The sequence below is a fragment of the Phaethon aethereus genome, assembly GCF_964289735.1.
Source record: "Phaethon aethereus genome assembly, chromosome: 4".
Taxonomy (NCBI): domain Eukaryota; kingdom Metazoa; phylum Chordata; class Aves; order Phaethontiformes; family Phaethontidae; genus Phaethon; species Phaethon aethereus.
The window spans coordinates 54,252,439-54,396,617 of NC_138578.1; the positions used below are offsets into that span (position 1 = coordinate 54,252,439).

Genomic DNA, 144,179 nt, shown 5'->3' on the forward strand with positions numbered 1-144,179 from the left:
GCGCAGACCCTCACGGCCCAGCCACCTCCCAGGCGGGCGGCCGCGCACGCGTAGAAAGGCGGGTGGAGAGCGGGAGAGCACCTCCCCGGCCGCCGCTGCCGTGCTGCGCATGCGCGACGGTGGCACGGCGCGAGGGGCCGGCGTGCTGCGGCTTGCAGTGCGCCTTGGCGCACGCGCGGTGGCGCGAGGCGCCGCGGCTGCCGGCGGTGGGCTCGGCGGCGCAGGCGCGGTGGCGGGGGACTCCCGGGCCCGGCTGCTGGTGCTGCCGCTGGAGGAGGCTCAGTGCCGGCGGCGGGCTTGGGGCTGTGCGCAGGGAGCGGCGTTCGCCGGGAGAGGTCGGGCGGGAAGCGGCCGTGCGGGGCCGGGTAAGGAACGCGCTACGGGGCGGGGCGGGCGGTTCCGCCGGGCCCGGCTGCGGCAGGGGGCGGAAGGCGGGGGACGCCGCGGAGGGGAGCCGTTAAAGTTTGACAGCGCCGGCGGGTCCCCCGCTGCCGGGGCAGCGGCGGCGCGCGGGGAGGGCAGCGGCTGCCCTTGGGCAGGGCGCGGGCGGGGGCGGCCGCCGCCGGGGGCGGGGGGCGCTCGCGGGGCACCCGCTAGGCCCGGTGACCCACTTTGCTCCTGTCACAACTCCCGGGCACGTTTGGAGCACTGCCCGCCTGGCCCGGCGCCCGCCCGGGCCGCTCCCGCCCCCGCCGCCCGGGCTGCGTGCAGGGAAGGCGGGCGCGGGGCTCCCCGGCATCCCCTGCCGCCGTGCCGAACCGAGCCGCGCCGCCGCCGGCGCCTCCCGCCGGGGCATGTCTGCCGGCGCCGCTCCCCTCCGCGGGGCGGCTCGTTTCGCGATGTCGGCGGGGCTCGCTTGCCCCCGCTACTCCACGCGTGAGGGAAGCTTTTCCGCGGCGGCTCCGCGCAGCGTGGTGAGCGTGTGTGGGGGGGTGTTTACACGGCGGGCAGGCGGCTGCGCCGGGGCCGCGCAGGTAGGTGCTCGCCCGGCGGCTGGGCCGTGCGAGGCGGCTGGGCCGTGGCGGGCCCCGGGCCCACCCTGCGGCGGGACAGCTTTGCGGGGCCCCGGGCTCCAAGCGGTGGGAGTGTGCCTGGCGCTCCGGCGGCGCTGAGTTGCCTTCCGGCAGGTGGACCGGAGCTGTGGGCTACAGGGCTGAGTACGCACTTCGTGGGCTTATTTTTTCTGTTTCTGGTAACTTTATTGTGGTGCCTACAACGTGTTCATGCTCTTAAACGTGAGGACTTACCAGTAGCTCCCAGTTCCCTCCAGGTTTACATGCATCCTTAAAATCAGCGTGTCAAATGGTCTGTCTGTGCGTGTGTGAAATAGGACCAGTGAGGGGCTGGAAGTCCGTGGTACTTCGTTTTTGTGTTTCTGTTAAAGTAGATTTGGACTTCTTGGTTGGCTTCGCTCCCAAATTCCTGGTACTGTAGGCCTGGATATGAATTTCAAATGTTTTGGCTTTTTTTCACGAGGAGGAGTGCTTGTAAACTAATCAAACATATTTGTACTAAGATTTTTACAAGGCTGTTGTTTTAATGTACGTGTTAAAAGTTGACCTACTAAGGCCCAAGGAAAGTCAGATGCAGTTCTAGCTGGGATATGAAGTGACATGTAGAGGCGGAGTGGCTGATCACAGATCCTGATCCTCTAATCCTTCAAGTAAGTATTTTTTTTTGATGACATAGTTTGACAAGCAGTGCTTTTGGTGGCAGTGTTGACTTAAACAGGCCTGTCTGTTCCTTGCTCCCAGCTCTCACCTCTTTGCTGCCCCCCTCAGCTGTGCCAGCACAATGGTTCGTGGAACCCTGTCCCGTAACTGGGTGGGGGAAATGATCCAGGTTAATTTTAACTACCCTTTTTTTTTTTTTTTTAGCATGGTTATATTTAACCTAGATCCTTTCTCTGGGTGACAGGTGTGCAAGAAAGCAAGAGGATTGTTTAAGCAAATATTCTACTGAAAGAAGACTTGAGAAATACACTTCAACTGGGGTAGTCCTGGCAAAGTTCAGTATGAGCAGTTGCAGTTGTTTCACACTGTTCAATCTTACAGGAATAAAATTGATTTTGTCTATGAATATCTGTGGGTTTTGGACTTGTTACTTGAAATTAGAGAGTCATTGACTGTTATAATAGGGGAATTCTACTTGACAGGACAAGTAACTCTACAAAATCTTTTTTTTAATATGATTCATTAACATGAAAATAAAAAAAATATTTTCATATATATCCATTTAAGATACTTTCTCAGAAATGTTACAGGCACTGCTTTCAGATAACCAAACATTACATGTTTGGGTTAGAGTTTTTTGGTTGAATGTGTGTGCTAGTGTTTTTAAGGTCCAAGAATCTTGTTGGTAAGGCAAGAGTTACCTCTTCTTAAGAAACAGTCCAAACAGGAAAAAAAAAACCAAACCTCCTGGGTTGATGTTTAATAGTTTAACATGTCATTCAGGCATGTCTTGTTTTTTATTTTTTTCCGCTTCATGTTCTTACATTAGAAAAGGTTAACAGTATTTTACATATAGGTAAAATAAAAGGATGTGAGGAAAGCAGAGAGTGTTTTCTTTATTAATGCTCTAAGGATCCCATAAACTCTCTGCTGTAGCTCCTTTTGTACTCAGCAATTTAAAAACTGAGTGGTGATTACTTTGAATTTAATTTGTAGTGTTGGTTAATTATCTTGTTAGTATAGAATTTCACCAGTCATGAATCTTCGCGGATGGATTGGTCTTGCCAAGGAAATTGCTGCTTTCAAGAGCTTTGAGCTTCTGCTATTTTTTGTCCCTATTCTAAATTTGTGCATAAAGTCGAAGACATAAATTAGTAGTAGAGAGATTGACCTCCACCCTCCCCATATGTTCTTTATATGAAATGTTTTTATCAACTTGAAAAGTTGTGAATTTTTTACTAAAAATAATAGACTTGTGTTGAAAATAGTTGCAAATAAAAAATATAATTTTCTTCTCTAGGTAATTTAATCATTTGAAAACAGCTCCTTTTTTAGCTATGCACGCCTTCAGGAGAGATGTATAATTTGCTGTCTAAAGCCTCACAGCTTCAGCCTAATCTTGTAGATTGAGGAATATGGGTAGTTCTCCTCTTAGAATAGAAAATTAGTACCCTAATACAGTTTTTAATACAAAACACACAATATAATTAGGAGGAAGTGGAATTACAGCTAAGATGCCTTCCTTCTGACTGCATTGTAATGAGTTAGTTTTTCTTGAGGAAAAGACTTTGGTAGATGTTTGAAGCAAAGAAAAGCTCATTTTAGTGTTTCAGTCTTTTTAAAGTACTAGTTTCCATATGAACGCTAGAAATTGTAAAGGCCAGATGATAAAGCAGATCTAGAAATGTTTCTGAGGATAGATGGTATTAGTAGATAGTTGCATAGCAGAGGCAGTAGTAGTTGTTCCTGCCATTCTTACCTTCTATTTATTTATTTTGCAAAGTATTTTTAACCTTTCTATGTTAATTGAGCTGGTTGACCCTCTGGAAAGCTGTACTGGCACCACTGAAGGGGTGGCACAAGAACAGGAGAGAGTTGCCAGGCTACTGGGAGAGCAGTAGCTGTTTTAAGGTAGCTTTATCTCTGGAGGGGGGGGGGGGGAAAAATAATGTGTGAGACTACAAACAGACAGTGGCTAAACCCTTCAACTGTCTCCCTCATCTTCTGCTAATACTAAATTATTGTTAAAAGTATTGGTATTACTATTTTGAATTTAGCGGTCTTTCACAATAGAAAGAGGCATAGGGAAGTGCACCTTCAGTCATGTAGCAGAGTCTGAAATTAAATATTCCAGTGTCTCTGTAACTCTGGCACAAGCAAATTCGGCTATATCCATTGGGAAGGTATCTCATTCACTTCTCTGGGTGGTCCACTTGGGGAAGACAACTTACTGTTGCAGTTGATTGTTTTGTTAACTCAGTTAATACGGGTCTGCAGTAATTTGAAACTGTTTGTCAGACATTCCCCTGTTCATTTGTTGCAGGAGTTAAAGATGTGAAATGCAAAATCACGGAAGAGGAAGGAGACTCATGGTTAATGCAGCTGTGTGCTGCCCTGAAGGATTGAATTCTCAACCCCTATTGCTGCCACAAAATTCCTTTGTAATGCAAAGGCCACTTTAATTTTGGCATACCTCATGCCTGAGTGTTTAATTTTATAGCCTTAATATTCTCATACCATACTTTTTGTGTATAATATAAATTCTTAATTATAGCCACTTTCAGAATATATAATCATGTATGTAAAAAGTTTCAGTGCTCTGTGGTTGTCATATATTTAGTATTATATGGAAGCAACAAGGCTTCTCAGATTCTTGCAGCAGTTTAGCATTGCGCACTTTGGACTTTTTCCAACAGTTACATTTTGTCATTAAAATCACTGAATTAGTTTTCTTATTGTGCACTGATGTTCTGAGGAGCGTTGCTGAGTATATTATAAAATCATCATTAGTAGTATTAATATTTTATTAAATATAGATCCTTAAAAATTAGATACACCCTGTGAGATTCAAGACTGGTAAAGACTTATATTTAGAGAGAGAGTGAAGCTTATAAAGCTTAGTAGATACTATGGGCATTCGTCATCTTCATGATAAAAATGTAGCCAAATCAGGCAGAAATGTGGCTACTTAAATGCTTTGTCCTTATGAGTTTAATAAGCTCTGAGTACATGAGAAAGCTTCAGTTTTAAAGCTAATATCATTTTACCCACAATGACAGCCTGGTACCATAAGATAAATGGTGCTAGAATACTATGCTTCTGTTAAAACAGAAGAAAACAGTTCCTGGAGTGAATCAGATCCATTTAAAGTGGATTTTTAAAATAAATATGTGGCCTTGTTCTTCTGTAGAGGTCCTTTTAGAGTTTCATTAAAAAGGATATTTGCAGGTATCTTTGAGAAGGTTTTTGATGTATGGTCAATTCCATAAAATAATACAGAGGAGTCAAAACTGTGATTTAGATGGATTTTGGGTGTCTAGCCCCAAATAAAATCGTTAGCCATATGTTGGCCAAATTTTAACAGGTCTCTAGGTTTTCACTAGTCGAGTTTCTCAAACACTTTGAAGTTTTTTTCTCACTCAGATCTTCCATAATCTTGTCACAAGAGCATCTTGGCATCTAAGTCTGTTTACTATTCAGAAATTAGGCAATCTGTAAATTAGGCATTCACTTGTCCAAAGGCATGTTCAAACCACACCTCAGGCACACCTACAGGATTGGACTGAAACCAAAACCCTGTGGTGACTCTCCCTTTTGTTCAGAAATACAAAGGCAGAAGGAGGAAGAGGTTTTGTTGAGGTCTCTCTTAAAAAAACAAACAAACAGAAACAGAAAAACAAAACCACAAACAACAAAGCAACGAAAACCCAAACCCTAAAAATCCACTTTTCCTTGTGCACGAAGCGATTAAAGTCTAATTGGGCCAAAGAGAGATGCTAGGCCATTTATTTTCTTGGAAAAGGAGGTGAGTACCTGTGTTCTGGCCTGTGTTCCAAAAACTGTTTTGTATTTTTTTCCATTTAGAATTTTAAACACCATTAGGAACTGGAAATCAGGACTCGCCTCTCTCATTTGGGTGCCCTCCCTGGAGAGGCATGGACACTGCTCGTTCTGCTCTGTCCAGCAAAGCTTTACTTATTTTTTCTTCCGTGTTCTGAAAATTGTCCCTGAAATGAGAAGTTATGAGCTGATCCATCTGCCCAGTGCAACGTGGAGCCTGCTGAGAGATTATGGTTTGGACCCCTTCTGGCAGAGTAGAGATTGGCTTTCAGATCTCTCTGTTCCAGGTGACTGCTGTAACCCTGTGCTGTCAGACAAAAGGAGAGCACATCTTTTTTCCTCCTGCTGGCATGTAAAAAGAATATATTACTCCTGTTTTGATGGGAAAAGCTTAGCTATGTACATCAAGGACAGGTACCAGGATTAGGAGTAGTAACCTTACCCGTGTCCTACGCCTTTAGAAATAGGTGAAGATGAAGGCATAATACTGTGTTCACTGGTTACCTTTATGGTTTGCATTTCTACTAACTTTTTCAAAAGGTTGCTAAGTGATGCAGCGCTCTCTGGTTTTGGTACTTTAGAGTTGCGGATCCTGTTGTATGAAATCCCCTTTTTGTGCCCTGCTGATAATCTCTTTTAGTGAAGACTATATTTTAGGGTCATACTGCCTACTACAGCCAGAGCAGGCAGCAGAACTTAGTGACTAACATCCCATGGTAGTGGTGTTGCTGTGGGACACTTTGAAGAGGAGTAACTGGGAATGGGCTGATTATCCAGCATGATGTCTGAATTTTAAGTGCTTTATAGTAGGGTGCCTTATAGTATTGCTAACAACATCATCTACAAGAATTTTTAGCTTGTAGCTCCACCAGTTTGTGTGTATGTCTCAATTGCTTGCAGAAGGATGATCTCTGATCCCGTAAGCAACTCATTATCTGCTGAACTGGTAGATACCCAGAAAGTTCCAGCAGTTTCTTTCAAATATCATCAGGGCAAGTCTTTGTGAACATAGAAGAGGCAGGCCTGTAACAAGTGTCTCTTGTAGAAGGGAAGAAAGATAAAGAAAGATAAAGAAAGAATTTCCTAACATGTACATTAGAAATCTTGAGGAAATAGATATTTTTACACATTAAATTATGATCGTAGAGAATGAGAGTATGAGATACTAAGCTGCCTATTAATAAAAGAATACTTCAAAATAAATTGTATTGATACAGCTAATTTAATATTTCCAATTCTGAGAATGCTGCTGCTGTTGTAAATAAAACATAAGTTGCCATTTTTACATTTGACTAAAGCTTTTAATGACATAGTAAATACTAATTTCGCACATTTAAGAGCATTTGATGTGTTTGGTGGCTGTTTCATTGCATATTTAATGTAATGTCAGAGACTGGCTTTTGCCTTTTTAGCTGTGGCTATTACTGACATGTACCCTGAGAGAATAATATTCCATCAGTTTGGTTGCTGCTGGCGAAAAGGTGGTTGTGAATTTGGGGAGGGTAAAGTCCTGCTGGTGTGGTAAGGTAGTAGGTTCATAATTTTTCGGATGGATGTTGTTGGAGAAATGCCAAAAGTTTGGATTTTCATCAATCATCCAAAAGCTTCAAGATATATTAGGGGAAGAACTGCCTTGTTACATGGAGTAACTTTCCCAGTCCTTAGTCCCTTAGAGGTATATTTGAAACTTAAGTGTGAAGTTATAAAAAGTCAGAGAAATGGCAAAAAGTTTTGCCAAAATCTGCTTGCTTTCCTTGGCTCAGTAAACAACCAAGAAATTTTCTCCTTTAAAAGCTGTAGGGAGTTGACTTATTTTTAAGCCCGATTTCCTAAGAAAACGTGATTTATGCTTTTTCCTTGTTTGGTCTCGTTCTTTCCTTACATATTTGCCAATAGCTTTTGGAATCATTGACCAATTGCAACTGTGTTTGTAGGAGGGTTAGAAATCTCAAATAATGTAATGTTCCTACAGGTTTTGGGAAAATAGGCAAACTGGATAGAGAGAAATACGTGTCACTACCCTCTCTTGAGAGAGAGATAATGCAATACGAGGTTGGCACTGACCTGTGTTTTTTAGCCTGCACTGGATCTGTGTTGGGTAGGAGAACAGGAGATGGTTGTATGTACCAACGGGGCTTGAGGAGACAGGCAGAACATGGGGCTGTGTTGGAAGGGGATGGGGACTGAGAATATGGTGGTGTGTCAGAGGGATGATGGGAGGGGAAGCTGGCTTCTCGTGGTGGGGGAGAGGGGAGTAGAGCTATCAGAACTGTGCTTTACTGCCCGTTGAAGAACTCCCGTGATGATAAGCTGGTAAAAGATAATTTGACCATTAAACAGGCAATTATTGACCTGGTTAGAATTAGGTGCTACTGTTTCACTGAGTGCAGGGTAGCCTGACTCTTAGTTTGGCTTGGTATGTAAAATAAATCCTTAAAATAATAGGTTTAAGCTGTGATTTAAATTCATATTTTCCCACTGTTTGGGGAAAAATGGTTTTGGTGTATTTCTTTGAGAAGACTAGAACTTAGACCTTGTCTTCAGTAGTAGAGAGGAAAAGAAAGTGTAACGAGCTTAAGAAATAGGACTTTTCTATTTAAGGGCCATAGTGAATAAGTGCTTTTAATAGTGGAGAGATAAAAGTGAAAGGGTGCTGTCTAAAGATTTCTGTTTATACCAGTTACTGTATGAAATACGCCCATGGCCAAAGAATATTTTTTTTTCTCAGTGTAATAACAAAAGATAGTACCTCCCAAATGGGTTGTCCTGTAAGCCCACCCTCTGTCTTGTAACATGGAATTATTAGTTGAAAAGCAGAAGGAGCTGGTCATCTGTCTAGAATGATGTTTCTTTGTTTTTTTCCTGTCTTGCCTATATGTGCATTGCCTATTAATTATTATAAACAGCAGACTGAAATTTACCTCATTATGTTCAGCTTGTAAGATTTTATCAAGTCTCAGTGGAGAATTGTAGTGTGACCTGCTGGCAGGTTTAGAGAAAACTTCTCATAGATTTAGTAACGGTGAAAGTGAAGAACACTTTTATCAGCTTGCTACTTTTGTTTCTAAAGAATTCCCTACTCAATAATGGAATTCTCAAGGCTTCAGTAACCGATATAGTATTCACAAATTTTATAGTATTCACAAATTTTAATTTATTAATTTCAAGTATTAAAATACTTTAAAAATAAATTAATTTTAAAATATCAAAACAGATTGTAAAATAGTTAGGTGATTTTGACTTGTGCTTATTTTAAAGTAGTTTTCATAATAACAGCAAATATTCTAAAGGAAACAGGATTTTCCTCTGACTGTGAGTAGAAAAGCAAGTAGCAACATGAATCACAGGTTCTAAGAACTGTCAGAATAGGAATGTAGCTTCTCCACACACACACACACTTTCCTTGCTGTCGATTTTAATGTAGTAGCGTGATTTAATAAAGTTTTTCTTGCCATCCACAGCAGCAACATTCATTATATGTAATCAAGCTACTACCAGCAGTTGCATTGTTGAGGATGAAACTAGAGTTTGGAACTAGTATGGTAGTTCCAGTGCTAACGCTGTAACATCTCAGCAATTTTGCTTAAAATATGTTTTCTGAAAATGTTTTTATTGTTAAAATACTGTGCTTGACTTTTTTTCAAATTGTTTTTTTTTCCAGCTCAGAAGCATTAGTTAAACAGTTTGTGCTGTACTAAAGGTTTGCATGATGTTTCATAGATAATAAGATACAGTTCCAGCCTTGAAGAGCTTGTGATCTGAATTTCACTGACGTAGAAAATGAGGAGAATGACCTCAGAAAGAGGGACAGGGATTCAAATGAATAAGTGAGTCATAGTGAGTGCATTAAAGGAGTTATTGTTTCCAAGAACAGAATACGGTAGATCAGCAGGGACGAAGATGAGAATATAGAAGCAAAAGTCAGCGTAAAGCAGATCCAAACAGTATAGGGATTTAAAGGAAAACAGCAAAAATTTGTTATTTTGCAGGATCTGGAAAACATAATAAAATGAGAAGGGTAGTCTGAATCAAGATGAAGAGTAAGTAGAAGGTGTTAGGAAATGGGGCAGGAAAAAGATATGTAGAAACTTCTAAATTATGTTGATGGATTTGGCTTCTGTGAAGGAAAAAAAAAAAGATGAGACAGGAAAAGGATTTGAGAATGTACTGTGTTGATTGGTTTGGCAGGAAAGTCAGGACACTAATTCTAGTATTGAGAATTTTTTTAACCCCTTAAGAAATCCAGCTGTCAATTTAACTTGCTTTTAAAGTGAGTGGCAAAACAACAAGCAACTGTGCCTGAAAATTCAATCTCAGGCATTCATGTTGCTCTGTCATTACCTCCTATTACACCCAGCTTTTGTATTAGCTGGAGGACTTTTTATGATTTTCAGTGCAATTGAGGTGGGTCTATAGAAGTCTCTAACATCAAAGGTAATAGAGGCACTACTATTTTATCAGTCAAAAAGATCACAAACCTTTTTTCATTAAAATAACTGAAATTGCTTTTCAAAATTATTTTAGTTAAACTGTTACTACCTTTATATGGACAATTAAATTTATGTTTGATTTATATTGAGTTATGTTAATCTTTGTATTGCTGAAATGAAAAATAATCTCTCATAAACTTGTATGGATTGTTTTTTAAAATGTCACCTAGACACTTTTCCTGCCCCATATAGTTTGCCATTTCTTATCAATTTGCAAATCAACATTTTGAATCAACATTAGAATATTTTATTTTACTGTATAGAAAAGCAGATAAGCAGGTGTTAAGTGTCTACCTTTCTTATCCCATTAGGCTTGTCCAGTAGACCTTCTTCAAACATTGGCATTCTTCCTCCTCAGCTTGACAGTTGCTTCTTTCTACGTTGTATGTACTGGGGACAAAGTGGTAAAGAAGAGGGGTTTTGAAGTTCCTTTTTTTTTTTGTTACCGTATGTCAAAGGAGCTCTGCCTATCCTTGCATATGATGGAAGGACGTAGATTTATATATACTTTAAAGGATCTACTTTGCCACATGGGAGCACTGAATAGAAAGTACAATAGTGACAACTATTGATAGCAGTAGTTATTGTCAGCAATAAGTTTATGTTACTAAATTGGTGCATGCATGTTTAAAACACAGCACTGTATGTAGGAATACAGAATTTGTGATCTGTGGTAGATAGGGAGCTATTTGTGGATTAAGTAGAGTGTTTGTGTATGGAAGTATCTATTGTACAGTTAGCTTCTGCTCAGTACAGCTTACTGGAATTAGTTTTTCATTAGTGGGGGGAAGATGTTTGAGCCTTCCTTTTGCTGTTGTATGCCATGTTTTCTGAGAGTTTTAAACTGTGTTCTGAGGTAGATCACATGTCCTGTTTGAACCATAGTACAGGCAGAGTTAAGATTGTATTGATGTATTTCCTTTCCAGAAATTCACATGGTGTATTTTTGATGTTCTGCAAAGTCATAATATACCCCAAAGCAATTGTAAGGTGATAATTGTAATACTAATGTTTTGTAGGTAGCCTTAGAACTGTAACTTTAATGTTACCATTAGGCTGTTGCATTTATCTCGCAGATTTGGATTTTGGGCAGTGCCTGAGGTGCATAATAGGTGGTACACAGTTTTGAACATCCTTCACATGTTTTTAGTTCATTACATTGAATAGAGGAATTGGAAAGTGAAATTTTGGACAGTTTAGGGATGGAAATGAAGTGACTGAAATGGCAGGATAGAAAATGGACAGCAGCAATCAAGGGCTCACCTCTAAAAGTTGTTTTGAATGGATTCATCTTTATAGAACTGTGGTTTTTTTTGTTGTTGTTTTTCAGAAGACTGTGCCAAAGAAGACTTTTGCACAGATGACATCACATTTGGACCACTAATGCTATCCACCCACTCTACAAGGCACAATACATTTCTAGGTAATTTAAGTAAGTATGTAGATTTTATTGCTACTAGAACAGTAATGCTTTAAACAGAAGCATCTATTTTTGAACCTTGGGCAAGGTAGACATTCCAGTTCAATTTGTGATTGAAATTAATGTTGTGTGGGGGCAAGAATAAACTTCAAGTAAGCTTTTAATAAGCTTTCATCCTGTACACTGGAGCATGGAATGAAACAGTTGAACTAACTGTACCTGAGCTGCCTTGGAAACTAGAGGGCGAAAAACAGAAAAACCTCATGATGGCACTGTCTTCAGCAGTGAAGTGTGCTAATGTGGCCCTGTGGTTTCTGGAGACCAAATTAATCTCTCTCCCAGGGATGCATTGCAGTGAATGAGTGTATGCATTGCCATACTTACAGCTTTTTTAGGTGGGGTTTTTTTGTGTGGGGTTTTTTTTTTTTTTTTGCAGCTGTTCTTGTTAAAGCAGAGATGGGCTTAATACCCCGTTAATGTAAGAATATATAGAAAACAAAAGAATGCATCTTAATAGGTTCAAGTAGCAATATCTCTGTTCACACGTCATCTCACTTCTGAAAGGGTTGCATCTCACCACTTCCTTGATTGGACACTATGTACTATCCAGCTGAAGATGGGCCAGGAGGTGCAGATTTTCATTTTTGCAAAATTTGTCATATCTTGCAGTAAGGTTACTGATTGCTTTATACATCCATGGTTGCGCAAGAAGAAACACAAGACAGACAGCATAGTTTGTTTAAGGTTTGTCTTATGAGTGACAAAGGGATTTTGATTCGATGTATCATGAAGATTGTGGCCATGGTCCCCTGTAGCCTTCATGTATGTTTTCATATGCTTTTTCTTTGTAAATAGGTATTACTGTCAAACTTTTTCAGATGTTCTGTTTTTTTTCTGACTGGGTCAAAAAAATCCAAGAAACTGATCTATTTAGGTAGATGAGACATTGTGCCAATCTTGCTCAAACTGGATTATTTTGTCTTGCTGGCAGAAAGCCTTCCTATACTCCTAATGGTTTGTCATGCACTGGAGATGTTTGGTCATGAATGGAGTTACAGATAGCAGTGCTTGTAGTTAATGATGCTTGACGCTTTCTATTCTAAGACCCTGGTTTTAGTTACTTACAATTTAGCAAGACTTAAATCATTGAGGAGTAATTCTTTGTGTTATATACCTGCTTCAGCTAAAACTTTACCAAAAGTCAGCCTGTGTCTGAGAATGAGATGGGGAGGAACGTACTGTTTTCTTGATTCAAAATGCAATGAAGCTCTTACCACTGGAAAGATAAAACACTTGCATATGTTAGAGCAAGCACTTGAGGTTTTTGGAAAAAAAAAAAATCAGTGTTATGCTGCAGTATCAAGCTTTTTTTTTTCTACCCCAAACTCTTACATTAGGCAGCATGATAGATTTCTAAAAATATGTTTTGTACCAGTTCAATGATTTGTCTAAATCCATTTCATCTGTCTAAATCAGATGAGGTAGCTATATTCCAAATCCTTTTAGTCATAACCAGAGCTACTGAGCATGTTCTAGCTGGACTGTGAGAAGCAAATCTTCTCCTAATCTCCTCCACTCCATTGTAATGTCAGGTACAAACACTGAATAAGGACACTTTTTTCTGTATTCCTTGTGCTTTTTCTTAACCCCGTCCCCCATCTACTTGTTGATTCTGTCCTTCAAATGCTGCTTCAGTAGTATATTTCCATAACTGTTGTGCATTTTTGATTCAACTTTTCTGTGTTCTTTGATTTTTCTTCTTTATTGCTGCTCTTGTGTTCAGAACAGATCATAATAAAATAGATTGTTTTGAACCGTGCATACTGTGTGTGGTTAAAAGTTACAAAAGACTTCTTTTTGAGCATCCTCAAAACTTACGCATGCTGTACATCTTTGGTGTTTCTTTTCAAGTAACCTTTGTAGATCATGAGGACCTGCTTTGTTTTATTAAGAATTTGTGTTTTCCAGGGTGTACTTCAGCTTTATTTACTATTTGTCTCTCAATGGGCTGTTTTACTTCACCTTTACATTTTCATTAGTCCTTTTACTTGTGTTTTTTTTATCAGAGCTTTTTTTTTTAACTTGTGCTGAAAATCCTGTTTAAAACTGGTCTTAAGTTACAGAACTTTTGTAGTTACTTAAATAAAAACATCTTTTTATACATTTTTTCTTAATGTTTTTCATAGAAGTGTGAAAAGCAAATAACTAGAGAGAAAATACTTTTGACAGTGATTTGTAGAAATAGAAGAGAGATTTGAAAGTTTCTCACTGACTTGTGCACATGTGTGGGTGCTTGCAGTAGTTCCTCTGTGCTTCTCTGAAAACATGCCCATGTCACTACTTGTGCAAAATCACATTTACTCAGAACAGTGAAGTCAAACCACTCTCTTATGCGGCTTTGTTTTTACACACCTGCTGTAGAAGTGCAATGAATAAGGAGTAACAGCAGCACAATCAGAGCGCATCCACAAGGAATGGGAAATGTAGTATCTATAGGGCAGTTAGTTATCTTGGTTGTAATTATTGGGGCTGCTCTGCCTATTACAGTGAAGAAAAATTGTAACTCATTAAATAAAAATTTGTTTAATAGGGTGTAGAGAGCTAATGATCTGAAAATGGTCCCTTGGTTTCTAAATAAGATTTAAGGGGAAAAAAGAGATTGTTTCTTGGCAAGCTAAGAGATTATCCTAGGTTTTACATTTGGATCAGAGGAGTTGACTTAAATTAATGAAATAAAGTAGTGGAGTTGCTGAACAAAGCAAAAGTATGCCCTAGGCCAGGCAGAGAGGAGGGAGAGGTGCTATGTGGGAGAAATCACCACCTTGTTTGTCTAAAGATTCAAATTATGAAACAAATGAAGACAGACTTACAAGACAGGCTAGAGACTTCTAGTTCCGCTTTCTTTTGCTGAAACTAGAATGTATAGTGTAGAGGATAACCTTAACATTTCCTATAGGACTGCACAGAACTTTCTTTTCAAATATTTTGAGTTTTTTTGTGTTGAAGTGACCCAAGAGTATCTGGTGTTCGAGAGTTACAGGAAGACGGAATTTGTGTTCAGTATAGGAGCAAATGGAATGATTTACTGCTTCTTAGATTTTTACAGATTAAAAATGTAATATTGAATTCATATTAGAATTCTGTAATTGCTTAAAAGGGTTTAAAAAAATCAGTGGAATAAGTTGTATTTCATGTTGATGAAAATTGCTGCTGACTGGTTTTTTTTTTGTTATTAAAACTAGAATTACTCCAAACTGTGACTTTTGCTTTGAAGCCGAGGTCCACACAGAAGGAAGCTTCTGAAATGAAAAAGATTGTCATTATACTTAAAAATTTCAATTTAGTACATGTGAAAGTTTGTATAGTACTGATTTTTGTTTGGTTTGTTTTTCTTAAAAGACAGTTTTTCTTTAGGAATCGCTTTAAAGAGATCTGATTTTCTTTTAATCTAAATTTTAGCAAATGCAGAGTGAAGCTCATTCTTTTGCAAAACTCTTCTGGAAAATTACTTGGGTGCTGTATATTGAATGTCAGTGAAACTAGGTGAGTTTCTGAATATTTTGATTACTCTAAGCAACAAATGAGTTAATCGTGTGTGACAAAATCCTGTTTATAACTTACACCGGTAAGAGAAACGTTGGCAATTAACCCAAAATCTAGAAGATTAAATTATTATATAAACAAATGACATAGCTCAGGAAGGGAGGGGGAGGGGGAAGGCAAAGATTAAGCAATATGTTCCTGGCTTTACTCCTAAGTTAAAAAGCTGTGTATACACCAAATATATTTTTATCTAGTGTTTCTATAATGAAGTTCTTCTATAACATAAGTTGCTTGATTAGTTTTCCTTAGCATTTCTGTCATGATATTCCTGTGGCTGTTCTCTGAGGTGATATTCAGAACCAGGCTAATTTCAGTCTTATAGTAGACTAATATTCCTGTGTCATTAATCTTCTTTTTCTCAATTCACATAGTTGCTTAGCCCTGGATTAGAGAACAATTTGATTGAAGCAAACACATGTTCATCTTTAGCCCTTTTAAATTTTATTTGAGTTGGGGCAAGTTAAATCACTGTGGTAGTGCTTACATGCCTGTCTCAGTCTACATCATCTGAATTTCTAAATAAAAAACCAACACTGACAGCTCTGTCTGAAAGTTCAGAGATGCTAGAATCTTCAGTTTTCTTTTGCTGTATGTAATAGCACAGGTAATAGGAGGAAATAAATAAAATAATGAGAGAAAAATCTGAAAGAAATAAGGGGAAACAAGAAAAGAAGTAAAATACTTAAAGGGGAAAAAAAAAGACATGAAAGATGGAGTGAAGAAACAAAGCAAAGAGAAATTAAGCCAAAGTGATAGGGTTATCCAGTTTTGTGTCTTCTGCTGAATTCTGGAATAGGGAAAATAAATTCTTCTACTGGTAGCCATTAGATTGCCATGTACTATGATTTTTATTTTTTTTAATTGTGGTAAGGAGTTAAGAGTAAAAGCGTACAGAATTTTTCTAGAGTCTTTCAGTGCCCTCGAGTACTCTGTTTTGTGAGATGACACCTGCTTTGGTTAGTCTGGTTTGGAAAGGTAGGATACAATTCCAGTGTATGCATTACCATTTTGATTTGGATCATTAGTACTGTTTTAGAGAAAGTCTCGCAATTGTCTCCCCATACCACATACTTGCTCAGCGTGTTCAAGCTACATTCCTTTCCCAGAAAACCAGTTTTTAAGCTCTGCTGCAGATACAGAGTGTTATTCTGTCTCTACTGGGGACGTACAAGTCTGAATCAATTATTAAATCCCTGGAAAACTTTGGGAAGCCTGTGTGATGCTGATGTTTGCTTCTGGAGACCAGGTGAAATCTAATCCAAAATAAACCATCTTGAACAGCTAGCACAGGAGTGTCAGCACCAGCTGCTTTGATCTACTGATCCGTTTCTGCTGCTTCAGATTACTTGCTAATGGAGACATAGCCAAAATTGTTCACTTTTCTTATAGGTCAGGAGATGAGGTCAGTGAACGTCTGTGATATAACTGGATTTGTAGAATAGGTACATAAGTTTTGGTGCTAATATTTACAACTTTCAAAGTGCCACAAATGTTCTTTGCAACTTTTGTTAATACAGACTGTCAAGGAAACAGATAAATACATCACAGTAAATCAAATGGCTAAATCATAACTGCCTTCTGAAATATTGACTTAGTCTGTTTTTATTCCCTGTTTATGTTCTTAAATTTTTAAAAATAGGTATTTTTTTCATTTCATAATTTTTATATAAATTCTAAAATTTGTATACTTTCCACCACAAGTGTTTTGCTTGAGCTGCTCATCTGTATTGAAGAAAAAACCCCAAAACCAACAAACTAAGTCCAGTGTTTTATTTCAGTCATTAAGTAGGAGCAAGGCGAAAAAGATATGGTTTTCAGAGGTGTTTGCAGTTCTTAAATTCTTACTGTCCATTGAGCTGTCATGAATCAAGACAGATTTATTCACCACCTCCCGGACTGAATTCCTCAATTTGAGGTTGTAGATGGCAGTTGTTAATGTTTTGAAAATTTAAATAATATTTAGTTGCCAGTGTTAACTTATTTTACCTTGAAGTAACAGTTGTAAGGGTTCTCCCCATCTGCCTCGTGTAATTTTAAGTTCAGAGATTCCCAACTATTTTGCAGACTTACTGCTAGTGTAGTATCCTGCACGTCTAAGCCAATGATTAGGACTAAACTCAATTATATTTCTTGTATATTAGATCTTTGCAGAATCTAGGCTCAGCTTTCAGCATTTGTTCCAGAAAATTTCCAAGGTTCAAGTAAGATTTCTATTGATTGGGACACTTACAACAACAACCCTTTAATAGAATAATTGGGAAAAAAAAAATCTAAGGTTGTAGCAGCACAAGTATCAGCAGCATTTTGGTGAACTTTTTTTTTTAAAACCAGTAATTTTTTTAAACTATGTTATTTGCAGTGTTATTTAAATTGTTTTTATTCAGTCTATTCCCTCATGTAACTGGCATAAACATTATAAAAGTTAGCGTATTTTATTCTTCTAGGCTTAAGCATCTCTCCACTCAAATTGTGTAATCCTTTCTAAAAGAGCGATTATTACTGCCATGTGTGTATGTAGCACTTTAGCTAGCAAAAAACCAACGCATTAAATAAAAATTAAAATTTAGTACTTAGCTGCTTCATATAGGAGCTTTGGGAGGAGGCCTCATTGAGGCAGGTAGAAGCCTCAATTTAAAATGAAGAAAGATGTTGAGAGTCAAAACATGAGAATTGTAAGCCAGCAAGTTATGAAGAGTCCTCATTATTTTAAGTGATCTTGTCTTACGAGTATTGCACTGTTATGTTGAAGTGTATATTTCATTCTCACTCTATTTATATATTTGTTAATGTGTTAGGCATAAATAAACTGTTTCAAGCCTTAATATGTGCTTAGATACAATACAGTTGTTTTCATTAGTCTGTTAGCATGTGGCCTCAACATATAATTTATATTAGTTTCAGGATTTCCTGTGAATATTGATAGCATTTGGAATCCACATCCTTGATATCAGTGTTAAATAGGCTACTAGCAAGATCCTAGGTCATCAAAACCATATTCACAATGTTCTGAGCAGAAGAGAATTGCCATTGCAAATAAAACCTGATTATAGTTTTACTTTTTGGTAACTGATATATTAATTGAAAACTGGAATAGCTATAATGCCTTTGTAATACTTTCTTAATGTTACTTTTCACGACTTAAGTAATGGGTCTGACTTAAGTCAATAAAGTGTTAATAAAGTGAGAAAAAAGCCTATGAGGGCTGGATTACCACATTTGCTTTGATTTAAAATATTAATTGTAAAATACGTCTCGTGCAACTTGATTTTTAATTAGGTCGTACTTGCTAGCTGAGGTGGCAGTCTTTCAAGCAGTGCTTAATTTTAGCATCTTTGGTAATAACTTGGAAGGGAAGGTTCTAAATGTTTGCAAATAAAATATGGTGATACTAATTTGGGAGGTGTTAAGATCTTGGGACTGCAGAGAAGACTTTGAGGGGCAAGAAGTAAGCATACCAAGATGTGGTTTTGTAGACAGAAATAGTGTGGTCTGATTATTCTGTAAAAGAAAATCTCACGAATTGGTAAAAGAGGAAAAGAAAAAAGCTGAGGAAGACAGTTTACAGTCATGTAAATGTAATGAGTATGGTCCCAAGTAGTTGATATGATTTTGTGTTAAGTATTGTAGGTGGTAAAAGGGACTAATAGTTCGCATGTAAATAACTTTGAGAACTCATTTGAAACTTTTTAAAGTTTATATGGAAGTATCAGGACAGAATCTGACTTTTTGAAAATGCAAAAAGAAGCTCAATTTTTGATTCCACCTCCCCATCCCCCCCACCCCCCTCGGTAATCTGATCTTGAAAATTCCTATCTCAAATATGGTAGCAGCAAAGCCTAAAAAAGCTTGGCTTAGAAATTCCTCAGTTGTAGTATGTTTTATGTCTTTCAGTCAATATTGTGATCTTAAAATATTTTTGAAAGAGCTGGGGGAATTGGGAAATAATTGACAGATTTTTTTGCTATGAGTGTTGAATTAGTCTGCAAAGTCCAGAAAGCCTTCATGAAAAAAATTCCCAATGCTTGAACAGTAATATTGTTATCATACTTAATAAACTTAATTTATAATTACATTGACTGGGACCAGCATTTTTAAGATCATACTGATCTATGGGAACAAGGAATTTGTTGGTCTGCTTTAGCTGCTTTTCTGGTGACCCTCAGAACGTGAATTCAGTACATTTTCTGGACTCACTAAGCACAAGCTCTGAAAGTTTCTGCTCACATCAGTAGCAAGCCATAGAGGAGGAGTGCATGCTCCTTGTGCCCAAGAGAATGAAGAAAGAATTTGAGCAAATTTGATAAATATATAAGTTGATAATGTTTTAGAAACAGAGAATGCTAAAAAACAGTTGGTTAAATGTTACAGTGCTACTTCAAACTATACTTTTCCTTTGATCGGTGTTTACTGAACATTCAGAAATTCAGTTGTGTTCAGTGCTCTAATATTTGAATACTTAAGTAAAGATGTTCTTCCTTTTTAATTTCCATATATATATAAGAATATATATGCAGAATGATTATAGTAAAATTACATTGGAGTTGACTTTATATGCTTTTTTCTATTGCTGCATTGCTGTTCTGCTTAGTTCATGCAGTACTATTCCTTTTGTTAAAATCATGCACCATCTTTCCTGTCTGAGCAAGTCCAATTATTAACTAAATATTGGCTAATGTTCCATTTCCTTTTGATTCTTGCTTATAGCAGGGTGGCGAAAGGATAAGTAACATCTATCCCCAAAGTGGTTATGAAGTGTTTTGCAAAGACTTCTCAGGGAGAAGAAAAGTAAAGTCTTTCTGCCTTGGTTTTGTGCATTCTTTAGCCAAGACAACAGTTAAGACACTTCCTCTCTGCACCAATTACAAAACTTTTTTTATTTTGTTTTGTTTTTTCCCTTTCCTGTTAAGGCACTTCTTGCCTATGTAATATGAAGGACTTGTCCTGTATCTCAGGTTTTGCAATCACTGTAATTCCAGCTGAGCCTGGAATGTTGTATTGAAAGTTCTGACGAAAGAGTAACTAGTGTTTTGTTTAATGAAATTAAGGAGTAGTGCAATGCAGGGATTTGGAATTTTGTAACTATATTATTGAGTTTTTATTTAATGTATAAACTTGTTCTTTCTGTAACAGGTAGTTGTATTGGGGGAAAAACTGAAGGATCTACTGGCAGACACCAGAATTTTAGGAAAGTAAATCTTTACTTTTGTTAAATGTTGTTAATCTTATGAACATAACAGTAAGCATGTTAATACAGAAGTTGTTTTGCCACATCTTTTTTCTGAATACACTGAATTTAGCATCCCCTAGCGTTTCCCTTGTTTTGTTCTGTTTTTCTACTACCTCATTCTATTTTTTCTTTTGTTATCACTTTGTGGTCTCCACGATGATGTGCAGGACTTCTAGGGGAAAGAGGTGGGGGGGAGGCAGGGAGGAGGAGCTGCTTGTTTGGTAATTTTTGACTTGGACTGTGCTTCAATGTGGGAGCTTAAAATGTTCCTACTCTTCCATTTTATGGAAATGTGAATATGAAGTCTGACTTCTTTTTGAAGACACTTTCCAGTGAAGTGCACTGCCTAATCTGTTCTTCAGGCAGTCAAACAGTCCACTCTTCACAAAAGCTTTATAGAATAATTTAGCTGTGCATGAGTCACCCACGCTGGGAAATCTAAGCATCAGAAGCACTTCCACAGCTGCATGAATCAAGGATTGTGCAATCAGCTTGGAAAAAATAATGATGCCCATCGCTAAATAATTTTTAAGTGCTTTATTTACATGTTTGCATTTCTGCATGAGATGGATAATTAAGTTTTAGATTAAATACTAGCTTTCTGAAACACCTGTCACTTATTCTTGGGTGTTGCTGTTAGACAGTGTTCTAATCTTTTTTAATACATGTCCATTTGGTACACTTGTACAAGTCTTAAGAGTTACAAATAGCTGCTGTTGGTATAAATCATTCTTTTGTTATATTTTCTCAGTTTCATGATACTCATTTAGGTGAATACCCTTATTTAAATGTCTGTACTGAAAATCATCTTAAAACAGTCACAGTTCATGCTAATTAACATATTTGATAGAAAGGTTGATAACTATTTAGCAATGTGTCAGATAGATACAGTCCTGTGCTTTACATTATGCTTGAGTTTCCCATTGACTCTAAGGCTGAGTTCTGCATTTGTTTTCATATCCAGAAGCTGATCCATGAGTCTGGATCAGTGTATGTAAACAAATCTCATTCTGTCCAGAAATTTCATTTGACATGTGTTGCCACATGAGATGCAGCAATGCATGGGACAGTACAGATGTTTCATTTAAATATGAAGCAGACTTCTCAAGTAGTAGCTACAATGCTCGTTTTTTTGAGCACAAATTTTTCCTGATTTTGTTCTCTGGTTGTAATTTAACACATGATATAGGTCAGCATGAAATGACATCATCACCAAAAGATGTCTAACCTGATGATTCACTGCTGCTCCTTCCCCTGTGCCAGCACAGCTTTTGAGCAGCCATATGGTGAAACAAATTTAGTTGATTTTGGTGAATGAAACAATTTTTGGGTCAGTTTTAGGCGGGACCAGTTTTAGGCTGTGTTGACTGTATGATCATAGAAACTAGTGCTAGCAGAAGAGAGGGAATTTAGTATGGGTGTGGAAGTGAGTGGTCAAAGAAATGATCGAAGGCTAACATTATGAGAAGTTTCAGCTTGACCAAGGAGTTTGGTAAAAATATATATATTTTTAATAGATGTATTTATATATAAACTTTATATATAAAAATATAAATAATTGTTAGGGTGTGAAGTGCCTAGTGTCTGTAGCCATGTAGTTACTTGTGTGGTCTGTGTTTATATTGGTCTTGCTGTCTTATGTGTGATAATTCTTCACCTGCGAGCTGATATAGAGGAAGTACTTAGTCTGTTTCTCCCATGTCCTAGGTGAGTACCCTGTCCAGTACCCTGATTTATTCCTAAGTCCTTGTCTTCTGTTTAAAAGAAAAAAAGAAAAAAAAATATATACTTGAGTTAATTCCATTGAGTTATTTAATTCCATTGAGTTGTCTGGCATGTCATGCCGCTTTACTTTTGCCCCTTCCACCCCTTTTTAATGTGTGCATAACTGAGAAGCAGTAAGAAGTTTTTTGATGTCTGGATGTGCTAGATAATGATATCTTCAACGAATAAGTTGTTGATATGAAATAGTTGGTCGTCCTTAACAGGTAATGTGCAAAATGGATTTTTGGCTGATGTTGGATTTAAGCAAAATGCATTTAAGACTCATAGCTGCATCCTTAAATTTTCTCCTGAATAGACTGTAAAAGCATTGGGTGCAGAAATAACTTACATAACTTAACATCTTACAGACCCTCTTGGCCATTAGTTGACTTTCTGGATTTCTGAAGTTTTAGAATGCAATAGTGAGATAAGTAAAAAGTGTAAGTGTTCATTTGGATATAAAAGCTAATACATCTTCACTGGCTAGAGGTTTTTTGGTCTAGGATAGAATTTTGGAAAGATTCATTTGTGTGATTCAAAAAATTTCAAAAACTGCTTTTTTTACCTACCTTTCCTACCTCACAACACTGTCACAAATGAGTGGCGTAGGCTGCTTAAAGAATCACTGCCAAAGATAGTAGGAAACATTATTTTAATACAAATTTGTAAAAAGTGCAACATAACAGAATTTGATGGCAAAGTCCACTCTATCACGTGTTCAACTTGGAAAAAGTATACAAGGAGAAACCAAATTGCAATTAAGTTGGAATGATTTACATGTGGATTGGGAGGAGTGATAAACCACTCATTCACGACACACACACACATGCATACTCAGAGTCTGGCAGTTAAGGTGCTCGCCTAACATGTAGGTTCACGTTTTTCTGCAAGATTACCCCCCCCCCCCACCCCGGTCAATTGCCAACCTTCTCAGTTCTATTTAAGAGGCTGGAAGAAGGAAGCTGGGATTTCATTTGTTCATTCTAAAATATAACAAGTTTAGATGCCTCCTGTGAGAGAGAATAGCAGAATGTCCGGATTTTACATCCTTTACAGCACTTTTTCAGCAGTGCAGTGAGGTTAGTTTAAGATCTTTTCTTGAGCTGGCTGGCTGCAGGTTGTTTCTGCCCAGAATCCTATTAAAGGCAATGGAGATTTACAGAGATGTGAAGATTGTCAGTTTTGAAATGTAACACTAACACATTAGCTTCTCTTGATTAAAGGTCATGTTGTGAAGTACTGGGATTTTTTTGTTAAGCACCATTTAAGTAGGCAGTAGGTGTATTTTTCAGCCAGGCTTGATTATGAGCTAAATTGTGTTTTAGATGTGCAAACACAATGCATACTCTTAAGCCTAACCCATGATTCCCTGTTGCAGATCCAGCAGTGGCAGGTGTAGTTAAGAGGTTCCTGCTCCTCTTTGTAGAGGAGTACTGTTCCTCAGCTGTGCCAATTTTCGAAGGTACATGAAGCCACACTTTTTAATAAGAACAAGATAATAAAGATTGTAATTAATACTGTGTGATATGTGAGTTTTTAGACATATCATTTCACAAATCAGCTTGTGGTCAGAGCTGAAAGTGTGTGCTCCTCCGGTAAAAGCCACAGAAGGGTGACAAGAAGCAGGGTGGCACAAAAGCAGGTGCAAGTGGAATGGTAACATGTAGCCACAGTCTTTCTCTTGTACAGACTAGTCGCACAGGATTTACAAGTGTTATTTCTGCCACACTGACGGCTTTTGTTATTTAAGGAAGGGGATCTCCAGTAAGGAACTGTGAATACAAAGGACTGATACAATATTTTTAAATGAGACTATGGAACAATAGCAATTGTTTCTGATGACCAGATCATTAAGCACTGCCTTTCCAATTTATCTTACAAGCTTAGTTAGGTGTGTACTCTTTCTTGATTATCCTTTACAGTTTTCTGAAACACAGAGTATTCACTAACAAACTCTGAAAATCAATATTATAATGAATTTCTTTTAATAATCTTTGTTAATAATTTGAAGGGAGTGCCTAAACAACACCTTAGGTATTTCCAAATATAGTTAATTTGGTTAATTTGGATTATAGAAGACAAAGATAAGACAAGCAGCCTGGAAAGGGATGGAGGCAGGAAAAAAGCCTGGTACGCGCTTCAGCATCCCACTGTCGAGACCAGTTTTGTTAGAAGCGGGGCAACCTGCTGAATGCTTTCCTGGTCACTCCCAGGGAGATCGAGGGGCAGGCTGCTCCCAGGGGAGGGCAGCTAGCCTCCAAGTGCCCAGATCACCAGCAAGTTCCTGGTGAGGAGGCAGAGCTGAGGACAAGCTGAGAAGTCAAATCAGCGAGTCAGAGGCCAGATGAGTGGGATACATGGCCAGGCTCCAACACAGCCCAGACAATGAGTCAGAGGCTTCTTATGGCTTTCTTGCACGTCTTCACTGGAGCCTGAACTAAGATTAGAGCTGCACCCCATCAGTGAAGGAGCTGTGGGCCCATCTCCATGGTGAGGAAGGGGAAGGAGATGCAGATGCCAGAGGAGAGTGGAAGTGGTAGCAGAAAAGCTGGTCAAGCAGAGATCAGCCCAAATAATGTGCAGTAGAGGAGTGGTGGGCAGGGGTGTTTCTTCTAACCATGAGCTAGAGATGGAAATTGCAAACTGCCTTCAGGGCAAAGTTCTCCTGATGGCAGGACAGTCTAATGCATTAAGAACGCAGGAAAGAATTGCTTTTTCTTCAGATTCTCACTATGCATGTTTTTATGAGGATATTATTTCCAGTGACTTCTAACCAGACTTGTAAGAGCAGCTTGCTTAGGTCCAGTACCTTTGCAGGGAGTAGACAGGGACACATCAGTGTTACAAACCATTTCTAAGACCATAACTTCTTTTTACCTCTGTGGTTGCTACATTGTCTCCCAGTCATGGTGACCTGTAGGTTCTTCTAACTGCTGCTGTTTGTTTGGACTACGTACAAATAGGTCTGTGGGCAAATAGTATGCAGTCTTTCAAGTGCAATTGTAACTTGACTAAGTCTATGATATTGCTGACCATTACCACAACAGGCCTCCTACCAGGCAGTTCCTCTCTCCTATAGACTGCTTGGACTTACCCTCTTTACCCAAAAGTCCTTCAGGAACAGACTTGAGACTGGATGAGTTATTCTGATAATGGCAACCCACACCACCAGTCATCTGTCCTATTGCCCTTTCTTCATTATATTGCACACAGATGTGTCCTTGTCTACTCCCTGCAAAAGTAATGGCCCTAAGCAAGCTGCTGTGCTAGAGCAGGGTACTCATGTCCACTTGCAAATTTTCCTATTAAAAGCCCATCTGGGATCAAATTGTGTGGATGTCTGCACTAGGAAGCAGCCGCCTCCTACTTTTCCTGTGAAGCAGGTGAAGATGTACATGTGCTGTTACAGTGGGTTTACCTACAGAAAAATTATTTCTGGGATGTCAGCTGTTCTGCACAAGTACAGACCAAAGTTACAGTTGGTTTGTTGACATAGTATGAGACAAGGTTGCAATGTATGACTGTTCCCAGCTGCTAGAATAACCTCTTCAGCTGCAAAGTGTGGATAGCATTTCTTGAAATTCCTTTGAGCCCTATCTTCTGATCTTTTTGTTTTGCTTTTTTTTTCTTTATTTTGAGGTAAAAAATGAGAGAGCGCTATGTCAGTTTTAAAAACATAGTATTTTAACAGATAACTTTTGATTAGAGTCATTACCCTAATTCGTTTTGTGGTGGTGTGTATACCACTGCACGCAAAGGAGCAAGTATTTTGAAACCTGTGAGCTTGTTCTATTAGGCCAAACTATATCTGATTAGAGAACAGGTTATGGTTTACCTGTCTAAACATCTTTTGCTCTCTATAGAAGTCTATGGTTACTAGAGAAAAACTAAACCAAAATAAATTCTTCACCTTCTCCTTCCCTCTCCCCAGCTCCAAAAAAGAAAAAAAACAATGAGAAAAATGGTTGGCCTGGGGGTAAACCTATTGAAGCAGAGAGCAAAATGGAAAACGTGAATGATAGTGATGCACTATTCTGGGAATGAGATAATGGATGGATCTCTGCTTGCACGTTATGGTGGGATGTCCCAGTAGAGTAAAACCCCAGAAGTTCATAATCAAGTTATCAGACGCAAATGTTTCTTTGCTTCTGGAAAGGCGTCTCAAGAAGGTTTATAATATCCTTAGCGTATGTATAATGAATAGGGCTTTTGGTGCTGCGCTTACATTGGGAGTCAGGTTCTGGCTCAGCTGTTTGCTCACAGTGTGATTTTTCTGCTCCTTGGCTTGCTTACCCTGGTACATAATTAGTGTTAGAGCTCTGCTGGGGCATCAGGTGCTGTGGAAGTGAAGACTGGTGTGCTCTGATTTTGATTCTTTAAACAAGATCTTCCCTAAAGCTAATCCTCAGTGATTATAATAACTAGTTTGTTCCCCTGGCAAAATAGGATTACGGCCCAGAGATCAGGTTGTATTAAGGAAGTTAATCTGTTTCTGTTTGAAGAAACTGTAGTGTTGGAAAACTGTATTGTTTCCTGTATTTTTTTCTGTGATCTTTCCAGGATGAAATTATTTGTCTTAATAATACCTGTCACCTCACATCAATTCTGCCTGAGGGCTGTAATCTGTAAAGTCATGAAAATACTACTTATTTTTTATATAAATGTATTGATTTTATCTTTTTAACAATATAAGGGCAATACTGATTCTTCCTCAAAAGTATTTAGCCATGTTACTGTTAAGGTGAAGTGCCGGAGATGTAAGGGTTTCAGTCACTGACTATAGACAAAATTAAGTACAGGCAACGCATTGACTATTGTCCCATCCATTTTTCAGTCCAGTCCTGACAGAACATCTGTCATGAGCAAGACCGCAGTGTAATTTCACAGTTTGTTCAATCTTTGAATTTGTTTCTAAGACTTAATATCGCCAACGTGCATACCAGTATTATGATAAAATTGGACTGAAGCTGCTGAAATTCTTTCAGTCTAAAACATGGAATATTTTCTCAGAGGGTGTGAACTTTTCACTATTACCTTAGATTGGGTTGTGTCTCTTTCCCTATGACTTACTAAGAACCTTGTTTCTTTGGCCAAGCGATAACTTGGCACCCAATAACTTACTGCCTCTCCGTGTGTGATAAGTCAGCATAGTGCAGAAGTTGCAGCATTGCTAGTTTTTGTGATGTTGCTACAGATTGAGCAATGTTGTATATTAATAGTTTGTATATCCATAGCAGCAGCTAAGGTTTTTGATTGAGGACCTCAGCTTTCTTAAAGATAGTAAGTTTCTAGCATTCTTGGTTGCAGAAAAGTTTGAAAACATACACTGAATGTGTACAAAAGATGTAGTAGCTAGAGAGAAATACACACAATTCATTGTATTTAAAAAGAAGAAAAAGCTCATGAACTGTGGAGACAGACCCATGACCTTTGAACACTTGTGGCTGACAGTGCTGGAGTGTAGGCGTCTTAAACCTTTCTGCTGGCTTCCACACGCATGCCATTTCTACTGAGTTAGAGATGTATGTGGTTTTGATTACAAAAGCTTTTCCACTGTGATTAGCTTTCCTTTTAGTCTGGTCTAAGCTTGCTTATGTTCATTTATGACATAAACATATTCCTTTCCTCCTCATCTTAAAATCCCTTTTTAAAATATCCTCAAAAACATCTTTCTTTTAAAATTGTGGTTTAGACGTTATCAAATATTTTGCATACTTAAGTCCTGTGGTGTTTGTCTTAAGTGTTTTAATTGTGATTTTAAAAAAACAAACACCTCTACATACTGCAGAGATGAGGTCTAAAATTTTCCTCATTGGAACTCTGTTAGGAGCTGGGTGAGAGTTGGCATAGTTGTTCGACTCCAAGCCGTTTAAAAACACGGGTTTCATGTTGCAGTCTCTGTAACCTAGACTTCCATGGGACTCTTTGTCACTATTAATGTTTGCACTTGTCAAACAGAACAAAACAGACTAGGAGAGGAGGCTGTAAGCACCTAAAAAGTAGGTCAATGGGCCAGCAGGTTATTTGGCCAGAAAAGAACAAGTGGCTTCATTGAATCATGCTGCAATTGTTTTTCTCCAGTTGGCAGATTGTTCTGCTGTGCTCTAACTTCCTATGTTAATATTTGCATCTGTATTTTAACCACTTAAGATCCTCAGTTAGGTGCAGGGGAAGGAGAAACTTAAATTTTCTAATCAAATAAGAGATAATGCTTGTGTTTTCCATAAAATCCATTAATCAATTTAAGAGTACCATAAGCTTAGTTTTTAGGTCCCAGCCTCCTTTTTAGAATTTAATATGCTTTAAAATAAAATTTTTTGGAAGTGGTACAAGTACATTGTATAACGAATACATCTTATTTTAAGAACAGTAAGCAAGGCAGAGAGAAACAAGATAAAGATGGCAGAAAAAACTGATTTCATGTAACTTAAAAATGTAGAAAATAGCATGCTTCAAGGGAAGAAACTGTATAAATGAAAAGTAATGGTATAAAGAGACTGGAAGTTGGTGATCACTTATATTGGTGCTGAGGTTTTTTATGGAAAAAGTACATTTGTGAGGTAGGTTTGGAATACATTCTTGGAAGTGTTTTTGAATTGTGTTTTGAAAGGAGGAGTTAATGGCTGTGTCCGAGGCAGTAGCAATAATGCAGCTGGGCAACTTTGTTAGTTGCCAGCAGCAGCATTCTACACATTCTGGAGTCTTGAGAGTAGCAATTTTGGAGACTGGGAGAGGAAAAGACATAACTAAGAAAGCCAGTGGAGGCCCAAGTAAGAGTTTCAGCAGAAGAGGTGTTGAAATAATGGTATAAAGATACACTTTGAAGGTAGCAAGTAGAAGTGAAAATGGTATGGGAGATAGTGAATTCAAAAGTAAAAATTACATCAAGATTAAAGATTGGCATAAAATGATAGGTTAAAGCAGAGATGAAATTGTTTCAGAATACCTGTTTTATCAAGAAGAGCTTTATAGCAAGGTGAATTTGCATAGTGAAATACTTGGGGTAGTTTTAGTAAGCAGAATATTGCATTTATAGATTACTCTTCTTGGAATGATTACTTGTCTTATTGAAAAAAACAAATAAGTGATCATTTTAAAACGGCTTGATTATGAAATTCTCTTTTTTTTTTTTTTTTTTTTACACAGTTCAGAACTTAATGCTTTTCTGCAGAAGAGGATACATCTGACTCCACATTGTTCTTCAAAGGAACCAGGTTTCATCACTAAGCCTCACACTTTAACAAGTCCCAAAGAGTAAAAGGTAAAATTGTACTCTTGTAATTAATAAGGTTCTTATGGCTGTCAGTCACCAACGCTGAAGGGCTGAATAGCAGTGTCTTTCGTTCTCCAGAACATGACTGAATTTGATTCTTAGAAGTAGACATAGTCCTTGATTTCTGCAGTGTTTGCTTTAAACTTGACTGGTTGCATTGGAAGCATCTCTGCAGTCTTAGCCATTGGCATGTGTAAGTGCTGAGAATGCTTGACGTACTGCAAATTTGGATACAGAGACAGAAAGGTCAGACCTTGAAGAGAGAATAAATGCACTACAGGTGCATTTCCTGTGGTCTTGAAGTTCTTTCAGCCGTTTGTTTTGGATACCACATCTAAGTTACTAGTAGGACCTATATACTGTAAACAAGTGAAGGATTTTGTTGAATTCTAGAAATTGAGCACTTCGTTAAAGTGAAAATACTGATTCTTAAATTCTGATTCTTCATGATGATGTCAGTTGTGTCACAGGTGAAAGTTTTTCGTATTTAGCTGTACATGTATTTTTCTTTTGCATATTAATGGAACAATGTATTATTTGTTCTACAGATTTTCATATTGCTCTTGATCCTTATAAAGTTAGGTACCAAATTAATTTAAAAATTAACAGAGGGCTAAAATTTAATTGGTACATACCTGTATTAGTGCATACTATGTAAGCTAAGCAAAAACAAGTTTCTAATTGGTGTCTTGATTTTAAACTTAATTCTATGCCAGTGATGGTAGTTTGCTTTTACTGCAGAGCAACCTGCCTGTTGTTTGTTTTTGACAAAAATTTGAACAAATGCTTCTTCTTAATTTACTTTCTTTCTGCCATTTCTGGCTGGTTTTCAAGCAGTGCAACTCTTACTTTTATAAAACTTGGACAATGTGGGGAATTTGTTAGTATCATTAGTGCAATTGTTATTTTGAGGAACTGGAGTGAAAGAGTGGTTTGCTTCCAGTGTCTCTTCAGGGCACTAGATTTGGGACAATAAAGGCAATACGAAGTTGGGCCTTATTAATTGAAGAAGTGGGTAAGAGGGCACATGGGGAACTTGGGCAAAACCGCATGCACACCTTGTGATGCACCTTCAAGGAGATTGTGCTTGCAGCACAGCTGTCCCAGCTACTTTCCTTCTGCACTCAAGTTATGAAACTTTGTGGGGAAAAATCCTAGTTTTGTGAAGCAAACGTACACAGCATGTGGCTGTCGTAGATCCTGAGACAACTTGGTGGAAACATAAGCTTTCTTCCTCAGTTTCCCCTTCTATTCAACAACAGGGATACAATTTTCCTGGAACACTTTGCAAACTGTCTGGATCATGGAGTTACAGCTGACATACTTCTTGTGGTATTATTAACACTTCAAGTTCCACTGGATTTGGCACTTCCAGAGACAAACAAATCCTTCTTTCTCAGAAACTATGAGTCACTGAAGTGACTAAACCCAGCTTCTTTGAAATAAATGCAATACTTTTTTACTATTAATTTTATAACATAGTAAAAATTCCCAAGATCTGCAAGTTCAGCTCATATCAAACTCCCTGCATGCAGTTGTTTCTTAATCACTGACAATGTTACAGTCCTGCTTCTCCCTTTCAGCAGTCTCTGACATCTGACTTTTGAATATCAAGGAGAAGGGTTTAATTGCATTGTGTTATCTTTTCATAAACGTTTCAGCCTTTACGGTCATGTAATTTGGGGTACCTAAAAGTAGGTACTCGTTGGATTAAATACTTTAATTTTATATTCCTTCTGCCACTATTAACATTTCATTCATGTTCTCTATTCAAAATCATATGTATACCTGAAAAAAACCAAATACTTCCTACTGAGCCTTTGTAATGAATAAATGACTGCTTTAAGAAATGGTTAGGTTAACTATAACTTTCTCACAGTACGGAGATCACGTTCTAATAGGTATCTTATTTCATTTCACATCTCTATTATAACAATGTGCTCAAGGAAAAAAAATACAGTAATAAACAATAGCTGTAAAATACTATATCCTGAATGCTTTCTGTTTGCACAATTTCTAAATAGAATATATTACTACTGAGGAGTGTACTTTCCATCTGTTCAGCCTTCAAAATCATGAGAGTCTTGTAGGTAAAAGTTAAAATAAAAAGTAAAGCTATATCTGAATTCAGAGTCAGAAAAAGGTTTGTATTGGCTTAGTCCAGACTTATCTATCATGAAATTTCATATAACAATGTTCTCTTCAACTCTGTCATGTAAAATGAGATATTAAAGTCCAGGTTATGGATGGTAATGGAAACTGTATTAGAGAAGGTAGGAGGGCAGAGCAGAAGGTTGGATAGAGGGGAAGGTTAAGAGCAGCTTATAGAGCAAATGAAAACTTCACTGTGCTCTAATGAAGAGCATGTTTGTTCCTCCAGAGTCACATTTTGGTGTGTTTTTCTTCTCTTATAGGCAAACGTACAAATGTCTACCACAAGACTAAAGTGTGATATGTTATGTTTTTTACCATAAGCACCCATAAAATGAGCTCCATTGCAGACAGGTATGTTAATAGACTCTGAAGAATTTTGGGGGAATTACTGTTCAATGTTTCCTTTAATAATCTTTTCTTATGGTTAATATATAGAGAATATTAATTTATGCAAAAAATAAGAGCAGTGAGGTTTTGGCTATTTTTGACAAAGTTATTTTGGTAGTTGTTAGGTGTGTTCCTTTGTAGTAATTGGAAATAGTGATTTTTATTGTTTGAGATTAGTCTTAAAATGTATTACTTGTTTTCAACCATGGAACAGCATCTGTGCAATTTGAGTTTATTTTTAATGTTTACTTGAATTTATTTCTTTCTTTAGTACTTCAATATTTGATTAAGGAAAACAAATACATTTAAACGGTTAATGACACGGCAGATGATGGTAAAGTGACCTGCTAACCTATTTCAAGGGAAAAGTAATAGCTGAGACATGGTTTCTACTTGATTCCTTGAGCTGGACTTTCTTAGCAGCTTAGGTGAACATGTGTCTGCAATATTCTGTGTATTACCATTTTGAGACTTCAGGAAATGAAACTTGCATCAAATTTACTAAAAGTTAAACCCATTTTAAATAAATAACAATAAAAGCAAAGGGTAAAGCTTTTTAAATACTTGTCTTTCTCAATTCTTTTAGTGAAGTTTTGTGGCATTTCACTGAAACTTCAGCCTTTTGAATATAAAAATTCCTTTTAAAAGCTTTACATTTATGTACTAGCATACAAAATAATTACTTCCTAACATCACTGCTTATTGTAATGTACAATTGCTTGATGGTGATTTCTTGCATTAAGTGAAGGAAATATTAGGATAAAAAGTTAAGGATGGACACACAGAGGTCAGTGTGGACAGCACTAGACTGAAAGCAGACAGAAGTTAGAGAAATAAAATATGAAAATCCATTACACAGCAGTTTTGGAAAACAGAAGAACAGTTTTGACTTGACTTTTAAAACAAAAGAAGATGAAACAAAGGTGTTGTATGAAGTATACTGAGACATCATTTTGATACTTTAACACCTCTTTAGCAGTACATGGACAGTTGTTGTTTGAGGAAGATTTATGTGATACTTGGTTAGGAAGCAAATACAATAATAATAATAAATATTAACAATATAATAATGAATCATTACCATTACTGTTTAATGTTGTTATTAATTGTATATTTATAAAATTACATACATGGATGAAGTATAGCATATTCCTCAGCCCTCTTCCATTAGTGATACTTTAGAATTTAAGAAAAATGTGCTTTCTTACTATAAATATTTCCAGTAATTGTAATAGAAGTTGCCAGTAAGTAAAAATAAATTATATTTTTCCTCTCAAGTTTTCAAATGGGTAAGGTAATGTAAATAATCAAGAAGGTAGACAAATAAAATTAAGTATTGTTCAATTAAACATTTGCATAAGGTTGTAGGTTCTCATTACAAATAGTCTGAAAATCCTTTGAGTTGTGTCAGAAATGTAAGGTTTTTTTGCTTTCTATTTAGTAAGTGTCTTGCAAGGAGAACTTATAGCAGACTTGGCTTCAGCTAATTGATGATGGTCTTTGCAAGACATCACAGTAAAACAGTGCTTCAATTTCTTGATGTAACAGAGATTATGAATACTTTTTTTTCTTTGTTGTTGTTGGACTCCACGAGAGAAATTTTACACTCTAACATTTATTTCTTTCAGAAATGATGGAAGCATTTTTGATGGGTTGGTGGAAGAAGATGACAAAGATAAAGCAAAAAGGTAAGTTTTTAAGTTAAAGCTAAAAAATGTCCTATACTTGTACACTTGGGCTTATCAAGGAGATTTCTAAACAATGTATTTATAATTGTGGTTCAGTTATTTGTATTTTTGTCAAAGGATGCTATATTCCAAAGGCTTAGCTGCAACCCTCCATGAGGAGGAGGAAGTCATTCTTCAAAAATGGTGTCTGAGATTAGGAGTGGGTGTTTTTGTGATAGTTCTCACAGCAGAGGGGGGCTGTTTGCATCAGGAACCTGGCAGTAGTATAAGAAGGTGACATAGCTGTTATAAAACATTTTCCGGTTTATTTTTCAGAGTGTCTAGAAACAAATCCGAAAAGAAACGTCGAGATCAGTTTAATGTACTTATCAAAGAGCTGGGTTCCATGCTTCCAGGTAATGCTCGGAAGATGGATAAATCCACTGTACTGCAGAAGAGCATTGACTTTTTACGGAAGCACAAAGGTAATTCTTTGTAATTGTTAAAAAACATTGTAAATTCTTAATTATTTTAATGATATTAACTTAGTACATAAAACACTAACAATTTTTGCAGCTCCTTTAAGTAAATTGTCCAAAAAAATACAGAGCTCCCAAAGAAAGATACCTTAAGATCCTAATTTAGGTAGCAGAGATGTAACTATGTTTTTGCTAATATTTTGCAAAAGCCAGTACTAATATTTTTTTGTCCCATAGTTGTTAAAGAAGTCTGTTTCATAAAGAGAAGCATTTATTTTTGAAATAACCTTTAAGTTTTTTGTTGTGGACAGATGGAGACCTTTAGAATATAGTCACTTTGTAAGACACAAGTTGTCTTTGCTTCACAGGAAAACTGCAGATCCATTTCAGTGGCAGTACTTGCTTTGATATGTAGAGAAGACTGGTTTGAATAGTGGGTTTGTCTCTCCAAGTTCGACATAAAGCAAGATAAATGACTGAAAAAGCTAGTCCAAGGGAACTTAATGCTCCCTCTCTTTATGTTAGGTATCTACACAACTGGCTGCTTTAACAAAGATAAGGCAATAGGGCATTGTGGTCTCCAGCAAGTGTTGAGTAGGTTGTTTGAGAAAGGGTGGCATACAGTAGGTGTGCAGACCACGAGCATGGGTGTTTTTTTCTTCCTTTTAGCTGGAAAACCAAAACCAAACAGAAAGTATATAAATACTTAAATACTTTTACTTGAACTTTCTAATTTTCAAGACATATTCACTGATGTATAAGCCACTGAGTGTGTGTTTGTTGTTTCTTAAACCCTCATATGAAATGTCAAAATTATTAATGGCTATGAACATTCTTGCTGTGTTTTGTTTCTCTGGTTGTTTGCATCAGCCGATGGTGGGATATACCCAGATATGTTGTACTGAAGTTCATTACAGATCATTATTTCTCTCATGAAAAAATTCTTCCACCAAGTGTATACTTACACATATTGCTGTATTAAAAAAAAACCTTGTCCCAGCTCCTATACTTGTTCTTAGCATGGCACCTTGTGGGTCACACTGCCAAAAACAAGTTTAAAAATTCAAGAAAATGAGCTCTTTCACGAGTTAACCTATTTCCCTGAGTAATTTCTGACCATGCATACTAATTAGAAGGCAGTAGGGACAAAAGAAACCTCTATTAGGTTATAGAATAAAATAAGTAAAGCTATTAAGTTGGTGGATAGGTTTGTATTTATCAACAATATGTGTATCAATTTAAGGTATGTTAAGGTATGATAAATATTTTTCCATGTCCTAGCATCTCTCTTCCATTAGTGTTATGGTTCAAGTAGCACCAGACGTGTACTGAATAGTGCTGTTAAAAGGTAAATATAACAACTAAAACAGAAAGGGAGGGGGAATAATTTTTGCAAGTGTTCATAGGTTTGGGGTTTTTTTTTTTCCCCATTAAATATTGATTATGCTGTTTTAATTCTTGAGATACATTTGTCTCATAACAAAAAGAAAAGCAGTGTGAAGGCTCCTTTTCTGTAAAAGTCAGTTCTGTAGGTTCTAAGGCCTCTGAAAATTGGTTCTGTTTCAAAATCACTTTGTCTTCTATTGATGATTCCTATCATAAAATACAGAATATGGAATGAACATGTGTGTCAGCCAGCCAGCAAAATGCTTTCTGAGATTATATTTTTGAAATATTTTGGGTTTGTTTTTTTTTTTTAGCATAAAGGGGGAAAAAAGCAGCTCTGGACACTGGTGCCTTTTAGGGCATGGTGCTTTTGTCGTTCACATGGTGGGGCAGAGTGCAGCTTTGTGTGACTGCACATATCGTACTAAGGTCTCTAAACCTCTGACTGCCAGTGCTCACTAGCATTGCTCTGTACTTGGTTTACTTGAAAATGTTTTGGACAAAATGTTGGCAAAGGTCAGAAGCATGCTTTGCCTCCTGAGGTGCTTGGACCTGTTTGTTACAATAAAGCAGAGTGCCCTAGCAATAAATGAATTGTTTGGCAATGATTAGCTGCTTTATTGTTGAAAATCCTACTGTGTTCAGCCATCAGGTTTTGATTAACTGCATTGCTTCTGGTTCTTTCTGGACCGTTTCCACATTGGCCAGGCTTGGTACTCTGGCAGCAGCTCCAGATGAACTATCTGAGCTGGTTATTGGCCTGTGTGGATTCTGTTTCTCCTGGGGGAAAAAACAGCAGGGTAAGCACACTGAAATTGTATTACTGAGAGCACTTCACTTACTAATACTGCCTGTCATCTTCCTTTGAATTTGTAAACAATAAATTTTTGAAAATTATGAAATATTGAAGAATGTTGCTGTTTATAACTGATATTCATACAGCACACAGATAAATGCTACAGATCTTGGCCCAGCTGGCAATTTCTTTTGAGGATGCTCAGTGCTGATGCAGAGTTGCTTCAGATCCATGACTTGAAGGCTGGACGAGTTCAACATGCAAGCTTGGTTGTGCTTCTTTGTCTGGTATCTAGCTCAGGAACGTCACCTCAGTGTCATTTATCTTTGAATGCAACCTGTGGCATGATTTTTAAGCATTTCTCTAGTTACCATGTAAAACAAGTTTTTTCTGTGTTACTTTGGCTCTGTTTTCCAATATCATACTTGTTCTAATTACGGGGAATGTAAAAACACCCATACTTGTGGTAAGAATGGTTCATTAAAGGCATAAACTTCAGCTTTTCTTTAGTATAAATCCTTTCTACTGTACAAGCCAGACTGGCTTTTTTTTTTTAAATTCTGAAGTAGGACAGTTATATGGACCAGAATGAGCCAACAAATCCGACTTTTGCAGTTCTAAAATGGAGATTATATATGTCCTATGGACTGAATGCATTAAGTTTCTCGAATTTTGCCTCTGGTGGCAGAGCTTTTCACTTCCATGTCCTTTGACTTCTGCCTCAGTACTCAATATGTTTCTTCTGACTGAAAAGTTAGGCTTGGGGTTATACTTAGGTTATCCTTATTCTCAAGCCCATTCTTACTGCTTTGTGATACCATCTCAAAACAGATAGCAAAAGCCTGCTCAATTTCTGTCTTTTGTGAGATCTGACCATTGGAAATTCTGGTCTGTCTTATTTGTTGGGATTTTTTTCCCCTCTCCTGGTAGCTCTCCTCTTCTTGACAGTTTTGTGCATGACATTGCTATTGTTTACTGTTCTTTTAGTTAAGTCTAAAGCTCTTTAGTTAGGTTTTCCCCCTTCAGTGTGGGAAACAAAGTTCTGAACTGTTCCAGCCCTTTGCATATTTAGCTCGATTCCAGGTTTTCTGTTCTCTTTGAGCCATCTGAACTAAAAAACTAGCTTACAGCCTTTGTACAGACTTGTCCTTTAGAAATCAAAAACCCTTAAAGATGTAGTTTGGTTCTTTCAGTTCGTCTAAATGCTCAATTCACGATTACTTGTTCAGGGTTGTTCTTACAACCAGTACTTCTGTAATGCCCTTGTTACTCATCAAAACAAGTACTATGTGATCTTGCTTCTTGTTGTTTCAGTTATCAGTTGATAAGGAAGCGTCAGCCTTCAGAATCTGGGGTCTGGTTTTGCTTAGCAGCTGTTGTTTCTCTCACCTGTGTATGGGAAGTTAATCTATATATTTCTTCTAAGTCCTACAGGAATCTCTGTTCAAAATTCACCTTTGTGTATGAATCAGCCAGTAATTCTGCAGTGGAGTCTGTCGTACAGCTCTTAACAGTCTTTGTTGCAAACCTACTCTTTTTTTAATGTAACCTTATTTCTTTACAGCAAAGGGTAGGTAGAAGAGAAAGGACAGTGAAAATTTTTAGTGCAAAGGTTAGAATGACCAGGATTGGCCAAGATGCTTGAGGATTAGGCATTTTAATGACCTAAACTGATCTGGAATTTTGACTTTCTAAATCTTTGAAAACAACACTCTCAATAAAACATTTTATTATAGTCTCAGAGGAAAGAGTATTTTTCTATTGTCAAAATCCATTACTTACTGTCATTGCCTTCAGCATTTCCTTGAAGTCTGGCAGGACCTTAGCACAAAGTGGTAGAAGGAAAGAGAAGACAAATCTCATTATGACATAGGGGAGAAGGCTTTTACTTCCTTTTTGAGGAGCAACATCTATATGTAATGAATGAACAACGGAGGAGACTGGAGAACTGTCTCCTATTTCCTACTGTGTATATGTAACTTAGTGGGAAAATAATGGCTTTTGGAAGTGTGAATCCTTACATTGTATCTATGTTTGATTATAGAAATTACTGCACAATCAGATGCCAGTGAGATTCGACAGGACTGGAAACCGACATTCCTTAGTAATGAAGAGTTCACACAGTTAATGTTAGAGGTATATTATTTCTTTTTTTCTTGGAGTAGACTATTTCCTCATAGGGACTCGTTCCATGACAAAATTTTTCAGGTTGGTGATGTAACTTTTTATTTTCATATTTTAATTGTAACTATACGTTTTCATGAAGGTAAACAGTCAAAATTCCTGTGTATACAGTGTAATGTAAAATAGTGTTTCTTTTAACTGCATTTTCAATTACCTAAAATGTGCTAACAGAGGAAGTCCACAGAAGAACGTATTTCTGACAAAGTCAAGTGGATATTTTAAATTATCAACATAAGGAAGGTACTAGTCAAAAAAAGAATTATTGTGCATAAATTAAAATCTTAATTATAAAAAAGGCTCAACACATCCCTGTCACTTGTGAGCAATAAAATGTTTAATTTGTTTGCTTATTACACTTTCCAAAAGTGGTGTGTGAGCATTACTTTGCTAAAGAAGATTACATGAATAGTTGGATTACTACTAGAAATAAAGTTTCAGTGTAAGCTGTCATTTCCTTGGAAGTGAGAATAAGTAATTTGTTTCTTGTTGCTGAAACAATTTCTAACAATAATTGAATGAAAAATATTAAACTAAATGAACAAGCACATTTTATTTTCATTCCATAGTTAAACCTGTTCTTTGAGGCACAGATTTAAAAAGGAAAATGTTCTATATTTTGTACTTAAAAATTTTCAGAAAATTCCCTGTGCTGAATTTCCATATTTTTTCCAACAATAAGTTGTTGAACTAGTTGTTTATATTTTTTGGTTTTTTATGTAACTGTTTCTGGCATTTCTCAAGTCCTCTTACAAAATACATGTCCACGATTAGTGACTGTAAAGATACAACAATATGACATAAGATTTTTTTTCGAAGATGTGAGCTTTAAAGTTTCCTATGTAGAAATACAGTTCTGTCATGCTTTTCTGTTTGGTAGTGTTCAACTAGAAGATACATGTGTTACGTTCAGTGGAAATAGGTTTGAGTTAGTAGACAATAAGGCAGTCAGAACTGTATCTCACAGTTTTCAAGCCTCAGTAGAATATTGCTATGAGTTTCTTTTATTGAGATGGGAATATTGAGATTTAAAATACCAAAGTTCATTGATTTCACCGCCTCTTTTCCTTGTTCTTCTCTTACTTTTTCCACCTCTTCTTGCTTTTGTCTCTAGCTCGTTTTTCTGAATTTTCTGATATTTAAAATGGTGATGGAATAAAAAATAACAGGCAGGCAGAGTGGGAGATGGGAGAAACAGTGGCTGGCTGTATATATGGACTGAAGTCTTGCCTCTGAAACCACAAATTGTTTAAGAACAGGACAGAACAGTATGGGAATTGTAATGCTTATAGTGTAAAAGCAAGACTAAGAAGTTTTAGTGGCAAAAGGCATCCTCAGTCTTATAATAAACTAAACTAAAATTGGTCTAAATTATTTTCCATGTTGAATATAGTTTAACATTTTTAATACTCTCTGTTCCTTCTTATTTAACTGCCCATTATGTTTAATTTCAGGCTCTTGATGGTTTTTTTTTAGCAATTATGACAGATGGAAATATAATATATGTGTCTGAAAGTATAACTCCCTTACTTGAACATTTGCCAGTAAGTACAAATTGTTTTCAATAATACATCTGTTTGTCTATGGATGGTGTTCTGATATGAGTATTAATTAATTGTTAGCCTTTGTGGCATTATAGAACAGATGTATGCTTTGTTATAATGCTTCTGCTTTTTCTTCAGCACAACTCCTTGCTACTGGTGTGTCTCCTATATTAAACATTTCCTTTGGAAATACAGAATGCAGTCGGCACTCTGTTAGGCAGGATTAATGCTAGTCTGGCACTTCATTAGTTTCTCTTCAACATCAGTGAAATAAGGGTTGACTTCAGGACACCATTTAGAATTCACACCTATCATAGCCTCTACGTGAGCCAGAAGAGTATTGCTAAAGAGCTATATCCTTGGAATTTTTTTAAACTAGTTTTTCACTCCTTTCTTCTTTGCCAAAGAAGTCTTACAAGAAATATGTTGCTGCTGGTTCTGCTAGGCATATACTTTGGGTTTTATCACATTCACTCATCTTTAATCTTGCTGGCATTGGTCACTAGTAAATGTAACATTCTAGTTTTTTGAAGTTACCTCTAAATAATATTTTTCTGAAATGAGGCAAATTAGTACTCAAATATGCAAACAATTGATTAGTGAAACAATGAGCTGGGTTTTTTTAGAAGAGAAGGACAAGTTATTCTTAGAGGCTAGTTGTCTTATTGTGATAGGAGTATTTGGTAAAACCTTGAGTGGCATATTTAAAAATTATGCTGCAAAACACCAATTCCACTAAGGTATGCATGGTATCAGCTTCAGAATTTTGGAAAAATGTACAGGTAATTGTGACTTAAAAGTAGAATTTACTAGGTTCTCTGAGGCACATTTGTCCTTTGCTTTTAGGTGTGATTTGTATATTCTAGACATATGGTCTATGATCCCTTTTTTCTGAATACTTAATCAGATGCATTTCTGCATATAATCAGTTGTTCAATTTTATTGCATTCATCTCTATTGTTCCCAGTTTTGTGTAAATAGCTGTTGGACTGATTATAAAATTTATTCATAAAACCAATTGCAATTGGTTATCATTATTGGTAACATAATAACCTATATGATGTAGGGAGGGACTGTCTTTTGTTCGAAGATATTGTTTCAATGTATTGGATGCCACTGACAGGCTACAATGCCCTAGAACAACACCCTGTAATTTCTAATTAAAATGCTTCTCTACTTGGAATTGTTGCATCCCAGGGAGGTTAATACAAGCTTCATTGTACTTTAATGTGTATGTATATCTGCTGTGTTCATAGTGTTTTTCATTAAATGGTTCACAGTGTCAAAATGAAGACAGATTAAAGTGAGATTTTTTTTTTCTTGTAAAATACTCATGTGCATTCCAGCAGGTGGCTTTGTGGAGTCAGTAATGTTCTTCTGAACTGTGGAACTGTTTTGCATTAAAATAGTAGGCTTTGTAACATTGTACGTCTTGCATTATTTTAATACTTATTAAATCTTTTTCTTTTAGTCTGATCTTGTGGATCAGAGTGTATTTAATTTTATCCCAGAGGGGGAACATTCAGAAATTTATAAAATATTGTCTTCTCATCTGCTGGAAAGTGATTCACTGACACCAGAATACTTAAAATGTAAGTAGTTATTGCGGGTTAACCCCAGTAGGCAGCTCAGCCCCACATAGCCACTTGCTCACTCCCCCCAGCAGGATAGGGGAACAGAATTGGAAGAGTAAAAGTGAGAAAACTCATGGGTTGAAATAGAGACAGTCTGATAAGTAAAGCAAAAGCCACATGCACAAGCAATGCGAAATAAGGAATTCACTACTTCCCATTGGCAGACAGGTGTTTAGTCATTTCCAGGAAAGCAGAGCTTCATCGTGTGTAATGGTTGCTTGGGAAGACAAACACTATAAGCATAAATGCCTCCCCCTTCTTCCTTCCTTCCTCAGCTTTTATTGCTGAGCACACTGTCATATGGTATGGGATATTCCTTAGGTCAACTGTCCGGCTATGTCCCCTCCCAGCTTCTTTGCACCCCCTGCCTACTCGCTGGCAGAGCAGTGTGAGAAGCAGAGATTGCCTTTGCACTGTGTAAGCACTGCTCAGCAATAACTGAAATATCCCTTTGTTATCAGTGCTGTTTTAGTCACAAATCCAAAGCACAGCACAATATGAGCTGCTGTTAAGAAAATTAACTCTATCCCAGATGAAATCAGTATGGTAGTTGTGTTAGAAATAATCTGCTTTGTATCACATGTGATCAGTTCTTTTCTTCCAGTGGTATTTAAGCAGAAACATATGGATGAGCCCTGAAGAAAAGCAGCACTTTGTAGGTTTTTTTTTTCCTCCTGAAGAGTAACATTTTCAGCATTGCATTGCATGTCATTGACTTTCCCATGTATTAGAAATGTTCGTCTTGTTTATATAGCTTCTAGTTAGACAGTTGTAGCAGTTGGCAAGAATAAAAACAAAGCAGCCTAATGGGTTTTGGAAGTGTATGCTTTAGTAAACTTAAGTTTAGGGCAGCTGCTTCTTCAAAATAGCTATAGTTTTGGGGTAGTTTCTATGTCCTTAGCATTCAGGCCCTTCATGCACAAATTCTAAAGGAGTTCTCCTTTTCTTTAGGTTAGCTAGTATCATGCTGGTTAAAAGGAGAGGCTGTGTAGCCATTTATAATCACAACATTTACAGTATCTCAATAAGTATGCAGCTTAAATATTCATGCTTTCCATTTCATGTTGCCTGTGAGCTTCATCAAGCATGTAGCCTTTTACTTTTTTTATTCTTTTCTCAGCAAAAAATCAACTAGAATTCTGTTGCCATATGCTGAGAGGAACAATAGATCCAAAGGAGCAGCCTACATACGAGTATGTAAAATTCATAGGAAATTTCAAGTGTTTGAATAATGGTAAGTAATTTCAGCGATGTTAGAGTGGAATACTTAGGCAGCTTCACAGCTAAACAGGCTTGGGACCATTGTGCAAACTTAATGATGAACTAAAATCAGTCTTTCAATAGAAGAGCTTGAAGTAGAGTTATATCACTTCTATTTTGTTTTAATGAAAAAGAAGAAAAACTGCTGATCAGGTATTACACATCTGTGCACTGGAATGCAAATTGTAGTAATGATGTTTAATGCTTTCAATTAAAGAAAACTAGTATCTTGTAAAACATTTTTTAAAAGAATGTAAGAGAAATTTAAGCAAACACTTTAAAATAAATAGCCTGAATTTAGTTAAGCATACTTAAATAGGTGACTAAGTGACCCGAAGATCAGTGGTACCGAGTACCTGCAGTTCTCATTATGCAGTGAGCTGAGAAGTAAAATGTTTTTCCCCCCACTTCAGTTCTGTGCTTTCACTGACAGAAGTTACCACTCAGATGAGTGGATGGGCCATTAGTTTTCTGCGCAGAGTTCCTTCTCCCTTCCATTGATTTTTATTAGTTATGTACTAATGTTATTGCTCTGTACTACATCTCTAATCTGTTTGGCCAGCCTGTGCTGACTATTTACTTGAAAGGCATGTTTATTTGGTCAGCCAGACAAGTGGGTTGTGTGGTGTGGTCAGCAGTAGATCTTCATAAAGATTACCCACAAAAATATTATCAAAAACAGTATCTGGTAAATAAACCTATGTTTTTTTTTTAATGTGATACCAGTATTTTTCTCACAAAATGGGGAAAGGTTGAGTCTTAGTGCCAAACGCAGATATGTAATATTATAGGAAAGACAAGACATAGGCCTGAAAAGGCCAGTTATGGTGCTAGTCTTGGAAAGAGGAGGAGTTGGGAAACTGCAGACCATGGGTTGCAATTCAATATTGGGAAATATTCTAGCACAAATAATTAAACTATATGTGAGCCTTAGGAAGCTAGCAAGGCATTGAATAGCAACCACTGTGGATTTTCCAGGTAGAAATAGCATCAAGTCAATTCAGTGTCTCCCAAAAAGTAACATGCTGTGTGGATAACAGGACAAAGCGCAAATAAATGATGGACTTTTATAATATGCTTCTGACAATTATCACATTCTGTTCTCACAAACATGTAAGGGAAGCACATGTTAATTGAAATTGGTGGAGAGTAGCTGCAGAAACTGGTTAGAAAGGTTGTCAGTGTTCACTGTCAAAACAGTTTTAATGGGCTACTACTGGCTTTGATTTTCAAATCAATTAATTAATGTTATGAATAATGGAACGTAGCTTGCTGTCATGAAATGATGCAAGGACACTAAAAACAGGGGATTCAGATGCAAATTTAGAAGATATTTTGGGGAAAAAAAACAAGACAAATTGTCTAAGAACAAGTACAAGTTACTACATTCAGGAATAATAAAGGAAATATATGAATGAATATATGAAAAATAAATGAACAGGGAAAAAGGTTACAGTCAGCTAAAGGATTTAGAAAATAATTTTTAGAATTTTCTTTAGAAAAAGGAGTTACTGTGGAATGTAAACTGAACATGACCAAGTCACCATGACCAATCACCAAATTGCAAAAATGCAAAAATCTTTCTAAAATGTAGTCTAAACCACATGAAATAATCCCTCTGCACTTCTTAGCACCCATATGTCCTCATCCAGTTTTTGACACTATTTGTGGGAAGAAGGTAAAGCAGTGGAAAGAGTTAAGAGTAGAGCAAGGAGAGCAAAAAGAAATTTAAAAATCTAACTTAAAAGGCAAGATAAACATTGAAGAACAAAGGAGAAGGGATAAGATAAAGAGGAAGGAGATTACCTGTTTTCTTTCTGATGGAAAGAGTTGTAAGCTTAAATTGCATGAAGAAACTTCAGTAGAAGTTCAAAGCTACAGTTGAACTAGAACCAGTTAGGCTTGTAAGAGCCTGAGAGCGTTTTGGAGTCACCATCATTAGAGCTTAATAAAGATAAACTAAATTGATATGTGCTGGAAATAAAAGATAAGGTTAATCTGCTTTGAGATCTAGTCCATCCTTTGCCCCCTTGTGATTCCCTCCATCTCTGTGATTCAGTAAATGGAATTCATTTGTTCTCAGCTTGGTGTCCTGATTCTGCCATGCACATAATTGTTGTGCCTTTGACTGTTTTGTTACTTAGTTTTGTCTTCAGCTTGTGTCATTTGAATGTGATGGAAGTCTAGAAAGAAATACTTACCTCAACATTCAAAAGAAAAAGCTAAAGCTGATACAAAAGAGAAACTTGAAAGATATTTTTGAAGAAGATGTATTCCAGTCATTTTTAGTAGTTACGAAGAGGGATTAGAATTGTTATTAGTTTCCTAAAACTTCTTTGTCAGAGATAATATCATCTTACATGTAATTTTAGGTCTTTGAGAAAGTTATTTGGTGGTTGTGTTCCCATTACTACTGTACAGTTACTATCCCTGTGCATATATGTCTATGTATTATATGTAGCATTTTTCTTAATGCATGTTAAGTTATAAGCAAACCACTTTAGATAAATATTGGACCATTTGTCTTGTAATATTACTGCCATTTTCCTCCATGCTTGTGTTGTAATCTGTGTTGACCTCATCTGTCTTCCCTCAGTTCCTAACTCAGCGCACAATGGTTTTGAAGGAACTATTCAGCGATCCCACCGGCCTTCGTATGAAGACAAAGTTTGCTTTGTAGCCACAGTTAGATTAGCTACACCTCAATTTATCAAGGTATGTACAAATGGAATAACTTTTATATCATTTTTAAATGTACTCTGAACAGGAAAACTTCAGAGAGAATTCATACAACATTTCAAATACTATTAATGAAAACCATAAGGCATTTTATTATATGAAACTGAAGGTGTCTGTTTCTTACTTCATGTGCAAATAGGTTAAACGTTAAGTATCAAATGAAGTTCCTATGGTGAGTGCCATTTCTAAATAGTCATATAAAATAGTAATATGCAAGAAATAAATTTAGAAGTCCATAGGAATATAAGTTTACCAAGTTTAACTTAAACACACAATGAAAGATAACACTGAGATCTCACTTTCACTGGAAAAAGGAATAATTTTAGTTGACACTTGGATGTGAATTTTACGCTGCTGATGATCTTGGAGTTTGACACCGAAGCAAATCTTCTAGGGCTTAATGAAAGCTTGAATTATTCGTCAGCAACTGGGAGCCAAGTTTGAGTTAAAGATCTTCCATTTTGTTTCAGTACTGGTTGTTATTCAATAACTTGGTTGTTTGAAGAGAGCGTTTTGCTTAACTGCGAATGCACAGTCAAGAGATCTTTATATGTTTAGAATTGGCTATGTGTGAAATTTATAGACTTTACTAAGTATAAGCCCATTCCTCACCAAAATGAATCAAAATAAATACTCAGGATACAGTATAGGATCGTCTGTGATTGTGATTCAGATTATATATTTTCTACAAATACATTAATCAAGGTACAGGATAGTCTACAATCAAACATTTGTTTTTACAATTCAGTTGTAAAGAAATGCCATGAAATGTATATGCCACATGATTAAGCTGCTGTCTGTCATGCAGAACTCTTTGAACATTTAAATACTCTGCATATAAGTTGAATGCACTAGTGTCTTAAGCTGAAGATTGTTGGTGGTATCCTCTGAAGACATGGTCTACATACTTTGCACTTTGAAAATGTAGTACGGAGCCTGTGGAGAAATCATATAAACTATTTCAGTTCTGCCAGGCTGAATAGGGGTTAGATCTCTTCAGACTGCATGCCAGAGAGAGTTTGTTGTTTATTTTTCCTGAAGCCCTGGAAATCTTTCATGTGACACTTTTCGTCCCATGCTGGTCTAAATAATGTTCTTCCTGTTATGCCTACAGTTGGTAGAGATGTTAGATGTGTGGTTTTTGCTTCATTAAATACTTGGGGGAAAAAAGACCAACCTGACAGTATTTGTAAATATTTTTCTATTTTAAAGTCTGACAGTTTAGAACATACTATAGTAAAACTTTTGTGTTTCCTACTTCTGGAACAGGACATTTGGAAGTTGAGGAAGATCCATATATGATCTTTCAGGTCTTTCAGTCTCCTGAGGGTGAAAGCCTTAGAGATTATACTCTGGCCAAACTTTCAGTCGTCTTTACCTGAACTTCTGAGCCCCTAGTGCCCAAGGAAGCTTTCACGTTGCAGAGGTTTTAAGATCCTCTGAAGGGTGTCGACTAGTGCTGTTTGTCTGAGAAATATTCTTGTAAGAAGACTAATATTAGAATGAAGACTTTTAATCTGACAATACTTGTTTATATTCGTTTCATACCTTATGTTGTTTCTGAGGCTAGCATTGACTAGACTCCAGCAAATCACTGTTATGTCAGGAAATTTACCATCCCAGTAACTTTATTAACAGTTGCATGTTGCAGCCGGTAATGAGAGGTGTATTTCAGTAGTGGATTGCCTTATTTAAGGTACAACCTACCTGCTCATCTGCCACTTTTTCTCTTTATTTCAGGTGGTATACAGTTCTGGTTTTTGGTGTGGGTTTTTTTTTACCTAGAATGTCATTTCTCAATGATACACAGTGCTTTTGCAGAAAGCCATAGTATTCAGGACAATAATCTCTGAAATTTCACATTTTTATTTTCTGCATATGACCACACCACTTTTGTAACAAAATGTGCCACAAATTTTGCTCCCCAGTGAAGGAATTTGGCTCTACACATTCTTTAAAACATTTGTCTTGCATTTTGTCAGGTAAATGATTGAATCCTATCAAGAAAGCATGATTTGTCCAGCCAAAAGGATTCTATAAGAATACTTTTTGTTACGAATTAAAGTCCTTTCTTTTCTAGATGCCTTGTTGACAACTTCAACAAGATGCTTTGTTGAACAAGATTAGCTTCTGCCCAGGGGTATTTTACAGTGGAATATCTGTAAATCACTAATATAAATGCATTGAGTAATCGGATACTAACCTGCTGCCAGCTCTTCTCTAACAATGGTGTTTTCACTGATTTTACTGCCTGCACTTAAGTTACTTTTACTTTTGTTTTGACTTGTGTCAAAATAATTAGATTAAAAGAAACAACAAATCAAAAGTATATCTCAAGGATATATGCTTGCTCTGTCATTTCTTTTACTTTGCTGTGAGTAGTGCTTTATTAAATGCTGTAATCTTAGGGAAGTAGATGAGCTCTGGGTTTTAGGGGTAGTTTCAGTTTTGAAGGTTAAGTCTTGCTAACTGAAAGTCACACCAAGAGTCACAAATTTGTGCCCAGAGTGATTTTGTTCAATACCTCCATCGTATAACTCACTTTCTGGTCATTGTCTTTAGATTTTACACCGATGAAGTGGAGGAAAAAGCATTGCCTAGATACGTTAACTTTTATCTTTCATAGAAAGAAAATTTAGAAATACCTATTCAAAGAACTGCAAAATATCCACTTAAACTCTTTGTATTATAACCTGAAAGAATGAAAAGGAACAACAATTAGTCTTCTACCGTATTTTTTGACAGGGCTATTTTAGTTACAGATGTTTGCAGAGCAGCAGTGTGCTCATCTGCCCACATGTGTTGTGAATACTATGTCAGTGCAGCAGTGGCTTCCATATTGTAGTCTTTAGGAAACTGTTGTGTTATCTGGTCATCAATCGATTCTACTGTGTTCCTGGCAGTGGGAACACCACTGCAAGCTCCTACAAGTGTCACAAAAGTCTGCAGGTGTCCAAAAAAGAAAGATTTACTGATTTTTAATTTTACTGTAATTCTTTGAGGGATGTATTTGTATGTATGCATGTAGTCCATCTTCTTGTAAGGCAGTACTAGAGGAGTTTGCCAAAGAACCGACTGGCATCGGGTGCTTGCTGCCTTTCCGCCTCAGCATGAGGCACAGTACTTGGTGGGGCATCTTTACCTCTCTGAAAGGGGACAATAGAAATTTACTGACATGCACTGATCGCCCATATGTCTGAGCGGAATACATCTAAAATGACATGCAGAATACCTTGAGGGTTTGTTGTAATTGTGGAAATACAGTAATTCTCTTACTGTTCATGAGTTCTAAACATAAGAATAGTGTGTTATTTGTAGTACATGTCTGTGCCTTCAAGGCAAAGTGATTTTTAGGGTACCCTGTACTCACTAAAAGGAAGAATCATATTCCTAAAGTCAAAATAATGTGACCATCTTGCTAATGTTGGTTTTTACCCATTATAAGCATATACAGTAATCAGAGTATCTGCTGGGAGTGTTTCATCTCTTCTTTTGCTTGTTAGAAGTTAAAAGCATAACTGCAGGAACTATTGATTCCTGCTTGTACTGCTGTGTTTGTAGATACTGAGTCTGAGTTTAATCTCATGTTGGAGTTGTTCCATTTAAATCAACTGGGTGTCAGCCTGGCACAGCTGAGATTAGATTCTACCTCAGTACTATGCATACAAACAAGCAAAAACAATGAAGCGGTCTAAAAATAACATTATAACTATTGTGGATTTATCTACTAACTTTAGGCAAGTCTGAATTTCAAAAGAGTTTATGAATTAGAATAGAGCAGTTTTGAGAGAGATTTTTTTATTTTTTTACTTTTTAGGAAATGTGCACTGTTGAAGAACCCAATGAAGAGTTCACATCTAGACATAGCTTAGAATGGAAGTTCCTATTCTTGGATCACAGGTGCAATTCCTTCTATGTATAGCAGCAATAGTAGCTGAATCACAGTGGTGGCTGTAATATTTAGAGTTCACTAATCAGCATTAACTACTCATAGCTTGTGTTGGGTTTCATTTTTCATTTTTTTCAGAGCGCATACTGTAAACAAGAAAAGTTATAATGAAATAATTTTGGGGGATTTTTTTGTGTGGAAATAAAATGACATTATTTTTTGTATTAATTAGGGCACCTCCGATAATAGGTTATCTTCCATTTGAAGTTTTGGGAACGTCAGGCTATGATTATTATCATGTGGATGATCTAGATAATCTGGCAAAATGTCACGAGCATTGTGAGTACAACTAAGTTGCTACGATGAACAGATTTGCTTTATAGATGTCAGTTTAAAGTTTGTTAAATTGTACAAATTTTGTAGTGAAATTTTGTGATATATTTGAGTGAAGTGTCTTTACTTCCCTTCATTTGACATTATTGCACTGCTGATCTTCATCTTTTTTCTTTTGATACAGAACTACAAAACAGATTTAAGTTTATCTTGTAATTTAGAGTCTTCATTGTGGTAAATTGTATTGCACAGCACTGTGACTAATACTTCTTCAGTTCTTCCAGTAGCATTTAAAAGGCTCTGTGATGTTTAATAAATGCAAAAATTGTTTAAACGTGTAATAGAATAAGCTTTCCGTCTAGCTATGGTTTTCTTTATGAAGCTGTACTTAAATTTTTTGCACATAAATTTTTCACAATATGTAAAAAACAAAAACCCAGAAAAATGGAAATTTGAATTCTGCCGTTCTCTGAAAAATGCAGTGTAAATTTTTTTGAAGAAGGCTACACTTTTAAACCTGTTCATAGTCATTGTTATAATACTGGATTTGGACACGGTTTTGGGCTGTATGAAGCTAGGAAATAATGTTTATTATGTAATTGCAATATTTACAGACTGGAAAGGCAGTAAACTTTATTCTTCGCTTTTATAGTAATGCAATATGGGAAAGGGAAGTCGTGTTACTACAGATTCCTTACAAAAGGACAACAATGGATTTGGCTGCAAACACATTACTATATCACGTATCACCAGTGGAATTCCAGACCAGAGTTTATTGTCTGTACGCACACTGTTGTAAGGTAAGTTATCTTTTAAAAATCTGTATTGGAAAAATTCTAATGGCATGGGAGCTGGTATTTTTGGAGGTAGAGAAATCATAGCAGTTTAAAGAATCGTTGGAAAACTTCCTGGGATACTTTGTAAGCAAGGTACCTCTGAGGAGTTTGTTTTTTGAGGTATGCTTTTTAAATCATCCAAGCATATAGTAGTCATATTTGGTTTGTTCTAGTTATGCAGAAGTTAGAGCAGAAAGACGGCGAGAACTTGGTATTGAGGAGTCTCTTCCAGAGATAACAGCAGATAAAGTGAGTGTCTTATATAATTTTATCTTACCTCTTCTTTCTTTCATACTGAAATTAATATGTAAGCAAACACACAGCTGCAAGAAATGCTTTGTCCTGTTACAGGTAAAGTAATTACTTTGATCTCTAAACAATATGACTATTATAAATGATTAAAGAAGTCTAGGAAGGGTGTTTGTTTAACTGTATTCTGCCCTGAACACTTACCCTCCTCTTTTCAGGAGTTCTTGTGCATGTAGTTATAACATGGCAGCATCCATAAGTCCTTATTAAGATCTGATTCCTGCAGAGTTTGGTTCATAAATAAATGTTCTTCCTTACTGGAAGCACCCATAATTTGAAAAGCCAAGGTCAACACACAAAAATGGTTTAAAGGGATTCACAAGAGGAAAGCAGGACCTGTTCCATTGTGTGACTGTCCCACTTCTTAGAAGTATACAAAATTAATTTTGAATTAATGTCCTTGAAAGCTCAGTGAGTTTTAGATAAGCCACCTTGTGCAGATGCTCTGTGGTGTTTTCCCTTGGCAGTTCAGCAAGTTTCATTTGACAGTGTTCCTTTTAGTGGAATTAACTCATCCTTCCTCAAAAGAATAAGCAGTTCACTTACTACGCACATGTTCAGAGTGAATTGAGTTGCTAGAGAAGGTCAATTCAGCAGTCAGTTTGTGGCCTGTGTCTGCATGCATTTTGGTTTCTAGGCTTGTATGGCTTTGGTTTGGTCTCTTTTCCAAGGATAAAAGCTGCAAATGGAAACTGAGCTTGCAGATATCAACCAGACCACTACTTCTGTACAGTCACCTGTGTAAGGGGGGGTTGATTAAACACAGCATAGTCTTAGATATTTGCTAACAGAAATGTACATTGTGTGCTGAATCAGATAAAATAATTGTTGTTTGTGTGTGTCTCTTCAGAGTCAGGACTCTGGGTCTGACAATCACATAAACACAGTGAGTCTCAAAGAAGCACTGGAAAGGTTTGATACCAGCCCCACACCTTCTGCTTCCTCCAGGAGTTCAAGAAAATCTTCACATACTGCAGTATCAGATCATTCATGTAAGCACCAACTGTTGAAAATTGCCTTCCTAATGAAGGCTTTTTCTACTTTAATTAAATGCATAAATAGCAGTTAATAATAATTTTGTGAAAAGTGTTCGAGTAAAAATGTCTTTTCTGATGGTTCAGAGATCTGCTGACCACTCAGATTTTCAGAGGTCATCTAGTGACTTCTATTTCTAAAAGTACAGTAGCAGCCTATTTCAGTCCATCGGATTGCTTTATTGTTGGATAGTCTGGGTGAAAAAAAGAGTCCAAGCCTTTAGCTTTTTTTTTTTGTTCATTAAACGCTTACTGTGGTTTGATTATCGCCTTGCAGAATTCAGATTACTGTTAACATGTCTCTTTCTGTTGTAACTCTGTACGTTGTCAGCAACACCAACTAAAATGACGGTGGACACTAGCACTCCTCCAAGGCAAAGCTTATCTGGTCATGAAAAGACTGCGCAAAGACGATCATCTCTGAGTAGTCAGGTAACTCTTCAGAGAAAAATTTTGTACTTTATCAGTGTAATTCACCATTAAAAGGTATTATTAAATCCATATGACCATTGTTTTATTTTGTCTGAAAATACATAATTTAAACTGTAACAGTTTTACTTGGAATACGTGACTATCAGAATTGTATCATCAATATGCGACTTGGGTATACTACATTTTAAGGGAATACAATAATTACACATATAAGTATGTATTTTTTGGCATTAGGGTTTGCAAAATTGTGTATGAATCTGCTTTCACTCATACATAACTTCTATGATTCTGCATTTTTAATATATATGTATATAAGCAATTATATATATAAAAAATTGCCGATATAATGCTGCGTATCCCTATAGGGAATTCACATAGATTTATGACTCTGATAATATTTGTGAATACTTTCATATAGTTTCTGAAATCTTGGTGACATGAGAAAATGTACTTTATGTACTTGGTGCTCATGTTCCAGTTGAACTAATACATTCACTTCAAAAATAGAGTGTGTATTAAAATACACGTTTTTTAAAATTACTAGTTTAAGAAAAAATTGAAGGTGTCAACTTCCAAACTGGTTGAAAAAGTTTTCCCTTACTACAACTAAAACTTTTTAAAAAGTTGTAATTGTAATTACTGGTTTTTCCTGCTTTATATCTACTGTTCTTATATATTTTTAACAGTGGCAAAGTTTTTTTTAAATATATAATATGTATATAATCAATTGCTCTTGTGTCCTTAATTCTCTAATATTTAAGGTTAGATATTTCAGGAAATATTTATTTGTTTTTATCATATGTTCATATGATGCAATTTTGGAATTGACACTTCAAGTAAAGAAATATTTCATGTCAAGTACGAAGTTCATTCTCTTCCAGTTATGGAATAATTTTTTTAAATCCTAGTCTTTAAGCTCCCAGTCTCTTGGACAACCAGTAGCACAGCCGACGATGTCTCAGCCTGCAACTTTACAGCTCCAGTCTGGCATGTCCCAGGTATGGATTAAGTTGGTGTATTGTTTATTTTTTAAACAGTCTTGTTCTGAATATAAGGTTAAAATCTCTTTCAGAAATTGAATTCTTGGGTGCTGAAGTCATCTTTATCATTCTCTTGAAATGAGCAAATTCCCCAATTTGACACTTTTCCTTTTTTTTTTTTTTGTTTTTTTTTTGTTTGTTTTTATTTTTGTGGATATAGTTTTCAGCCTTGGCCATTAGAAACACAGATAACACCAGATAAAATATTTTAGGATATGAATTTAAAAATCCATCTACTATGCTGTTAACTTTCTACACGTATGCTTGTAACACAAGGCAACTTAGTCTATCAAATAGTTTTGTGAAATAGGAACAGCAGTATCAGGTCCAACTGAAGATCTATGCCCTGTAGATGGGATATAAGTATCAAAAGGTTGTATTGACTCGTAGCCCACAGGACATGTCTAGGGAAGAACAGAAATGGTAAACAATTTCTTGTGGACTGAGCCTTCAACAGTTTGTGACTGAGGGTATTCCCAAGTTATTTGCATATGTCTTAGCTCTAGGTGAATTTTTTTTGGTAAACTGGTAACAATTCTAATTTTTAACCTGAGAGCTTCAACATCTGCAGTACCATGTAAATTATTAAGGCTTTTCATAGACTCTTTGTGATTTGGACACCAGTCAATTTCTTTTGCTATGGAACTTTTTTTTAGTTCAATTCTGGTGCATCAGTTAAATGTGACATCAGTTAAATGTGAGTTCTGTGACATTTTCACACTAATGAATTTGTCCTCATATTATGGTTATTAGCTGTTTAAAAAGCAGTAGTTGATTTCTTTGCTACTATAGAGGAGTGTATTTACTGCTTGTAAATAAAATTTCATTATTTTTACTCAGCTTTTAATTTATTCATCGCACTACAGCCTGTGTTTCAGTTTTCAGCTCAATTAGGAGCTATGCAGCATCTAAAGGACCAGCTAGAGCAAAGAACACGCATGATAGAGGCAAATATTCATCGGCAGCAGGAAGAGTTGCGTAAGATTCAAGAGCAGCTTCAAATTGTCCACGGTCAAGGACTCCAGGTGAGTTAGCGTAACTCTTACAGGTTTGATCTGTAGAGAATTTAGGCATCTAAAATGAGACTTGGGCACTTAACTCTACAAGTTGATCCTCCCTACCCCCTGTCAGCTGCCACCTGGACCTAATGTGCATAAAATCGATAGCCTCTGAAGCTATTGTTCCTGAGATACCTGCCACTGGTAGGCCCCAGTGTATCTTGATATTGAGCAGCTCAAGCCTAGCTTATGCCTAAACCTAAATGTAAAAAGATGCAGTGGTTATTACTTCTTCCATAGTTTTGCAGCCATTACAATATTCATCCAAAATGTGCAAGATAAGCATTTATTTCCCCCTTTAGATAAAGTGTGTCAAATTCATACCTTTTGTTTCTTAAACAGTCCTAACTATCAGGCTGTGGTCCTCTTACACACCTTCCTGGTGAAGTGGTTCTACTTTGCATGGTATATACTGAAGTAGTTATTAAGCCAAAAAGACAAGAAGTCAAGAGGATGCGTTACTTGGTCTAGCAGCTGACTACCTTATTTCTGTATTTTAAACTGTATATTTTTTTCTAATTTTGTCATTCTCTTTCCAGCAGCTATCTTTGGAAGACAAAAAAGATCCTATTGGGTTTTTCTAGTTAAACAAACAAACAAAAAAACCCAAACCAAAAGACGAAAATACACCTTAAGGAAAGAATACAAATTTTCAGTGAGGACTGTGAATAAAGAGTAGAAAAATTTACTTTCTGAACGTATTGAATATGTTGATTGAATTCTGTTGAAGAGTAGGAGTTTCTGGCATGTGCCATTTTCAGTGTTTTATCGTGTCTGGAGTAAGCCTGCCAGCAGTAGGCTGCCTTATAGACGCCTCAAAATGATTCACAGCTCTCTTCCCATGCACTGTGGAGGGACCTTATTCAGGACTGTGGAAACTAGTGAAAAATATCCAAGTGCTGCACATTCTACCTTTTTACCCTGTCTTGGTGCAGTCTTGGGCCTAACTTTTTGTAAAGGCTCAAATATTGTTGTGCTGAATTCAGTTTATTACAGTAATGTTGGAAAATTCAGTATAATAATTGATTTCTTTATTGCCAAGCAAGATTATGTTCATGGTGCTATGCATGGATCTGTTGATTCTGAGATTTTCTTCATTTGAACTAGTTTCACTGCTGGAGATCCTACAAGTAGAAATGTGATTTCAAATACATTTTGTCTGTAGACAGTTGTAGACTTTGTTACAAGTTAGTCTCTAAATAGTACTTTTTCTTTAAGAACATATATAATTTTAGATAATTTATAATTTAAATCTTTAAGAACAATACTAAACAGTGTTTAGGGCTCTAGAAATCAGGATTCTGATTCTTATCTTATTAGTTACAGTAGAGTCTCTGAATACTTACATGATATGGGAGTCTTTATCTTATATTGATTTAAAAGAATTTAGTTTAGTTTCTCTAAAACATCTTGAACAATCAATTAAAAGCTAACTTGTTGATTTTTTTTTTTTAAGATGTTCTTGCAGCAGTCAACTTCTGGACTCAACTTTGGTTCTGTACAGCTTGCTTCTGGAAATTCTTCAAATGTTCAGCAGCTTACACCAATAAACATGCAAGGTCAAGTTGTTCAGACTAATCAGACTCAAAGTGGGATGAACACAGGCCATATAAGTACTCCACACATGATACAGCAACAGCCTTTGCAGAGTACCGCAACACAGGTAAAATTGTCATTATTGATTTTGCTGAATAGAATATGTACTCAAAACCATAACTGAAACACAACAATAGCTTCCCTGACAGCTGTCTCCCAATTTTTTTTTTTAACAGTGTCCTTTGAATTATATTCATTTCTTCATGTTCCAAGTTTTACAATTGAAATGCACTTCTTTATCTTGCTAGTGCAATTTCAGATCTTGTTTTTATTTTAAAACTTAGGCATATAAATAATTAATAATAAGTAGCTTTTTTGAAAGTCCAGTACCAAGAAGACTTTTAGCTTGCCTTTTTTTGAATGGCTGTGAATTGTCTGTTAATGGAACACGTAACACGAGATTTGTATTAGGTGAGCTTAAAACCCAGTGTCCAGACAGTGGTCTACAGCAAATACCTAGAAAAGCATAGGAACAGGACAAGCCTATATTGGTGCTTCTGCAGTTGACTTTTCTACTGTTCAGCAATTTCAGTCGGACGCCATAGGAGTATCGCACCTGTAATGTAATATCCTGTGATGGATTTTTCTTCTATGATTTTTTCCTGTTTCTTCAGATTCAGTGTAAACTTTTGCAGTCCACAGTATCCAGTAGTGAATTCTACAGCTTTAATTTCTGTGAAATATGATTATGTTTGTTTTTTAAACTTGCAAACCAGCTTATATACTGGGAAAAACATTGAGCAGCTATTCACTTTTCATCTTCAGTCATACATGATTTCAAAGTCTTCTGTCACATGTTATCTCCATAGAAGCTGAACACTTCTAATGAGTTTGACCATTTTTGTGTATGGCTCTCTCTTTATACCTCTGATCTCTGTGGTCACCCTCCTCTGTACCTTTATCCAAATTCCACACTTTCTTTTCGAGATCTGTGAAGAGGCAGACTAGTGGTAGACGGTGTTACCATCTCAGCAGTAAGCTTGTTCCAAACTTTCAAGTAAGAAATGATTGACGTGATGTGCATGTTTTAGTCAGTCTGGTACAGACACGGTAAAGGAGTGGAAACTAGGATCTTGAACAAACAGTATGCAATTAGCTGAAAAATTCAGGAAAAAAATAACCTGAAGAGCAGAAGGGGTTAAACTTAATAGATTTTCAGATGCCTGAGGGTCAGTCCTACCTCCAAATCCTCAGTTGATAGAAATACCTGTCAACTTTCTATTACAAATGAGTTCTTAATTTAAAAACACTGCAGTTGTGAAGTATGGGCAATGACAGTGATAAGGAGAGCTGTAGTACCTGGCTATTTTTAAATTACTGTCTCAACAATATTTTTTTCTTTTCAGCATAATCAACAAAATGTTCTTAGTGGACACAATCAACAGTCTTCTCTTGCCAGTCAGTCACAGAACACAGTCTCGGCACCTTTGTATAACACTATGGTGATTTCTCAGCCAACAACAGGGAATGTGGTCCAGGTTCCTTCTAGCTTACCACAGAACAATAACCAGAACGCTGCTGCAGTAACCACTTTTACACAGGATAGACAAATCAGGTAAATCTTCAAGACCAATATTCAGATGACTCGCTATGATGAGCTTACATAGCTTGTACATCATGTACAAAAGGAACTAAAGTAGCATTAAAAAAATCACATGATTTCTTATTTTAACTATATATGGATACAACTGTTAAACTGAACTTTGCCCAAAATAATATGTTTGCAGGCATATCAAAACCCATGTTGTTACAGCAAAGTATGAACCTGACAAATCTGCATTTCTCAAGTGCACATGGTGCTTGATTTTTTTTTTTTCCTAAAGCGACTCCAAATGTCTTTTTCCATTAACAGATTTTCTCAAGGTCAGCAACTTGTAACAAAACTTGTCACAGCCCCAGTAGCATGTGGAGCGGTAATGGTACCAAGTACTATGTTTATGGGACAGGTGGTGACAGCTTATCCCACTTTTGCTGCCCAACAGCAGCAGCCACAGACTTTGTCAGTAACGCAACAGCAGCAGCAGCAGCAGCAGCAAAGTCAGCAAGACCAGCAGCAGCAGCTCACCACAGTTCAGCAACCACCTCAGCCACAGCTGACCCAGCACCCCCAACAGTTCCTACAGGTAATGCAGCATTCTCTACAAATTTTTCCAAGTCCTGACACTTTCAGCATTGCTAGCTTATCCTAGGGGTGCTTTATCTGAAAACAGAGTGCTTAAAATAACCTGTGAAGCAGCCTGATGCATGAGATAAGTTTATTTTATAGATGTTCTCTAAAATCTTGCTACTTAAAGGAGAGGTAGTCTTTCCTGCAATTTCACTCTATGCTTGGTCCTGGTTTATATCTTCTTCCCTTTGAACTGCTGCTCTTTCTTTGCATTCACATAGTAATGCAAGAAGGTGTGAGAGATGATCTCAAACAGAATTGGTTGCTCTGGAAAGCCACGTGCAGCCCAAAGCAAGACATGGCCCCGTAACATGAGGCATGAACATCTATCTAGGCTACAGGGGAGGCTGAGCAGCAAGTAAGCAGAGAGTAGAGAAGAACCTTGGTTTAGTGTAGAAAGAAGAGAGATTGGATCAAAAGAGAAGGAAGGCAAAACCCGAGGGGGTTAGAGATAGATAAGGGATGCCTCCGAAAAGAAAAGAACCAGAACGTAGAAAGAATTGATGGGGAAATCTGTTACCATTTGTTAATTCCAATTAATTGCTGGCACACAGCTCACCCAGCAGGTGATGTTGGTGCGGGAGATGTAGTAGTAGCTAGAACACCAGAGAGGAAGTGACTCCAAGAAGGCATGGGTTAAAAGATCTTAATTTGGCCTCTGATGTTGCCTTCTCCAAAGAAAGACAAAGTCAATATAACTATCACGATGTAGTTTGTGCACATTCTTAATATTCTTTAACTACTCTGGGAATGTAATTTTTTTTTTTCACTCTTTAAAAGCATGCATAATTAAATCCTTATTTTGCGAGTATTTCTTCTTTCTTACTATGTGTGGTCTCCCATTTGCACTAAATGAGGGATTCTGTGCAGAGGTGGAATATATACAAATGCAGTAAGTAACTGGAGGCTTAAAACCTACGTTTGTATGCACAAGGAATGGGTATGGTTCTGTTTAGGGCTGAGTAAAATTTTCTTTCACTAGGTCATTGACAGAAAATATTGACTTGTTGAAAAAGTCTTTCATGGAATCGTACCAATTTCAGTCACACATCAGGCAAAGGCTTTTCAGCTGCAAGTTGGCTCTCAAAAAGAGAGCTGAAGAATACCTAGTGATTTGAATTTCAGCACTCATTTATGTAGTGGGAGACTCTTGAACTGAATCAAACCAGAGCGCAGATTTGAACGTGTTCTCTGACAACTCAGATAAATACTGTAACAACAATGCTGTTTCGCAGGTTGGTAGTGTCTGTAGCTCTGTTTCTGAGTCAAAAGGTTTGTACAATTTTGACTTAATTTTGGTGAAAACCAGAATATTTGTGAAAGATTAAGATCTCCAAAGGTCTGTTCCTGTCCTAGAATTTCTTTCTAGGCAAAAGTTTATTAAAGTGCTATAATTTGAAGTGAAGCAAATGCTCTTTAAAAATGGAGAGAAGGAGCAGTGCTTTTCCTGCCTCTGCTCACTGGGGCTTCTTACTCTGATTCTGTGGGTGTGGCAGGCAATGTAGTTTATTTTCTGCTGCAGAATATGTTTCTGGATTGAGATGTCCAAGTGCATTTGTACCCATCCTTCATGGTTTTTCTTGGGTAACCATCATCTTTTGGTTCTAAGAAAAATAATATTAACACCGAGTACTATTTCCAGTAGTAATCAATCCCCTTCAAAGGGGATGTTTGGGCCTGCAAATGCGGCAGTTTCTTTGACTGTTCATTTTGGCTGTGGGGAATACGTGTGATCTGTGCCAAGTCATGCACTGTTTTTTCATTTGACTGCAATGACAGCCACCTGCACTTGTTAGTCCTTAAGTCCTATTATGCTCTTGTGGTTTGAAATGGAGACAAATTGCCATGCATTCCTACCCATTGTCACCGGAAATTACAAAGACCAGTTACAGCTGCTGTATTAATTGGTCAGATGCTCTAATTAACTTTATTAGTATGAACTAATCTTTGCATTGTTTGCTGAGCTTAAATGACCAAATCAGAAGTTTATTGTGATTGAGTCCTTGTGAAAACTTAAAAAGCAACAAGGCCTGTGTTTCTCAGTGCAGCAGGAAAAATAATCATTTCCTATGTGCATGTTTTAGACATCCAGGTTACTTCATGGAAATCAGTCAGCTCAGCTTATCCTCTCTGCTGCTTTCCCACTGCAACAAAGCACTTTTACACAGTCCCACCACCAGCAGCATCAGTCTCAGCAGCAGCAGCAACTTTCACGACACAGAACTGACAAGATGACTGATCCTTCCAAAGTTCAGCCACAATAGTGCGGAGCTCTGCCTCTTTTTGAAGCAAACTACCAGGAGGGGGCTGCTCCACAAGCAGTTGCACTGAGGCTACAGAGGTAGCAGTATGAAGGCTTTCTAACACCGCAGTGTTGAGATCTACTCCTAACTTCTGGAATCTGTTAAGAAAAGCCACAAGATGATGATGGGGAGATGGCCAGCGTTGATAGTTGCCCCACTTCCCGTATTCTAAAGGATATGCTGCCATGTGTTAATTTGTCCAGGGGAAATCTCAAAATGTGACTGAAATGAGAGGGATGCTGAAAATACTGGTATTTTTATCAATCCTGTACATTTTTAAAGTATTAAAATGGACATGGAGCAATTGTTTGAATTAGCAGGAAAAAATGCCAGGAATATAGTCCAAAAAACATCTAATTTTTTTCAGATTATTATGGGACAGTAAATATTTTTAAAATGTTGTGTGAAATCCAGTTCTCTGTTGTACAGATGCTGTAAAATATTGTGTATATGTCTGCATAAAAGGAGAAAGAGCAAAATATTTTATATGATGCATGAAAATGTAATCTGTTATTTGTAGGTTTGAATATGTTTCCGTAAATTCTCATGCCATACTCAGACTAATGTTTTCCTCTGTTCTACCCTTCTGTTTACAACATGATGCATCATTATTTTCACCCTTAATGTGGGCACAAGTCTTTTGTTTGTGCTTTGTCTGTGATGTCAGGGTTTGTTTGGTGAGATATAGTGTGTTGGTTAGTTGACTTCTCAAGGTTAAATTATTGATGAAGCTGTTTGAACTGGTGATCATGCATCAGGGTTCAGGACATTCAGATTCATGAATATCATCCATCATTTCATAATTAATTAATCGTTTTATTTGAAAAATAGGAATTTGCACTGCTTTCTTGTGGATGGTTTGGAATTTTATTCCCCAAAGCTATCTTTTGATATAGTTCATAGTTGGAAATATTTATGTAAAAGGTTTAAAAAGACAGTAATTTTCAAGAATGTTTCAGTTATAGGAGTAATTTGCACAAAAATATATTTACATTTAATAACTTTTGGGCACTTTTTAACCACTTTCTCTGTGGTGAGAATTGTAACTTGTTAAAATATGTTGGAATCTTTTTATTCTCCTTCAAAAATTAGTCAGAACTATTAGAACTAATTCAGGGTCATTTTAACAACAACAACAAAACCCGTAGTGCCTTGATTTTAATTCAGGTGATAATGTTGAACATCTTGAATTACAACGTCTTGAATCTGTAACCATTTTCAATTTTGAAGTCTTAGTAGATTGTCAACCAAAATTGTGTATCTATTTCATAGCTACTTCTGTATTGTGTTGATTTTAATAATGGTCTGAGTCAAAAACATCAGCATTTTTGAGTGGTACCTCCCCTTCAAACACTAGTCAGAAACAGAGGAGTCTCTAAAATCTCAGACCTTGAAGGTAATACTCTTAAAAGATGAAAAAAAATCTAAAAGTATAGATTACTCCTTTTGCAGGAGGAGGAATAGTAAGCTGATTTTTTTGTGGTTTGTTTTTTTTTTTTTAAATCATTTTCATAGCGTTTGAAGTGTGTGTTGGGGGAGATTATGATTGCATTTAACACTACCAGGCTATTGATTTAAGAGATATCACTGAACTAAGACTTCAGAAGGCAACTTTACTTTATAAAGAAAATAAAAAGTTCCAACAGATCTGATGCGCTATTTTAAGTAAACGTTCAGTAGGTTTTTATGGTACTAGTTTGTGGAAACCAGAACTTCAGAGGAAAATTAATAAATGCTGTTAGATCTGCTAATTAAAAACAAAAACAGTAAAAGCAGTTAAAATTAGTACGAGGGAGAGAAAGCTGGATGAATCTTGAATATCGAGGAGGAGTTGAATGAATGTAACCAAATGGTGATGGACTATTTTGTACTATGAAACAGTTTGATTGTATCACTGGATGAACCAAACCCACAGGAAGGTAATACCAGTTTAGCCAAGCGTTTGATACAATTGGTTGCATTTTGAGGCTGGCCTTTGCCTCTGCACCTGTCCCACCATTAGATCTCTGTTGTTCCCAGTTATAAAGCAGGAGTTGGGCACCAAAAAGCACAGTAGTGAACAAGGAAGGAGAGTGTGAGAAACACAGTACCAAAGAGAATCAGATTGCTTCCTGGAGCAAGGAACAGATGCCAATACCAAACATAGCAAAGGAACACTTCCCCTTCCCTGAAGAGATTTCTGGCATTCTCTGGGCTGGACTAACTGTCAGAAACCTGTTTCTGTAAAGTTCCAGGTAAAGAAATTCTGCCTTGCTCTACTATCCCTACCACACCATGCCACCTGTTTCTAAATTAAGCTGCGTTGACTAGAGGCCTGTGCTATCAGTACTTTTGCTTAATGGAAAATAGGTTAGATTTAAAAAAATTTAACCGATTACAATAATAAGATAGCACTAAAAAAGAAAACTGGGAGAGCTTTAATAGTGCTGTTAGAACTATTGAATAGTGGTAAAATAGGTTTATTAAGCTATTATACTGAGAATTACAGAAAATAGAGATACCAGCCAGACAGTTAATGATACAGCTTTTTATATAAAGCTTCACTTAAACTTCTCTTCCCGTTTCCCCCTTCCCAGATACTCTGGTGTGCTGCTATAGGTCTGTCAGTAAAAAGGCTAAATGAGGTGAGAGAGAAATTAGATGACAATAGCATGGCTGCTGAAAGAGAACTGTAGAAATGTACGCTTTGATCAAGAAGCTTTTTGTAACCTCAGAGAGAGGTCATTCAATTACAGAATTACCAGCTAGTAGAGAAAGTGTAGAAGATGGGGAAATTCAAAGAAACTGGAAAAATACAGCATGCGTTTGAAAAATTCCTGCCACGACTTAAGCAAACTTTTTACAAAAGCGAGTATGCAGAACTTGGTCCAGATGCTGTGTGAGGATGCAGATGCTTTGTTTCACAGCTAGTGACCAAAAAAAGTGTATTTTTAAAGGGCCTGCAGCTTCCCCTGTTGCTGAATCAATTGCTGAACTGTCCTTGAATGTTAGTGGGAAGAGGACCAGGCTATTGCCTCTTTCTTCATCAGCCTTTTGCTTCTGCCCAATTCATTTACTACAGTCATAGACTTATTTGCAACACCCCTAATAAACAGCATGGTAGCGAATGCTGTGATGCTGCAGGTTCTGGAGCGTAAATGTTACAGAATGACTCTGACAGAAGGGAAGGAGTCTGTTAAGGAGAGGATTGTACTTATGAAGAAATGGGCTGGTGCTACATAATGGAGTGAAAGAGATGGCATCGTTGCATGGAGTTTAGGAGACAGACGTTGTTTGCCTGCGATGGGTGAGGATTTGAAGAAAAGCTTCTAAGATAACTTCAGAGAAAAAGAATATAGCTATTTTTATATTATATTTAATATATATTATATTTGTATATAAATATGAAAGGATTCTAGTAGGAGCTCTCCATATGCCTTCCATTTCATCTAGCAGGTTTACCTTCTGCACTACAGTTCCAGTGTGTCACCACCTTCTGTGGGCATCTTGCCTACTGCCAAACACCAAAATTAGCAACCCGGTATCCTTACAAGAGATAGGTTTCATTTCAGCTTTATGTAAAAATGAATAAAATGAACCTCTATCGGGCAGTTTTTCACAGAAAAAGAAACTCTTTTAGGACTCAAATAGCACTTTCTCTTTTTTTTTTTTTCAAGTAATAACAAGCACTTTACTGAAAAGACTATTTGAAAAACAGCTGATTCTTTAGTCAGTGAAACTGTTAAAAAGTGGGGGGCATTGAGGAATAACATGCATAAAACTGTCAAGAGAGACATTTCTGGAAAATGTTTCTTTAATATGGTGATCCTTTGAGGCTCAAAGTGCAAGATTAAAAAGGCTTCTAAAACCGGTTGGCTTTTGTGTTTTATATGGCCAGAGGAAGGGATGAATGATGATCGCTTCCTTGGAAGGAGACTTTTTAAGTTGCACAGTTGCCTATGAGAGAGAATCATCTGGAGGCTCATTTGCCTGCTCAGTAATTCTAAGTGTCCCTTAGGATTATAATTTGTGTGAAAATGTTCTGAAGGTTTAAAGATGTGGCCTTTTTCAAATGCTGAAGTCGAGTCAAGAACCATTTCTATTTTCAGAGATTTAACCCAGGTATTGTTATGAGTGTTCTAAATGTTGTGGCATCAGGAGATGTGAAGCATGTCAGATTCATAAGTTTCTCTATTTGAAATTGTTATTAAAGTTAGATGTACAGTCAGAGGGCTGGAAAATGGTTATTTTGATTAAAAGGGAAAAGAGACTAGTTTTAATAATTAACCTTTTATTTTTTTACTTATCCCTGGTGGAAAAAGTTAAAGAGAATTAAGTGAATTTGGATTAAAAAAACCCATATTTAAACAAATCATAGTAGATGAGACAACTGTGAGAGAACATTTGAAATTATCTTGGTTGTCTGTGAGACTGGATAGTTGCTTTTTCACTATCATGATTTTTAACACTACATTCCTTGTCTGTCTTTTTTTTTTTTTTTAACAGGTGATTTTAAGCTCTGCTACGCTTCATGCTTATGTCATCTGCATGAATTTTGCCAGCATGATATGCTATATTCAAAGAAATTGTACCTAAATAAAACGGGGGGGGGGGAACCCACAAAGCAAAACACTGTGTCTGAACAAAATACTGTATGGCCTAATATAGAGACCCCAGCTGAGACTGAGAGATGCTGCATTAATAGACAATCAATGGGTAATTATTTATGAAACATTTCTGGGAATGGTCTTAAAGATGTTACTGCTTTGAAAGCAGTTGGCGAGTTGTCTTTTTTTTTTAACAAGAAAGGTAAAAATTATTTATTTTCAAATATATCAGATTGAATTTTGAGTTTTTAAGCAGTGTTGATTTCACAGTGTCTTGGGTTTCAGTTTTGTATTTTTTTAACTGGCATTAGATATGTATACGTAAAAGAAAAAAAAAAACCAGAAAAACCCTAGTGCCGCTCATATTGACGTCAGGAAATGTAGATGCAGTTCCCTGGTGTTCATGTGACCATTACTAACTGTCAATTTTTTAACTGAATAAATGTAACTCATTTAAAATTTTGCTTTTTGTAGCTTCTAAGGTTCTAGAAGTTTGGGGTTTTTTTTCCCCTGAGTTGCTTGATGTCAGTTTTATCCAAGTTCCACAGTGGAGTGTGCTCTTACCCTTCCCACAACTGTAAGAAAGGCACTCTCTCTCCCCCACCCCCAGAACTCTCTCCCCCACCCCCAGAACCGACTTGTGAGAAGTTGCTTGATGTCAATTTTATCTTCTCTTCACTACCCAGACAAATGATTTGTGAGATTTCAGTAAAAATGCATACTGTGGGTTTTTGGTTTTTTTTTTTTTTGGTCTTCTCTCTGTATCTCTTTATAAATGGATGCCCCACTCAAAAGGCTAGAGACCTTTGATTTGTGTATTTACATTACTGCCTGGGAGTTTGCTCACACAGCACTTGTTCGAACGTGCACCACTTACTTACACCTGCTGTTGTGCCTTCATGTGTACAGCCCCTCTTCTCTCCAAAGGATGGAGCAGCACAGCAGGGTGTGCATACCTGCGGGGGGGGCAGGGGTTGTCGAGCGTAGCTCTTCCCTCACTTTCTGGCAGGGGCAAAACACCCTTTAATTCTTTCAACTCCCCTCCCTGGGTGTTTCTGCTGCTGGTTTAGTGGGCAGGGTGGTTGCGGTCTTTTCCAACCTTAATGATTCTGTGATTCTACGAATGCTCAAAGGATAGCGTTTTTTAAAGGAAGGGAGATGATCTGAAGTGGCGGCTATATCACTGAAAAAGGAAGGAGAGGCTTGCATTTAGCTGGCAGCACAACTCGCTTAGCAGTAACTGCGTGCTCTTTGAGGAGCTGCATGATAACGACATGTACCTGGCAGGGTCGTCTGATCCTTTGTCCCTGATCACAGTGTGAACACTAATAACAAGAATCTAATAATTTGAAAAGTTAATTAAGTGTTCAAGGAGAAGGAGGAGGGAAGCAGATCCTGTAATTGAAGCTGAATGCATGGAGAAAGTGATAAATATGCTTAGCTGTTTTTACAGTCTGCAGTTCTTTTCTTTCTGTAATACCACACTAGATGCCCATGTGAAGATACTGATCTGTTGCCTTTGGGAATTAAGTAACACTTTTGCATGCTATACACTACTTCTAGATGCCATAAACCTCCTGTGCCCCGGTAGCCCAAGCAAAACTAGCTATAGATAGCATGTAGCAAGCAAGATTATCAGTTTTCATACAATTGAACTTTGGAAATATCAATATATTTTTCCATAAACTTATCAAGAAGAAGAGCTGCAGTTATAACTGCTGCCACACCTGAAGCAATGCTGTTCAATGGCATTTTGCCATTGTGCAAACTCTGAAACAAAACCCATGCTTACATGAGAATGCAACTGTTAAGTACTTGTAAAGATTAGCAATCCAAAGGTTAGCTGCACTTCTGAGACTCGGGCATTAGTGATAAAAATTCCAGAAGATTTCAGCTGTTTGAGGGTAACACATAATGAGAACAAAAATTTCCACAGTCTTACTAGCATTCTTGGTAGCATGCGGTCTCCATCGCTGTCAGACCCTTTGGCAACTATGTTTTCACTTGGGGAAGTAAATTTAAATAATCCAGAAGAAATGCACATCTATAGTACATGCTACCTATAGATGGAAAAGGTTACGAGTTAAACCTAACCTGTATCAACATTAGCAAAAGCCTGTAGCTGTAACTTGCCAAGGGTGCTGACTTCAGGGGCTGTGCGAGGTCACCTATGGAAAAAATGCCACGTCAGTACAGCAAGTGCCATTACATCATTATTTCCACGTCTCTGGAAATTAAGGATAACTCAGGTTATATTAGGATAAAGCTGCCTGATCCTCTTAATTCAAGATCACAGATTATTTTTTCTAATATACAGTATCAGGGACTAACATGTAAGTAGGCTCACCCACCAACCCCTTTCTAGAAAGGCATTGTAAACCCGCTCACATGAATACGGTGGCTGCATTCCAGCCGCCACGCAGCCTGCCCTGCGCAGCAGGCTGCCTCTCACAGCACTCAGTCAATAGAGCCACTCAGTAACTTTCAAGTTTTGAGACTTGGTATCTTGACTAATATATCTCAAAACCACGAGCCCAGCACATACACCTGTGTTGCATCGCCCTAGGAGGAACAGGCGTGCCTGCGAGCTGGACCTGTACTTCAGTTCAATAGGTTTCCTTTGAAAAACTTTGTCCTGGCAGGATAGAAGATTAGAAGTTTACCTTAATCTTTGCTTATCACACTTTGCCACATACAGTGTAATGAGGCAGGCTTTAACCTAAAGGATTGGGAACAGGCACCTTCAAAAAACAAGCACAAGCTTTTCTCATTTTAAACATCACAGTGTGAGATTTTTTTCATCCCAGTAGAGCTGACCATCATCTCCATTTTGTTTCTGTCGCCTACGAATTAGTTGCAGGCAGTGTGCACTTTTAAGCCTCTGCTATGCACACGTGCAGTGAGAGATGCACATTCCTGCTTTCGACCCTGCTTTGGCAGTTCTTTGGGCAGTGACTGAAATCAGCTGCATCTCGCCCCAGCAGGGAGAGCTGCAGAACAGGTAGAAACCTGCCCGTGGGACAGCTGCCTGTTCCCCATGTTGCAGGCACAAGGATTTGCAGAGCCTTCCCTTCAACACTTAAATGCTCACTCGCTATATTTCACAATCTATCTCCAGCTACAGAAGAACCAGAAATTGCATAGGGCTGGGGCAATTAAAACTTAAGCTAGATCCCTGAGGTGTTTCTTTCATATTCCAGAATGCAAGGCAAGCCCCTCACCACCTTTTAAAAGGGAACGAGCATTACTCTTTAAAACTTTTCTGTGTTTTCTTCCTGAAAAGCCAGGCCTTGGCTGGCCAAATAGCCAGCTCCTGCCCCACAAGTACCACCACCACCTAGGAAGTGGCTACGCGTAGCGCCTCCAGACAGAAGGCTTTGTAAAGCCATGTGGGAGACAACAGCACAGCATCAAGCCTGCCGTCTTGGAACTTTGCAATCTTGCTCTGTCTTGAACTTTGCGATCTTGCAACTCCCAGCCCTGGAAAATGGCTCCTCCAGCCTACCCGAGAGCAGCTCAAATGCTGCTGCTGCACAACCAAACCACAGATGCAGCTGTGTTTCTTCCACATGAGCAATGGGGCCAAAAGCTCTAAACCACCCACCCCCGGCACATGGCTACAGTGTCATCCCTTTAGCATCTCTGTGAATATCGTGTCTCCCCTGGCCCCGATCTGACCCCGAGATGCTGCTCAGCCTTCATGCCTGAACACTCCCGTGAGTCGGTAAAGAACTTGTCAGGACGGTCTCTCAGAAGAGGAACACGGTGCTACAGCTAGGAGCTGAAAAGACAGAATAGCCCATTACCCCTCAAATAACCAAAATAAACCACTCTGCTGGGCAGGGAAGGGGAGGAGGGGCAGGGAATGAATTACTCTCACATCCATCAGCATCTCAAGTGTCAAAACACTACAGCTTTCAGCTGCCCACCCCCCAACCACGGCGGGCATCACCAGTCACTGCAGCATCCACCCAGGTCTTCCCACCTTCTGGGTGGTTTAGCCCAGGGTCCCCCAGAACGTGTTTTAACTCTAGTAAACTGACTGGCTTCCTCTTACCGACAACATACCTACCTCTTTAATTAAGACCTGCTACTTTACGGAAAGTATGGGCAAAGAAAGGCTTTACAAAACCTGGAAGCTTTTGATGCAAACTCACCCTAATATACTTTAATATAAATATATACACGTGCATGTGCACACACACACTCCTGAAGGTATTACCTGTACCTCAGGATCCAGGTGTTTCAAGACAGAACAGTGGCACACACCTCTCCAACAGCAACACACTAGAAATACAAGAAAGAAGTATGATGAAAGTTGCTGAAATGCCACCCCTGGCACCAGCCGGTAAGGGCAGGAGTGCTTCCAGACGCTGTGGACAGACACCCTTTGAGCTAGAGGCAGTGCAGCGCACACGCTGCTGCTAAAAATACATCAGTGGAATCCTCCATCACCTTCAACAGGCTTCGGTTACGTCCAACTAGATTCTTTAAATTGTGAAAAATTCCACTGCTCGACAACATTAAATCACTGTAATTAAGAGCAACTACTAAAGCACCTTTCAAAGCCCTTACTAAAATTTCATGAGCTATCTACTTTTAGAATAGATTTCCAAGGATAAGTCAATGTTTGTGCTTTAGAAAAAACAAGAAGCAAAACCACTATTCAAACAAACTCCTACCAGCCCAGCTGTCATTAGAGAGCAGCCAAATGCAGCACTATGACCAGGGAATAGTACTTAGCATCATGTATAAGCTTGTGATGGTAAAACCTCAGTGTGGAAGTTGCAGAGATTTGTTCTGCAACTTCACACTTACCTCTACAAACATTAAATAGCTTCATTTTTATGTTGATCCCGATAGTTTTCACATCAAAACAGCTTTAAGCAGCACAAACAAAGTTTGGAACTCTTCTACATTAGAGTATGGCCAACTTATTTGTCTTTTTTATGAGTTTTGAGCAGGAATTTTCAGCAGGATGAACCGTGGCACCACGGTTACTTTATGTAGGACACATGGACATACTGTAGCCCAGCAGCACCACTTCTGGTCAATACAACAAGCAGTTGTCCAGTAAACAGTTAAAACTTCAGGGTCTTCCCTATTTCAGATTCCTTGTTCCTGTGCTGTTTTAATATGACCTCTGCTACAAATCCCCTCCACACAGGAACTCAAATGCAGCACAGATGGAGTGCGTGTTTCCAGGCTGTGGGGAAGAAAAGACTACAGGTTTTGGCTGCAAAGTTTGGTTCAAAAGGGAAAAAAAACCTCAAACAAACAAAAAGAAAACACAAACACAAAAAACTACACAAGCAAACCAACACAGGAACGTTCAGACCCAGAGCCTGAAGTGGTAGCATCTTCTCATACCACCGTGCGTGACAGGCATTGCGCTGCTGCCATCTCAGTGTTTTAAAAGTGTGGCATTGAGTGGTTTTCTGGGCAGCAAAACCTCAGAGAAGAATTAGGGACTGCTCTGTTTGGGAGCTACATGTGGAATGGTCAAATCTGTAACGCTCCCTATTGCTTTAGCTTCAGTAAGGTAGATTCATAGCATTAGTAACCCTACCTTCTATTTCACAAGACTGCTACAGTGTTGCTCTGCGTGGCTTATTTAAGCCATTAGCTCAGGACCCAAGTAATCCCTGAAAAGCGCAAAAAAAGCACGTATTTCAGCAACCCACATAGCTTCGGTTATCAACGTTTTAAAAAATCTTTAAAACTGGCATTTTTAACAGTATGCAAAATAAATATAGTAAACTTTCCTCACCTTAAGTACATAATCACTAGGTAAACCTCTGTGGCAGGAATTACAGGAACCATCGAAAACAATACTGAAAATAACTCAAATGGAGATGCTATGTTTTATTAATGCTCTTCCAGATTACATTTCTATTCCTAAGAAGAAAAATAGGAACACACCTAAATCTAAGAATTCCATTCCTGTTCAACACTGGGAATGGAACATCAAGTTGGACCATTTTATTACTTTCCATATACTTTAATGTTTCAAAATAAAAAAAAAAAAAGTCAAATAATACTAGCCTCAGACAGATTGCATATTGAACATGGTAGGTTGTTAATCACCACACATCAATTTCCTGATAAAAATCCCTGATTAAGAAGTTTTCCCTCTAAATTACATTTATAAAATTCTCTGTCGGTGGCTCAGCCACTAAATGGTATAGGAACTGCTCCCAGGTTTCTTGTTGCTTAGATTATCCAGCCTCAGGCACACCCTGGAACCGAAGTCCTTGGAGGTGGGAGGCAGCAGTTTTCTCCTTAACACCGTCTGTTGAGCGACATGGAACAAGACTCCGTCTGCTTCAAGAAGCCTTAAAAATCAGCTCTTGCAGAAACAGAAAGGATGACCATGTGTAACAGAGGAAGAGAAGAGGAAGCTGCAATACTTATGAGAGTGGATTCTCAAAGATCAGCTGAGTTGGGTCCAGCAAGCAAGAAAACCCTGCAAATCCCACCAAGGGAGCAGGCACCACAGAGTAAACAAACCAGACAATAAGCAGATCTCCACTGCAGAAGCTGTCCATCAATGTGTCAGTCCCATGAATCATTTGCTATAAAAAGTTCAGTGTCTCATCTTCAGTGCTTGTTTAACTGTAATTCTGTACATTATATACAAAAATGCACAAAGATAGCTGCTTGATGCTTACAATCCTTGTTCTTCTGCAGTGATGAAAAATTTTAAAAACCAGAGTCTGGACTTATAAATAGTGCAGAAAATGCAAATGCTAAGAAGACAACACCTCCTATGATTGTCACTGAAAAGAAAAAACAAACCAAAAAGAAATCAGACACTAAAACTTAAATATCTTCCATGACACATTACAGATTTATTTATTTTTCATGTCTGATTCCCAAATAATCTTACTTTAAAATTTATGCTGCAAACAGTGGACGTTGTTTCTAGCTCTGTGTCAGGATGCCCATATGCCATCCCACTGTCTAACTGCACCTACAAGAACATATCCTGATCCGTAGAAGGAAGCTTTGTTTTTACCCTTATTACTTTAGGTAGTGTAAAAGTGAGGTCAACGCCTGCTGTTGAATATTTGGCTGTATGGGGGAAAATGAGATACAATATTCTCATGCCGGAGCAAGCCATCAGTTAAGAGCGACATAATAATTAGCATTTTTTGCACAGTTTAGGTAACTATACTGAAAGAGACAGTATAAAAACGTGAACTACTCGCAATGACCACAATCTGCTGGAGGCTGGGACACTATGCCAGGAAAGCACCACTATATTTGGACTGTTCTGCCCTTCTCTAAACAAGCTAAGAAGCTAGATGGATCTTTGGTCTAACCTAATAAGGTTATTCCTATGGCCAAAGATCCACACTGATCTTATTAGGAGCATTTCAAATCATAGTTAGATGAGCACCTCATCATCAATTGCCTTGGCAAACAAGACAGAATGCACATTTTAATTTTTTGCAGTGAAGTTGTGGGGTTTTTTCCTCACAACCTCTGCAACTACAGAAAAAATATTCTGAATGAACATTTATAGGAAGCACCTTCACAGAATCCTTTCTGAGAGCAAAAAATCTCACTACATCACAGGACGGACAGTTGAAACAAGCTTCAGCCTAACCAGAAAGAAACCCCAACCCAATGTAACCTTACTGGTACTTCCTGTTGGAGATAGCAGGTATGATAAAAAAAACATTTCTGCCACACACAGAGTAGCTTTTAAAGCTTTTGTATGGCTGCCATAACTTGGAAGTATGAAGCTCTCTTGCCCACCTGAAGGTCTGTACTCAGAATTTCAAGAGAATTTGTATTACCCACTGCCAAACAATACATACTGCCTATTCCAAATACTGTATTTCCTTCCTCTGGTCTCCTACAAGCTAGCTAATAGTGAAGCAAAACATGCTTCACCTGTGTCCATCTTTAAACCTGGAGCTACAATACCCATTGTGATTCCTTAGATCTGAGTCAGTAAACCATTAAGTTCAATGAAGGCCAAACCCTTCAGGAACACCCTGCACAGGGCCACCCACCACAAGGGGAGCTGACTACGGGGCTTGGGGGATGGTATGGAATACCCAGAGTCAAAAAAAAAAAGTTTTGGATTTTCCAGAAGTTTTTAGAAACACTGTTCCCAACCCTCATAGCCATTTACGCCACAGACATTACCAGCATCACACAGACATTACCAGCATCAACATGCTTTTTTTGGTTGGAGTGAGTTTTCACTTACCAGTCCTAACAGAAATTTTTTGTGCTATCATTCTCCCTCCAATAACTGCTAAACCGGTGCACAGGCAATGTCCCACTGTTCCTCCTACCGCCACACCATAGGGGTCCTGAGGAAAAAAACAACAGAAGGGAAACATCAGCACAGCTGAAAACTCACTAGTCCTACAACAACCTCCTGCCATGAAGGAGGAATGCCTTGACTCCTTGTTTGCACACTGTCAAGCACAGAAGATACTCTCTGGTGTTCCCTCTGCTCTGCTATCCATCACTGCCTTAAAGACCAGTAACAGTGTACGTCAGCTAGCGAGACAGACTTCAATCTAAATCTGACTTAATATAGGAGCGTATGGCATGTTTCAACCAAGAAACCTCTTCAAGTAGTTAAATATAGATCCAGAAATCACTCTGCTGTACTTAAACAATCAAGCAACCTCTAGAGGGAAGGTGGCAGCTGTTGAGAAACACAATAAGCATCAGCTGGAAGAACACCAACCTAATAAGAAAGAGAAAAATAGATCTATGAACAGCAAATGAAAGCTTTCAGCAGCTAAATCATTCTGACTCCTTTGTCCAGCTTCACAAGCTTATGCTCTATACTCTCCCCCTACTCCAACCATCCAAAGAGGGAAATATGAAAGAGTTTAAGTCCAGAGAATAATAAACTGTTTTCAAAGTTTACTGTCAACAACAGCTTTCACATCACTACTTAACAGCTACTCAATTTGTGAGCAAATCTACTACACAAAGAAGTTTCTCAGATCTACTTACAAATTACAGTTAAGGCAGTATAGGCATTGAACACCTCGTAAAACAGAAAGCTTCTGCATTAAAAACTTAAATCAATTTTGTAATGACCGATAAAGAAGGCATGGTAGGAGCATGACTTTCTGCTGTACAAAGATGAATGATGGAGAGAGGAGTTGAGTCCCCTGCACATCTTCAAGTGAGACTTTTAGCTCCAAGAGGGAAAAAAAGCTGCTGCCTTCACATGAGGAATGTATGAAATCTCTAACAGGCAAACAGCAAAGCTATCTATAGGAAATGATCAAGTACGAAGAAAACAGACATCAACTGTCCGAGTGAACCAAAACCACATGCCAGTGAGAAAAGGTGCCGAGCACCAAGCAGAAGACAGGTAGGAAACCACCACGAAGCGCAGGTTGGAAGCAGGGCTGTCCCAGCAGCCTCACTGCCTCCAGGGTTGGGAACAGGACCCAAAGTTCCTGGAAATCCCTGTTTCCCTGCTGTCAGCAGTTACCTGTACAGTCCCCACTGGCAGAGGGCCCACCCCATTCCCTAGAGCTCTTCCTGGAGGGTAACAAGTTACGTTTCCCTCAGCATCGCATCTCCAGGAGCAGAAGTGCTCAGACGCAGCAGCCGAGGCAAAGCCAGTCTAGCAGGACCCTATGGAGTTTCCTTTTCTGTTTCCTTAAACAGATGAACAATGCTTATACACAGTAAAATATTAAGTTGTAAAAATCAAGTTCTTAAGGACTGTTGTCAGGATTAGGTTGACAGGCTTAACTCGATCCCCTGGTGCACGTACCAAGACAGCCAAATTATCACCTTTTTTTCCTTCTAAAGGAGCCCTATTTGTTGTGACAAGATGAACGCTACTCACTTCACGACCAGTCACGTAGTATTTCGTTTTCTTTTCATTGAAGAATGTATAGTCCCAGCTGACTTACTACAGTACTCAAATCTCTGTATAAAGATAATTTCTTTCCTCATAAGCACTTCTGTAGTACGCCTGCTATATATCTTAGTACTTCACAAACACGCATTTATCTGACTGTATTATGAAACAAAGGGGTATAAAAGAATCCCACAGATAAAATTGAGAGATGCAGATCATAATCATTCACTGATTTTGAAAGCCAAGATCAAGATATCTTCAATTCATTTTTTGTAGTATTCATTTTTGTAGCACTTATACAAACACTTCACAAGCTAAGGGCACAACATCCACAGCCTGTAGTTGCAATACTCAGCACTTCGCAGATCAGATGGCAGAGTCGGATGGACACTTCCTAAGGGGACACTCAGAAAATGCAAACCAGGAGTCAACCAACACCAGTGAAAAGATGGGCTTAAGCAACTTGCCTAGCACCATATAAAAACTTGGGCAGAGGCAGTAATAACTCCTTGTTTTCCAAGATGGCATGTAACTGCCTGAACAATGAGATCATCCTCTTGTCCTGCTGTTCCCTGCCTCGCTAGCTCTAAGCGCCTTCCCTGTGCTGTAATAAAGACAAGAGGTTCATACAGATTATAGCCTCCTTCATTACACCGCCCTGCTGTATCCCTAGGGAAGGTCTGAAAGGGCACTGAATGAAGCATGAGTCCTAGGGAAAAACTGTAAATTATCTCAATGTATGAGAAAGCACAGGCAAGCTACTTATGTTTATTAAAAGGTTGACTATAAGCCTTAATCTTCCTTTAAATATAATAGTTATATACTTTCCAATCATCATGCTGAATATAGTTTCATTTACAGTATTGCTTACTGTACAGCAGTTCAGATTTTAGTTCTATACAGTGTACCATATTCACTTAGATTTCTTAAAAGAGGTTATCTTCTTAACAGCTTTAGGTTTGCTGGGATGAAGGTTTCTCTTTAAACCTACTATGTTAAAACTGTATGACCACACAGATCAAAGAAAAAGAGGTTCTGTAACATCTCTCAACACTTCAACAGAAACAATTGTATTCAGATGCATGATATAAAACAACTATTTCCAGAAATGCCTGTGCAGTCCCAATCATGTAACAATAGTTTTAATAATACACAGAACTTCAGTGCACTTCTTTTCAGGTCTCAGCACAGCTGTAACATTAAGTAAGGCACAGCAAGGCAGCGGGTGTGAATCTGATACCTCCTGCAAAAGTATTTTGTCTCTCCCACTTCTCTGCAGGCAACCCAAAGAGGGCAAAAGAACAGCGGGCATTCTGCAACACTCACCTCTCTGGCAGCCAAGACTATGGTTGTTAATTGGGAACGATCACCCCATTCTGCTAAAAACGTTAAAGTAAAAGCTTGAACAAAGATTGGAGAAATAAAATGTAGCCATTTCTTCTGAGGTACAGTGGTGCCTGGCCCCGATTCCACATCTCCCGGCCCATTTAACAGTTTAGTTCTCTGAAGCTGTGGAGAATAAGGGGGGTGGGGGGGTGGAACCAAACAACCATAAGATTAGAAATGTCATCTAAACAACCCAAATGAAATACTTAAACTGTAAAGCTAGCCATTTAGTATCTGGAATGTTACTAGCCACTGATTGCTGCATTATCAATGTATTATTTATATTAGACACCATTTTAAAAAGCTAGCTACATATATGCATACAAACGTGTGTTTATACACATGCACATATATACATACTTGTAATTACCTCTAACCTCCAGTTACTGTCCATCTTGTACTGCTTGCACTTATGCAGCAGTTTTAGTAATGACATCTGGTTTCTAACCACAGATTTCCTCCTATTTTTAAAGCAGGGATCCCCCTCTCAAATTAGGATTTCATAAAACTAACAAGGAAAAAGATTCATGAAAGAAATAAGATTAATACTCCACACTATTCCTTAGAAGCGGACCAGTGTATTTAGAAAGTTATTACAACAAAAGACCTCTGCTGCAACACCAAAAACCTCAGCATTATTCTTCCTGACCATAAAAAGAAATAAAAGGAGAGGCAAGAGTAAACTGTTGATGTCCTCTCTGCTAGTAATGCCTTAAAAAAAAAAAAACACACCAAAAAACTGACTCTATTGAGAAAGTCCCTTTTTCCTGAGAAGACAGGCTTGCCACAGAACTGGAATCACCTGTTGAAACAGCCTCCAGGGGCCACTTCTGTCCCATTTGCCAAACGTTTTCTGTGTCAGATTATCAGACACAGACACAGTTGAACACCCCAAACATCACAGAGCCATTCTGCAGCTTCACAGCTGTAACTATTTCGTCAGCCATAATTCACAGAAAGTTCATGACTTACTTCCTCATCTTTTTTTTTAATTTCTGCTTGAACTTCCTCCAGCTCTTCCTGACCCTCATCTGGACTCATTTTCAAGCCTTCCCGAAGCATTCGGATGCCAAAAATTGCAAACAGTGCCGTTGACACATAGTATGTGTACACACGAGGAATAACTGTGGTGGCATAGCCAAATAAAACTGAAAAGAAAACAAGTATGTCATTTAAAAAAAATAAGCATGAGGATCATCATTGTTTTCCCCATATCTAAAGTCTGCGATTCAAATATCCACTGATGAATAAATATGGCATGTTTTGTTAGTTTTACATAATTTTGTGGCTTTTTTTATTTTTGCAAGATAAAAACACTCTAGAAACTCCAACCATTACTGGTCATACCAGAGACTTTAAGTCTATTAACACGCAGACAAGGCACACTAGGCAAAGCTGATGTGCTGCTATTCCCAAGAGCCAGTCAAACCAACATTATCTTTCCCATCAAGGACTAACCCAGTCCTGCCTTTCTCCAAGCATGCCATGAAACTATCATCTGTAATCACATTAGATTAGTCACAGTGTATACCAGTTAATTCCATTTTTACATATGACTACATGTTGAAGAGCATCTCTCTCCAATAATTGCATTTATCAGATAAAGTTAGAGTAAGATTTTCTGCAAGTTAAATCTACTAGACATACCCACAAATCATCCAGCTGCATGAATCCGTGTCTGTCTTCTTTTGCCAAGTGCAAATACCTGCACATTACTACTCCCTTCTCTCCCACACTCCCCAAAACACACAATGTGACCAACTTTGATCTGCTTTTAATTTACAAGCACTGAGCCCACTCAGAGCCAAAAAGCTACCTCCACAATGTATCTACTTTTATGGGTATCAAAAGCAATCAAACTGAGCCAAAACTAGCTCTCAAAGAAGAGGAAATACATATCTAGGACAAAGTAAGACTAGTTAGCATTTTTGGAGAAAAAAGGCCTGTATAAATGACAGAAAATTAAAACTCCACACCTAACATTCAAGGCTTCTTGGACCATGCACTCACAACTGTTTCTGTGGTTTTACTCCACATGCAATTACCTAAGAGGAAGCATATTACTGTGTATGTTTTCTTGCACGCACTTTCTTAGTTGAAAAATGCACTCAGAAGTTACTACATAATGTGGAAATTAATCCACACTACCACTACAAAAGTAAGACTATGAGACCAAAATGAATCAGGCTGTACTATTAGAAAACACGGCACATACGTATATGAATAACAGTATTAGCTGCACAGCTAAATAAAAAAAGGAGTTAAACTAAACTTTTTTTAAAGACCGAACATACTAAAGCAATGCAAGAAACAATACAAAAATAGAATTTTTTTAGCATTACTTGCATATACAAGCATAGAAATAATTAAATAGTCATAATATTAGTTATGATTAGTATTATCAGAATAATAAGCAGCTTATTTTGTCAGAAGGGTAGAACTGTCTCTAAGCACAGCTTGAAAAAACACCCCAAGTAATGATTAGCTGGAGCCAGTAAGTTTAAGTGAGCACATTTTCATGAAATCAAAGGTGTGCAAAAACTCCAGGAATCTCCAGACACAGCTTGTATAAAACAAGGGCAGTGGAGAGAAGGGAGAAGGAAGGAAAAAAAAAAAAGCTCCTGTCTGCAAAGGAAGAAATAGTTGGGAAGCCCTAAACGTGGGGATAAAGCAGAAAAGAAAGCTTTTATGAAAAAGCATCAAGAAAGATTTGAAGAAAAACTTAGCATAGAAAATGGGACAGCCGTAATAAGCAGGAGAAAAGAGAGTGCAAGATTTACAGAATAGTGCATCACATACACTACTAAATAATGTTAAATGAAGCAAGCAGTGCAGAAGTGGAAGAAGCAAAGACTGTTATATTAAGCGAATAATCGAAGAAACGCATACAATGCTATCATTACACACAGCACAAATGGAAACTGCTCCAAGACTGCAATAGTAATTGCAACAATACATAGCAATAGCTACACATCCAAACACCGTTCATAGAAACACTCACCAAGAAGCCTGAAGCCAATCAGCTGTCTCCAGTGTACATAAACCAATGAACACCATTTCAATTATTTATGAAATGGTCATGGTTAAAAATGAGCACACCTACAACAAAATTTATGCTGTATCTGATTTACCTGAAGGCTGCTCCATTTTATGATCACGGCTACGTAAGCACCCACAGCTACAGGTTCCTCCATTGCTACCTGACACCTCACTCCCTCCCCAGCTCTTGGCTCTGTCGCTACCACCCATCCCAAAGGGATCACAGCAGAACATCATCTTCCACTTACACAACTCCCAGCACAAATCCAAACAGCTACACATATAGGGATACAAGTCAAACAAGGGAAATTTGTCATCATATTAAGAATCTTTTGCCTTAGGAGGAAAAAAAGAAGTCACTCCCACATTCTCTTTAGGCATGCTAATTTAACAGGAGCTAAAAATAAGAAGGAAACCAGTAGTGCAAAAATCAAAGGAAGTGCTTAGGCTCCCAATCCCATTCCTCTTCCTTAAACTTGTAGTGAGGTCTAGGGAGCACAAACATCTCATTACAGGTAAAATCCTAAATATTCAATCTGAGCCATGGTCCCCAGGAAAATCTTCACACTCTCCTCAAAACAGGAAACTGCATATAGCTACTACCTTCATTTTAATTTCAGTTAAGATTTATTGATAAATATGTACCCAGCATATTTTAAGAGATGAAACAAAAAGAAAAGAGCGCTAACCTGATAAACACGTCATCAGTCCCAAGGCAAGCATAGCACCAGCCAGTACAGTCAAACGGTTGTACCGCATTGCCATGATGGCTGCAATGAAGAAGGTCTTATCCCCCAGTTCTGATACGATGATGACCGATATGGCAGCCACAAATGCATGAATAAAGCCCAAATTAGTCTTGTCAGCTGACTCTTCATTGACAATGTGAACAGGAGCAACCGGCGAGGACCCCTTCTGTAAGAGGGGGTGAAAAAAAACAACCAAAAAACCCACTAGTTAATTAGGCTTGAATAGTTAGTTCGCAGAAGTACTAAGCCTTGTATTTGTCCTGTCATATCATACTGCTTAGTGTGACATTTTATGTATACACCTCTCACGCAGCGTTAATGATAATTTACTAGTTACTGGCTGCCACCTACCTCAAACTGCTAGTTAGGCACTTCGCAAAGATCAGATCATGCACTGATTATTAAAGCAGTGTGCACACTATTATCAGAACATGCAAACTACTATTACAACAAAACATGGGGAAAGCTGCTTTAGTTCAGCCCTAATATTGCAATCTTCACAATCGTTGGCTATTTACTTTATGACCTTGACCAAACAAGCAATTTTCTGATACAAATATTCAGAATTAAACTCTTCAAACTAAAACTGGGCAACTAGGATAGCTCAGCAGAAATACAAAGTCCCTTCAAAAATTGTCAGGATCGATTTCTTCCCTTGCAGAATCTTTGCATCTCAGCCATGTTAAATTTTTACACAAGTTTTCATCAGCTTTTATTGTACACACTCTACGTTTGTTATACATTAGCTGTAAGACTTTCCAGTGGTCAAACCGGACCAGCACACTCCAGATCTCACCTACTCACTGAAGTGTTTACTTTTACAGAGATTCAGCTATCTATAGTCGAAAGCAAGACCCAAAACAATAAAGTCGATGTTCACATGCTTGACCAGAGATGGCTAAGAAAGCTTGTTTCAGCACATCTACCAGCAGAGACAGATTACAACGTGTTTTAACATGGTGACTTCCCAGCATTCCATTTTTACCAGTGTTGTAAGTTTTTGTGTTTGATATTTAAGTTTCCATGCTCTATATGATACACGGTGACTTCCCAGAGTTCTTTCACCTTTAGCAGTCTGCAAATTTTTGGTTTTGATATTTAAAACCTGGCATGCTCTATATGCTACATCAAGCCATATGTTTTTTCATCCCCCTGTGTGATCAGCCGGCACTAGAATCCCCTAACCAAGAACAAAAGTTTTAACGTAAAGAAATTAATCTTAAGTAGTGAGGAAAAAACGGCAGGTTTTGAGTCGCAACAAAGCCTGCTTTCATCTGCTTCTGTGAGGAAGACCCGGACAGGTTGGTTCGCCCCCTCGGCATGCAAGCAAGCGGGACACAAAGATATCTAGCTGGTGGAAAAAAAAAACATTAGCCCATTTTTCATGTTGGGCCTAAATTCCCCTCTTTTAGCAGAAAAAGGGAAGGCTGCAGGGTGGCCATGCAGCCTTCCTTTTTTTCTGCTGAAGAGGGGAATTTAGGAGCCTGATGGCCTCCGAAAGACGAGGCGTCCCGCAGGCCGGGCCCGCCCCACCGGCGAGAGCTGCCGCGGGGGGCAGCCGGGCCTCTCCCGCTCCCGCGGCCCGGCCGAAGGCGGGGGGGAAATTGTGCAGGCAGCCGGCACGGGATGGGACGGCACAGCCCCGCCTCGCCTCACCTCAGCCCGCGGTTCGACCCCCTGCACCGCCGGTGGTGGCGGTAGCTCCTTCTTCCTGCCAGGCTCTTCCTCCGGAGCGGCACGCAGCCCCACCGGGGCCGCCAACAGCAGCGAAGCCACCAGCAGCAGCGCGGCGGCCCGCGGGAGCGGCGGCGGCGAGGAACCCATGGCGGCCGAGCGCGGTGGTGAGGGACCGGTGCGGGGGGGGGAAGGACGACGGTGGCAAGGCGCGAGGCCCCTCTTAAAGGCGCCGTGTCATCTCCTTGCCCGCAGCAGCCCAGCCGCGCGGCCCCGCAACCGTCCCTCAACCGCTTCCTGCAACGGCTCGGCCCGAGGGGGCGGAGCCGCCTCACGCCGATTGGCTGCCGGTGCCGCTGACGGACGGGGCGCACTCCCCCCCGCCAGAATGGGCCGGGGTAGCCGGCGGCGGTCCGGAGCCCCGGCGAGTCCCGGCACGGTCGGGATGGGATCCGGGCGCTGATTTCTAACCCCTCCTCCGGCTCCCGGCGTCGAGAGGGGTTGGGGCGGGGGCGGCTGTGCAGCTTTCCCGGGTGAGCGGGCGAGTCGAAGCGTGTCCCTCCTCCGTTCGGAGTTGCCTCCGGGCAGGGAAAGGGCGCTGAGGGACGGAAAGCAAAACGGCTGCGTAAGAAGGCCAAAAAAAAAAAAAACCCCACACAACCCCACCCACTGCATAGAAACGGCATGGGCACGTTTTCTTCCCCTGGAAGCTCTCCCCGGGGACCCCAGAGGGTGCACACCCCAACATGGTCCCCAGGGCAAGAGTAGGAATGTGCTCCCCGGGAAGCAATTAACAGGACCAAGAATAGTGGTAAAACAGGAGATGGTTGGAGGCAGGCTCAAGGAGCCTTCCGAGAATCACTAAAAATCCATAAAAATACAGAAAGGTGTGGTCCCAAGACAGGGTTGTTTATGTTCCATGGTGAACTGAAGCTATGGAGGTGTGGGTGGAGAGAGGGTTGCAAGAGCCAAGAGAGGCAAAATGTTTTGTGCAAAGTAATTGCTCATGTTGTGCAAATACATAGGTCAATTTTTTAAAATTATACAAAATAGAAAGGGTGTAAACTCTTTTAATTAGATAATTAATTAGATATACTTCAGTATTTAAATATTATTCTCATATACAAAATAATATATGCAGGTAAGTAGAAAACGCACTGAAACACCAGCATCCATATGCTACATCACGCAAACTGATCATTGACTCCAGTATCATGAAAAGGACCAAAATATTCAACGGTTAAGTGCAAAAAAAACAGCCTGTGCTGAGCCACATCATCTCTCCGGTAAAGACTGTCTTTGTGACGCTTGCCAGGTACTCGTTTCCGTGTATGTGTTCTCTGCCTTGGCAGTTCATTACATCTGGTCTCACAGGTTGTTTAAAAGCCAGTGTCATCCTGCATAACTTCTCCTCTAACACATGAGGGATTCCAATAGCCTGCTATAAAGATGACAGAACCATAACCAAGAACATTAATTTTCTGCAAATTCTCTTCTACTGTCTCTCTAGACAGAGAACCTTCCGTGATTTTTCCCAGTTTAGGGATAAACAAGGAGTTTTCATTAAGGAATACTGACTTTGATGCAGAAGAGGTAGTGCAAAGAATGGGTCTGTTGATCCCCACTGCTGAGCATGAGTCATTCCTCCAACGCAGCTTTCTCCACCGTTTTTTGTGCTTACAGTCATAAAGCAGTGGCATGGTTTTAATTATCAACAGGGAAGCACAGAAAGACAATACACAATGTGCCTCCCTCTGAAGTGATTCAAAGAAAAGAGGCAAGGAAAAAAAATATATTTAAATATTAGACAAGGCATGAAATACAGTAGTTCAAACGATTCCCTGCAGCCTCCTTTCACTACACAGTTTTCACATATATGTATTTTGGCTTGCTGCACAACAGCAAGTGTTTTATGCATCAGATATAATTATAAAACAGAAAAGAGCCAATTAGCATCTCTTCAGTTTGAATTAAGGTCTTCAGTAAACTTTTTTTTTTAAGCTTGTATGATATGCAGAGACCTTACATACATTGGTAACAAGGATGAGATTATCATTAAAATTATGAGTTTTGAAGCTAGAATTAGAGAAAATGTGCAATTTTACCTTGGTTTTAATAAACAGTGAATCTCTCATTCCCTTATAGAAAACATTTCCCAGTTGGCACTAAAGATACTTTAGAAGAAATATGCTAAAAAACAAATGGTATAAATGCTTTTCGATGCTTTGGGTAGGAGCTAAAGTTTTTCTGATAGAACTCGTGACACAAAACAGCAGCCAGTGCCTGGTTAAAAAGAACATACAACACTACACACCACCATGTCACATTGTGAAACCCAAGCGTGATGGCCATAGATACATAAATGAGGAGCTCTGCAAAATAATGAGGGCAAGAAACTCTCTCAAACCAGTCTCCGAAAGGTACATTGTGGCTTAGACTTATGACCTTTCCTGCAAGCAAACAGAAAGGAATTAGTTGAGAACAACAGGCATTAAACAAACTTTTCTCTTCTACTCACAATTACAGAACAACATGCTCATTAAAGTTATCATCATCATCCACCTCCATCTGATCTGGCAGCTTTGCACTTAATGAAATAAGATGCCACCTCTGGCTGTTTGCGCAAATACAGAGTTAAGGAAATCTATTTTTAGCCCACATGGAGAACTGAGGTCCCCAAGGAGTAGCACAAGTCCTAAGCATTAGCCTGTGTCTGTCGTTAGGATACTAGAAGTTAGACCTTCATTTTAAGTTCTACAAAACAATATATACAGACACAGACACCCCCCTGCCCCCATTCAGCCATCCAATCTCTTTTTTCCAAACAGCCAGTCTTCTAGAGAGCACCATGCTACAGGAACTGAAAAATACTCATGTTTTAAGGTATTAGAAACTACAGAAGCCTATTAACAACCAGGAAAAAACTACGTAAGTAAATCATTGCCAGAAATGAAGCATCTTACCTGATTTACTTTTTCTAAGATTAGCTAGAATCACAAGACATCTGTGTTGGTGAAGAGAGGCCCAAATGTACATCATAACTCCTACAATGTGATACCAGCAGATCTGCACAGAAAGCTCTTTTCCTGAAATATGTTTCATTAATATACAGCCAGTAAATACCTTCCCAAGCATCATCCCAAAACACTGTATACATTTTTAAAATGTTACTGTCTAATTCCTTGAAAGATGCTTTTAAAACCTGCATCATTTAAGTGCTCAGCTGGTATTTAATTTCCCTTAACAGCTCTGTACTAAAAGTATCTAGTTTTTAATCCAGTAGCTTGAGGTACAGCATGATAAACAACCGATATGTAACTGATAGTCTAAGACCTCAATATTCAACGCTGTTTGTAATTCTTATCATCCTAATTAAAGATGTTGTCACGGCTCAGGTCAACATATAAGTACACAGTTGTTTGTCTTGTTCAAAGTGAGTGAGATACATACATACACCTACGCACACACACATACATGCACAGTGTGAACCATTTATGCCACGCGCAGTGTGAACCATTTAGGCCTTCAGAAAAATGTTAACTGTAATAAGGATGATTTCCAATGTACAAGACAATACACCACCTCTAAGAATCTGCAAGATGTGAAAAGTAGAAGAAAGATCCAGAAAGAAAAAGGCTTTATCTACACATAGGGAGCTGATGTGGTTGGAATTCACTTCACTAAATTTACATACTTGGTAATGACCACCTTACAAAAATTCATCATGGGAGAACTGGTACAACCAGCTCACCGTTCATCTGTGCGGTTCAGTTGTGAGACTCAGTGAAATGTGTTGGCAAAAACAAGTCATATAATTTCTGCTGTATTAATGGAGACATTACAGTACTGAGGGAAAGAAGAGACTGATTGATGCAAGGCAGAGCAGCAGCAAGTTCTCAGCAGAAAACAAAGGAGGTGGCCAAGATGGCCTTGCAGGCTCACCTAACAGGAAAGCTTACAACAACAAAAAAAACAAACTCCAGTTTGAGAACTGAGGTTGCATAGCATTTGAGAACTGGTACCTATCACTGTCTTTCATAAAGCATATGTATCTCAATGCAAAACGGGTCAGTAATGTTCCTGAAAGCATCTATGTGAGATGTCCTTCAGGAAATAACAGTGACGGTTAACGTGAAAGTGTGTGTCAGTGTCTGTGTTTGTGTACAAGCTGGCTGATTGTATGATATACTGAAATGTAGTTACTTTGAACTATACCAGTAAGTATTTTTATGTCTCATCGGTTAACACCCTTCTCACACAAGCAGCTCCCTATGAAACCATTTGCCACAATGGAAACAAATGGGAGCACAACTGCACCTTTGGTAATAGCTAAGCAGGCACTTACCGTTCCTGACATTAGCAGGCACTTGACATAGCACAGTTGAACCAATGGCAATGTAGTAAGCAAGTCCGAAGCAATACTGCACAATATGAATGACGCCACTGGAAAACACGCTGGTCCAGAGGCATTCTGCAAGTCTTCGACAGCTATGCAGCCAAAGTAGCAGGAGAACCAGAAGCACAGAGGAGTGCTCACTATCTGCTTGGAGATAAAAAACAGCAACTTTGAGACAGACTGGAACAATTCAACCCAGACAATCCTTCAAACAGGCTATTTTTTCCCCTCCCCACAGCAAAATCTTACCCTCATTTTTAATTAACTGAGCACCAGGGAAAAATATTTGTACACTTGAGGCACTGCTGACCACAGCAAGATTACTTCTAGAAGGTGCTAATGGCCCTTTCTGCTAAACAGACTGCTGAAAGTCATCACATCCATAAATTAGAATGACTTCTACTTTGAATAATGACAAAGGTACTTGGTATTCCAGGGATGTCACCTGGAGCCTAGTTTAAAAGCAGCTGGTGAAGTACCACTTGAAGAATACAAACTCAGCACAGGAAGGTAGTGCAGCTTTCTAATATTTATATGTCTGCTTCATAGTAGCTGGAATACTTGCCTGTGTCCTCACTCTGAGAATCTCTGCCAAGAACACGGTGTATGTGCTGAATCCATGATGGGAGTGACCCTCTGAGGAACTCAGCTTGGAAAAGCCAGATCAACAGAAAGCCATTCCAGAGCACAGAAACCACATAAAAGTGAGTAAACCACCTGTGGGAACAAAAAGGGTCTTCATTAATGTTCTCATCATTCCTTAGTTGGAAACGTAGCTGCAGGCCATGCTTGCCTGATGGTAAGTATATTCCCTTTTGGTCCCCACATCAACTAGCAGAGAACTCAGGACTCCAGTAGTACTAAGCAGGAATAATCCCAATGCGTTCTTCCCCCAGCAAAATGCTGCCTAGAATAACCTCTAACTTAGCTTACCTTGCTAACTGTACCTGCACTAGAGGAGAAAGTGTAAATGGCACATTGAAAAGGTATTCCTGAATGCTTACAACTAATCATGATGTGCACAACTTCTTCTTTGTAATTCACACCACTGAAAGAAACATCTGATTTAATTTTCTGGGCATTTCCAGGCTGTTGTGCCTCGCAGCACTCCCACTTTCCCCAGTTTTAGTGGATGCATTACATGATGTGTTAAAGTTCATAAATGACAAATGCAGATGGTAAAAGTCACCCAGAAGTAATTACTCAGCTGTACACAAAAATGTCTTGCCCCTCTGCAAATTCAAGGTCTGCAACAATCATATAGAAAAAAGGAGAGACCACCAATACCACTAGGTGATTACAAGGCGAAACCATATGTTTGTTTGAAGAAAACAAAGAATCCCCCAACATCATAATGCACTTATAAAAGCACATTATGCATTATTGAAATACAAGACATTACAGTCAAGACAGGTAAACAGCCTACGATATCCAGCTCAAACTAGGTGAAATCCAATATTTCCTTTTGCTTTTAAAACTAAAAGTCCTCCTGGCTATGAATAGAAATCAGGACCTCTGGAAACACTTCCAAAAAGATGAAATATTTACCATGGGAAGATGCTGATGGCCTTGTCTTGACAATTTAACTATCGGTACAAAACTAGGATGTAATTGTATAGTCAGAGAAGACTGTATTTTTGTGGAACATGCAATGACTAGTGATCCCCTCCCCAAGCAGCTCAGGTATCTCCCAACAGCAATACAGAAGCCAAGTCAGAACCACAGAGGGAGCAAGCATCCCTGCACACTCCAGTGTGCCTTGCCCATTAGGGGTTGGTAGTCCCTTCAAGCAGGGGGGAACCTTCTCTGTTCCTTCCCCTACCAAGCAGAGACAGCAACATTTGCTCTGCTGATTTGCAACAGCAGAGGTAAAATTTAGCCCCTCTCCCTCATTTTCTGCACAGAAGACAAATAGAACTTGTATATTGATAAAAACCTCATCACTACCTCCAAGTTTCAAGTTCTTTCCCAGCTGTCCCGTTACTCAGTAGACTTCTGTCCCATCACTCACCAGAGAACTTTCTCCACACACATTGCTTTTTGCTACCCACACACAAACAAGCCCTGCCAGCCTAGCAGATACATCCCCAGTGTAACTGGGATTGCTGAAAGCTCACAGGGTATGTATGTGACCTACAGAGCAATCCAGCACTGCAGTAAGTATGGATCATCCCTTAAGGACTGCAATATTCAGTATTTGCCAAACCAACCCAAAATGAATCATAACTTTTGACATGATGGAATGGCAAAGTTAAAAACAAGCCCAGGTTAGTGAAAATACAATGCTTGTTTGGAAACAAGATGCAGATGAATGGAAATAGAAAATGCCTCAACAGCGACCTTCAGGATCTACTCTATTCTTTCAGCTAGCAGGGTTACATGTTCACTACTCAAGTAACGGAACCACTTTGTAGATGTTGAGAGCTCAAAACCAATTCCCTGAAAAAGTCACGTTCTTCAGACACCATCTTCCCTAAGTGGTGGGAAACTTCTGTTGGAGAAAGGTCAACTCAGATGAGAACCTACTTCAAGAATGTGGCACTTGGCAATGCGCTGCAATTAAACACAAAGTTTTTACAAGCACTTATTTTCACTGAGGATACGACCGAGCTTAAATGCATCCCTGTACATTTCCTGTAACCAGAAGCCTGATAACCAAGATACTACATTATAACCTTTGCATGAATAATATGCTCCGTCACAAAACTTTTTTTAACATTTGGTTTGAAAGTTACGTATGCCAAATGTGTCAGTGATAACAAGATCGTTACATTAGGGCAACTGGATTTCCGAGTTAAGTAGCCTCCCAGTCCTGTCCTGCTGGCCTTGCAAGATCCTGTCATGTTCAAGTCAAAGGCTAGCTCTACTCACAAGTCTCAACTGATCAAAAACTATGAGATCCCAGTAATGTATAGAAAGCTGTAGGTTTTTTTCTCTTTCTCCTATTAAATATCTATTAAGAGGTGTATTTGAGTAATGTAGCAGTTCTTTTGCCTTACTAGAGACTGTTCACACAGGGTCCAGACAGTTATGTTAACCTATTTTAAAAAGAAGTCTTGAAGAAAGAAGATGACGACTGAGAATCAGTTTAAGAGAGTAAACCGACAGTATATCTGCACAGTCACAGTTACACTCAGGAGTCCACATTCCCAGGTCCCCGACCTCAGTCTTGCAGGAAGGCTTGTTTTGCAGATACTGCATGGGACTGGGATTCAAGGGACTTGGCTTCTGTTCCAATTTGGAACACGTGGACTCTGTACGATCGCAGTCTCTATGCTCCTGTAGAGCATCTGTAAAAACAGAATAAAACTTTAAAAAAAAAAAAGAGAGAGAGAGAGACCAGCGACCAGCTCCATAAAAATACACAATGCTATCTGGATATGCTATTTATTTTCTACACCTTCAGTTGAATTAACTGAAATGCATATATAGTTATCCCTACGCTACTGTGGCATAAGGCATGCAGCATTCAGGTGAGAGAAATGGCGGCAGGTAACTGCCTGGAGCGGAGACCCGCACCCCTTCCAGCCGCCCCCTCACCTCTTGGGCACCTGGAGGAGGCGCAGCCAGGCCGGGCGCTGCCCGCAGCCGCGCTTCGTCTTCCCGTAGCGGATGAGATCCTGGAAGAGGACGGAGACGACGGCGACGGGCCGCGGGGCCGGGGCCCGCCACCGCAGCAGCTGCAGCAGCAGCAGAGCCGCCAGGAAAGCGGCGGCCAGCAGGGCCCAGGCGGCGCCCAGCACCGTCGGCATGGCGCCGGCATGGCCCCGGCCCCGGCCCCGGCCCGCCCCGCTCCGCCCACCGCCGCGGAGGGCGGCTGGGGCCTGGTGGCGGAGCTTCCCTTTCCTTTTCCCGCCCTCGGGAAAAGCGGGGCTGGCCTGACCGGATCGTGGGGGAGTGAGAGGTCTGGGGGAATGGAGGAGTCGTGGTCGCTGCGCTTAAGTCCCTGCAGCTGGCTCCCAAAAGGGGCGGAGGGGGAATCTCTTACAGAAATATAAGGCCTGCCTAAATTGTTTTGAGCATGCATTTATGACTGCATTAATCCATCCTGTGAGTGAATCCTGCAAAGCAGCACATGCTAAGCTTAAGCACTCATGACATCAATAACATTGCTTTAGAAAAAATAATCGGAGTTCACTTTTTTTTCCTAAAACATAGGTTGGTAGCTCCAGCCTGGCACCCTGGGGAGCTCAGGCAGCAGCCGCGCTGCCATGGCCGCCCTTGTCCCCGGGTGGACGCGGGCAGGTGCATATTTCTGCGTCCCACACAGCCACATTTCGAAAGTGCTGCCGCGGTGACTGGCTTGGGCAGAGCAGGCCGTGTGTAAGCAGGGAGCGGCCACGTCTGCTTTGCAAACAGTGACAGCACGACAGTCCCCCACGACCGCCCGTGGGTCACAGCAGCAATGTGCTTCTGCAGGACCTGACTTGAGGCACCGTGTCCTCTTGTGCCGCACGTTCCTTACGGCTGGAGGCTGTCCGCTCTTGCAGCATGTCTCTCTGAAGCATGGCAGACTTACCTCTTCCTTTTCAGCCTCAGCTCCTCTCTGCAACACGAAGCAGACGTGCTGCAGCTTTGTCTCTGCAGGCTGGTCCTTGTCACAAGACAGATAAGGCAAGGGGGAGCAATGATCTGGCCCATAAAAAGGGTACTTCCTTTGTCTGAACAGTAAACTTTTAAAAGTTAAAATAGCTTTTCTTGGCAATTTTGATGGCCAGTGTGGATGACATCTGCATGAAATCAGGTCTGAAGTCTCCTGGCTGGATGTATGGCATGACCCTACAGCATACTGAGCAGGTCCTTGGCTTCCAGTGCACCCAAGTTATATTTTTCTGTGCAGTTTGAGCTTTGGGGGTGTTTGTAAAGCAAAGGATAAGGAGCTGTTAGGTGCCCATGAGACAGTGGAGGCCAGAGGGCCTACAGGCATGCTGCTGGGGGATGGAGCTGATGAACAGCAGGACCTCAGCAGGACAGTCACACTCACCCAGCGACACGCAGTGCATCGTGCCGTGTTCCCCTTTGGGGTGACAGGTACCCAACTTTTTGGCACTTCAGTCATCTCCTAAATTTAACTAACCCAGAGCCATGGGGTTACAGCTCTCACAGAGGTCAGTGAACTGGCAAATGTTTAATATCACACACTTCTGCCAAATAACCTTTATTTAAGGAACAGAGAACAGAAAGGCTCTGTGCATGGGTCTGTAGTGGATGGTGGGATCGAGGCATTATTTCCCCTCGGCACCCTGTGTCACCATCTGAGTTGCATTGACTGCAATGTTACTAGCAAAGCCAGGCAAAGAGGGATTTAATTGGCAAGAACCAAGTCTTGCTTTGCACTCTACCAGGATATATAGGTGGGAAGGGAGAGAAATGAGCATCTGAGGAGAAGTATAGCTGTAAGAGAGCAGATCCCTTTTAGTATCTGTCGTATTCCTTGGCTCCAGCACTGCTACCACGTGGGCTTTCCCGTGGGGCAAGTAAAAGTCACGGCATGAATGCCATGCTCGCAGAACAGCCCATGGCAGGGACCATGTGCAGCAGCTTAAGGGTGAGAAAAGCACTGTTTTGTTGAACACTTGCTCAAAAATTACTTCAATCTGCTATGAAAGAGCTGCAGAGTCCACCCATCAGGAACTCCCCCCAAGTCCCACACTGTCCCCGTGAGATATTATCACCACTGTAGTTATCACAGTGAACCATAGGTTGTAAGTGACAGATTTAATGGTGGAAGAAAGAAGGTGACTTATCTTTATGCACCAGTCCTTCCATTGCTTGTGGATGCTGGTTCTTTCCCCGCTATAACACAAAGCAGTTTTACGTTATATGGGCAGATGCTAGGCTTCAGGTGGGTCATCCGGCAAAACTGGTGATCAGCAGAGGGTTGTGAAGTTGCATCCCCAATGCTTTCTTGGCCACGCAGTGGATGCCTCCCGGACACCCAAGGCACTCCCCTTGCCAGCTGGCTCCAGCCGTGGCCGGTGCTGCTGCAGGGAAGCAGGATCCGACCTCCAGATGTGGCCAGTTTGCTGGCTATTTTCTCAGAGTTTAGATAATTGGAGGAAGAAGGGAAGGAATACAGCTGTGAGGCTGGGAAACAGTTTGAAGGAGGGAGGAATCGGCAGTTGGTCATCTTAAATGTATTTTCGATATTTATATTTGCACGTTGAGGACAAGATGTAAGTTGTACTCTGCTACTTCTCCGTGTATAGGTTTTGCACAGCCCTAAGAGCCCTTCTTTCTGGGCATTTTTTCCCCAGTGCTATACAGCTGTGGCACATTAGATCACCCGGGTGTGGCAAATGATTTTTCCCACTTTTTAGGCCAATAGTTCCCTCCAGGTGGCACCAGCACTCTTCAGTTCCCCCGAAGCCCGCCCGCCCTGCGCTGGGCTCCGGCTCCTGCTGCCCGGGAGGTCCCGCAGCATCCTTGCAGCATCGTTGCAGCCTCTCCTGGCGTTAGCTGTTTACAACAATGAGGTGTACCCACAGCATTTGTAGGCTTTGGGATTTGACAATTGCAAACGTTTGTTGTTGCTTGATAGCTTTTTGTGGCAAATAGTTGCTCTCAGCTCTGTGACACTTATTCCATCTTAATGGGTGGAGTTCAGTTTACCTAACCTTACTCATCTAAAAATTAACTATCTGGCTGAAACTAGTTAGGTGGGTTCTTAGTATAACTGATGGAGACAGATACTGCCTGATTCCAGGTTTTTTCTTCCTAAACACAGATGTGTCTCAGCTGTTGAGCTGAATTGTCCTTCCTGGTGAAGATCCTCCTGGTGGAAAGAGAATCTTAAGGGATCCAGAATAAAAATGGGTATAAATTATTTATTCTTCTGGATCTAGAGTTGGTTCAATGAGCGTTGTGCAAAGAGGGTTTCACCTTGATAAAAAAAGCACTTTTTCACAAAGGCCTGGGCCACGCAAGAGAGTTATCTGGAAATGCAACTGCTTAGTGTTTCCTGCCTGTTAAAGGAGACAGTTCACAGGCTGCTGTGAGACATCACTTATAACAAAACTCGTTCACCAAGGAGAGTGGAGAAAGAGCCTGAAAAGATGCTGTGCAAATGGTAGGAAGGAAAGTCAAGGCTTGGCTGAACCATATAGAAAATGCTGGAGAGAACAGACAAGAGCTCAAATTTATGTATCAGAGAACTGGACTTGTATGGGCCACTGTGGACTATAATGCCTGAGAGGGCTTCGTGAAATGCCTGTAGGAGTGGGAAAGCGAAGGTCTGCTTTGGAGATTTCCAACTCAGACCATCATATTATTCAATGGAATTTGTCTGCATGAGGAACAGAAGTCAGCATTACTTACTGGCCAGCCCAGACTACTGGACCTAGTAGACTTACCCACTGATTTTATGTACTGATTTTAGTTTATTTTTATTTTATAAGAGAGAATAGGGAAATTACTCAGCTCCTCAGCTGCTTTTTGCTGGTTGCTTTGTTCAGATTTTTTTCCAATGAAGATTTTAATTTACTAATGGAATCCAAAAAGCTTTGTGAATAAAATAACTACAGGAGGGCGTCCTGGTAATCTCTGAGAGACAGGATTTGATGTTAATTTAGGATGAGGGTAACCCTGAAAGTACAAATTGAGGCCACTGCCCTTCAGACCTTTATGAACATGCTTAAACCCAATATGGATGAGGACCCTAAAATCTAAATACTTAGTTATGGGACATGATAATCTGTGTTAATTAAGTTGGTTAGTACCAGCAGTTCTAGGAACTTTAATTAGACAAACATTCCTTGATTCAGCTAATTAGCATAATGGGGTAAATCACTTTGGTGATTTGTGGGAAAATAAACCAAGAAAGCCAACTGCTACAGTCTGAAGGTTAAATACTAGCCTGTGCTCTACTGGGTTTAATCATTGGAAGATAATACTGAGATACTGGGACCAAGAAAACATAAAGCACAGAGCACAAGAAAAGGTATGCTTAGAGATGTGAGAAACTTGCACTGAAATGCGCTTCCCACCATTCAAGGATTGCTACATGGCCTTGGCTTTCAAATTAGGAAATGCGAGTGTTTCCACTAGCTGATGGAAAGCAGGAATTACTCTCTGATAAGACAAGAGCTCCCATGTAGGACTGGTGCTATGCTCCTGGGATAAACCTTGTTATGTTTACATAGCTCTTAATGCATATTTCATACACATGAATCCATGGAATTCAAGGTGTGACTTCTACATCTCTTAGAACCATGATACTAAGATATATGATTTATTCACTATTTGGCTATTTATATTATATTATATTTTATTATATTATATTATTTTAGTCAAGCATTGGAACAGGCTGCCCAGGGATTAGAGTCACCATCACTGGAAGTGTTCAAAAAACATGTGGACATGGCACTTCAGGACATGGTTTAGTGGGCATGGAGGTGTTGGACAACCATCCAAGTCCATGGATGGTTGGACTTGATGATCTTAAAGGTCTTTTCCAACCTTAATGATTCTGTGATTCTGTGATTAGTTGCTGAGTTTTCACTGATCACAGCTAGCAAGTATCTTGCCAACATAATCGACTTGGAATCTGAGATAGTTTGGAGTTTCACCCTGGGAATAAAAGCAGCTTTATTCCAGCTTGTATGATATGGCACTGATCGCAGACTCGTCACATGCTGTGAAGGCTAAGTCTGGGCAAGTTGCTGTTTGCTATAAGAACCTGTGTTCGGATAGTTCAAAAAATATATCTAAGGAAGTATATAAGGGAGAAAACTACCTAGCTTAATGAGAAATAAATACACCTTTATTTAAGATTATAGTTAAGTTATGGTTAAAATGAGAGCAGGGAAGATGACTTAAAATTCCAAGGGATGTGTCATTAATACTTTCTTTGTCAAAGGGCACCGGTCCGTGATAAAACCCCAGGGCTTGGCAGGAGCAGAATTCAGACCCTTACTAGTAGGAAGTAATTGTCTGACTCTGCACCAAAATCCTCAAAGGATTTATGTAAGACATACTCACCTGCATCTGTCTTTCTGTATATTGCTTTATGTTGTTTTAGAAATATGCCAGAACATATTTGCTTACAAAATGATAGGGCTTTTCCTGGAGTAGACAGACTACATTCAGGCAGAGGTTCAAATGTAAGGGTTTTTCACTAAAATTCCTGTTGAAACTTTTGGATTCAAATACAAGAGATGAGAGTTCAGGGGTACAGACTGCCTGCCAGAGGAGAAAGACTAACACTGGTAAAAGCCATTGGGGGCAGTTAGTTTTAACAGGGCTATCAGCTGAAGAGGGAAAGCTCTAAGTAAATTTGGCAGGCAATGAGAAACATAGTAGTGACATTTATAAATCACAGTTGGGAAGGGTCAAAATTTCCTCAAGGAAGCAAAAACCTGCTGTATGCTGCTTTATGCACTTCATGGAAATGGCTGGCATTAGTGTCCCTTTCCTACACCCTCTGGGACTGTGAATGGAAAGTATTTTACTGCCCGTACCTGTTTCATGAGAATCATCTGGGAAATAGAAGGGAGTTTGGGACATAGCTGCTGTTCTCTGGGGCTGTAGAAGTAGTTCCAAGAGGAAAAAAGTTGCTTCAAAACTATCTGAAGAGAAAGACTTTGTCTATACTGCATCTTGTGGACCAGTCTGTGGTCCAGGGAGGGCTCCTTTCCTTTTTGAGGTTGCTTTTCATTCAGAGGGTCAGCCTGAAACATGGCCTCTGTGTGGCTGCACTCCAGTGCAGCCAAGCTGTAACCTGCGTGAGCATGACCACAGCTTATTCAACTCACACAGCTTGGAGAAACTCTACAGTGGCTGTTGAAAGGAGCCTGCACATGGTCCATAGATGTCACAGAGAGCACAGTTCAGGAGCTGCTCTTCTACTGCGCATTAGCTGAGTCATTCACACCAGCAAGGACTGAAAACTACCATTTTTTTTTTCCTAAAATGTGTTGTAGAATAATCTTGGCTATGAATTTGCTCTTTGTTATGTAGAACCTGTGTTCTAATTCTGGGATTTCGTCTGCCATGGAGAAAAAGGAAAAAAAAAATGTTCTCATGCTTTGGTGTTCCTACATAGAGACTGGTGCAAGATGCAACCATGGATCTGGTCACATCTCAAATATCTATATGGCCCCATTTGGAAAGAATAGACTCCGCATTTTGTATTGCAATATTGTGAACACAGAGAATTGTGTCTATACAATCTCTATAGTCTATACATGAAATCCCATACCAGGACATTCAAAGAATGTCACCTGCATTTATTGTGGGCTATGGGAATGCTTTTACTGAGTAGAAGAACCACCTTCTCAAGTAAGCATCATTCAGAGCGGGTACCTCTCCCTTGGTATGGGAGGCTAAAGAAAGTGCCTGTGAGATGATGATGATACTGCTTGCTTCAACAAGGCAAATGCTAGGTTTGAAATCGTTGGGCTATTGCCGTGTTCCAGGATGCAGATTTGTATTTTTTTCCATATGTTATCAGTGTCCTGCTGAGTTGTGCCATAACATGAAGACGTAGGCTTCATTCACGTATCTGCTCATACTTACTGGTGATCCTGCCTTGGGAAAGATACTGTGGCTCAATGAACTCTTACTGTCCATGACCTGTTACTAGAAAGAAATTCAGATTTTCAACTACTAAGTACAGTTAATAGTTGTAAAAACAGCTGTAGAAAATCATTTGTGTTGCTAAACTTAAACATGTCACAGGGGAAATGAAAGCTGTTTATGAATATTCCATTTTTTTTTCCATCTATCCTTCTTGTATAAATATCATTTTGGTAAATTAACTCTTCCTGACTAACTCAGTGCAATATCAGAAAGATAATTTAACATCTTTGTTTGCTTATTAATACAAGTATTTACACATTGCTATAAAGGGCAAAAAAGATGATAGCACACATAACATGTAAAGCCTGTGCTAATGGTATATGGTTTGTGCTTCAAACTGCTAAGGCGACTTAGCAGGACTTGTTCCTAAATATGTCTGAGCTCAAGCTTTCAGTCTGATGTTGGAAATTAAACAAACTAATGCTGGCTTTGCAGTATTTCCCAATAAAGGTGCAAGAGAATGTGTTTTTATTCAAAGGAAATTAATTTTATCTGTACCTTTTGGTTACAAATACCAGTCTAGTTCTGAATGAAACCGGGAATAGGAAGGGAGTCAGCTCATGCATCTTTTATTCTGTCAAACTCTTACTTTGCTGTGTACTTCTTCCCTTGCTGGCATACGCTTAATTTTGTATATTCCTTTTTGCCAGCTGTTTGATTAATTTTTATCTTGGCTTGCTTTTCTAATTGATTTTTTGTAGTAACAGATTTTTAAAGGAATTTTTTTTCCCGTGGTGTGCTTTCTGACAGAAAATCTCTAGTAAATATTTATCAGGAAAGTGTTATATTAGTAATTTTCTCAATAAATATTTCTTAGAGGCTTAAGACTAGAAAACCCCATAGAATTGTGATAAATACTGACTACAGCTGAGAGAGCAGCAGTGCCTGAAGAGCACTACATGCTACAAGCATGTTCAGATGCAGCTGATCAGTGATAAATATCTGGTGATTTTTTAGGTAGGAGAGCTGAGCTTTCCTTACCTACCAGATCTGTCATACGCATGATGGTGCAGGATTAGCTCCAGAGTCAGGGGCACAGAATTAAGAGGCAAATCTCTTAAAATGGCAGCAGCCTAACCAGGGGGTCTGAGGGTTGACACTGGTTTTGAAACGCTTTTAAAAATACCCTGCAGATTCTCACGGTGGAAAAGTCTTCTCAGTTTGATAGACACGTGAGAAGCCAGAAGGGGTTTTGTGATACCGCTAGGCAAGCATGCCGGTACCCACTTTGTTTGCGTCTGCGTGTACAGTTGGGCAAAATAATAATTAGGAAAAAAGAAGTCTGGAAGTGGTAAAAGCAAACAAAAGGTCATCCGCAAGTTAATTACTTGTAGTGCCTTACCTACAGATTTGCACTGACATAGGCTGCTCTGTTGCTCTCTGAACTAGAGGCTAGAAAAATAAACGGTTATGAGCGGGTAGATATGATTGAGGCGTGTGGGGTCTCCGACGATAAATAATCTCAGCTCTTGTGTTCACATACCGCAAGCGGCTTTGGCTAACGTCACGGCTTACTTGCCAGATTCATTGTGTGCCGTTCAGCAATCGAGACAGCAGTTAATAAATATTCGTATTGTTCGGACTCAAAACAAAGCTGAGGTCACGCGGGGCTGGCACCGTTACCTAGCAGGAGACGCAGGCTGCGCTCTCCAGACCGCTGATTTCTTGGCTGCTTTAATGCAGTCCTACCCTGACAGGCTTCAGAACCCTTGAAATGAGAGCAACAAGATGACTGTTAGAGCAATGGGGATGCGCTGCTTGCATGTGCCTCTGCCCTTTGCGCCGGGAGCATAGAGCAGTGCATGGCTCGGCTATACCTATAGCTCTGCTGTGCTTTACATACAGAATGCTATTCCTACTGAAATCACTCCCAGTCATGAAGTAGTTAAAGGAAGAAAAAAAGGGGAGATGAAAATGGCAGCAATTTGGACTATTATATAAACAATTTAGGTTTTTCTTTCCAACCACACAGCCCATAGATGGAAGAAGAAATACAGCCAAGGTAGGATCACTAAACCTTCTAGGCTGGCTTGTCCAAGGGTAGACAGGGCACAGGGGTATAAGTGATAAAGAGCTCCCCTGCGTTGCCAGTCATTTACACCATTCCAGAAAGGTGTAATTGGCCCTGTCTCCTGCTCTCATTGACAGGGACATGGGGACAGAAGCACTGGGGTGTTGTTTGTGATGGGACTGTGCCTGGTGGGCTGGCCTGGCGAGGTACAGAAACGCTGTTGGCCAAGAGGATAGACCATGGCACATCACAGCTCTGGATGGGAGAGAGTGACGCTCCCTGATCCTTCAAATTCAGTTATCTTGCAGCTGAGTTAGGTCTTATTTCAGGAGCCTCTTGCTGTTCAGCAAAGGATTAAACCCAAGCTTAAGTGGCTTTGCCGAACAGGGATAGAGTTAAGCTCAGGACCTTCCTCGTATTTATTAACATGATAGTGAAAAGTCTGTCCGTCATGAGCAATGTGTGTAAGAACTGTGAAGTCCCACCGAGTGGTCAGCCTGCTGCTCCTCTCTCCTGCATTTCGATGGGACCATCTCTGCAACACTCATGCTGAGCCCCCCTGCTTGCCCTCAGCCCCTGCCTGACCTGGTGTCCGGGGGACAACGGCACTTGCTCTGCCTCTGGAAAAATCAGTTTTAACAGCATCTCCTCTGCCTACTGGTTCTCAGTGATCAGAGAGTCTGCTGGAAACCTTCGGCTTCACAATTTCCTACAAAGGCCGCCCCTTTGGTTCAATTCAATTCCTGACCTGCTCAATGAGCTCCTCTGAAAATCCAGCCTGGCTGAGGAAACACACATCTAATGTCTAGTTTTTCATTTCACCCCAATCCACACAGTTTTAGCCTGCTGTCCCACCTAATTCACCTCCTAATGGAATCTACAGCTTCCAACTTGGTTGAGGACTTCAGGAAAAGGATAGTTTAATTCCCAGCGACCCGTGCTGGAGTGATGTATGCACTGGAGAGGCAGCTTTAGCGTTCGTCACACCTAAAAATGCAATGACTGTGGATGTTTTTCTCTGCTTGGTTTCTTCCTTTTATCTGCATGCAGCATTTGTTTCCACTTACACCTAGAGAGACTTGGAAAGTGATCTGATGAATTAGAAGAGGCTACTTAGGAGGAAATTAAAATCTCTACGCAGCGCTCTGTTACTTCCTTAAGTCTTTCTGTGACTAGTACTAAGCTGTTATGATACAGGATTTTTGAGATGCCAGGGAGGGAAAAACAAAGGGGTTTCTGTGTAGCACTGATTTTTCCACCCCGGGGTTTTGGATTCCTGTTTGCAATGCTGACACGACGCTATCCCACCGCTGCCCACCGGCAGCACCGAGCCCGCGCACGGCGGGGGCTGGCTTCTTACTCCTCACCTTGCAAGAGCTCCAGTCTGGTCTGTACCGAAACCCCTGTACGCTCCCAGAGAAACCAAAGAGGATTCTTTCTTCATTCCTCGTTGGAAATGAAGAACAGGCATAAATCTCAGTAAGAAATACCACTGCTTCTTACTTACCTCCATTCTTTCCACTTTGGAAATAAAATGTGGTTGGTGGGTCCTGACAGTGTGAACATGCTGCTGTTAAGGAGCCAATCAATTCTGCTATTAGAGCTTTTTTTTAAAAAAATTGAACTGTATTTTGCGTCTTCCCTGTGCAAAAATCTCCCTCTCTCTTTTTTCTCTCTCCCCCTTTTTTTTTTTTTTAAACCATGCAGGAAATGTTTTGGAAGGGAGAGTCAAGAGACTTAAGTCTGGAATTTTTATGTACACCAGAAACTTAAATGTGTGGTTCAAGCTGATAAACTTACCACACCTCTTTCTGTTTTCTTTATAGACTTATTACAAATATCTGGCTTGGAACCTAGATTTATGGTGTGAACAAAAGAAATATAGACCATAGAGACATGAAAAGATAAATCTCAGGAGGAGATATAAAAGGGTTTGTTCAACTTTTAAACTGTTTCTTAATGAAACAAAATAACAAAAAAAGATCAGAACATTCTTTTTTTTTAAATGTTCATGTTTAAAGAAGCTGTTGAACATTAGCGATGCCATGTGTAAAATATCACCTCTATTGTTTTGTGTCTGAGTTGAAATTACATATAGAGCATCCACTCCTGAGTTGCTTGTAGCATCGCAGTTTGCATTGTTATCAACAGGAGGCTTGTGCAAAAAAGCGACAGCAAGCACAGAGTGCTCAAGCTATATTTTGAAACTAGAGCTCCCCAAAATTTCCCAATGGTTCATTTAGGAGCACCTTTTTGGATTGATTTCAGGTGGAATGTTTTGTGAAAATGTGTACAATTCCATGATATTTAATTAAGAAAAGAATAAATAGATAATTTCTGGTTTTACTTTTTCCTTGTATGGCTTTTTAAAGAATTCTAATCAAAATGAGTCTAATCAAATGACCTCAGTTTTGACAATGTCATGAACTCCGAAGCTACTGTGAGCATACAGCCCGCCCCCCCCAGCAAAGATGTGAGACTTCCGTGAAAGTTTGACCTATGACATGTTTTAGGAAAAAAAAAGGACATTTACTCTTGATTTACAAATATTCAAGAATTCAAGAATATGTGGAGAATTCCCACAGCCTTTGATAAGTTGTTCCAGTGATTAGTTATCCTCACAGGTGAAGAGCTTACACTGTATTTCTAATCTGAATTTGTGTGGCTTCAGCTTCTTACTCTATGGATTTATTTTACTTTGGTCCATTGAGCATCTCTTCTCTTCAACTGGAAACTCTTCCCCAACAGTTAAAATATATTTTAAATTCTATAAGGAATATATAAGGTCAAAAAAATCCAGCTTGCAGACTCAACACAAGTGCACTCATCTATGATCAAATCATCCTTGTTCTTATTTGTTAATTTAGGTGAGAATCACCACTTGCATCTGTCCGTGAAAGACATACTTCCTTTACGGCTGTTCTTTGAATCTCTTTTAGTCGAGTGGAGTTGCTCCTGGATTGCAAGCACCAGAGTGAATCCCAGTGTTCTGGCAGGGATTTCATCCCTGCCAGAGAGAGAAGAAATCTATCCCTCCTACTCAGTTTAAATTATATGACCAAGAATTGCACAAGCCATCTTATTGCAATAGGAGTTTGTGTTTAACTGGTTATCAACCAGTACCCCATTAATAACTAAATACAGTTTTGTTTGAATAAGACAGTGTGTTCATTTGGTCCACCTAATTGTCTGGTAGTTGAATTAAAACCTCAAAAATTTTGCATGTCAACATCATATGTCACTAAAAATGTATGAGGATAATTTTGTGAAATCAGTGTGTTCCTACTGCTTTCACAAATAACTGGATTATGTCCTAGGTCCACTTTTAGGTTTTTATTGAGGGTGTCTTTGCCTAGAGTGGAGCTCTTTTGCCTTTGGAAAAGGGGATTTTAGGAAGTAGAGATTCATATAATTCATATAAGGCATAGACTCAAGCTAACATTTTTGAAAAAATGTGTGTTCTAAGTCTATGTAATTCAGTCATCTAATTGCCCAGATAAATAAATAAGGATTTACTTCCCACTGGGAAACTAGAAGATCTTGGATGAGGAACTTAATTGTAGGTTAAGTCTGTCCCCATATCACTGGTGAGAATTACTGACCTCTAACAGTTACTTGGTGTCCCCTGTGAAATGAAGTCCTGAGTCTTATACCACAAGTAGCCACAGTACTGTCACCACGGCTGTTCTTAGCAGGCACCTTTCCCAAACGCTAAGTAGATGTTCCAGGGCCAAAATGACTATAGAGACGGACCTACCCATTCAGTCCCATCGGGATGCCTCTCAGAAAAAGAAATGAGGCACCTCAATAGGGACAGGTGGGGAATTTATTCTGCTCCTACCCGAGTTGTCATTTCCCTGTGGCTAAATAAGATATTTGCTCCCGACCCTTTCAAGAACACTAATTAACTTAAAAGAAAATCAGGTCTGAATCCAAATGTAAACAGATTATCTCTGGGCCCTAACAAATGAGATTGCTGTGAAGAATTATGTAATTCTCAAATTTGACCTCTAGTCAGTGCAAACCTTCAAGAGCAGCCTCATCTTTATGGGGATCTACTCCAAGCTTTAAAGCATCTATGGCTGTGTGATTTTGTCATGAGCACATAGTAAATGTGTCTAAACATAGCTACTGCAAATGCCTGGAAGTTACCAGCTAAGACAGAAGCAGCTAATTGAACACAGCACCAGCAGGCATAATAAATGTTCATTGATTTTAATGTTATGTGGAAGATTTGATATTCAAGTGACTAGGTTACTATTAATTGCATTGCTCATTCTAAAAATGCAAAAGATAAACAATTACTAAAATGTGCGTGTTAATTTGGCTCTAATGAAGTGATTAAAAGTAGAAGGAAAAAATTAAAACAAAGCACTACCAAGTTATTTTACTCACTTTTTTTTGGTAAACAAGATCTTTCTGTGGTACAACTGCTGTTCAACTAAAAAGAAACATCGATAATTATAATGTATTATGAGCCAACCAAGTATTTTCCATTTGAACAATGATTTTCACTTAGCACGTTAATGTTGACAGAAAAAGACCAAAGGCACCCTTGTGACTTTACCAGCATGTCATAACAAAATGAAGGCTTAACCTGTTTCTGAAGGATTGACTTTCAAGCAGGAAACTGGGCTATTTTGGAAACTTAGCTAATGACACTGTTATTTTTTCTCCTGAGTGATAAGGTTGATGGATACATACCACTTGTATTTTGCTTAATCCTTTTTCTCCCATGCTCAGGACTATCACTTACACCATAGTGTTGATCAATCAATGTATATTTGTATCCAGCTCTACTGACAAATGCTCTTGCTCCGTCTTTTGCAGCTGTAAATTTATTTTGACAGAATTATCTGACACATGGTGTCTTTTTTCCTTCAGAGAACTGTGAAGACTAAAATTTTCAGAGGGACCTGTGAGAATACAGTGAATTCACCTCTAGGTAAAATCCCAGGGGCACCAAGTGCCTGTGTGCCCCAGGAGTCCTGAAAAACCCAGCCAAAGGCTAATTATGATCTTCCTTGTGCTCCAGAATAACGTCACTGTACATCTTGCACGATAAAGTAAGTTTCTATAAAATGTGGAGATGTAAGGAGATGTAAAGAGCAATGAATATACAGACTTATGAGATTTAGAAAGGGCCCAAGTAACAGTGGCTACCACAGGTGTTCAAACAGTTAATTATTTTCACCGAGGTGAACATTTCCAAGCTAGCTCCCCAAAATAAATTTTTACAGCGAGCAGACAGTAAAGGATGTAATTGGATTACAGAGCTCGGCAATATCAGTGCTTGGCTTCCTTATAGAATTTAAAGTATATTTTAACTGATGAGGAAGAGTTTCCAGTTGAAGAGAAGAGATGCTCAATAAAAACATGATTTTACCATCGCCTGACACTTCTGCAAGGTCATGAGGGCAGATAAACAACTTCCTGCAGCTGTGGCTACATCTGGCACACGACTGAGGCAGAGCGCGTGCTTCGCAAAGATAAACATATCAGGTTGTATCTCCATGGTCTCCTACACTTCTGGATAAAGCTTGGGGAACTGAACTTGGCCCTGCAGTGCCAGCAGTAATTAATTTCTGAAACTGCTTTGGCACTAATGAATCAAAGCAGCCCTGCAGTGAGTTTAAAACCACGCCACTCCAATAATGTTCAGTGACTGTGGGTAGCTTGGTGCCACAGCGCTGCCCCTGAAGCCCCTGCTGGTATTTCTCACCTAGAGACCATAGCTACCATCAATCTGCTGGTGAGATGCTTCAGGGGCAGCTTGTTGCTGGATACCTGCGCTGGGGAATGGGTTCCTCGTGGCCTGGGGTTAAAGGCTGCTTCTGTGTTCCTAAGACACATTTTTAGACGACAATCTGTCTTTGAATAGCTTCAATTCAACGGACTTGGTTGGTGGGTATTTCTGGCGTATTGCCACTCACGTGGTTGGTTTTTTCCTCAAAGGCTGTCATGGTGCTTTTGGGTGTAGGGTGGGGTGTTTTTTGTTTGCTAACTGAACAAACTGTAATCAATAAATGATTTTTGACTGACCCCAGGCTGAAACTTTTTGACATATGCAATGAGACAAGCCAAGGTAGCTTTAACCTCAGTGGTAATACCAAAAAGGAATTAATTGCATTTTGCATCATTTTTGTATTTGGACAGTAGCATAGCATTGCACAGCTGGAGAGGCATGTCTCTTGTAGCCCGTTGGGCGAATTGTATGTAGGTGCCTCTGCAGGTTTCTGGAGGGAGATCCAGTCCTGAAAAGGTGCCTTCCTCTCTCCCTGGACTGTCCCAGGAACCCGGTTGCCACCAGGGGCAATCCAGACCCTCCTCTGAGGCTGGAGAGGAGCAGACCACCTGCTCTTCTGCTGAGGCTGGGCACCCTGCAGAGTAGGGAAGGGCTTCTGAAAGGGACGGGCAGGCAGTGCCCAGCATTTGGATTATCTTATATATTATTATTTTGGATATTGTTTCAATGGGAGCTATATCGGTATGGTCAGAACACTTGCTCATGACTGTGGAGCTGCAACCCTCTGAGCTTAGAGGAGCACCTGAAAAGTGCCCCACAAGCTCTGTGCAAGAAGTCCTTGAAGAACCTGGGTCCAGGCAGTGCCCAGACAAGTCTATCCATCGCAGGCCACAGAGGCAGCCCTCAGTGGATGCAACACAGCGGAGGCGCTGGGCAGCCGCAGAGCTCCCGAGGCAGCCTTTGGCCACCCTCTCTTCCACGGACCCCTCAGACAGCAGCTGGTGATGGAAAGATCACATTTGTACCCCTCGTACCAGCCACATCCCCGTGGCAAGGAGGTTTGCCCATCCAGAGGAGAAGAAAAATTCCTCCTCTGCCCTTAGCTTAGCAGTTTGCACTGAGGAGTAGCTGTTTGGCCAAGTAGCTGTGTTGGTAGGAGCACTGTTGCCTTGCTTGCTTATGTGTTGGGAAATTTCTGGCCTTGTTGCCAGTAGATGCTTACTATATCTTCCATGAGAAATATAAAGTTGCTAGGACCCTGGCCGTAAATTTATCCAATTTGGAAAAAACATAGTTTTCAGCTGAATTTAATTCAGCTTAGCAAACAAACAAACAAAATTCATGAGTTATAAAACATCTCTTTTCTTTGCAAAAACCCCAGTTCTGTAACAAGCCATGTCAGGTAAGTATTTGTCCACACTTTGACACATCACATGGAGAACTGTAGGAGCTGACAATATACAAGCCATTTGATGTTGTGTTCCTACCCTGCTTCCTGGCAGACACCTCTCGGAGATGACAAGGGAGTATCATTTTTACATGACGGTGTTTCTACCAAACTGCTGATAGAGCCCTTCACAAGATCACAGAAGGGTCCATATCATCTGATTAGCATTTAGAGAAGCTGGTCGGCCGGGAGAGAACCGCAGGAGACCAGAGACTGCCACCCTTGAGGGCTGAGAGAGGAAAGACTCAATCAGTGGTTGATAAGGCTTAGCAATGATAAATCACAAACAAAACTCCAGGCTTAGGAATTCACAGCACAATCTGTCATGAATTTCCTTCCCTTCCCTTCCTCTCCAATATCTGATGAGAATTTGCCTTTTAAAATGGTCTCTGGCAGTACAAGAAACCAAGTCAGCGAGAATTGCTGAGCTGCGCCTGGCTTTTGTTTGTTTTCTTAGTGCCTTTTTTTTTTAAATAACAATATCTTTGTGTTATGTGTGTCTCTAGGTATATTTATGCAAATTCAGCTGCTAGTAGGTGATAGCAGGAGGAATGTTAAAGTTCAAGGACTTTTTTGCAATGTTAAAATGCAAAAACCTCATGTGAAAAACACTTGGTACCAGCCTATCAACACTTTAAAAGGGTGATTTGAAACCTGCCTAGGAGTCCCAGTTCTCCACTGAAGCAGACTGCAAAATCCTTTAAAAAACTATTTTAGAATGGATTTCAAATAAAAAGACCTTCTCTATGGGAGGTACTTCTGCTGGGAGGAGTACTCTCCACATCAGATTTCCCTCCGGTTCCGAGAGGCTGTGAGACCTTAGCCTGCTAGCTGCCTGCATATACAGTATATAGGTATGATAGTGTAGGCCAATGCATGGGCTGGAGATACATCTTCCCACGCTGTGGCCATGGAGGAGAAGGAGCACCGCAGTGTCAGCGTGATGAGCCAACACACTGACAGAACGCACATCTTGGCACTCAGCTGCCGTGGGTGACGACGTTGTTATAGGTCTGCCCAGGACTCTTCTGCTTCGTCCCCTCTTCCCCTTGTTAACCACTTAACAATGCGAAGGGAGGATGCAGAGAACTTCAGGTCTCCCTTTGCCCAAGTATGGTATAAATAGGACTTAGCAGAGTATTTCTCCTGAGTATAGCACTTATAGTCGCAAGTGTACATTCTCTCTCTCACTTTTAGAGTACAGCGAGCAGCAGTGGAAGCAGGTCTGTGCTTCGCCTCTGTCTCTGGAGCACCCCTGTGGACTGTGAATTCCCTCACCAGCACCTTTTCTACGCTGCTCCTTACACAAAGGCTGGAGGCAGGCGAGTGCTGCTACCCACCTTTCTTATAAACCAGTTCCCTTCATCTCTTCAGAGAGACGCCAGGTGAGCAAAGCATGCACGAAAGGCACGTGTTGCAGCTGCATGCCCGCTGCACCTTGCTTTTCAGGCACGCGCATATACAGGCTCAGAAGTGGGGTCAAGTAACCCACGTCTACCCAGTTAACAAGCTTAAAAACAAGGAAGAAACAAGACTGATAGAGACTGTTAGAACGAACCAAGTGCGGAGGAAAAAAATACGTATTTTAGGGGGAACAGTGCAAAAAAATGCCAGAGACCGCAAAAAAGCAGGAAAGAAGGAAAGAAGGCACTTTGAGAAAAATGCACCACACTAATCGTATGGAAAGTGGGCAGGCACTGCTGCCTAATTTGAGGGATGGATGGTAGGAGCTGCGTTGAGCTTCTCATGGAACTGCACTTTAAAAATACATTAAAACATTGGCTAGCGTGCTTGCAACGAAACTGGTAGGTTTTAACCTAAACACCACCGTGATCCTCCTCCTCTTGCACGAGTGGGATATTTTGGGGCAGTGTTGCACTGGCTTGCTGTAGCAGCTGATAGGCTGAACTGAAGGTCGTATAAACGTTCTTTCCAAACTGACGAGAGAGAGAAAACTCTTAACGGAGAGGAACGCTGAGGATCTATTTTTAATTTTTACCTTGGTAAAAATCATATATTGCACGATTGCGATAGCCTGTTTTTTGCATCTGTAACAATTCTTGCCCCGTAAGAGCAGCAGGATTCCTCCAAGGGATGCCCGAGCATGCAGAAACGCTGACGCTAGCCCGATGCTAGTGCTAGCGATGTGCACTGCTTACCCTTATTAGACAATAACACGTACCCTGGGGTGTCTTCTGGCATTTGATTAAGCTCCCTGGGATTCCAGCTTTGTAGATTGGCCATTGTAAATGCAGAGACAGAAGAAAGATGCGATCGCCTCTGCTTCAAGGGTGGTACAACCACCTCTCCCGGCAGGAAACATTCAGATGCCCCTGATGACAATGGGCAAACAGACAGTGTTTTTGTTTATTTTGCCATAAAGTGCTGATGAACAAATGAGGCGGAGGCATTAAGAAGCTCACGCTGTGAGGAGAGATTTGAGTTTATCAGCTGCTTCTTGGCAGGGTAAATTTTACATACAGGGAGAATATAAAGCAATCCCTCCCTGTGGGATGAGACTCTAGAGTTTTATTTCATAAATAAAAGGGGAGGAGTGGTTTCCTTAGAGATTTGCTCTTTTCTTGAATCAAGTTTGAATAATACCGTTTATTTTCTCTGATCTTCTTTGGTGTAACATGATCATGAAACTCATCACAGCTAGTTAGTCTATAGCTGAGGGGCAGCAGAGGATGAGGGGAAGCATCTATGGATAAAGCACAGGCTGGGAAATACTGAGGAAGATCTCTGACTAACAGGCTGAACTCTGCAATTAAACTCTGTTCATTTGATCATCTAAGCTGTATGATGAAAGGTGCTATTCAAAACTCGAGCTGGTGTCTGCTCTCACTGAAGTTGTCACAAATGGCTCAAAATACTACGTACAGAACCTTGCCCTGCGAAAAGAGGCAATAATGATCCTGAGCGATCACACAGATCACATGTAGATCTCTGTCCTGCTACATGGGGAGGGCTGAAGATACTGAACCTCACAGCTAGCACACACGAGTCTTCTTTTTCCTGGTACCCTGACCTGGGGCATCTTTATATATTTCAGCAGAGAACTCATAATACATGGCAGATTTGGAAAACATTTTGGAATTTACGTTGTGAAGCAAAGTGGGATCTTCCCTCCACAGCATCTAGAGGCCAGTGGCAATGTCCACATGATCTCTTGTAAAAAGGTGATGCCATATGGCAGGAAGCCATTTATCTGGTTTCATTGCTGTAAGGGAGTGAAAATTGACAGGACAATGCTATCTGCAGGGCTCACGGGGCTGGGTCAAATCCTGCTTACCTTACTTATGTAAATAGTTCCCCGCATCTCAATCGCTCTGTGTTGTTACAAACTGTCCTGATTTGCACTTTGCAAACTGAGAGCAGAACTTGCTTCCAAATCTTCCGAATGGAGCTTTTCCCTTCAAGAGAGACAAGCTTTGTCCTGCCCAACCGAGTCATCTGCACTACTGCAGAAACCCAGTAGCGTTTCACAGGGAGTTTTCTTTTGAAGTGTGGTTAAGACAGGAGGGAAACCTTCCCTCACAAGCATAGTCCTGTACTGTAAAATCAGCTTTATATTTATTTATTTTGACATCCGAGCCACTCTTTTTAATGCATAAGTATAAGCTCTTAGGGATTTGGGTCTTCAGCGCTCGGTGGTTTGCCTAGTATTCCTCATGGTCCCCTGTACAAGGGAACTATTTTTAAGAAACTCTGCGGTTTCGGCTTTGCTGTTCCTTTACGATGGTTGGAGAGGGAAGGCTGGGGTGGGCGGGGGACATTTACGCAAGATGGTCAAGGGTGGTTTTACAGTCTCAGCGGACTCCGCAGCCAGGAACTGAAACCTCTTGAATTACTGCCAAGTCTTCCTCTCAGATCTGTCCGAAATGACTTAGCGCTGGTGCAGGTCAGGCCTGAGCTTCGGCAAGAGCCGTCCTGCGTTTCACCTAGGGAGGCCCCGCCGTGCTGCACCTGCCTTTGGAAAACAGAAGATCTGCTGAGGAAGCGCTGAAAACAATAAAGGCGAGTGCGATGGTTAGGAAATTATCCTTGAGCACAGGCTCCACGTGTGAAATAACCTTCTCTGCTACAGTCTTCCTGTGCAGCTGCGGCCGAGCCCCCGGGACTGCAGTCCGTAAAGGACGGGGGGCCCTATGGCTTACGGGGACCACCCGCCCCAAGGCCCAGGCGTGCGGCGCTCAGCCCCCCGAGCACCCCGGCTTTCACCACCACACTTCCACCGGTGCCTGCGGCGCTCCTCTGGCAAGCGGCTGGAAGGGTCCCCATCCTGGCAGCGCCACGATGCCCACCTCTCACCCGCCAGTGACCTACACTCACTTTCTTCCGTTGCCCGACACCCTTGGAGCCCAGTTCCTTCATTCCTCCTTGCACCAGGCGGCACTGACCGGGGAGAGAGGGGAGTATTCGTGCGTAGTCTTCGATTCAGGAACAGAGATGTGAGCTAGAAATTGATTTTGAAATGTTTTGCTTAGTTGTTTAAGTATGCAAGCATTTCATCTGAACAAGATGCAAAATATTATCATAAGATGGAGCAATTCAGATGTGCTCATCTAGAATTAAATGCAATCTCGATTTGTTAATTTTGGCATTTGTGAGCGTGTGTGAAGCTGGAAGAAGAGGGATTCCTGCAGATCTCTGTATTGGCCTGGCAGGAGACTAAAGAAATCAAAATAGCATAAAACCTGGGGTAGGATTTGGCCTGCCTAAATCTCACACTGATCCTACTTTCTTGGACTGGCTAATCTCTACTGAAGCCAGAAATTATAAGCATGGTGTTAGCAACCCACACCCATGCTTTTAGGCCTCTCCCCCTTTCTGCAACAATCAGATTGCTAGAGAATCCCCCCAAAAACGGGGTCCATGTCTGCCCCAGTCTGAAGGACCCCCTCTGCCTGCTGGGTAGGGTCCTCTTCCTCCAGGCAGGGGGCTCGTGCTTCATCTCTTGGGGGCACCCCGGCAGAGGGATGGAGGACACTGAACCTGGCCGGAGCAGCTCACCCTTTGGGCAGGTGTGCTCTCCCTGTACAGGTGAGAGGTCCGGTTCACTGGATGGAATCTGCTTCTGGAGGTTGTCAGAGACACCTTCCTCCTGCTATGGCCTTTGTAGTGAATTTAAGGGCTTACTTTCAGAGGACCAAGTGACCCCGTCCTTCTTCACACGTACAGTTTAAGTGAAATAATTATCCACTTCTGGAGGGCTTCATTTTACCATCATGTAGGTAAGTTAGGCACCTAAATTAGGCAATGAATAAGCTAAAACATGGCAATGACTCCATCTTTTCCACCAGGTGAAGATGTGCCACACAGACTCCTTTGATCTCGGGGGGGTCTCCCCTTTGCTTCCACTGGGCTTCCAGTCGCATCCTTGACACACGGCACGGCTTTGAGGGAAGGCTAGGAATGGGTTAGAGCGACTACACCCCTCCATCTCCTATCTACCTAAAAGAAGAAAGCTAGCACCAGTTTCTTCCATACATTGATTTACCTGCGTGAATGGGGCTCAGGATTTATATTTTGGAGGTCAATTTGTTATTGATAGACATTTCCAAGTATCCATAAATCCACACTTACGTATAGGAGGAATATTACCATCGTACTTTGGCACTAGTTTCCACATCAGTTTAATCTTCTGTATTCATAATGATAAAGTCTAACGTTTTCCAGGTCTTAAAAATTAGGCTCTGGATGAAAAAATATTGCTTCTCTTTGGCTTTGTCTGCATAATATAATGCTCTTAAAGTGGACACTAGGGGCTTGACTAAGTTTCCTATGCTCAGCTATAAGGTGCCATTTGAAATGCTCTGGGGTACCCAGGGCATCCCCATGGGTGCACAGCTATGACAGATGGTCTTCAAAAGACTTACCCCTTCCTGGAGGAGACTAGTGGGATACCCCAGGGCATCTCCAGAGCTACTAAATGCAATTTGTGGACAGCTGAGTCAAGCCTGCACCAACTTAATCTGTGTCCTCTCTGCTGCAATTTTAAGTGATTGCTGTAAAGACTTGGAAAGCTTTGGTTCCTGAGTCACTCAGCTCCCTAACTGCTTGTTTTAAAAAAAAGCAATTTAAAATAGAAATACAGAATGGTAGTAATTGAGGGAGCTCACTTCTACTGCTGATATTTTGGCTTAATTAAGTTACTCTGTGGAAAGGTCTCTCATGGCTTGTTTTTCTAGAAAAAAATGCTATGAATAATGAAGTAAAAACGTATTCAAAGGGATGAAATTTATAAATGATAATTTATGTCATTTTCATTACGCTTTGTAACTCTTTGAAAAAAGTTCCATTGTTTGCTGTTATCAGGAATTTCAGTGGGAACTCCCTAGAGAAAGGTGCAGTTGGCTCACTAAAAAGCTTTTCATTTAAAACATTACTGTAGATGGGCCCATACATGAGATAAGAAGGAGGGGGTGGTTAAGAGGAAACAATAAAATATGCCAAAATGTTCTGAAATTATGGTGCTGAGTTGATATTATTTTTTTCATTTCCCTTTTTTTTCCCTCCTGCATTGTCATATGAAGAACACGGGTCATATTTTCATATTTTCATCAAGTGGACAATACAGCTTCAAAGCTCCAGGAGGAAGGGGAGGTCTTTCTTCCAAACTTTTCAAAACCTATGATCTGTCAGTAAAAGCAAATATGTTTATAGTAGAGTATATAGTGTAATATATATAATAATAAGATATAATAGTGTATATAATTCTATAACATTTAGTATACAGTTGAAATTTTATTTACTGCAGAGACTTGCACTTTGGCTGCTTGCAGGTAATCCCTTCTCTGGAGTCCGTACCCTGTGGAGCAATAAGAGTTTTCAGGTTGGCAGAGGGTGTTCCTCATTTCAGGGAAAAACAATATGTGCAATTCGCAATACCTCTCCTGACACAAACTGTTGGTCTGTGTTGTGGTGGTTTTGATCAGTCCCTCCTTTCTATAACTTTTTTTGGACACCCATTTAGACATAAGCAGCCCATCCCTACTGCTCCAAACAAAACAGAACAAAAGAAAAATATTCCAGCATTTTCCCTTTCCATTTTCATCTCTCAGTCTGACCCTGCAACCATGCAGCTCAATCCCTGTCCTTGCAGGCAACTCATATTTTAAGAGATGATTTCTATTTTTAACCCATCCTGTTCCTTCAAGAGCCTAAATATTTTGTGCTTTTCCCCTGCATAAAGGAAAGTGGATCTCATGCCCCCATCTTCACGTCGATGTCGCCCAGGTCTCAGCATATCTGTGTGTTACAGAGCTGAAGGGATAAAAAGAGCTTTATAAAGAGTGTTATAAATTCCCTGTTTAATATATTCTTCAATGTATTAATCTTTGGCATTGAAATGTTCAGTTCTTGGTTTCTGTTCAAGAAATTCTTCTTTTCCCCCTTGCTGCCTAAAAGATTGAAGCTTAAATGCAGTGGTATTAAGGTCAATGTCACTTATCCTGCTAACTCAGAGAAACAAATCCTGTGGGGTTTTCAAATTATGGCATGTTTTGCACGGTTTTACAGAAAAAATTGCAAGCAAACTACTAGTCTTCGTATTTCTGTGGTGAGAGAAGCATTTCAGGATTCTCCACCATACTTGCTCCCAGACTTTTACAAGTTAGAGCAAGGCAGTTTTATTTGTTTGGTACTACTAGCTATTATTAAAGTTATGCGCTATTTCTTGTTGCAGATGTCAGCCCTTTGAATCGATATTGCTTATGCTGGTTGTCTGCTTCAGGGTACTTTTTAAAAAAACAGCATGGCTAGAAAGAGTTTAGTTGTTTACAAGGATAAGAAATAAGAATACTCTGCTTTCCAATCTTAAAATGGTGGGTTTTGTTTGGAAAACTATTGCTCCTAACGTAAAAAATTAAATGTAGTATGTATATTAGTCCCCCCAAAAAACTGCACTTTTTTTTTTTTTCAGGTTATAAATCTTTTGAAAAGTAGCCATGATCTGAAAATTTGATCCGGGATTTATTGCCAAGATCTCAGAAGAGTCTTTCCTCGCTGAACTATGTCTGCTTCAGCTCTTGCCATATGCCACCTCCGCTCAGCACCTGTGTCACTCGGCAGCAGGAAGACAGGGCAGAGACTGTGCCCGGTGAATTGGCTGTCAGCTCCTGAGTTTTAGGAAGTAAAACAGCAGTCTGAAGAAGTGGAGAACCACTGTTCCCTGTTAAGGCCAAGATTATCTCTCCTTGCCCATGGACTCCATCCTTCCGAATAAGAAAAGGAATTTAACGCTGGCTTTATGTCTCGCCACTCGCACAGATGGAGTAGTGCTTAGGGGTGTCACCAAATCAGACAGAGGGAATTAATATTTGTTCATCACAAGATCCTCTGGTAGAGAAGAGAATTTCATTCCTCGGCTTTGCATTAAGATGAATGTTCACTGTACAAGCTACGCTGTTTCTGAGCAAAGCAAGTCTTCCCTCCCCAGAGGTTAATATTCTTGGGGCTTTGTTTGAAAAGCTGTACTTTTTCAGTATTGGTAACACTGCTTCCTTCTTACCTCAAGAAGGTAAATGTAAATGGGAAGGTAAAAGATCATTGGAAAATGCAAAATGAAAAAGCATGCTTTTCTTTCCCAAATTGCCATTTTTGATCTGATTTCTCAGGGTTTCTTTTCCCCAGCTGTTTCTCGAAACAGCCCTCATCTGCATCAAAGACGGCTTCCTTGGGCGTTGCTCCCACAAAGAGTAAAAATATTTCTTTTGCAAGTTCTTTGAGTTAAATTCAGTGAGAGAGAGAGAGAGAAAATGCCGAATGGGAGAGAGGAAACTGGCATTCAACCAGTGTACATGCCACAGTCTAACAACGGTCAAATAGTGGGGGTAAGTAGGAAAAACAGGAAGGGAAACAAATTCACTTTCATTAGGAGATCTGCAGGATTTCACCTGTAATACTATCTTCTCTCCCTGTGTTTGTGTAACTAACAGGCTTCATGTGAGCAAACAGCCCAGCTGATACCTCTCTTGTCGGGTGTTCGCAACGAGGCTTTTCCTCCCTAAGTACACATCTTACATGCTAATTGATTCCACCTTCCCAGAACGGCAGGATTTCACGACGCGGCATGTCTTCAGTGTGTGTCTATGGCACGCTGCAGGGACCCGCAAGTAGCGGGGAGGAATTTTTAGAGTGCCTCTAATGGCCTTTGCTTGTCATTAAGCTGGTAAGTGTAAAAATCACTCTCCAGGCTGCTTCTGACACTTTATGTTTTTCACACGGTGCTTCTGTACCGTAGTCATCTCCGCATCATCCCCCTGCAGTCACAGCCTGAACGTTTAAGCTACAGAGCAGGTCCTCTGCTCAATGGACCTCCATGGGTTTGTGTTAGCTGAAGGGTTTTGCGGTGCTAGTGGGTAATGCTGTTTGACCGTATTTTTATTTTATTCCATAAAATATTTTCTAAAAATATTAAATGGTGACAGCTGGAACAGTGAATTTGATGTAGGACTAAAGGAATGAGCAAATTTACTGTTTATCGTAAAGATGCACCTCAAATGCCTTGATTTCACAGGGCGTTGAGTATATTTTTTACCGGGATTGAGAGAGAGAACCCTCATGTCCTTCTTCTGATTGAACTTAAATGCCAGTACACCAGCTGTCCTATACTGGAATCTGCTTTATGACTTGATTGCAGCGGTGCTAAGGCAAACTGCCTCTGTCTCCATCTGGCAGTGATACCGAACTGAATACAGAGCATGGAGCTCAGTGTCCAGTGGCTCGGGCGGCCCCAACAGCCTGTGGCGAGAGTGCTGGAGGTCAAGTTGCACAGGTCCAAAGGAAAAAAAGCTAATTTGGGGGTCAGCAGTATTGACCTTGGGATATGTCCAGTCACCTCTTTACCATAAGAAAGAGAAAAGCAAATGGAGCACAAGATCTGGATAGAAGTAGCAGGCTGACAGGAAAACAGAGCAAATATATTGCCATTTACTTGAAGTTTCATTCTCTAGTTTTATTCTGCCACGGGAGCTTTTAACTCAAGACGTGACATGAGGTACAACACAGGTGGAGTTGTACTGGCCATACCTGCGGTGGCTTTTCTCTGGCAGATGCCCCAAGCAGCTCTAGTTCAGGCCGGGGGACATGCCAGTGTGGGGATGTGACCCGAGAAGAGAGGCAGGTCTGCAGTGCCTGGGGAGTCAGCGGGGTGAAGGGTGAGCTATGGCCAAGCAAGGAACGAGCAAGAAGTAAGCAAGGAGCAAGCACACCACCACCCCCCCCCCGCCATGCTCTCAGAGCTGGGTGCTCCTGGACTTCTTTCCTCCTCACCTGCTGCACAGGCAGGTGTCTCCTGAAAACAACTTTTAGATTTTTCCTTCTCCTGCCACACCTTTCTGTAATAATATCTAAGTGTTTAACAGAAGAAAAAAATGATTGTGCTACCTTTGTTCTGAAATAAACCCCCTGTCTCCAATCTTTTTCTTTTTTTTTAATTACTTAAATTCCATACCACATGCCACTCCACGCTCTCTTTTGCAGGACCTATTCTCCCTGGACTATCAGTCAGTCATACCATAACCTGATATGATTTTTAGGTGGTTTTCCCTGAGGGCTGGACTCTGAATTATAAGCTGTTCCTTTACACTTCACTTGCCAGCACTTTTCTCTTAAGTGCCAGCTTCCAGATTTCTCACAAAATTCAGCTAACGCCGCATACTGCTTCCCTGCTTATTAACCCAGAAAACGTAGCCAAGCCTCAGCTGTAAGTGATAGTGTTATTGGCAAGGCACTGCTCAAGGTGGTGAGCTCGGGAGAGGGATTCTCTTTCTGCTATTTGTTTGTACAGTACCTAGCTGAAGGAGGATTTAAGCCCTGCTTGGACCCTTTATACACTATCACATTAGAAGCAGTGGTTCAATTGCTTACTCAGCCTGAACTCGTCATTATCTGTGCAAATTGTCAGACATTGTTCAGTGTCTTATTAACTACGCCCGTTAAGTCTGTATTTAATTAGCATGTGTGCTTTCTGACATAATTGCAGTAATGTTAAGATCAACTGTTTCCCCACCCAGCAATGTATATGATGCTGAGCACAAAGCGTGGAGCTGGGCGTTCGCTTCTGAGAGCTGTAGGCAACGTGTGACTGCCTGTGGTTGCCAGTGTCCCATACACCGCGTACATCTGTTTTTGGTGTTTGCTTCTGAAATCTTAAACTTTAGGAACAAATCAAAATGGACCTTGTGTGAACAGAGCTACCGATCCATCAGCAGTCTTCAACCTGTGTCTGCTACGTAAGGATTTTTCTTTCCTCAGGAATAGGATAATTCAACTGCTTTTCATGGCGCTTTTCCTTCCTAAAGCATTATTTTTGTATTTGTGCATTGGTAGACTAGAGATCTGCACTGCTTACAGCAGACCTTATTTTCTTTGCAGCTAGTAATGAAAATTTATTTTGTCCCTAACAATGGAGAAAAGATTCTGTGATCCTGTTCAGCTGTGCCATGCTCCACATCTTCTTGCAAAGGGAAGAGGTAATTCTTTTCCAGAAATCTCCAAAACAGTGTGAGGAGCCTGAAGGTCAAACTTGTGGCATGGTATATGAAAATCAGAGTGCTAGGATCGCGCAAGTAAAAATAGCCCAAAAACTGTGATAGAGCACTGGTTAAATTACAAGATTGTGTGAAAGATGACATTTAACCTTTCAATGAGGTCACCTTGAAGTGGATGTGACCTCACCTTTTATGTCATCTCCACTACGACATTGCTTGTGTTTCTAAATGAGACCACTTATGACCCATCTAAAGATCAGTGTGTGATTACGTTTTTACCTCCAAATTTCACATGTTCATAACTTTGATACTGTTTGACCATCTTACTCTATGCTTGACTGATTTTGAAGGGCTCGTGGAAGTCTGAGATAAGTATGTCTGAAGTTTACACTTACTCTGCTATGTCTTACTGTTTGTTGCACAGCGCTGAGAAATAATGTACAAAAAATACAGGGAAAATCCATCGGGAAATCTATAATCACAAAGACTAGAATAAAAAACAGAAGTTAAAATCAAACTCATTTCAGTTAAACAAAAAATGAACTGTTTTGTTTTTCTGGAATATTACATTTTAAAGCTCATTTCTGTTAAAGAGGAGAGGAAGATTTATTAATGTGCTTTTGGTCTTTAAAATATTACCACTGAGACTGTAAATTTCATTCTCTACAAGTATTTGACTGGATCAAAAAAAAGAACAGTCAAGAAGAACAGAAACATGAGTATGTGCTGAATTAACCTTTTTTTTTTTAATTATAAATGTTATAGCTCTGTACTGCTGACAACGTTAAAATTCCCATTTGAGGCCTTGCAATTGATACATTCTTGAGGAGGTAAAACCCTCTTATTTTTCACATGGCACCAAATGGTTTATTTATATTTAAATCAGTCCTTCTTTGTTACACTTACTTTAAGCAATTTTTCAGTTTTTCACTACATGGCTAAGCAGGCACTTGAACAAGGTGGCCAGAAAGGCCATGAAATCTCTGTCCTCAAAGATATTAAAAACTGGACGAGACAAGGCCCTGAGCAACCTGACCTAACCTTTATGTTAGATTTAACTTAGAAGCTGACCCTGCTTTGAGTGGGGGACTAAATGATCTCCAGAGGTCCTTTCCAACTTAAATTATTCAATGTTTCTGTGTTTCTGTGGGCTAGTTTTAACACTAATGACAAAATGTTGAAAGTAGATCAACAACTCTGCTGTCAAACAAGGTATGTTTGCATTCGGAGGAAGGAAGAGAATTCCTCCTACGTTTTGTGATCATTGGAGGCAATTATTCTTTTCTTGCCTTCCTTCTGCCTTTGGTATGACTTTCAAGGTGGGATATGTTTTGTATTTGTCCGCAGCATGACGGACATTCAAGGGATCTGGAAATGCACTCAGCTGTACACAAAAGGAAGATATTCTAAATATAGACTCTTCCATAGTTAAGCTCTTCCTGCTGGACTTAAATTAATCTTGTTTTAAAAAGAGAAGGATCCTGTACACTTCCCATCATGAGATCCAAGTGTAAGTGCAGTTTACATAAAATGCCAAAAACCAGAAATCCCAATGGAGATTGGAGCATTTTCTTGAGAAAACATTGCCAGTTTCTAATCCAAAACGAGTATGACACAGATGAAACTGTATTGTTAAGCAGCCAATGGCACTTAACAGAAACCTTGATGGTTGCCAATGTAAACACCTGGGTAGAACAAAAAAAAGGCATTTCTGAACATGGATTGGACATCAAACTGTATGTTGGGGTGTATGTTTTCCACCATAGGCAGCAAGTTGCAAAATGCTGTCAGGTAAACACCCGCTCCCTGGAGCCTCACGAGGTAGCAGCCCGCACGTGGAACAGGGTACAAGACCTCTCCTTACTTTTTACCTCTCCTCATTTCTTCCCCTCCCCCCCCCCGCACCGTTATTCATCATTATTCATCATGTTGAACTATCTAAAGCTCAATGTTTCTTGTCCCTGTGCTGAGCTGAAAAGTCTGGCTCAGCCTCAGCTGCTGCAGTGGGCTCCATGGTCCTCATGGGATATTCCCACATCACTGAGCTCTGACACCTAGTGGCCATGCAACAAAATTTATGGGGTATTTTTGAGCTCTACAGCATGTATTGAACCAGCCAGTTATGTCCGTAAATTGTTCCCCAAAGCAAAAATGGCATAAAGCCTTCATTTAATGAGCTGCAGAGTGTAGTTGGCCAGACTTCAGGTACATGAACATTTCCCCTGAGCAAGACATGTCATTATGTATTTTTAAAGATAAATTCCCTGTTCAATGGGAAATATTGTCCCTGTGGAAGATGGTTACGGAACGTGAGGAAGCTACACAAAAAGAAAAAAAACCAAAAACCTGTGTAAAGTTTATTCCATGTTGTGCTGTGGCACTTGAGTTTTGGGACCGGCCACTGGCTGGGGTTGAAGACAGAGCAACGCCATGTGAGAAAAGCCCGTTTCCTTTGCCCTTTCCAAGATAAAAGTCTCTCTCTCTGCTGGGTAAACACAAAGTTTGAGTCATAGCTCTCTGCAGAATTACTTGGTAAAAAAGGAGTCACTCTACATGGGCGCAAGTGAAAAGCTTGAATTCCCAACCCTGGAAAGCCCATGTTCACCATCCACCTCGGATTATCACAGTTAGCACTGACCTTTTTCATGTGCCAAAAAGACACTGAATTATATGCTATGGACTCTTCATTTTGCCAGATCCATGATGAGTAAGTCCAACTGAGGAAAGCCTCCCTCTAATCTTGTCTTCTCCCACCCAGTGCCGTGCTATGGCTTAAATGCTTAAATCTAAGGCACAGTTAACACATGCAGAGGCTTTGTGCTGTGAGCATGTGAATTGAAACAACCCTTTCTAACTCTGCTACCCTCCCATCTCATTTTAGGAGGAGCTGGGTAAGGACAGTCTCATTCTCAGTTGTCTTTTTGCATTCCCAGATACTTTGCAAATGAAGACACTTTTTCAAGTATAACCTGATGTAAGTCAGTCTCTTCTAGTCACTAGGTTAGAAAGGGATCCACCTCTGTATTATGAGACTGATAAAATTTCACATTTAGTATACACGTGTATTTTCTACAAAGAAGGCAGATCATAGACTCATAGGATAGTTTGGGTTGGAAGGGACCTTTAAGGTCATCTGGTCCAACCCCCCTGCAACGAGCAGGGACATCTTCAACTAGATCAGGTTTCTCGGAGCCCCGTCCTAGCTGACCTGGAATGTTTCCAGGGATGGGGCATCTACCACCTCTCTGGGCAACCTCTTCCAGTGTTTTGCCTCCCTCATTGGGAAAAATTTCTTCCTTATATCTAGTCTGAATCTACCCTCTTTTAGTTTAAAACCATTACCCCTTGTCCTATTGTTACAGGCCCTGATAAAAAATTTGTCCCCATCTTTCTTATAAGCCCCCAGATAAATCAGGGATGCATCCCAAAGAACCATGAAGTCCTTTACTGGCTCCGTGCAGAATGAGGAGGTAATAAGGAACTTTCTTATTGGGCAGGTACCTATTAATTTTGGTGGTGTTAAGAATTGTTTCATAGGATCACATACATTTTCCTGATGGCGTTAGACCAGCTTTCTTCCAGATGGTTTCTCCTGCTTCTCTCTGTTAGGAAGTGCTGGGTTGGTGAGTGGTATAGGTTTTTCTCATTTTCTGAAAGTTCCCAGTATTGCTGTCAGTGAAATCACCAATCATTTCTTCAACCCATTGGAAAAAAAAAAAAACCAAAGCAACAGATGCAGCTTAACTTAAATATATGTTATATTAGTTTTTAAATTAAATTATTATGTTTTAAAACTGATGTGTCTAATTTTTTCCCTTTTTCCTCTTCTGTTTTATATGTGAGAGAGGATAAAAAGGTAGTATTTGCCCTTTTCCATTCATTACAATTCATGAGTTTCTGTTGGGCTGGATTTCATCTTCACCTTGCGATCCCCACAGGTGATCCCATCCCTACAGTTCCTCCTTTCTCTTCTGCCTTGATAAAATTAGGCTTTTATCCTCTTCTGAACTGACACTTTTTAAGGATCCTTTGGAGATGCTTCTGTACCACCAACAACCTTTCCTCGTCCAGCTCTCATTTCAGATGTAGTTGAAGGGATTGTTGTGATTTCTCTCATCAGCCTCTGTACTTGCTCATCAGTTATTTTCTTGGAAATTCATTAAAATGATCGAACAGTTCACTGTTCTGCTGCTGCTGTTCAGGTGTGTAGGTCTGAAGGTCCCTTTTCGCAGAGCTTGGTGCGCACCACTGCTGCTGTTTTGCAGCCAGGGAGTGCGAGGCAGTGAGTTGTGTGTCCAAGCACGCATGGAGGTGAGGTCCCTGAGCTGCAGTCCTGTGCCCTGACCAGTGCCCCAGCTTGCCCCGAGCTAGCTTGCCCTGGGGTAATGAAAAGAAAAAAAGAAGTTGAGAAAACTATTTTCCTTGAACCTGCTCTCTCTGGTTTAGAAATGAGTGAGGGTCAACCACAGGCAGGTTATCTCAGTGACAGCAGTGTCCCAGCTGCTCTGCAGGAGCTCCTGATACTCATGCTATGCCTCTGTGGTAAACAGGAGTAACTTGCTCTGTTTTGGAGTTGCCTCAGGGAGAGAGAACGATCTTGCGGTGAGGTAGGTCGATACCCTGCCTTGGCAGTGTTTTAGAGTTACATTTGCTTCCTCTATGTCACGCCTTGCTCGGGAGTGCATGTGTACCCTCAGCATGGTGCTGGCAACGGTCAGGACATCTAGAAAAATTTCTGCATCAGGAAAATCTACTGGTGCAAATGATGTGCTTAAAGAAAATATTGGACTTGTCCTTTATGAAAAATACCAATGGTAATTTAAGATCAGGGCCAAATGACAACGAGTGTGACGGGAGTGTTCAGTCCAGCTACCTGCCAGAGCTGCAATATCTGCAGCAGCTCTTCCTTGTGTAAACAGCTGAAATATCTTCTCTAAGACAACTTCTCTTCCTCACAACAGCTGCTTGTATGGCCTATAATTCCTTTCTGGATGTGTGAGAGGTTTGCATGCCTGACTAGTTCAAGGACAGTGGATGTTAAAGCTCATTGAGAGGGTGAGGGGAAGCTTTGTACAGGCTTATCTTTCCCACTATCTTGCTTCTCATTTTTCATTTATCTCTGTCCTGTGAGGCAGCACCTCTCAGCACCTCCCGGGGAGCTGAAAGCTCTGAGAGCTGCTCCAAGGTCTGCACCCAAGCAGACAGCCTCTATAACTCCGGTGGCCCACTGGGTTCATTTGGATAATGAGAGTAATGTTAACTCACCTTTGGCTGGGAAACCAATGCAATTCACTTTTGTGATTGTCTCAGGGAAGATGATACAGAAACATCTGAAGTAGATCAGAGTTGCACAATGCACAGAGTTGATGCATACAGTATCATCACTGTGGTTCTCCATGGTGATCCCATTTACCTGGAATAAACATTTACGTCTGAGCAAAGAAAGTGTATAATGATACTAATAATAAATAAATAAAAAGCACCAGGGTTCTGGGTTCTTTAACTTCTATTACAAAGGCTCATTTGAAGTGTATCTCCAAATCAAGGTCAATGCACCTAACAAAATCACATCCAGAATCTAAAACCTGATTGTTGGTCTGGTTTCAGTGGAGAAAAACTCCCCCTGCTAAACCTTCAGAGCAGCCGCATCCACAAAAACAGTGCTGCTCTGAGTGTGCTTTGCCCTGGCTCATACAGAGAGAGACTTGCTGCAAGGTGCTCCCCGTTAGTCTTCAAGTCACTTCTTTCCATTGCTGAGACAATGCTGCTTCTGCGTCTTCAGAAGGCTTTTTTAGGTAATAGTGCCATGTTCTTGCGTATCTTTAATTGTGGCAGTCCTTCCATTGCAGTGCTTATGGACTCCATATAGTCCATACTCTGACACTGAATATAATTTTCAAGTCTTTCAAAGATTCGTAGTTGTTAAAGCCAAAAGATCTTGATGACTTTTAAGCTCTGTCCTGCTTTACAGAATGCAGCCATGCATCTGGCTACAGTGACAGGGTTAGAAAACCCTAAAAATTATAATTCTAGCACCTTGTGCCTTTACTGAGCACTCCTTCACCCGCTTAACCTGACATTCAGGCAGACAGAGGTATTATCTTACTCAGCAGCTAGGCATGTATTTTATCACCCAAAATCACAGGCGATGCTTTCATTTTAAAGGAATTAAAGCTGTATGTTACCTTCCCAAGTCTCCATTAGCATGTGTAATGGAGCATTAGCAATTTGGAGGTATAAGAAATTTACTGTCATATCACCGTTCTGCCATACAAATTAGACACTCAACGAGCGGTTGGTTCTTCCTGTTGCCACAAGTATATTCATCTGGTTGTATCTTTACAGTTCGCCATTTTTTAACAGGCATTTCTAATTGAATAATAAACCAGACTATGAAAGGAAATCTTTTACAAATACAAGGTGGTGTAATTACTCTCCAAGGATGTAAAATATCAAAAGCTAATTGGTTTTTAGTGCAGCAGAAGCGCTTTCCGACTGCATTGACTCTAGGTCTTTTCAAACCTGAAGCCCATGGCTCTGCACAGCTCCGGCAATGCCCTAAAACTTGTCTGGCATTTCTACCAGCCTAGTCCAGGGCTGTCTTTTTTCAAAGCCAGCTGGTTCAATCCCTCCTGATTTAGCATCATTCTGTGTGTAAAGTCAGCAGTGACTCCTGGGGCCCCTGTAGGCTATTTTGTGTTTGCATGCATGTTTGGGCGTGCACGTACGTATACAATGCGTGCATTATCAGTTAAATATGTATTGACTAGTATTTATTGCCTATAGTCTAGGCAATAAAAACTAAGGCCAGAGCTTAATTCCTGTCCCTGAATTTCTCTTTCCCCTCCTGTGTTCTGGTCCCTGCTGGTAGTTTACTGCAGGAAGCTATACTCTAATCAGCCTGTAAAACGCTGTTCTGGGGGAGACGGTGATCCCAGCCACAGGCTGGGGCAGATAATAAACTTGCCTCACTTGACAAAAAGATAAAAGAGTGCATTTTGTTCCTCATTATTTCACTGTTTTTGAGAGGTGGGTTCTTTCTGTCTCTTGTTTAAATGACTTAAATAACACCAAGTGTCATGACAGGAGTAGGAGCCTGTTGATGCAGCCCTATAATTAGAAAATTTCCACTCATGAGGCAAAAGGGGTGTCTTCAGGCCACTTCCTGACCCATTCATCCATAGATCAAAAACCTGAGTAAGATACAGATAAGAAAATGCCCAGGAAATGAAACATGCTCCATATTGCTAATTCAGACAGCCTTATTTTTTACTGCAGTCAGGGGCTGCTTGGCGTGATGCATCTGCCTAGGCACCTTGTTGCATCGTCAGTGAATTTGAAAGGGTTGCGAGGCAAAAGGCTGCTGTCCTGTTGGGACCAAGCATTTTGTCTTCCTTCTTTTGGTCTTCTTTCTTAACTGTGAGTGTAACTCTATGGGCACAGCCTAACACCTTGGGAGATAACAGACATACTCGTATTGCAAAGCCCAGAACGTGCCTCTCCTCTCCTCTCCTCTCCTCTCCTCTCCTCTCCTCTCCTCTCCTCTCCTCTCCTCTCCTCTCCTCTCCTCTCCTCTCCTCTCCTCTCCTCTCCTCTCCTCTCCTCTCCTCTCCTCTCCTCTCCTCTCCTCTCCTCTCCTCTCCTCTCCTCTCCTCTCCTCTCCTCTCCTCTCCTCTCCTCTCCTCTCCTCTCCTCTCCTCTCCTCTCCTCTCCTCTCCTCTCCTCACGTCTAAAGATTATTCTGCCCAAATTAATAGCAGTAGAAAAATCCCAATGACATATTACCCCTGTTGAACTTTTCTACTCAACTACATGCTCGCTGGCACAATCCCACCAGATAAGCACCTCAATTTTTGCAAATGCCTCTGCTGTACTCTCCAACCTGCCTCCGTACGCTACAAACGTAGAACACGCAAACTCAAGTAGCAGCCAGCAATATCAATCATGTGGCCGCTTTTTGGTATCGAAAGCAAATTAAGGCCAGACTGTTTTCAAGTCCAGCTGCTTGGTGCTGGGGGGAGGCGGAGTGGTTCGCTGCAGCTGTGTATAGGTACCCAGGGAGGATAGGGCAGGAGGGTTTTACTCGCATCGGCATCTCATCTGATCGGACTGATAAGCCTGGCATCTTAATTCTCATGAAAAGCGCCATGGGCTTTTCAGCAAGAACATGAGGCCAAGACCTCGGTCCTGCAGCTCGGTTGAGTGTGTGTACAGACTTCTCGCAAGTGAGAGAGTTAAGATTGTCTGTCAACAACTCCGTCCCATAATGTGCTGAGAAGTCTGGCCCGGCTCCAGGGCTAATTTTAAGCATATGAGTAGCTTCTTTCAAGTCAGTGAGAACGGCAGAGTGAGCTGCTGGCTCTGGGAGAAGGATGCTTGGGCACCAGTATGGCTGGACCCACAGGAGGCAGGGACAGTGCCAGCCCAAAGTATGAGCTCACGGGTTGGCAACCCAGGCTCAGCCATCCCCTTCCCTACGCACACACTCCCGAGGCCTGTTAACCAGCGCCAGCGTTGCTGCTTATATTGCGTAGGATTTTCTGTGCTGCGTGGTCAAATCCCATGCGCCGTATGACATGCATATGAGACGTGTCTTTTCCTGTATTTTTGCAGTAACCGGCCTCTCTTCCGGATGCTTGGGGGTCCAGGCTGGCGGAACGACGGCTATTGCACACCCACAGATAAACCGCACTGCGCGTACCCCACTCACCGTGCCTGCGCCGCACCGGTGATCCGGGGGTGCGCAGGGCTGTATGCACGCAGGTGTGTCTGGCTGAGAGTAACATGCAGTCAGAACCATGACCAGGGTCTCTAAAATCCTCAATATAATGAACCTGGGCAACAGTAACGTTCTCACCTCTGCAGGGAACTCCTAACCTGTACCAACGAAAACAGCCAAAGCAACGCCGAAACGTTTTACATTATCGCCTCTTTCTGCTCGGCGTGCATGCACGCATGCGAGTCTGTGATTTTATGTCGCTATCATGTAGGTCACATTTTTAGCAGCCAAAGAGTGTAACAGCTTTCAGCTGTTGCTCTCGCACTTATCTATGGAAATGTTCCTGGAGATGTGCAATTATTAGAAGAGTAATTCAGTTTCAGTTTGCAGAATTTCCTAATGAAGATTGTATCTTCAAAGTCGATACAGTACGCCCGTCTTTTATCCAAATCACTCATTATCTCAGCGAAGGGCATGTCTATTAGAGAGCAGCACTTACATGCAAAGTCCTTGTTATCTGAGCACGTTTAACTAGTTAAATTCCATGTCTCCAGTGTCAGTCAGATAAAAGAAGGCTACTGTATATTTAGGACACAGCCTGCAGAAAAAATTCTTTCCAAAATACGGTATCATATGGGACTCTACTTTATTAAAAATTACTTGTTCTTACCCAGCCTTTTCAAATTCCAATGTAATTTAGTGATTTTTTTGAGTTTTAGAGTGATGCCTCACCAGCTTTTTATCTATCCTTTGTTTCTCTTCTTCCTAGCTCATTTCCATAAGATGTAGCCTCTTTCCTTTCCTAGCTGAACGGCAGTATTAGCATTATAAACCAGTCAAACGTACCAGAAGGGTATTGGCAAATGACTGAATTATGTATGCTGTGTATTATATTGAACCAGGCAACTATTGTGCTTATCAACTTGATTAATTAAAATGATCCTTTTTTGCTCATGTTCCTTTCCTGTGAACTAACTTGATGAATCTGCTGGCGACATTGAAAATATCCTTTGAGAAGCACCTTGCTCTCTTCGTCCAAACACCATTGTGGGGCTAAGTATCTTGCAAAACTGAAGGGTCGTCCGAGCAGTCACATGGGTCATGCTGATTGCTTTTGTTTTGGTGGTGTTCTTCTGAGGTCCACCATGACCTTGCCTGAAGAGGTTCGCTTAAATACCTCTTGCTGCTTCAGAGGTTATGAGTTAAAAAATCAAACCAATCCATATGGATTATAGTCAGAAAACATTGACAGTTAAGAATCAGAACCAAATGGTTTCTTCAAAGAAGTTCTTTTTAATTTACAACAAGTAGAAATTCAGGAACTGCTGGTATTGACAAGGAAGCCCAGGAACAATAGCTCTTTCCTGTAAGTATCAGTAAAGTGATGACTAAACAGGCACTTGGTAGTAAGCAAGGCCACCTCCAGTGGACATGCACTGAAGTTAAGGATGGCTGCTGAGAAAGACGATGAAATTATACCCTATTTATTAAAATTTCCTGCCATATGCCAGGAAGAGAAAAGTGACTACAAGGCCAACAAGACACAGTAACTGCTGGTAAAGTGCAGCGAGGTTATTTGGGAATAAATTATACCCCCACACGGTCCAAGCCAATGTATCACAGCTGCGTTTCAAATTATGGTCAGGAAAAACAACTGCCACCTTCTGCACTGGTTTGTGGACTGCTGGAGACACCAGTTTTCTGGTTCACCCAGACCTTTCCTTGGCCCCTCGGATCAGCTCTTGTTGGAAAGACTGGCACATGGGTTTGGCTGTGGCACATCCCATCAGCCGTCACCTCGTCCTGGGCTCCTGGGACCTGATGCCGGTCACCCTACCAGAGGTGATACACAGCATGAATGTGAAAGCATCACTTGCTTTCACTTCGTAAAATGAATGCAAGATTACAAGGACTATGCCTGGAGAATATCATCTTGCTAAGTGCTTAATGGGCCGACGCTGACACTTGAAGGCCCCTTTCTCTCCAAGCGGGAGCAGATATGGGCTGCTACCATGGGATGGAGACAGCCCCATCCCGTCTCTTGTGAGGAAAGCAAGTCTCAAGGCCATGGGAGCTGCTCGGTGGGGGTCCAGCTAGTGCAAGAAGGAAAGCAGGACCTCCGGGCTGTGATGCAGGTGATGTTTTTCAGAAGCGACATGAGATGAATTTGGGCAAGCCTGTGTTCGTGCATGACTGGGGAGTATTTGAATAGAATATGCATTAGGGTAAAAGCCTAATTAGCATAACTACAGTTAGTTCAGTCAATAAAATACTCTTTTGGTGTCACAAAGGATGGGGTACTTAAAATAAGAAAACCCAAGTTTATTTCATCCTTCCAAGACTTGCATTCTGATCATGACTTTTCTCAGTTACTGGTGATTTCAATGATTGAATCTTTTCTCAGATTCTGACAATCTCCTTTGAGCCCAGCCTGTGCTTCTCATTCTGCCCCATCCTGCGTGCACATGCCCACGCCTGCTCTGGGCACTGCTCTGATGTTCCCAGCATGACAGCAAGCAGCTTTTGCTCAGAAACAAAGCTAGATTAATTCATTCAAAAGAATTTTTGAATTTGGTCTCTTATTTCCCAGAGAAATGACCAATAAACAAATTTATTTGTTACGAATTTTTAGCTGCGTGATTTCTGCAGCTAATTTTTGGCTGCAGACCATTTGCAAATAGTTTGCAATTAATGTTGGCGATTCGAGATGATTTGCTGTAGGTCACATGAGAAATTTCTGCTCTCCTGGCTAGCTGAATGTAACTTCTAGAATCAGGTTTCTTGTAGAAATTCTTGCGTGTATAAAATCTGTATTTACTTTCTGCAGATTCTTTGTAGTGTATGGTTGATCCTGCTGGGGGCTTAGCACAGCTCCAAAAAACCACTCATACCTGTGCTTAACTTTAAGGACAAGATTAGTTCCCCTGAAAGTCGAGCCAAAGTTAATTTGAGCACATGTGAGAAAAAAAGCAATAAAGTCGGTTTAGGATAATATGATCATGAAAAAATGTGTGTCCTTTCTTCATCTTGAAAATGATGCCACAATGCTAGTCCTGTTCCTGCCTTGGCCTCGTGCTTGCGGCACCTCTACCCTGCCCGGCCACCCCTGCCCCACTTTTCTGCTCAGCACCAAAACCACAGCGGCTCTGGAAGAGCTGTGCTCCCTGACCCCTGAGCCCTCTTCACCTTCTTCATCACTCCTAAAACGCCGCAACCCCAACTCCACCCCTGAGTCAGCACAAGACAGACATCCTCCTGGTATTGTCCAAGCGGAGTACTTTTGAGATGTTGGAGACACAACTTCATTCTCATATCAAGTTAACGGAAAGGGCGCACCATGGTGATAAAAGCCCTCTATTTGTAATAGCCTTTTCCAGTGTTTTTGCTTCTCTTGGTGCAGGATCACACCACACAGCAGCTATTTTTTCATAGCATGATATTTGACTTTATTTTTCTGGAGCTGGTACAAAAAACTACCAAAGCAACAACCTGTTCTGAAGGGGGCTGTGGTTTGTCTTAAGGACAGTGACTTTATGAAGAGCCTAAGGTCCAAGGCACTCAAAGAGCCAAGGTTATCAATCTGAAATGCTAAATATTTACAAAACCTGAATGAGAGCTTCTGCAGCTCACTAGAATGAACAAGCCATAACTGTCAGAAATTCTTCTTGCTTTACAAAAGTTCTGTAGCAGAAAGGAGCCTGTCTAGACTGGGAAGAGCTCTCCAGGTTGCTTTGCAACTGCAAATACCAGCCTTTGCTTCTCCTCTCTGCGTTATAGCATAGCTAGGGCCAAGGATAATGCTTGTCAACACTGTTACCTTATGATATGTTTTTCATTAATGGTTGAGAATTCTTGGGAGAATTTCATAAAGAAAGGCAATCCCATAAACAGCTAAGTATTCTGCCTTCCACTTGTCAGCTCTTGTAATTGAGCTGCCCACTGGCTAGCCTCTCTTCCCTCAAAGGCCAAATCAGTTGGTATAAATTGAGATGATTTCAGTGACTTTTTGAAGAAATTATGTCAGTTTATATCAGCTCCAGCTTTCTCCCACAACACTTCCTTCAGTATAAGTGAAAACTTGCCCCTTTCTAAAACTTGAATACCTCAGGAAGGCATCTGATGATGAACATTATAAAACCACATAGGAGCATGCTGTGCTCTGGCCCCAGTACAGAAATACACAAGGCTAGGTGTGACCAACCTCTGGGATCCAGCTAGAAGCCCTCTCCTGTGGCAGCGCATGCAGACCTGCCCATCAGGAGGTAGTCTGGAGCACTTTGCATCCTACTTCATCCATCGCACAGCCCCAAGATGCTGAGTCCTCCCTAACTGCCACCTGCGGCTCCTAATTCCAGAGCTGTAGGCTATACACTTTGCACAATTTTCCAGCAACTTAACTTTCTACTCCTGGGCAAAACTCATTGCTCCAGTGAATCATCCTCCAGCCATTCCGTGTGGCAATGAGGGTCACACACACTGATGCTGTGCATTCATGGATCTGCTTCCCGTTACGGCAGGATAGATGGTCAAAAGTCCTGCTGTGATGGCTGGTGTAGCAAGAGACCACGTTGCCCCATTTTGTCTAAGTCTAGGAGACCAAACTCTTGTGTTGATGTAGATAGTCCTGATGTGCAGGAACTTTACCAACACTTCCACAAAAGGCTTGGCACTCCTGTCTTGTCTTCATGATTCACAGCGATGCGGGATTTTCCTGGTTTCTCCCTGCTGAGCAGCAGCCCTGGGAACTCATCATTCATCACGCTGCCCCAGGGCTGTAGGAAACGGGGGCTGCCCTGCTCCTGCCTGGTGCGGTGGGGTGGAACAACCCAGCAGGGGCAATGGCTTCGTGCAGGAGAGATCCCCGTTTCCTCTTTGTCCCCTTTTCAAAAGAAACCTAATCCAACAGCAAACAAAAACCCTCTTGCTAAGATCTTTAGACTTAGGACTGTGTTAACCCTGAAGCAGAACTTAATCTTCCCTTTCCAAATGTGGTCATCTGGATGATGACTGAAAATGCTGGTGTTGCAATCCAGAAAGGCTGCCCTTGACTTTTCTGTTAGCAGTCAGAGGGCTTTGGACTTCAAACTTCAAAAGTGTCAGCCTATTCCCTTCTGCAAAAGTTATTTCTATTAATAAATACATAAAATTAAGGGAGAGCGTGGGGTCCCATCATTCCACCTCGGTGTGCAACAACAGTTGTGGGTAAGCCCCATGTGAGAAATAAGTCCTCACAGCTGCTATCCTGTTAACTTTAGCGATTTTGTTATTTTGGCTAAGTTGTCAAAACGTTCATTTCCTGATGTCTGGGCAACTGGCTGAGCAGCATCTACAGCACTGGTCCCTGCTGCCTGCTGGTGAGATAGAGGGAGGCTGGATGTGAGAGTGCAGCCCTTCAGCAAGGGGCAAATGCAAAGAAAGGGCTGCTCTTAGTTCCTCAGCAGCAATTTTATCTTATCTGCACACATTGCTCTTTCCAAATCGAGACCAGCCTTTTCATTATTATAAACAACTGGAGAGTGGGAAAATATTCCCTGAGGCAAGAAGCAGCACTTGAAGTAAAGCACTGTAATGGAAGCTACAGCACGCAGCAAAATTAATCACTCCTTAGGACATATTCCTGCTCTCAGTGCAAAAGTCACTTTTGCACCAAATGATACACAGCCCAGTTGACACAGTGTCAACTCTGTGAGTCCAAAGAGACCATATTAGAAGGGCAACGTGTTGAGCCGCAGCTTTTAAGCATGTACGGCTTAAAGGTCTCGCAAGGTGCTGCAGCTGAGTGTCCCAGCTGCAGTCCCAGGGTGCGTGTCAGCGTCAAAACACACTCCCCGTTCGTGGGAGGCACAGGAGACACATACATGCTTAAAATTGAGCACACATGCTCACACCTCTTCAGGAGTAGCAAGGGCAGGACCTTGCCAGACCGAGCTGAAACAAACCATTAGTAACTGGACCTGCGTGGGGTCAGAGCACAGCTCTTTTTCCAGGTGATGTCCAAACTCAGCTGCTTTCCTTAGGGAATAAAGTTGCTCATTGAAGAACAAAGGGTTTTGTCAATGAACCCTGTTATAATTTTATGACGTCTCCCACCTCTTCCTTCTGCGCTGTGGTGCCACTGCTTTTATTAGTTGTTATGAACATCCTCACTGTTATTACTCTTACTGGGGACCTGCTTGTTGCTAAGTGTTATACGCAGAGTGCCTGGGTGTTTTGCAGTGCTGGTGTATCATTTCACCCGCTGTTGTCTCCAGCGAAGTGACTGAGCCTGCCTGTAATCGGAAGACGGTGTTTGTGGGAGCGTGGTCAAAGTGCACCGCACAGCACAGGATGACAGCCGCAAAGTCAGCCCTGCAGCTGTTGTGCTTCTTTGAAAAAGGTCTCAGTCAGCTCTTACAAATTTGCTGATGTTATTTCATTTCCATCAAACAGGCCAGGAGCCCCAGAGTTGTCTCTTCCCCCATCTGCTCTCGCCTTCCCTGCACACCTTGCTGAGAGCTTGCTGAAAAGGTTTCCTCTTCAGGCGCTTGCAAGCAGTCAAATCTTAACACGGTCTTGAAATGTGGTTGTATCAGATCAGGACTTTGCTTTTTAGTAGTGTACGATCAACAGTTTGCAATAGGGAGAAAGAAAGGCAAAAGGGAGAAAGAAAGGCAAAACTTGTATGAAGTCAAGGTTGGTGAAAGCTGTTTGCAGAGCAGTCGTCCAGACTCTGTGCCCTCAGGAAGGGAAAGAGGAGCATGGACAGGTAATCATGACTGTGATTCAGTCTGCAAAGACAAGTGACACTGCTGCTTATGCCAGTTCTGGAGATGATTTGTTGGAAAACAGGAAGCTTTGCAGGGAACACGAACCACTAGACTTAGTTGAGACAGCAGCACTGCAGTACAATTACATGATTTACCAGATCTGACCCAACAGCTCACTGCCAACAAGGGGGTGATCGCTGCTTTCGAGTTTTTGCCATGCATTCCCTATCCTCTAGCAATTGCATGATTATGGCTTGCGTTGGTCTGTTGAGCTGATCTGATGGAAAACTGTTTCTTGGAAGTGGGTTTGTTTTCTGCCAGATGAGCTCAATGGACCAACTCAAACTGTGTGATTATGGCTGTAAAGAGAAGCAATGACAACTTACGCCTGGGGTTGTAGGAGGGGATTCATCCCTATCAGTGCAGCCTGGATCATGCTGGAACAGGTGAAATATTCAGCTTCGTTTTCAGAGGCCATATCTGAGACATCAGCTGGACCAGTGGTGGTGAGATTAGCCCCAAAACCAGGACTGGAGAGACCAGTGTTGGTGGGAGGGACCCCTGCTTCCTCTAGGGCTGTAGCACTAATGTTAGACCTAACAAAGCCACAGGGGTGAGCAGGCTGAGGCTGTGGGAGAGGCTGGGACCATGTTTCTCAGAAGGAGTCTCAGCTCACCCCACTTGTGAAGCCACAACATCAGGGCTTGAACCTGCCGCTGTTTGTAGGCAATGTAGGTAAAAGCTTCTGTGTCCAGCTGAGATGAATACCACTAGTAAAACAAAAGTCCTAAACCAATGTTGTTCCATTAATGTCAGTACATGTATGTCACAGTGGATGAAAAGCTGACCATCTAGCAGATTTGGCTATTACTACAGCTATGTGGTCAAAAATGTGTTTAGGTGCCAAAAGACATAATTTCATACTCATTTGCTGTTCCTTTTCAATGGCAGGGTGCACAGTGGCACTTGTTACATACAAGGAAGATGAGGACCATGCCATGGCATCAACAGCACACCTCTGAGTGAATGCAGAGGTCTTGTGCCCATGTTGGCAGTGACTGATCATCGAGTATTTTTTGTTAGCAAATGGTGAGCATGACCTGGTATCAGCAGCATACAAGAAAGTGGAAAGGGAAGCGCCAAAACCACTTCTGTGTTTGGCGATGCTTCATCTTCCTCTGGAGGTGTTTATCTGGATGTGACTATCACATGCCTGGAAGGTCTCTGGCTAAGTTCCATGTTGTGAAAGACCTCAGGAGCAGGATACATACCTGGTGAGATGTGATGGATTTAGGTATCCAGGTCCCTATCTGTTCAGTCTTCTCCTTTCCCAAAGGCTCTCGCCCTTACCGAACCATTGCAGTTTATAGTCTTTTCACAAAATAGGCACTTATTCTAAGATATTTTATTTTTCTGGGTTGTAAACCACAAGTATGCATAAGCTGTTACAGGAGCTGGTGAGATGTCCTACAGCAAAAGCTGCAGCTTCTGAGAAACAGGTAACAGAAATCATGACTTTTTCCATTCTGTGAATCAGACCTTCTTTCAAAGAAAAAACACCGTTTCCCCATTTTCTTAACCACTCACATTTCTTTTAAAACAAGAGACTATGCAAGAAGTTTTGGATATCTGTGGACTTATTTTCCCCAAGTAAAGATACTGAAAGAAACTTGTTAAAAAAGAACTAGATGTTTAGACATCTACAGCTTCCTCTAATGTTTTTTTCTCAGATAGTGAGTACTTGGGCAGTATATAAAGTGAAGGAAGGAATAACTTCAAAATGTGGGAAAAAATACCAAAGCTTTGTGCATAAATTCTGCCCAGACTGAGCTTTAGGAATGTATAGAACCATTGAAAACAAAGGCAAGATTTCAGCTTGTTTCACCATCAAAAGAATTGAGCCCCAAATGCGTGTAACTAGTCCATGAAATTTAGCCAGTACAGTTGTGCAGTGTGCTGGATTATCTGTGAAGAGCCTGGTATTTTCAGTAAGTCTAGTTCCATTTCAGAGCCTTGAGATGCTTTAACTTACATTATGCCCTACTAATCAATTACTCTCTGATGACTAGAAATGCAATAGACTGTCAACTCTTGATGAAAAAAAATCCAGCTGAAGGAAAATTATATGAGTCTTCCTGGATTTTTCTTTCTTTACACTTACTCAGAGTTGATAAATTCAGAAATTTCACCATAAATTATGTTTTCACTTTCCCCTTACTTAATCTTTAGTTTTTAAAGTGCAGTGTGCTTTAGATGATAATGGAGAAATGTATTGTAATCTTCATTGGGCTGGGATGTTGAGCAGCCCCTTCTCTAAAATGTGCTATAGGAAGTGGGCAGGGCTGGAACTCTGCATACAAAATAAGGGCTCTGCTTCCTGGAAGTTTATTTTCCGTCATTTTATTTTGTCTAGGTCTGTGTGTGCTTGCCACTTTCACTGGAAATCCGTGTTTGGCTATGAGTTTTAAGAAAGGATTCAATAAGTAAAAATCAAGTGGAAATAGCCCCCATAATGAAGGGGGCTATCAGAGCCTTTTGCTACAAGATCCCTTTTATGTGTGAAATATTTATTAGTCCTTGCCTGTTGGTTATTTGAAGGGATATCTGAACTGGTGTATCCTTGGGGAATCATGAGCGGAGCAGAGGGAATGTTTACAGTGAAAATGGTGCTTAATCTCCACGAATGACAGGAAAAGATTAAGCAAACTACAGATAAACCATCTTATCATTCAAAAGTATACATGCTGAATGCGTTGTAAAATAAATACACAGCTGCTCTTTAAATCCTTTGTGCATCAAAGGACCAGAAGCACAAAAAGGACTTACTCACCTCAAACAGGATTTACATGGACTCTCCATCCAAAGATTTAAAAAAACTTCCACTGATCAAGCACCTCAGTCTACCATCTGAGGTGGTTTGGGAGGACCCTCTTGGACCTGGAAACCAGACCTGCTTGTTGTGCTGCCTCCATAGCCAGAGTGATGCTGGCTTCAGCAGCTCCGTACCCCTCTCCTCCACTGAAATTCAGAAACTAGGCAAAGTGCTCTCTGTTCCTATGCTGGCTTCACTGGCCTATTACATGACTATAGAGACATATTTTAGGAAAGGCTGCCCGTGGTAGCCCGTTTTATATGTAACACAGTAATCAACTCACATATCCAAGAAGTGGGTAGCTTGGGTTTTATGCCCTTTCTGGTTAATGGTAATTCAAAACTGTAGTTGCTAATACTGGATGATGACTGTCAGGCTCTAACTGAACCTATGAAAAACCTAAATATTTAGACAATACGACCTCTTGATTGACAAATAGCATTTTGAGAAGATTTTTATAGAAGGAAAAATTTCCGTGCCTGTAAGACTTTTACCAATAAGGTGAGAGCTTATGAGATATTTTTCTCACAAACATGTTCAGAAGGTCATCTAACTGTTCAGATACAGTCCTATTTTCCCACCTGTCTCACAAATAGAGCTCTTGTCTACCGCTGAAGTTAATGTACCCAATCCAGAGATTTCCAGCCTTCATAAAAGTTCATTTTGCAGAGCCTTGCCTTGTGTCTGACACCCAAGATGAAAGCTCTTCCTCACACAGTCCATTACAATTCCTCTGAGGCTTAAGGGCTGCATTTCCAAAGAGCCATATGGCTGACACTAAAGATGACTGCAGTGACTGACCTAAAGATAGGGGCGGTTTCATCTACCCCGGGAAGAGGACAATGTACAAAACCTTCAGTAGGATGGGTAAAGTGTGGAACTGTCTGATTTGCTCTTGTGCCATGTCATCTCCTGAAGTAAATCTCTTCCAGATTAAGACTGTCCCCAAATAGCATCTCCAAAATTTGAGACAAGGATTTTCCTGTATCACTCACCTGTCTATTACCTGCTGTTGACGTTCACCTGGAAATGATCTCTCTGTTCCTATTGCATAGAAAGCTCTGCCACACTTATGGTGGAGGATTAAATCTTCTCTACTCCAGCTGATAAAAGTAATGACTTCAGGTATGTACTTGATGAAAGCCAACTGTTAAGTATGAAATCTAACCTGTTCATATTGAAGAAATCTAGATTAAGTAAGTCCATGGATGGAAATAAGCTTACCATATATTCCAAACATTGTAGCTGAATTCCTGCCCTAAGAACACAACTTTTTAAGTTCTTGTTCTTCTTTTTGTAAAATCAACAGATTTCTACAGGCTGTGCAAACCCTTCATGAGAGATGAAAGTCCATGTCCGTCTTTGCATAGGTCCTTTCTCACGTGTAACACTGACCGTTGTTTTTAAGAAAACAGATCTGACATCAGCTCAAGGGTGAGATTCTTTTTACTAGTTGGTGGAAGTGCCCATATGAGGACTCTAGACACTGCAACCAGAAGATCATATTTCAGATGAAGAATAAGCAGAGTAAGTCTATCAGAAATGTTGGGGATTTTTTCTGCGTCTTTGGCACGCTCAGGGGGAGGTTAGTTTTAAGTGGCATTTTAGACACACTAATGTTAACCAGTGAAGGACTTTCATGCAGAGTTTCCCAGTCTGCACCAGTGCAAAGGAGAGCAGAACCGGGCTGACAGAAGCGTAGTTCCTTTGGAAGCACAGTGGTGTCTTTTTGGAAGGCACTGGCCTTTCATTTGGCTATGACTTGTGATAAATAAATCCGAGGCACTTTGGCATTTGGCAGCTGAAGTACATCTGAACGTCGTAACGCATTAACACATTGGGTTTCTGAGCAGCAGAACTAGCAGAGCTTAGTTTCCCATGCACTTGTGTCCTGTCAGCAGTCCCTGCAGCATGACCCCAGCTCCCATGCCTATTCCCATGCCCACTGGGCTGGAACTCTTTGTTACCTGTGCTGCGGGCAGTCCGGAGCTAGGAACAAGCTGACTGGCGGGCTGAGATGCGTATGCCCTTTTGCTGTCTGGCTGCTGTCAAAGAGATTACCTGTTCCCTAGAGAGGCAGCGAACCGAGTCTTTCTTCTCGGTCTAGCTTCCAGTTTCCACAAACTTAATTGTCTTTGATATTTCTAACTCCCTTTCAACTTCAACAGAAATTGGCCAATGAATTCAAAAACTCATAAGGAGAGTGGAACTTACAGACGAACAAACAATGTGAAGGCACAGTTTATTTCCTTAGGACAACAGGCTAAAACTGTAAATATGGAAATCTCTCCCAAGAGGTTGAGCTATTTTGTTTGTTTCCCGGTTTCAACTGGGTATGGAAGAAAGAGCAAGTCAGCACGTACTAGACCACTTCCAGTCCTGCCTAGGGGAGAGGTCCAGCTGTGAGCAGTAGGATTTCTCAGTCAGAGCAGTGAGGTTTGGTTAGAAGTTCCCTGTTCCCATCTGGTTCAAGAGAGACACAGAATGATCTTTGATTTGAAAAGTTTCTCGATGCTCAATTTGGATTCCTTCTGAGTTCAGGTCCTTCATTTATAAAAGTCACTTTGTCCACGTGTAGCCACAAGTACATAAAAGATGATCTCAGCATTGAGAGAGACTCAGTCCTAGTGCCTTGGTGATAGGGTTGGAAGGGCTGGAATTAGTAACTATTTCTAGACAAAGGTGCATTTTGTGGCAAAGCCCTCATTAACATGTTCTGTGCTCCTCTGGCTTTTCAAAGTCACCGTGCAGCCAGAGGGTGTTGTGTTACTCCTTGGCCTTTCTTGTCCTTTTGGGGAACACAGCACCGGGGACTCCTCTGGGAGGACCCATCTCCACTGCTCAGTCACTGTCCTTCGATGGTGCAGCATGAACAACAGCAAATGGGCAGTAATTTCTTCTGTTGTAGCACCAGGACAGCAGCCATCCTGTGAGTTGGATCAATAAAGGTAAGAAAAAGATCATGTTAAACTCTAACGGGACTGAGGAAACTTTTTTTCTTCCAAGCCTGAACATCTGGGGACAGATACATTTCTCTTCCTGTCTTTGCCTTTTTAGGCTGGTTTATTTCCCTGTCAAACTACCTCCATGATGATGTCTCCTGCTCACCCTCCAGCTGTGGAGATTCTCTTCTATAAGAGAGATGCTTATCCTGGAAAATTTACTTTTTTTTTTTTTCGCCCCTGGCAGTCACAGCAGCATGTCCCTTGAAAGGAGAGGACAGAAGCACATTGCAGTGGAAACGCTGCTTTGTTTTCCAGTCGCGAGGACGGCCTGAACCCAAACGCATTCCCATCACGCAGCTCTCGTGCGGGCCGATGAGAACAACGAACCCTGGGCAGGAGGAAGGGACAGGATGCGGCTGTGCTAGCAGAGCTGGTGTGCAGGTGGCAAGCCCTCGCCGCAGAGGAGCCAAGGGTCAGGAAACACGCGGAGCTAAAGGGGCGGAAGAGAAAGTAGTGAGCCCGGACTCGGTTTTCCTGGTGACATACACATCCAAGAGGAAGGCTGGAGGCTACAGAAGGCGACTTTCGCTGACTGCACCAGGCGAGCACGGTAAACCTCCCTACTTATCTCTGCTCTCCTGGCTGGCTGGGGCCGTGCTCAGTAGGTCAAACGGATTAAGGAAAGGAAGCAAAATGCAAAGTCCTTTAACGGCTTTTAATCAAGACCTGTCTTTTTTTTTCCCCCTACTAGCTAGAAACCATATACCTGTATTTTCCCACTTGTTTCCTTCAATAACTGGTTAACGTTATTATATATCAGTAGGTGTGTTATTCTCCTAGCATATTTTGACATCCATACCTTGGGTTTGCATGAAATATTTTTGCACCAGTTCAATCAAAATATTTTCACAGGTTCACAAGGAAAAAATATCTAGTGACTGAAATGATAGCAAGAGGGTAACAAATCCTGAGTTAAACTATGTGAATAAAGTAAATGGCATTATGGGTGAGTCAGAGGGAAAGGAATGAGGAGACAGAGAGGATTATTCAATACAGTGAATGTTCATACACCTCTGGATGTTAGAAAGATTCGTTCTTCACTAACTACAGATGCTACATTTTCTGGGTTAAAAAAAAAATTGTGATTTTTAAGAATTTAGAAATGGCAATTCTATGCTTAGATTCTCCCCCTTTATAAAACAAATATTCCTGTATTTCTAAGTCATCAAAAATGAAATAAACCTTGTTGGCAGGTATCGTGACCCTGAGCTCAATATCTTCCTTCCTTGAACTGCTCAGTTACCTTTTTCTTGGCAAAAAACAGTCAGCAGCTGTCAAAGAATAAGGAGGCGTATGGTGCCAACACTTCAGTGCTGGATTGGAGAATTCCTGGTGACTCTCATCTTGTGGCATTTTATGGACACAAGTCCAACAGCAGATAATCTGAGGTCCATGAGATTGCTACAAGGTCTTCACCCTAGACAGTTTCTTGCACCACTCATTTCTGAGCAGCGATAGCTGTGGCTTCAGGAGAAAGTCCTTCCTACCAATTTAAGCCTGGGGATTTGGCATCCTAGCCTCCTTCTGCACCTGTGCAGCTTGCCCCCTCTGTGTCCGCATGTAATCCTTGGACTCACAGTTCTCCACCTCACCTCTTCTCCGTTGCCCAGCCCTGCTCTGCTAGTCCCAGCTGGATGTGCTGCTGCTGGAGCACAACCTCTGCAGAGAAAGCACCACCCCGGAGGACAGCCTGGCAGCACTCCACCACGTGGCCTCCTGTGCGTCAGTTTTCCTGGTTTGCGGTGTTTTGTACCCCGGGCTCGCCTGGAAAATGTGATCCCGAGGATGGAAAGGAACAGAGCCGGGCGCTCTCCCAGGCTGCTCCCTCGGCTGCAGGATGGGTCTCTAGGAAACCCTCCAGCCCCTCCCAAGGGTCTGGGCTTTCCTTAGAGCTTCCTTGGCCTTGCTAGCCTTAATCCGGTCCCTCTGAGTCTGGGCAGGAGGAGAGGAGTGTCCTCATTGCTTGCTACGAGTGTTACGGGGAAGGGTCACCTTGTTTACTCCCACAGCTGAAAGCAGGGGGGTGGGAACGTGTTTTTTGCGAGCACTGAATCAATAGTTCAGTGAAATGAAATAATTTCAAGGTGCTTATCAGCTATGTTTACTGTGTAGTTAATAAATACTATACTAGTAGAATTCCAGAAATATTCCTGACCTCCCACAGATATATATATACACATACACGTATACGTATATATTATAGCCCCCATATATATGAGTGTACAGTTACTGTTTGTCTTTATAGAATAATCTCAACACATCACTAAGGTTTCTATTATATATGATCCTAAAATCCTCCTGGATAACATGCAGGCTCTGAGCCCTTCAAACTATTCGCTGTCTGGCTCTAACTTCAGTCAGGCTCAAGCTGCTAGTAAATATTCCTCTCCTCTTCTAGCAGAATTTGCACTTAAATAATGAAGAATGGCGTCCCAGTGGGCTCCCTGTATTGCCTGAGGTTTTCAAAGGTCAGACTACATGTTCTAATATTTCCTTTTGGCCTTAACGACGATTCTATTAATTTTGTGTACGGCGTGTTCAGGCATCCCCCTCCAGGAAACAAAACGGAATGTATTTTTTAACCTTTAGTTGGCTGGCAGGTGAGACAAACTCACTGGGGAATGGAGTGAGTATCTGGCCACTTCCTTTCCTTTCCTGTTGACGCTTTTCTTCTGGGAGCCTCACTGCTGCACATCAGCTACTAAGTGTTCAGAGGACTCACTTAGCCCCAGCAGAAAACAGTGAGAAGGTGGTATGACACTTGGTATGATGTTCCTGCTGGGATGAGAGGTGCGAGAAAATAGTCAAATGTTAAAAACAAAGTGCAATCAATGAGTTAATTTGTTCGTAAAGGCAAAATATGTAGAAAACAGAGTTCTGGTTTAGGGTTTAAAACAGAGTTCTGGATTAGGGTTTAAAACAGACTTTTGGATTAGGGTTTCTGGTTTTGGAGTGAAGGTTCTGGTTTCCAAGAACTGAGGCTTTCCCAGACTGTAGAAAGGTGATTTGCCCCCCTGTAAATAGAGGAATTTGTTCAATAAATAGGCAGAGACATTCTCCCTGTTCCTTTTTAAGCCTGATCAGTTTGTGTCCTGCAAGGGGAGTCCAAACAGAAGCTGAACTTGCCACTAGTGGAAGAATTCTTTTCTTTGGGACAAATGATGGTCAAAATCTCCTAAAAGTGGGTATAAGCTAAAACAAGGAAAAAGATTAACAGGCAAATAGACAATTAGTTGTGATGAACTTTTTAGTGTTTTAGCATGTAGTGATAGGACAAGGGGTAATGGCTTTAAACTGAAAGAGGGTAAATTTAAATTAGATATAAGTAAGAAATTCTTCATTATGAGGGTGGTGAGACAGTGGAATAGTTTGCCTAAAGAAGTTGTGGATGCCCCATCCCTGGAAGTGTTCGAGGCCAGGTTGGATGGGGCTTTGAGCAACCTGGTCTAGTGGAAGGTGTCCCTGTCCAGGGCAAGGGGTGGGAAATAGATGATCTTTAAGGTCCCTTCCAACCCAAACCATTCTACGATTCTATGAACTTTTATACTTTGTAAGAAAACAGCTTTTGGGACATGGATGTTAAAAATGAACTTGTGTATTACAGCTTCAAAGTGATTAATCACATTTAAGGCATCAGCTGTGCAAATAAATTTTGACTGTAGGCTTCCTCAGTGCTGAGATAAAAAGAGTTCTTTGGAGGAACTGTGAGAGCCAGGTGTGCTAGTACCCCAAAAAGTCTTCAGAAGGACTGTAGAGTGATGGAGATCCTTCCTGCGTCTGTAGCAGCCCTTGCTGTGCCCTTCTCTGGATCTCACGGTTCTTTATGTTCTTATGTCCCTATATTGTGGGTCCCCTACATTATGTCCCACAAGACTATTCAGTTACTGTCCAGTTCTCCTGGCTGTGAAAATATTTGTGAAGGAAATTAATTACCTGGAAGAAAGCAGTTTGAGCGTTTCCCCAAATGCTGTTTAAATGGACTGGCAAGCGTTCATTGAGAAAGAAGTCACACGCTACTGACACACACACTCTAAACTGCTATTTGCACTGATTTGGGAAAATCGTTTGACATAATTTCAAGCCATCACTACAAAGCACTGCTTGTACTTTGGCAACTATTGACATATTTCAGAAGTCCCCATTGACCTGAGCCCTGAGGTCCCTCCCAGGAATTCCTAGGTGGAACCAGGACTGTGTGAATAATGGTTTGGAGGTTGGGTGTGGGTTTTTTTCAGTTTTGTTGCTGAACACAAAAAGATGACAACAAGTCCACTCACTCCAAGATACCTTTCAAAAAAAGAAGTATCAGCTCAGACTGATCACATTATGTCTTTTCTGCTGAAAAGAAATATTGAAATGTTGTCGTAGGCTGGATGAAATGTTACACTTGACACAATAAAGAAGTGCTTCATTTTTTGGGATGTTTTATTAAAGAACAGGAAATGACAAATTGTATTCCTATCAATCATGAATATGTGGGACTTGAATAAATCTGAGAATAGTATCTAGTACTTACTTCTGTTGTAAACCAGAATTAAATTTCATCCCTGACAGACATCTGTCAGGCCTGATCTTAAACACCTCAACTGATGCCAGTCCCAGACTCCCCAGACAACCTTATTCAGTGCTTAACTGCCCTGAAAGTCAGAAAATGTTCATTATCTGAGATAAATCTGCTGTCCAGAAAATTAGACTGATTATTTCCTCTCTTACCCTTGGTGGCTATGCGGATAATTGATCAGGGACCTCCAGCCTTTCCACACTTGGAAGGCTGTTATCACACCCATCTGTCTGATCTCTTCTTCTAGATTTAACAGTCTCAAATCTTTCAGCTTTTCCTCGTGAGCTGGCTTTTCACAATTTCCGACAACGCTTTGCTCTCCTTTGAGTTGCCTCCAGTTTCAACTTCTAATCCTGTCCTATGAAGTGCTGGCAGTTTTTTCCAGTTGGTGTGACCTCTAAATTTTAGGCTGGTTTCCTAGGAAATAGGACTTACCTAATCACATTTTGTGTCTGTCCCTGTATTTTTTGTTTTCGTGATTCATAATTTTTTAACCCTTCTGCCAGTTTCAAGCAAACATGACAGTGGTCAAATATCTCTAAGATATTAAGTCCATATATATATTTCATTTAAAAAAGAGACATCTTATTAGAGCCCACACCAGTGAAAGTCTGCAGTGTGATAACATCCTTAGCAGACAGCAAGTCACCTCCGTGGCAGAAAGGTGCTGCAAACCACCCAAAAACCTTCAGTTGGAGATTGTTCCGTATGACACATGGGGTGCATTGCTTCTACTCCTAACGCAATGACTTGTTATAAGAGTGCATTGGATAGACTGGCTCCCTGTCAGGTA

At 40.4% G+C, this 144,179-nt stretch overlaps 3 protein-coding genes across 5 annotated transcripts; 1 reads left to right on the plus strand and 2 right to left on the minus strand.

The window, feature by feature from the left end:
- Window positions 1-31,748: 31,748 nt before the first annotated feature.
- CLOCK (clock circadian regulator) lies at window positions 31,749-60,475 on the plus strand (the record flags this gene model as incomplete). 3 transcript variants are annotated; one of them, XM_081999231.1, is made up of 20 exons in its annotated part: window positions 31,749-31,795; window positions 33,460-33,519; window positions 33,835-33,983; window positions 38,204-38,295; window positions 39,795-39,884; window positions 41,356-41,476; window positions 42,639-42,752; window positions 45,375-45,493; window positions 49,335-49,417; window positions 49,639-49,745; window positions 50,392-50,539; window positions 50,749-50,824; window positions 51,735-51,876; window positions 52,250-52,350; window positions 53,259-53,348; window positions 54,257-54,415; window positions 55,905-56,111; window positions 57,391-57,599; window positions 57,897-58,167; window positions 60,296-60,475. In XM_081999231.1, the coding sequence occupies 20 exons, from the start codon at window positions 31,749-31,751 to the stop codon at window positions 60,473-60,475; spliced, it is 2,565 nt and encodes an 854-aa protein (XP_081855357.1). The 3 variants fall into 3 exon arrangements, with proteins under 3 accessions (XP_081855357.1, XP_081855358.1, XP_081855359.1); XM_081999232.1 differs by having other exon boundaries at window positions 57,394-57,599; XM_081999233.1 differs by having other exon boundaries at window positions 54,269-54,415.
- A 10,940-nt stretch (window positions 60,476-71,415) lies between these two features.
- TMEM165 (transmembrane protein 165) lies at window positions 71,416-81,957 on the minus strand (the record flags this gene model as incomplete). Its single annotated transcript, XM_081998770.1, has 6 exons — window positions 71,416-71,879; window positions 73,325-73,430; window positions 76,286-76,468; window positions 77,318-77,493; window positions 80,074-80,299; window positions 81,790-81,957. The coding sequence occupies 6 exons, from the start codon at window positions 81,955-81,957 to the stop codon at window positions 71,803-71,805; spliced, it is 936 nt and encodes a 311-aa protein (XP_081854896.1). The 3' UTR covers window positions 71,416-71,802.
- A 2,040-nt stretch (window positions 81,958-83,997) lies between these two features.
- On the minus strand, window positions 83,998-90,015 carry SRD5A3 (steroid 5 alpha-reductase 3; the record flags this gene model as incomplete). The annotated part of the gene is made up of 5 exons (XM_081999029.1): window positions 89,744-90,015; window positions 86,765-86,920; window positions 86,153-86,343; window positions 84,771-84,893; window positions 83,998-84,257 (listed from the first exon to the last, which is right to left on the minus strand). The coding sequence occupies exons 1-5, from the start codon at window positions 89,953-89,955 to the stop codon at window positions 83,998-84,000; spliced, it is 942 nt and encodes a 313-aa protein (XP_081855155.1). The 5' UTR covers window positions 89,956-90,015.
- Window positions 90,016-144,179: the final 54,164 nt, after the last annotated feature.